Source organism: Pipra filicauda, unplaced genomic scaffold, assembly GCF_003945595.2.
Source record: "Pipra filicauda isolate LSUMZ 115617 unplaced genomic scaffold, ASM394559v2 scaffold96_size2947999_pilon, whole genome shotgun sequence".
NCBI classification, from domain to species: domain Eukaryota; kingdom Metazoa; phylum Chordata; class Aves; order Passeriformes; family Pipridae; genus Pipra; species Pipra filicauda.
In genome coordinates, this window is record NW_024105164.1 from 1,043,697 (window position 1) to 1,185,209 (window position 141,513).

Below are 141,513 nucleotides of genomic sequence, written 5' to 3' on the forward strand. Positions count from 1 at the left end.
GTTTCAGGCAATGTTTCAATTATGATGACCACATTTTCTGCTGGCAAGTGGCCCCCTCAGTGGAATTTAGCCAGTCACAAGGATGATGCAATTTTATACCCGTTGGGCTGGGCCAGCCTGGAGTCCAAATCACTGCTAATGAATTTCTTTGGTTCTGCTGTTGGCTTCTTATGTGATGCTGTGCAGGCTTCTTAATCCTCCAGGAATCTGGCCAAATGCTGCTTTCCTCTTTCACAGGTTTTCTGCTGTGCTCTATGGATAGAAGACTTCATGTTCCACATCTAGCACAGGGAAGCCAGAGCATGGTTAGGGATGTTATAACACAAACAGCACAACATCTTAGAAATTTTCCATCTTACTGCTTTATTTAGACTTCAACCATTCCTGTTTCTGTGAAGTTCACAAGGCAGGTCTTCAGCCATCCCTCAATCTTTGAGGAAAACCAGACCATAGTATCCCATCCTTTGCTACTGCAGAAACCCTTGCCATAACCAAACTCCCGTACAACGAGAGACACTGAAGCACTGAAACTAAAGCACCCTCTTCCAGGAGGTGCATGCACAGGTTTGTCCCTCAAGAGATTCAAATTAGTTCAGATTGCAGATTTAAATACATAATGCTTTTGAATGATTGATGAGTTGAGGTGCAGCTCTCCTAGCTTGTTCTATGTCTGCATCTTTATCTGGATGTCTTGAGCTAACAGAACAGCACAGACTGATAATAAATGCTTCTGCTATTGGAACTGGACACATTTCATTTCTTAACAGCATGTTTACTGTCATCTTCTTCTTCTACCTGAGCAGGTACAGGACATACTGCAAGGATCACTCGACATATTTTGTCAGTAACCAGTTCAGCTGAATTTTCCCTGCCCTGATGAGTTACTTTCATTCAGCCACAGTATGTGTCGTGCTGTGACAGATTTCCATTCAGCTGGAGAAACCCTTCTTCATCTCCTGCCCAGCCCTGCTCTGCCACCCAGCAGCACAGTCACTGAGCTGGGGCACAGGCAAACTCTGAGCTCAGCCTCTGCCCTTTAGTTGCACCATTAAGATACACCTCCCTCCCATATGGCCAGCACATACAGACACTTCCAACCCAAATGTTTGCCTGGGCAGAGTGTGTGGTGTAAGTGCCAATAGCCTCTGACCTTCTCTTGTCCCCAAGATAGGGCGGAGAGCTTTCTTGGCCTCACGGCATCAGCTCTAGCACAAAGGGTAGTACCACACATGCTTATAAATGCGCTTGCTGTTTACTGCCAATGTTTAAATGCATAGGACTGCTCAAGGTGTATCAAATCTTAATTATTTATAACATCAGGCATAGCATCTTTAACACAAACCCCACTTCAGAGCACATTAGCCTATTAAATGCACTAACTTCACTTCTGTAAAAGGCTACTGGGGAGAAAGAATGCATTCCTGGTCATAAGAGGTCCACAGTGCAGCAGTAAAAGAGAAAGTGAATTAGTGTAAAGATACTAACTCCAACCCTCAGTGAAAAGTACTGAGACACTCTAGATTAGCTAGCATAGATAAAGCACCTACCAGTAAAAGCTCAGATTTATAACTTCTGAAAAAGTGCCTCCTTCCTCATGTATTTGCAAATAGTTTTTCCATGGCTGAGAGGACAGGGTTAGGCAGCTCTTCCTGTTGGGGCAGATAGGGACACTGATACAGGAGCATTCTTACTGCAAGACAGTGATTATGAGAGTGCCATCGCCAAGAAACAGGCAGCAGAAGCTGAGAAATAACCTGGCTGCTGAGGAGCTGCTCAACTGAGGCAGCAGGGAAATGGGCTGGGAGCTAATTCCAGTTAAGGGCATGACAGATAACAAATGGTTTATTTGCCAGGGCTAGCAGGGTGTCTATCACACTGGCAAACAAATAGAAAAGAAGAGAAAAGGCATTTGGCACTGCAAACCCCCAGTAAAGTCAATGCAGAGGATGGTCTAACAGTAAGGGCTGCACGTGCCTCTGAATTCCCAAATGACAGCTCTGTACTAAGCTGGATAAAAAACTTGGCTTTGTGAAACAACCTGTAGCACTTCACTTAGCACTTAAATCCACAGCTAGTGACTCTTCTTCACTGACATGTCAGCATGGCCTTTTCACATTTTCCTGCTGGTTTATACTTTTTATCATATGAACCACAAACTACTGCCTGTTTTAGATTTATAATTCCATGTAGGACTTCTGAATGCTGTTGAAACTAACAGAAAATGCCAGCGTGCAATGTCTGACCTACACACCTGCCGAGCTCACCTCTACAGGTAATATCTACACAGTTAGTTGTCAAGCACAGCAACACAATCCTCTCAGTTTTCTCCACTATGTTATGCGGTGAATGAAGTTATTAGTTCAGAGTGTTTCTCCATTTTGGTTCATCCTAAAAAGCTGACTCCTCCTGTTTCCTTGGTTACACTAATCAGATCCCCCCTGCGCATCCTGGTTCCCCAGCTACTGACTGTAATGTGGATCAGAGCATCAGGCTGCTGGCAGATCAGACCAACAGGGTCCTCTCTGTCTGCTGTAGCTACACTGAAAGTCAGCACTCCTAGTAGGATGGGGAACAAGATCAGAGCAATCCTGCAGTAGGGAAGGGTCTATATAATGGTGATCAGGAGCCCACAGACTTCTCTATTACGGTGCCCCTTTACCCAGCCCTCATACCCAGCCACTTTGGCTGCTCAGGACAGGAGCTTCTTCAGGGGGCCAGACTCAATGAAGGGGAAAAGGTAAGGCTGGATTTAGGAAGAGTTTCAGAACACTTACCCCTTTCTCCCACTGTGGACACCTAAGATGATAAACACTCCTTTCTCCAGGCTTGCTGGCTGGCATTACATTCAGGCTTGCCAGCTACACGTCAGCTACAGCCCAGACTTCTTTGGAGACCCTTACTGTGCAGCCAGAAATGGTGTTTCCTCTTTCAGCAGCTGGAGACCAAGACTCATCTGGGCAAGACCAGGGAAAGCCAACCAAGAGCACTAGCAAAGCCACCAGTCTGAGCCAGTGCTGCTCAGAAAGGAACCAGACTGAGACCTGCTGAAGGAGCAGACTCTTTCATTAACCACATGTATAGGAAAGCCCCAAGCAAACCCATTCACGAGTAACCAGCACCATATGACATATGGCTAAGATCCCAGAGAGCTCTCTCCTGGTTTGAAAGCTTGGGGCATCCCGCTCTGCTAAGTTTCCATATAGGGCAGAGATGTAAATTGCTGTCTGCTGGGTGCCACGAAGTTACACTGCTCCTCTTTACCCTTCTAGTGTCTACAAGGAACTCTGTTCTTTACCAGCAGTCGGGCTGGGCATTGCAACACAGCAGTCAGAGGAGGTCATTGCTCGAGGTATGAGAGCTGGGGAAAAACCTCTGCATGTCCAGATTCAATTCCATGTAGTAGTTTACCTGGATTTGTTATATGTTTATATATCTCTAAAGGGTGAAGAGGTCCAAGGAACAGCAAAGGAAGGGGGGGGACCCCAAATAGTCTGCAAAACACAAAGGGTTGTGGCAGGGAGCCTTTCTTTGTTGCATACAGGCTGTTAAAACAGTTCGAGTAGATAAATGTCAACTCCTGTAGAGATGACAGTATCAATGTGCCCAAGTACTGATATCCCTCCAGGTTATTACCCATGAATTCAAGTCCACCTCATGCCACAATATCGTGTTCTGCAGAGGACATACACCTTCCACTACCCCAGTAAAGTAGCATTTCCTGGTATCATAAAAGACGCCTTTGAACAAGTTTGTGTGTTTAAGTTCTATATGTTTCTGTAGATTCAGATGGAGAAATAGTAACCAGAAAACATCACAGGCCAAAGTCAAGATAGATATATGCTAAGATATTATGTGAAAGTTTCCCAGGGCCTGACAGTCTTTGGAAATAAGTAATTCTGACAAATTTGCAAGAAATTATCAATTTAGACCACCAGGGTTTAATGGTGTACAAGGCTGTCAGCACAGATTAGCATCTGCAACAGGTTGTATAACTTGGATCACACCCAGGAGGGCAGTGGCTGCTCTATGCAGATTAAGAATACGGAGTTATGTATACAGGTGGTGAAACAAAGTGCCTTCTGAAGGAATTTCTAGAGACCTACCTAGAAAGCAGTGGTGCATCAGGATGACCTTCTGCTTCCGAGTGTGCACATTGGGGTTGGCCTTCTAACGGCTGCCCCAGCTAGTGAGCAAACGTGAATGACTGGTGTGTTATGTGAATAATTACCTGTTTTTACTAATAACACCTTGATCCTATTAACAACAGCAGCTAATGAATAAAAGATATTTTAAGAAATAGCAGTTGTAAACTGTGTTTTCCCTGAACAGTATTCTGTAAAAAGGAAAAAGGAATTTATTCCACTTGTTTAGGAAAAACATGCTAAAGACAGCACATTACTCATACTTCTTCATGGTGGCACCTGCAGACCCAGCTAGGACAGCCATGAAACGGTTTGTGGAAAGCCCCTCCTTCTGAAACGTGCTATAGGAAATTCAGTCAAATTCAGCTCTGGGGAGGTACTTGACAGGAACTATGTGCGTGTTTGTAAGGGCAAGATCTGTTCAAAGGGAGAAGGTCCTATGTAAGAGCCAGCTAAGTGCTTTCTGCTCCACCACCTACACATTGTCTCCTGTGCATGCTTCAAGGGATGGCTGGAGTCCCTGAACTGGCAAACCCAACTCTGCCACTTGGTCACTTTACAGACATGGGGCATTTCTCAAGTCTGCTGTTTTATTGAAGCATCACCATAGGCAATGCCTTGTGGCTGTCACAGATGTACAGAGATGCAAACTCAGCACTTCTAATGCAGAAAAGTAGCAAGTGTTGCAAATAAATGAGACCCACGACATTTTATCTTGTAAACCCCCCCCTTAATCTGCCTCCAGGTAACCTGCATTTCCATCTCTCCAGGGCTGTCAAGTTTGTACCTCCTATTAAGGAACAGCCAGATTTCTCCATCTATAAAAAGAATGTGAGGTTGTTTTAGTAACTATTGCAACAAAACTAGCTTTATTGAGTCAGACCAAAAGTATCCTCTGACTAACCACAGCCAGCAACAGTTGCTTTGAGCCCTATAGAACAACAGTCAGATTATATCTGGACCTCTATTTTTAATACTACCAACAACCTCACCCTTCCATGAAAGTGCTGAAAGGTTTGAGCAGATCACACAATCTTGCAGCTCCTACCCTGGAGAGAGTTTGTAACCCAAGATGCAAAATCCCCATATACAGATGCAGGCACAGAGCTGCCTTGCAAGAGGCAGCCCAGAGCATTTGCGGCAAAGCTGAGAATCAAATGCAATCTCTTGCCATTAGGTTATATTTTCAAAACTATCTGTCCTAAACATGACAGGAATGATTAAACTAAAGAAACAAAGGCTTTTGACAGACGAAATATCCTTCCAGATTTTCCGGTGTTGTTTCAGCTTGATCACTGAAATTCCTCATGCACACCTGACTTCTGTGTGTGCATGAGCACGGCACTTACACATGCCCAGATGAAACACTATTCAGCCAAAACTTTCTGCTTGATGAATATATTCCTATTGTCTCCACTATCTCCTTCAATACTAGCACACTGATACCAGCAACATCATATTAAAGATAAGGAGCAGAGCTTTTCCAGTGTTTCTCCTCCTCCAATTCCCCCCCCCCCCCTCACTGATGAGGTCCTGGCTTTGAGAGCTTTCTGGGTGCAGGCAGCCAGAGCCGGCACTCCCGGCAAGCTGCGGTCAGCAAACATTTGCAATCAGCAGCTGACTTCCTGCTGTCACCTGCCTGCACAGGCAGACAATGAAACGCTTTGCTTTTGTGCCCGGCGCCACACTTCGAGGGCAAAAGAAGGTCCCTCAAGCTGTGGGACCTTCTGAGCCTCCACATTGCCTACTGCTGTTGGATTTGATTAGTGCTCAAGTAAAAGAAGCCAAATTGTGTGATCGAGGAATGGGGGAAAGTGAGCTGGCTCAGCTATGCTTTAATGATATTAGTCATGAATTTTTACTCAATGTTCTCAAAGCTTGCTTTCCTTTTTTCCTCTTTTCTCTTTCATCTGCATGAAACACGGATGATATCAGTCCTGCTGAGATAGTCCTGAAAACTTTGCTTAGCTTTGATACTTCCACCTCTACCTCAGACTTCAAGGAAAGCCTGTGGAGTGTCAGCACCTGTTGAGCTAAAGGAACTCCTTTGCAATCCTCTGAACCAGTGTCAAAGCACTGTCAAATCCCCACACTTCAAGAAGAAACCTTCCTACTTCAGAAAGCAACATGCCTTTACTTCTGTGCACCAGCAAGTAAGGTGGCTGATTGCATGGCTCCAGTGCCCTCTAAAGCTTTCAAACTGCTGCTACCAGCAACCCAAACAGATGCCACCTCTTGTGGCATTTAAAAAGCCTTAGGGTATCAAGTGAGAGTTCTCCAAGTTTGTATTGTCAGACATGCCAGAGAGGAGTCAGCAAGAACCTTAAGATTAAATCCCATCACTTTAGGACTTGAATGACTTACAGTGCAGATGGAGTGGGTGAGGGAATGTGTATGAGGTAATTTATACACCTACTCAAGTTAAATTCCAGTGGCATCCATTCCCTCCCCTCAGAGAAGTGTCTCTGGTCTGGCTCTGTATGCAACAACGTGAGCATATCAGCTTCTCCATCAATGAGGTAGAAATTTACAATTCCCCTTTCCCTCAGTTAGACTCACGAAGATTAAAAAATGTGCTTTATTTAACCTTATGTATAAAACATGAACTGTACAAGACGTTTGGATGCTTATTCCCACTTTGCCACTAATCAGCTGAGCAACCTCAGTCATGTCTTCTTCTTTCTTCACAGGAGGAACTAATCCCCATCACACTGAGTCTTATGCAACAAACCCCTGCTGCAGCCTGTGATACTGCTGCACCCATTAAAGGAAAAATTGGACCTATCCCAGATGGCCAGAGGCTTGGCAAAGCAGTTGGTTTTGAACCATCCCACAGCCTATTTGATTCTACATTCTTCCTTAAGATCTTCTTGCAGATGAAGAAAAAAGTAAATTTCAGACCAAAAAAGCCTTTAAAAATTTCACAACATGTAATAAAAGGGTTTGCAACTGGTTTATTTGCTTAGTGATGAAACAACAGAGGATATAGCCACTGGAAGCCTTTCAGCTAGGATCTGCTTTTTGATATCAGAGGAGATATGATAGCTGTTCAGATCTAGTGGGAGTCCCTATGGACACTGTTTGAAGATCAAACATCTGTAATTTTCCCTCATACAGGACATCCTGTCAACCACTGCAGGGACATGGTCACACTAAAAAAAAGTGCCAGATTTTCTGTTTGTCTGCAAGCACCAGAGAGTTTCTGAATCTTTGGCTGACCACAGAAACCCGAGAACAGTAAACTTTAGATAAGACTGATGCCAGGCACAACCCATACTCACTGACATGTGAGGAGCAAGGGGTTACTTAAGTGAAATGTCCTGACCAGGCACACAAACACCCCCTAAGGCTGACATCACCCAACCAAGATAACAGCTCAGGGACAGACCTCATCAAAGGATGGCCTCAGTCTCCAGCACCTCAGATGACACTTCCGAGACTCTGACCCTCCACTCCATTATCTGTGAGGTCATCAGCTGAGAAATATTCCTGACTTGGCCAAAGGGATCCCACAGCAGACCTGCTCTTGCATTGGGAAGAGCCTTCAAATCAACTATTAAGATGCTCAGAGACCTGAAAAACAAAGCTTTCCTATGCCTCTAGAAGAGGGTACAAAGGTACTTAAAATAGCAACCATGTCCCTAGAACTAATTCATAAAATTCTAGACCTTGATGATATCCCAGCAATGAGCAGAAAAATATCACATGGGAGGTCAGGCTACCATGTCATCATCAGAAAAGAGACTTTCACAAGCCTTCATTACATGTAAGGCCATGGACAAGGGCACTGCTTTCCTCAACAGCAGGGGACTCTAAACTGTCAGAAACACAGGTTCTGGAGCCTCAGGGTTGCTTCAGGCTCCCAGTATCAGAGCCAAAATCTTCCCTTTACTACCCAGAACATACCTAATTACAGGAAAGGGACAGACACAATAGAGAAGTAAAAAAGATAAGTCTCTATTCAACAAAGTATGCTTTCCTCCCCAAGAGCAGACCATGCACTACTTTGCTCCCCATCCTCTACACAGTACCAGTTATAATAAGCGGTTTCCCTCTGCTTCCCCTTTTCTCTAGCAGCTGCTTTACCAGCCTTAAACAATGGTCTGAACCACAAGCAGAATTTCTGAGGCTGAATCTCTGAACCTGCACTACAGTTTTGCTGCAGCCCATCATTTCCCTAGCACATATCATCAACACCCTACATACTCACATCCCCCAAATAACCTTCCAGAAGTTCTTGTCCCAGTGGGCTCCTTTTATAGGAAAGTCCCACTGCTCAGTTGCCCTCTACTCCCCACAAATCTGCCCACCTGGAAGGGGGAGCAGGTACAACTTTCCTCAACAGAGAAGTTATGACCTTGTGCTAATTACACTACAAAATCTCCAAAATGCATAGGCTGAGACCCTAACTATGCCTGAAAGTAATTTATTCATACATTTGACTGAGCATAAGAGAATGATCTGCCATCTTAGCCTTTCATAGAGGTCACTCAGACCAAGGTTTATACATACAGGTGATTTTGGAAATCCTGCCAAAGATACTGTGAAGAACACGCTTTTCAGAGATCAGGGGCTCTGGGTTTTTTTCCTGGAAATCAGAGATTTAATGACCAGGGTTTTTTTAACTTAGATTATTTTGAGTTCTGCCCTTGGAAACTTGCTAGTAATTGCTAGTTCTTTGGGAATTCTAGCTTTTATTCTGTCAAGATAACCCAGCAAAGTGGGAGGGAGAGCAGCTCCAAATTAGCATTTAGCTGATGGTACAAACAACATATTTGAGGTCACCTTCTCCCTGTTATTATAGGGCTTAGCACATTTTGAATGTGTGTGCTTTTACTCAGCTCAGATGAAGACTCAACAGTATCTGCTGGTGGTCCAAACCAAAAGAGTCACTCAGTTTTCAATGAGAGGTACCATGTCTAAGACACTGGGGCTGAGGTCATAAGAGGACATGGCAGTGGACACTGCCATGTGTCCTTATTTGTTGGGTCATCGAGGGTAGAAATGTCAGAAGACTGAGTGATTTTACTGGAGGACCTACAGTCTTCCTTGTGACACATAGATCACTTGCTCCTTTGGTGTTTGGGTGGGCATGATGGGATACTGCTGAATTCTCCTTTACTACATCATTAATGTAGTTGATTTGGGAGAGAAGGTGGAGACACCCCCAGTTGTGTGGGAATACTGACAGAGTCCCGATATCCAGATCCTCCCTCTGAGAGGAGACTTTGCTACTGGGGTCAACTTAGCAAACAAGATGTCTTTTGATTAGTTAGTTGTTTTCTGGCAGTAGGGCCAGAAACGATTGCAAACTGCTCTGCCTTTGGCCAGACATTTGGTAGATTGCCACATTATATATTTATTAAAGGAATGAAGAAATCTGAACTGGATAAAAATAGCAAGGCTTGGATTAGAAAGTGGCTGGCAAATGACTAACAGAGGTTCACTGTTGCTCCAGGATGCCTAGCGTTGCCAGAAAGATCCTGCACAGTGTGGATGTGGGTCTGCCAAGCTGGGGCAGAGGAGACATAAGACACAAATCTGGGCTGAAGAAGCACAGTGAAAAACATCACCAGGTCAGACTGACAGATGTCTTGGTGAAGAGAGGTAGTATGCCAGTGAAATAGGCTCTCTTTGGTAGAGGCTGCACACAGATCTGCTCCTTGCAGCCCAGCAAAGCTGGAAGATGTACGCTTGGAGGTGAGGTGCACAGTGGTGTCTGCTCTTCTGCCGCACAAGATGGGAAGTTCACTCTCTTAGTGGCAGTCGAGCAGTATTAGTGGTCCTCACATTACTCCTGGTCAAAACCTCCTGTTTAAAATGCCCTTTTTGAGAATTTTTAGTCAAAAGGGAGTTTTCCTTAAGAACTGGTGCCTTCTACCTCCTGTGGTGTTTCCAGTGGGTGGTTAAAAATGGAAAAGAGACTGGATAGCTGGAGGGTCCAGTCTCCTCAAGTCTTTGGTTTTTGCTCCCTCTTCGGATGGGTCAAGAGTCTCCCCCTCTAATGGAGGTAATCAGTTGATTCTCTGGTGCCAGTGTGGTATTAGTCGAGCTCTTTAAAGAGTTGCCACCTGCAGAGCAACACTACAGTTGCTAAAAAATTGCCCTTTGGGATCCAAGACCTGGAATTGACTTCTTTTTCCTACACAGAAGAAAGCTTCTAGCAGGCTGTGGAGATGGCACACACATTGTGTCCAAGGTGCAGTGCTGCCACTTGGAGGACAGTCACCTCCATGCAGAACCCAGATGATCTTCAGTCATTCCAAACATATAGAATGGTTTTATGTACACACATTTTCCTCTGTCACTTCTTGTCACAGGTCTGTTCTGGAGTCAGTATGGCCAAAGGGTTGTTCGGGTAAACTATTTCATATATAGACTTTGATGCTTCTATTAAGATAATGGGTGAAGGCTGCCATCAAGATCAAGGGCTGCATTGTTCTGGGTGTTGTACAGTATCTCTACTACATTCTGTATCTGCACGCTAGGATACACCCACTGTCTCGAAAATCTTACAGTCTAAGTAGACACTTGAATGGGAAAGGAGACAGAGGCATGTGAAAGAGGAATAATTTATCCATGATCAAAGACTAAGCTGGAATTACAAGAGCCGATGTCCTGGGTGGGATCTGTTATCTCCTTTGAGCATAACCACCTACCAATGACCGACACAGTCTGTAAATGCTCATAATAAAAAGCATCCCAGAAACAAGCCACGCGTAATTTCTGAGGACATTCTGTTCTTTCTCTGGTTACAATCCATGGGCGGGTAAGGGCTGTTCCAGCAGCTGCATGCAAGGCTTCAGACGTAGCAACAGCAAGTGGACCGTGGCTGTAAGAATGACTCCTGTCATATGCAATCATCTACCAGCACACCCTGTGGTGCTAATGAAAAAATCATTTCACAAAGTGCACTGTGTGCATTATTAGATGAAGTAAGAGCTGAGGCAGCGTCGCCATCCCTCAGTCGGACGGGGAACTGCAGGGGCAATGGGTCGGAGGTTGGTGCCTGCAGTACCACAGTGCGTTACAGATTCCTCTTTGGTCACCTTGATGGCCTGAGGTCTGACTCATGTTGCCATACTTCTGACAAATGTGAAGAGGAAGGGTTGGACTCTGTCTCCAAACAGGTACTGCGATGTAATCGGACAACACAAAGTCTGGGAGTTAGCACATCTTTCACAGTGGTAACAGGTAAGGATAAAGCTGTCTGAAGTACATCATTCCAGAAAATACCACCCAATGATGGATAAATATGAACATTAGTTTCTTCTAATGTGGTGGTGGTTGGAGTTTTTGCCCCCTTCTCTCTTGGTGTGGCAACACCTGCTTTGTCCTCTAAACACAGGGCTCATTCCTACTTTGCACGTGTTAACGTAAAACCAGTGCAAACTTTGCTGCTGATTTTCATTCTGACACCAGATACAGGTCCTCATATAAACACCAATGTTTGGGAAGAGCTGACTTTATACAGGATCCTCTTTTGCTCCTGAGGTGGTGCCATCCCAGTGTATGAGGTCTCAGCACCCAGTTTCTGGCCAGAAACCACGATGTTCTTGCACTTTCTACTGTAGGGTACCCCCCTTCTCAGTTGTGATATATTGTATGGGTACCCTCAGCTCCCTCTTCCTCTCCCTAATAGCAGGCTGTTCTCTGGTCCGTTTTCAGCTCAGATGTACCACGTGAGATAACATTTTGCTGCTTGGATCTGGACAAGTCACTATCTGTGCCTTGCCTCAGTTACCAGCCTCTAGTCAACAGCTGACACATCACAAGTGTACTGAGAGTTTGCAGTAGACCATGCCCTGGGATGCTGCAGTGATGGAGGTGAGATAAGGAAGACTTTGTAAAACATTCACACAAAGCAAACTTGACTGCTGTCAGCTATGGCAAATGAATGTAACTGGCCAGAACCAAGTTTGTCACCATGCATTGACTCCCCTCAGCAGCACCTGACCAGCATGAAGCCATCTTTCCTACCTGTGAATCAGTGGTGGCACTCAGAAAAGGTTTATTATTTCTAGCCACAATTCTCTTTCCTTCACCCTCTGGATCTGATTTTTAGGACTCAAGGAAAATCTTGCTTGGTACACAGGTCATGCTCTTAGCCTGTAACCAAAATATCTGGTCCATTTAGACTGGAAGAGAAACATCTCCTTCAGAGAGTGTTGCGCTTCAATAAAGAACCTCTTTGTGGTGGACCTCAGCAGTGATGAAACCTTGTCCTGACTGGCAGAATGAAAGCCAAGGGGCTTGTCCCCAACAGGCCAACAAAAGTGATGCTTTATTATTTATGCTGGTTTCTTGGGACACTTATAAAAGAGGTCAGGGTTGGCCAACAACTGTATGCCTGCAATATTTTTCCAACAGTCGTCAGTAAAAGTGCTTCACCCTTAAGATTTCGACAGAAAGCTGGGTAGTGGCCCTGACAACAATGGCATTTACATGATAGATTTTGTGATGCCAGTTTATCCTGTCTTGGAGCTTTCTTCATCTTGGCCGTCATTCAGCCTCCAAGCTCATCATCACCACCATTTATTGGGACTATCTGACTATTCTGGCAAAAGAGATGGTCCCAGTCAGTGCACATGACACTGGGGAATGCTGGAGCTGGAGCCAGATCCTGCACCCTGGGTTTTATTGGGAAATTATTCAGCTTTCCTTACAGTTTGCTGGGGGCCACCACACCCCATGGGCTGATCTGATGCTCACCACTAAAATGCAGCCACTCCCGAAGTGAAGAGTAGCAACAAGTATTACACTGAAGGCCAAGAGAAGTTCTTGGCCAAGGACAGAGCAAAAAAGATCCAATATTTTAATGTACAAACACTGAACATCTGAGTTCTCTCAGGCAAGCAGCCAGGACCCACACTCAGCAAGTCTTGGTCAACACAGAGAGGTTCTACGTGCCTGCTCGGCCTCGCTACCTCCTGTAATTTCTGGCAAGCCTTTTGACAATTGGGTGTTCATTGGAAAGCCCAGTTGTTCAGAGCTCAAGACTGTCAGTTTGCCTTTTATGAGTGAGAACAGCATGTTCTCAGCCCTGCCATTTCCAGAGGAAACAAGCCCCAAGAGTACCTTAAAGGCTTGGACACAAATAGCTTGCGCTGTGTATTATTTTCAAGCCAGTCTAATGATTTTGCAGGTCTGACTCATTGCAGGTAAATGCAGAAAGTTAGTCATGATAGTCATCTGTAGGCAAAGAGGAAGGACCTCACTGGACTCATCCCAGAGCAGTTTTTATTGCTGTTGTAGGGCAAAGAGCTGAGACAGATTTGTGCGTCCCAGACCTTGGCGTTTGCCTGAGGACCTGTGAAAAAGTGTGGATACAGACTGTTCATACTGCTGATGGCTTTACATCCATCTTCCTGCTGAGAGTTGATGAGCATCTGATCCTTCCTGAGCTAAGGCCAGATATTGGTAGAAGACTCATCAGCTGCCATGGTGCTGGTCTGTGGGAAGTGTGCACACCAGTGGTGACTGCCCTGTGGCACTCTGCAGCAGAGAACTCACACCAGGGTGCTGCTGTCCTCCACCCATGGGCACAGCCACTAGCAGCTCCACACCACTACTGTGAACACAGCCAGTCAGAATAATTTTTGGACTTTACGCATGCTGAGGCCTCGAGATACTTGGTGTTGATAAGCAGAGAGGAGGAAAGGAGAACTTTTAAGGTTGGATCCCCTACAGATCCTGTTGTCTGCACTGGACATATTCATGTCCAGCACAGAAGTATTTCCCTGAACCCCTGCGATCCAAGGATGCTCTTCTGCAGCAGCACTGAGCCTCAGCCCGGCTGCAGGCCAAGCTGGGAGCACCATCTGCTGGCTTTGACGCGGCGGGCTGGCTCGTCAGAGGGACAATCACAGGGTAATTCAGGGCTCCGGGTGCCGCGGCACGGTCATTAGACTGCATAGCAAATTAGAGATGGAAAAGATCACAGGGTTGCGTAAATCCCTCGGCTAAACCTCCTCCTGTCAGCCTTACAAAAGAGACTCCAAACCAGTTAGTCTCTCTGCACTAGAGCTGGGCAAACTGACCTGGGTGAAGGAGATCCAGTTGTAAATCGGCTGGAACTCTTTATGGCTTCTTCAGAGCTTGTGAAAGATTTCAACTGAAGAAGTTCAAAGCATGTCACTGGGAAGCCTTCTTAGTGCTTAATTCTTACAGTTTGAAATGCAGTTTTGTTTACAAATATTTCTGATAATAATAATAATAATAATATTGAGGGGAGTGCCGGGACCCTGAAAGGGAAACAAAATGTGTGTCTCGGGTGCAACAATGCAACATTTAAGCAGAGCTCCACATATCTCTTAAATCCATAGCCCTTCCCCCTTTTTTTTAAGTTTTTGCCATGCCCCAAATATTCACATGAAGGGGCCAAGGGCCAAGCACAATTCCCTCTTGAGAGATAGAGCCCTTGTGGGTGCTGAAGGGAGGCTCGTTTTACAGATCCACCTACATTGATGCCTGTGACACGTATACCCCATGACTCTGATCTTGTCTGTGGTGGCCTGAGCAAAGCTCTTTGAAGGATGTTGTCCATGTCCAGGATGAGCAGTAGCACATGGCCTGGGATACTGGTTCCCAAAGGGCCATGGTGGAGAGCTCTGTGGGTGCCACTCCACGTGGGAATCAGGCTTTTCTGCGGGGTGAATGGCGACAGGAGCGAGATGTGGCTGGAAAGTGGCCAGGGTATGTTGCTAGACCTGGGAGCTCAGTAGGGTCCCTCTCACCTCCAGGGGTTATCTCACCAACTGCCAGCCAGCCAGGAATGTGCTTTGACTTGCTCAGTCCTGCTCATCCTAATTACACCTTCCTGGAGGGCTATACATAATTTCCCTCCCACCGTCACTGTCCTTTTTCTCCAAGCTGATCCTGCTTGTCCTTTAATGGCACACCTCCTCACTTTCCTTTGCTTTTCATCCCCAGATACCCACCTCTCAGCACTCCTGCCCCTTTCCCTCTCACAGCCCTCAATTGCCTGGTTTGTGAGTGCTGGACAAAGATGCCCTGGACCCATATTTGCTTTCTGAACTCTCAAAAGGAACACCTTTTTTTGGTCAACACAGCATGAGCCTGTGCAAGTAATTTCCACAAGAAGACCATTTCTCCAGTACTGTAACTGACAATATGTGACAAAGGAATCATTGTAGCCCACACTAAGGATCAACGAGAGCTTTTGAAGTGTTCTAAGTTTACTCGTTACAGGACACAGACAACTTCTACGTACCACGACTAAAGAGGGTGTTTCCCTAAAGATCCTTGCCTTTCCCTTGAAACTGGCTGCCTTAAACATCAGACTAGTCAGATGGAGGCTGGGGCCAGCCTAGGACGCAGGATCTATCCCCAAACCACTGCCTGGCTCACTCCAAGCCTGTTTTACATGCTGTAAAATGAGAAAAGTGGGGGAGCTGTTTCACTGAGGCACTTAGAGAGCTAGAGGTGGAAAATGTTTTGTAGGTGTTCATGCCTTGAACCCTGAACCAAACCTCCATAGCCATTGCAACATTTCTGACCCTTCTGATGTGAAATAATTTTCTTGATTTCTTGTGCACACCTTAAGCTTTTCTCCAGCAACTGAAGAACAGCCTAAACCTTTGACCCTTCTGCCTTCTCCATAGCTGGGCAGAAGTCACTTTCCATCAGATGTGTGATGGATGTGTCCAGTCCCACACTTCACTGCAGTGGACAAGGATCCTCTGAGCTGTCCCTGCATGAACTGTAAGGAGAACCTATGAATGTCAGGGTACATTCAATAATGGTAAAGTACAAGAAGACCTTGCAGGAGGCTGCTTAGTGTGCGTCACCCATGCAGAGAGCAGCATTAGGGAACATAAAGGTTACAAAATCAAGCCAACAGCAAAGAGGTCATGCAGCCATTTGCGTGTCCTGGTGTGTCAATACTGTCTTTAATGGCACAATCTCCGACTGATATAGCTAAGCACAAAAATAAACAGAGAGGCTTCTGGGCACACCAGCACCTTTCCTACACTTTCAGAGACAAAATGCTAAAACACCCCATGTTTGCTTTTATTGCATGTCAGTTGATCTCATGAAAGCCTTTATTTGGCTTTGTTTCTGGAGCCACTTGACTGTAGAAGCAGAATAGCACAGGGCATGTTCAATGCAGGATTGCAAGCAACATTTTCTAGGGGTGCTAGTGGATGTTTTGAAAGGCTTTAGGCACTATCGAAGCTGTATTTAGCTGGTGCAAAAGGCAAAACTGCAATCAAGTCAGTTGAAATCTGCTTACTGCACTGGAAATTGGACCTTCCTAAGACTATTCCAGCTCTTTTGGGGTTGAATTCTGTGTGCTGCCTAGACAAAATTCGTTCCTTTTTCTTTTGATTTCATACCTTTTGCATATCTTTTAACATAGGTGACTGAATTCTTTCTTGGCCTTTTTAACGGACATTTTGTTTTAAAAAACCTGTCCTTTGGGCACTTTGCATTGACACCAAGAATCTTCTGAGATATCTGTCAGCCAGACTTGGAATTATTACCTCCACTTCTTAACCTCTTTTTTATATCTGTTAGTTGTATTGCTACCAGGGTGGAAGGTAGCAAGAACATTAGAGGCCTTATTTTTTTACTTTTTCTATGATTACTCACACAAGTTCTTTTAGGACAGTTCAGATTTTCTCTGTTCTCTGGAAATTAAACATAGGCATATTATATTAATATTGTGGTTTGTTATTTATAGCAAGCTGGAAGCAATTATGACAGGTGGTGATTGGTTCTCTGTCTCTTGTTGTCCTCAAGCCCTGCCTGCTGTTCTGGGAGATGAGCAAATAGTCAAACACACATTACAGCACTTAGTGCAAAGGTCAGAAGAGATCTGTATTGACCAGGGGGTCAGGTGGGGTAACCTACCAGTCCTCACCATAAAACGTATTTTAATGCTCTTCCAGGTCCATTTTAGTAAATTTACAGAGCTTTTGTCAGAAACAATAACAAAATTTGAAGAACATTATAAAACAACATTGCATCCCATTTCTTTAGAGAGCACTTCACAGAGTCTTTTAAACAGCTTTTGAGGGCTGTAATTAAACATTTTGAAACATGTTTGGGACAGTTTTGTTTCAGGCTTTGTCTCCAGCTTCTTTGGTTTGACAAACATGATTGTTTCCAGGAAAGTGACTGTTACACTTAATAGGAATTAGAAGTTGGCAGGGGAGGCTGCTGTTTCCAAAGCTGCTGGTGCTTCTGTGAGCTTGGAAAAAGGCCTGGCTGTCTCTTGTAACAGTTAATAAAAAAATTAATTCCACCTTTTTTCTTGGATCACCTACGATTAATTTTTTCCTATTTTTTGCAATCTTCTTGCTTCATTTGTCTTGGAGTAACAAAAACAGCACGCCCCACTGAACTGAATGATGTCTTTCCTTTCCAGTTGGTCAAGATATGTCTAGAGTGTTGCACGATTCCAAAATGCTGATGCTGCCAGACCTGAGAAATGTGAAAACTTGGGTTCAAAGTCCTGAAACAGGCAGATGGAGACTTACAAGAAACAACTGGAAATTCTTCCCCTTCCTATCATTGGAAATAGATGCCAAGTGCAGAGTGGTGGCATCCCCTGCATCCCACCAGTGCTGTCCCAGTGGGACTGAGCCCCTCGGCAGCCCCTCAGCTCCCCTGGGCAGCATCAGCTTCTGCAGCTGCTCCCTTCAGCAGGTCCAGGACAGCCTGGGAGGGAGAGCACAGCCACCCCCACTATTTGAATTAGACCACCAAAACCATTATACTCTGCTAAACATCACAGCATCGAAATTTTATTTCAATTTTAAAATAAATAAAGGGCATATTTCCCTCACCTTTCACTTTCTGGGGTTTTATCTTCTACTAGACAAATTTTCAAGCTTTCTCTCAGCATACATAGCACCTTCGATTTTAAAATGCCCATGGCTCCAGGAGCTGGGGCTTTAATGAGTGCAAATACCATCAGCCTTGCTGTAATAGGACACAGCTGGGTGGCACAGCTGGCCCTGGGGTCAATTTTTAGCAGCTGCATTTTCTCCTTTCCTAGGTACCCACAAACTGTCCAGCCACTCCTGGGCTGAGGTGCTGCCCTGCCTGGGTGGGCAGCACTCCAGACAAAGGCAGTGTTTTGCCAGCAGTTTGCCATGCAGTGCCCAGGTCATGCCTGGCCAGAGCTTCCTGACCTGGGCATATCTGAGCTCGTTGTGAAGTCCATCGGAGAGCAAATCTTAGCTGGGCACATTTCCCTCCCTTAGGCTGTGTGACCTGGGAGGGACTTTCATCTGCCTGAGGTGTCCCCAAGCAAAGCTCAGCCTCCAGCCAGCCCTGCCTCATGGCTCAGCCACAGGGGCTCGGTCCTCTTCAAATCCTGCCTGAGTCCAACCCTTCTGCCTGGCAGCTGCACTCCGGATGAAATGAATTTGACTGGTCTCAGACCATGTTTTGGCTGATCATATCCACAGCATAAAATTTGGTTTAGCATTGTGGAGAAGATCCTCCTATGGCTTTGGGACACAGTGGTGCAGCTGATCAGGTTGATCTGGGGCCAGTCAGGGTGTCTGTGGTGGGTGCTGTGACAGTACTGGGATGTCAAACATGGCCAGCAGGCACAGGCTGGATGCACTTCTAAGTAGTTCTAGCAGCTGTTGGCTGCTAGACTGAGGGATAAGCCCTCAGGGAGAGACCACTAACTCTCCTATGGACTTTATAAGAAACCCCAAAAGCAAAAAATTAAGGGGCAATGGGAAGGTTTAGTCAGAGGCCTTTCTCCTGGGGTGAGAATGGCATGATGCAAACAGGAGGTGGGAAGAAAGAGCAGGTCACCAGGATGAAGGAGAAGCACATGGAGGTAAGAACTGGCCCTGATCTCCCTTTAACTCCTAGGGGAGACTGAGGCAGAGACAATGTTTACTTATCTGTGGCCCAAGCAGCAGACACAGACAGCCTGAACCCAAGCCCCCATCCCAGAGCACCCAGCACCCCAGCCTTGGCAGTGTCTCCAGGACAGGAGGAGGTGAGGGCACTCCAAAAGCAGCCCTTCCAGTTGTCTTTGCAGGGAATGGAGAGCCAGGACAGTGCTGGTGGAGATTGAATCAAGTGGTTACTTTAGGGGATTTGCTGTCTGTTTCTTGATCCCTCTCTCTCTCTTTTTTTTTCCTTTTTTTTTCTCTTTTTTTTTTTTTTTTTTTTTTTTTTTTTTTTTTTTTTTTTTTTGTTTTCCCTTTTCCCTCCCTCTTATCCCTTTCGTGGTGCATTTGTCTTCGAGGAACCTGGGGTGTTCTTTTCATCAGTTCAATCTCTCTCTGGCACTTGAGTCCTGATTGGCTGAAGGACTTAAGGGAAAAAAAATCTTTAATTAAGTAGATAATCTCTTCTTAGGAAGTTCTGCGGCTCCATTTCACCAACCCCCTTTAGCTCTTTAGGATTGGTTACCCTTTGCAGAAGTTGGGATTCAGGAGGCATACGCCTCTTCATCACACCAGGACTGCCGGGTGGAAAATAATTCCATCTCTTCCCTAATTTAGTTGTGCTTCTTTTTTTTTTCTTCTTCTCTGGTGGTGGTGGTACCCAAGCTGTTTTTTTAATAGGATCTCCTCTCTCCATCTTCATTTGGATTTTATATTTCACATGGAACCTTATCTGGCCATCTTCTTCCTCACTCCCTTCTTCCAATCCTGCTGTGCCTGGTGAGTATCGAGAGCACCTCAGTCTGTGTCACAGGCAGGTGCTCTTCCCAGATATCTGAATGAAATTCCTCTTCACCTTACTGAATGTCCCCTCCTTCCCATTTAGCTCAGTTCTGTCTTTAATGGAACCAGATATTTAACTAAGTCCCAACACACTCACTGGCAGAGGTTAGATCTGTGAAGTCCCCCTTTTTCCCTATGCCTCCCAAAAATAACTATGGGCCAAATCCTGAGCTGGGGTAAAATAGAGGAGAGTGGATGCTGAGGACCTAGCCCCTCACTTCCAACTGGGAAGATAACCCAACGGAAGAGCCAGGGACAAAGGCTCACAGTCAGCTTGTCTTTTGTCTTAATCAATCAAGTGGGGCTTCTCTCACACTCCCCAAAGAAGAAAGCCCCTGATTAAGAGCTCAGAGCCAGCAGTGGTGAGTTAGATCCACAGGATTGTCACTCTGCGTGAGTAGCCTGAGATCCAGGCTCCTTGGCAGACACAGGGTCAGAATTACATGTCTGAAATTCATGTATTAGGAATTCCTGGGGAGAAGCTTTTGGTACGGAGATTGCTACAGCTTGCTTTCCAACCACCTGAGTCCCGTCAGACCAGTTCCACTGTGCACAAATCTGTGGCCATCTCCTGTGGACTTGCTCTGTCCTAACGGCAGTTTTATATTTATTTCCAGGGAAGTTCTATAAAGATTAATAGAAAGAGATTATACTTGCATCATCTCATATCATTCCTTGCAGAGTATATCAGTCCCATGCCCAACCAGAGCATGGCTCCGTAGGTATTTTTTCCTATGTGATTTTTATCCATTGTTGTGATGCCCTAGGGAATCTGCAAAGTGGGTTACAGACTTATCTCTAATGGCAAGTAAAGTCTTTTTCCGTTGAATGACTAAAATCCCCTGCCTTCCCCAAAGCAGAACTTTAGGGTTATTACCATGGGTGGACAAGTCAAAATTATAGAAGGAGAAATTACAGAATAAATGGGAACTCATTTCTGCTATCTGAGAGTGAAATTTATGTTCTTTCAGAGATTTTCTACTTCCTTCATTAAAAGAATGTGCAACAATTTGTATATGCCTAAATACTATAAAGCAGCAAACTGAAGATAAATCTCCTTTCTGGAACAAGGGGAATATATGTGTTCTGCAGAAAGGCTAGGCAAGAGCTCATGTTGATTTTACTGTTATTTTTCTGCCCTTCCTATGTATGTGTCTTGCTTTCCTCAATAAAAACAGGTTTAAAATACATTAAAGAAAAAAAAAATCAACATTTTGAAGAAACAGCTGCAAAGGAAAGAAATTTCAGTGCACAAAGTAGACTTAAATTCGGAAATCTGAAGCATTTTCAATCCAAAGTTCGATGTTTAAATTCCGTGTCTGCTTTTCAGAAGTTTTATCTAAGAGAAAAGTTTATAGATCAAGATAACCCTGCTTCTCTCTGCATATTGCTCATAGGTCATGAGTTCCTGAGAGAAAGAGAAATTACAACCTTTATTTGGAATTATCATTTTACAGACACTATCCCTTAATTCTTGAGGAGAAAAAAAAGCAAAGTTTGTGGGAATCATAAAATAATTCTGCTTGAAATTTCTGCTGGTTTTCTTTATCTGATCCAACAGCTTAAAACACAATTTTCTCCTGTGATTTAATAACAAGAATTGGGAGCAGGTGGGGGGGCAATATAGAACAACAGAAATTATTTTTTATATATTTATTTGGCCACTTCCCTTCTCTGAGCATGGATTACATTCTACCATTTAATTGACCATCCAACCACTGTATTTGTAGATGATCAAAAGGTCAGGGTTGCATCGAGGAACTAAAAACCCTGAAATAAAGATAACTAAATAAAGAGAAATGAAGAAAAAAAAAGTAAAGTTTCAAATGTTATTGAGTTTCTGCCCAGTCTCCTATCCTGTGGGAATAATGTAACAAAATCTAATGCAGCAATTTGTTTCTAAACGGCTTTTTTATACACTTCAGCTGTGGGACTGCCTTTAGTTTCCAGCCTCCCATGTTTTCTAATAACCTTGGAGAGTTCATATTTGAGAATGAAACTCAGATCCAAAGTGAAATTCTATCCATTTTCTGTATTTACAATAATGACAGTAAAGATCTAAATACAGCTTTATAATTTTCTAAAGAGCTGAACCAGCAGCACAGTAGCCTGGGTGGGTGATAGGATATCAAACAAATATTTTAATGGGAGATTAGATAAGGCTCTTAGGGCATATTAAACTGAGGAGAGGGGTGCTGTCATTGGTTAGAGTCATAACTGAGATGGAATTATCAGAGGCTTGTTAGTATTTGATATGTGTAAAATATAGTGGGACAGCTGCTTGGCATGGTTCTTTGCTTTCAGAATCAATAACCTGTGATAGAGAACTCCTGCTATAGATACTAATTAGCTTTGAGATAATTTCCTAATATCGGATACAATGAAAATCTCTTGCCCTAGATTTGCTTTTTACCTGGAGACACAGAGTTGCAGTGAGTGAAGCAGTGTACTCTGGCCAGGGCCCTGCACAGGCTGGGGAGGGGGATGAGGAACTTGGTGGGTCTCCTCTCTCTACCTGCTGAGGTTTGAGTCTGTGTAATACTGTCCTGGAGTTTGAAGGTGGAGGGAAAGGGGTTTACGTAGCTAGAAACCTTGTGAGCTTTCTCAGAGAAGAGGAATGACTTCAAGTATTTCTTTTTATGTGTGTGATTTTAAAAAGTCACCAAAGTCTTGGGAATTCGGCTGGTTAACATCCACTGTAGATGCAGCTAGCTAATTATTAAGAATTACATTGTGCTTTCCTTTACAATGCTATGAAAATTTAGTAGAAATAAATAAATATTTTTGTTTAAAAAATCACACTACACAGAAAACAAATGAAGAGAGATTCATTTTGTAGTGACCCCTGTTTGCAGCACAGAGATGATTCTAATGGCATGGTCAATATTGCACTACATCTGTGAAACTTGTGGCTTAATTGCTCTCTGCCCTCACTGGAGACTGTACAGAACGGAGACATATTTTTCTTAGCTAAATCACAGGAGCAAAAATAAAACACACAGATTCTGTCTCCATTATTATCTTTCCTTCCCTCTCAGCAATAAATAAGAAAAATTTCAGCTAGCCTCCAGCCACATGACAGTCCCAGCTCCCTTCTCCTGAATCCACTTGCAGCAGCAAGAGTTAAATATTAGGGTGTCAAATGCACCAAGTCCAAATGAATCCTTTACTTGTCTAAGCCCTACAAACCCGCCCAGCAGCATGCCTGCCTGTTGATCCAAGAGCTCAGGGAAAATGCCTTCTGTCTCTACGACTGCTTAAAAATGTTTAGAATATCCTGCTGGGAAATTGCTACTGTATCATTTGTTCAGTTGCAGATGGCGAATTGGCGTATCCTGAACTTGGCCTTTTTGTGAACTTGAGATTTATCCTGGGAGGAACAGATCCTCTGCTTCAATGCAGTTATGTCAATTTGCTCCTGCTAACAGGCTGGTTTGCTGTAAACCCTGAATTTGTGGATTACTATCCTCCCCCTAAAGCCAGCCTTGCAACTGCTCAGATGTTCCTAATCCAAGGTGATGCCAGTAAGGGTTTGAAACAAATCCGTCTTGTACACTGTGAATTTGGGTTTTCCTACACACATAGGAAGCAATGCCGATGGGATGTATCTCTTGTTTTGGCCACAAAAGCAAGATAAGAGAGGACTTGCAATTTTCTAGTTCTTGCCTACAAAGGGGCACTTTACCAGAGGTTTTTTCACAGCTGCTACCAGGGGCTCAGATTCACACTGACACCATCCTGAGTGTGGTCCCCATAGCAAAGCACTTAAGGTCAAGGCAAAGGACAGGAGGGAAACCAGATGGAAAAATGACTTGTTCATGCTGCTACCCAGTTGCATTAGGATGGGGACCCATGGAGCTTACACAGTCTGATTAGCCCCAGGTTCATGGCCCTGTGTGATTCAGGTCACCCGATGCTCTAATCACTCAGCTACAGATGCCGCCTCTCCAAGTCCCAGGAAATATTTAATTAGCTGTACAATGCAGAAGCAGCTTCCAAAGGAAAATTCCTCTGCAAAACAACCATCGACTTCGTGCTAAAGTACCCATGAGCTGGAGCACAGCCGGGTCTGATTCCCAAGCCTGGAACAAAGGGAAAGGATCTCCTGCTCTTGCACAGCCCACTCGCATTTTGAATCTTTCCCAAAGCAAGCTTTCATCAATATGGACACATTTTCACCAAAAACCCTGACAAAAAACCAAAACCAACCAACCAACCAAATTAAAAAAAAAAAAAAGTTAGGCTTGCCAGAGCGAAGTGGTGCAAACTCATTCTCTCAACTCTTTCTAAACCGTAACAGCAACGATCAAATTTCTGGTGATTTTGACCAAAATAAAGTAATGAGACCTCCTTTTTGTCGTGTACCTTGGAGAGGATCTCCGTGAGGGCAGTTCTAGTGGAGGTAAAACAGGTTCACTAACTCCAGGAGCAGTTTTCTGGGGGCAGGGCAACATCCTCTCTCAATCTGTCACGTCTGATGTCTGGGCACCAGTCCTGCCTCCCAGTCTGCCTCTGTGTCTATGGCACGGCTGCACTTAGTCCTGCAGCTTGGGACAGCAGTGCCTGCTTCTGCCTGTGGATGCTTCCACACTCTGTCTGCGGCACTTTTAGCATAAAAAGAAGTTCCCTTTCTCTCCCTTACCAGGGAGATACCTGTGGCTCATTTGAAGCAAAACATCATCTCGAGGAGAAGCAGAGGGGCCCAGTTTCTATCAATACATGCTCTATCATTTCCCCTGGTCACTCACTCACCACAAGCTCTCAATCCACTCATGACACCTCTCTGGCCTCAGTGTACTCCCCAGGGGACAACAGCACTCACCCATTTCTCTGGGGTGCCAGCAGGGGAGGTGCTCCAGAGACAGTGATGAGAGTTATTTTGCAAAGCTAGAGAGGCTGGAATTAGCTGTTTGTAGGAGAGATTTCTCTTTTCTCACTTCCTTTCTGACTAGGGATATTTGGAGTTGGCTCTTGGGCCTTTTCAAAGTGTCAGTCCTTTCTGCCATGACATGGCTAAGCACAATTCACCCAGACATCCTCCAGATTCTATATGGTGGTCACTGCACCATATGGAGTTCTAATGCTGACTGAACATTTGCACTGAAAGTCTTTCCTGCTGAAGAAAGACTCAGACTGGACAGCATTGGTTCAGCAAGTTCCTGGGGACAGTGTTGGAGATCAGACACACTTCCAGACCCTTGGAGGTGATCCCTCCACACCTTCAGTGGGAACACTAGAAAGTTTAATTTTGGCTAGGCCCCCCTCCATCCCAAACCCCCAGGGCTCCCTGCAGTGTCCAACAGGATAGGGAGGACATGTGTACTTGTGTTCAGCCATCACTATAACCTGACCAAGAGGAGAGCGTGGGCAGCCAGAGCTGGCACTGCAGGAAACAAGGGACTATGATATGGAGGGATGCAGCTGGGACACACTGCAAAGGAGCAGCAGTGTGACCTCCTCCTTCCCTCAGCATGGTCCAACAGGGAGAATGGCACTGGCACACGGTCCAACTCCTGGGGCTGGGGGAAATGCTACTCTGAGTTAAGTTGAGCAACAGTTTGGTGAGGTAAAAAGCAAGGCTAAAGGAAGAGAATATTATTAAAATAATGGGGGGATTGCTACAAAGGGTAGCTGAGCAGAGGAAAGCAAAAGGAGGGAGCAGTGAGGGGGTTGCAGCCCAGTACAGCCTGGTTGAGGGGAGCAGGGTGGGGGGAAGGAGATGGCAGCATCCTGTCTCTCGGGGAGCAGCAAGGGGAGATGAAGGAAAGACCAAAGGTGCCTGCAGCCAGGAGACAGGCAGACTTCAGGGGAGTGAGAGAAGGGCTCTGGGATGCCTGGCATTCCCCAGGCCCCTCCACCATCACCCCCTCCCTGCTGACACTGTCTCTGTCTTCCAGGTCAGTGAATAATTTCCTGATGACGGGCCCCAAGGTAAGAGAAATCCCTTTGATCTCTGTCCCTGATTCCACTAAACCCAGGGAGGGAGAGAGAGAGACAGGGGCTCCTCCTTACCCCTCCTCTCCACCCAGCCTTGGCCAGAGCTCCCCTTATACCCAGATTTCCAGCAACAAGGCAGAGAAGGACCAGAAAAACCTGCTATAACTCCTTGAGCTACATCAGGCCTAAGCAATACTGACCTGGGGTTCTTTTAAGCTAGTTGGGACCAGATTCTGGAGATTTGTGTATTGATGCCAGCTGAAGCTCTCAGCTGTCATCTATTGCTTCCTGATGATCAGGCTGGCATTGGAACCTGCATTGATCCAGCTGGAAAGTACTTTCTGTAGGCCCTGTAAAACATACTTCCTCAAGGAGCACAATTAGAATTGCCAGGACTTTATTCAGTATTTTTGACCCCCCACATCCTTGCTCTCCTCTTTCAGAGGCTTTTTTTCCTAAACAGGACCAGTTGTAAAATTCACCCAGTTTTTGTTCTGGCAATTCCCCAGGAACACCTCCAGGCCCATCTAGCACTTTCTACAGCTCTCAATGCACTGGTGGAGCAACCTTGCCCCAAAGCAATGCTGTCTCCCTGGGGCTGTGGTGAAGAAGGAGGCAGGCTGAGGTACCTGCTGGCCTGGAGTTTCCTAATCTCTGAGCAGAAGGCTCTGCCTCCTCTCATGCTGGAGAGATAAGGGTTTCCCCATGGCAGAGGCTAGCTGGCACAACTCCCAGTGCAGCTAACAGCCAGGAGCTCAGCCTTCTTCCCCTGGGAGGCTCAGGCTCCAACCCAGCACAGCAGGAAATACCTTTGCTGATGCTGCTGGTGAACTTCACTTCCCAGGGAAGCCAAGCCTGGGAGACCTCCTCAGCTCTGTGTGTCTTGTCTCTGTAAGATGACATGCAGGTTATTTTCAGTTAAAAATACACATCATCCCTGTACTGACCCACTGCTCTGCTCCCAGGCCTACCTCATCTACTCCAGCAGCGTGGCGGCCGGGGCGCAGAGTGGCATCGAGGAGTGCAAGTTCCAGTTTGCCTGGGACCGCTGGAACTGCCCTGAGAGGGCATTGCAGCTCTCCAGCCACGGTGGGCTGCGCAGCGGTAAGGAAAGCATTGGATACCACTACCGGGACCCCCTTACTACAGGTTAGAGCCCATGGCCCCCTCCCCTCTTCCCAAGTGCCTCCTTTACTTTCCCATCCCCACCTGGCACATGTCTCTCCCAGGAATCCCTCAGAAGGATCTTTCCAGAAGACCCCTTCACCCATCAGCTCCCACACACAGTGGGATCTAGCCTCAACACAAGGCAGCCTTTCAATGCCAGCATCACCTCCGGACCCGCCAAACCCCAGCTTGAGCAGGACAACTCGCACAAGGATGTCTTCCCACAAGGATGCACCGTCATGAGCTCCACATGGGCTGCTGGACATGCCATGCCTAGATGGTGTCCCAGGGTATCCCATGGAGGCTGAGAACTAGCACAGGCTAGTGGTGTGCCAAGCAGAGGGGTATGGTTAAAGAGAGTAGGAAAGAGTTCATCAGTGGTTGTGCTCTGGCCAAGAGACAAGAGAAAAGTCTTCTCACAGCTTCCAGATATCAGAATCCCCCTGGGCAGAATTCCAGCATCCTTGTCCTGGGCCACTGCAGGGCATGGGGCTGTGGTCATTGTCACTGTATCCCATTCCTTACCTGTTTGCAGGTCCCAGGAAATATTTCAGTGCATATCTGGCCCTCCAGACCTACATATGATGCTAGGCTGAGCTCATACCTGCCCTGTAGAGGCAAGACCTGGGTGTGGAAGGGAGCCTCAGGCCTCTGGAGAGACTGGCAGCAGATAAGGGACCAGGGCCCCAGGCAGAGGTGGACAGAGATTTCAAAGTGGGGCCTTGAGGAGAGAATTGCAGGTCAAGTCCCACTCTGGGACCCAGAACAGGTCCCTGAATCATTCTTGTCAAGGCTATTTGCTCAGATCCACACCTTGCTGGTATTAAATGAAAGCCAAAGGCTCGGCGAACTCAGCTGATGATCTCCACACTGATCCTGGTGGGTAGGTATGGTCAGAGCCCTTCCAGCAGAAGGTAAGGCTCGAGAAGGCTGTGGGGAAGGAGCTCTTTGACCCTTGGAGAGGGCCCATTCCCTCTAGTATTGGTGAAAACTGGGGGACATTTGGCCATCTGTGCTATATTGCCATTGCTGAGCTCCCAAAGGACAGCCACGTGCTATCTCATCCACACCCTTTGAAATGGCATGAGTCAGCCTGGATCAAATTTGAGAGCTTCTGTCTTCATGCAGTTCAAGCCCAAACTAAGCTAATCTGACATGTAGGGCCTTCTCTCCACCCCACAAAGCCCTCCCCAAGCGGATCTCTTCCTACACAGACTCCTGCATGGCAGGAGTAATTTCTAACAGTGGTCTTGCTGTGAAATCCTTAGCACATCTGCTCTCTTTGTGTTCCCACTTGACAGCGAACAGAGAAACTGCCTTTGTCCATGCCATCAGCTCTGCGGGTGTCATGTACACACTGACCCGGAACTGCAGCCTCGGGGATTTTGACAACTGTGGCTGTGATGACTCCCGCAATGGACAACTGGGTAAGGAGAGACGAGCTGCTGCCCCTCACTCACGTACCAGGCAGCAGGAGAAGCTCTTCTCTCCGCTGCTGAGGCATGCAGAAACACCTCCCCTTCCTGGTCCCCACACCTGGAAATAACGCGCAGAGCAGAGCTTTGCCTGGTTCAAACCAAAGTAACTCTGAGGAATTTGGAAGTAAGCAAACCAAAGTACCTCTGTGGAAGCTAACTGAGGCACCTCCAATTTACACCAGCTGAGGCCAAGCCCTTGATGCTTTCCATTACTTTCTAAATGACCAGGAAAGTAGAAGGGGTTGCAGTTTCCCTGGTTCAAATCAAGAACTCTATTCAAGCTGCTGGAGACAATGACAGTATCATATGGGCAGAGGAACGGATCTGATGCCATGCTTCTACGTGGCAGGTGTTGTTAGAGCAGTGCTGATCAGGGACCTCGAGGCTCCCAGACTCTGCAGGACCAGGGTGACCCCAGAGCAGAATGACCAGGAGGGAAAGCAGGGTGGCACTCATAAACCTCTACAGCGTTTCTGAGCGTGGTAGGCACACAGGAGCACAACCAGGAGAACCACTGTGGCAGCACACAGCCTTAACACTGTTCATGTCACAGTGGTACCCAGGTCCTCGGCCACAAAGCACCCCTGAGTGTGGAACCCCAGGCTGCACCGCTCTAGCTCTCCACTCAGCTTTCACAGAAAACACTGACATTTGGGTTTTTTGTTTTGAATGAAAAGAGAACAAATTTCAAATTATCAAAATCTTTTAAAAGCCATGCCCTGCCCAGCCAGTCAGTATGTGTTAGTTTATGACAACTCCTCTGGAGTGTCCAGTATTTAGTAATTCACTTTATTGGCTAATAGTTTTGAAAACAGCCACTGCTGCTTAGGTGTTCAAGGTTTGGGAATGCCTAACTCTAGCAGAGAAAGACTTTTGGGCAATGACGTACCAAATTTTATCTTCTCTGGAAAACCAAGTTAGCCATGCTACATTTTTTTTCCCCCAAACATATCTGTTTTTCCTGAAAATTTTCCATTGTGAATTAAAAGCTTGTAAGGCATAGGAAACTTTTCGGCTTGACCAAAACAGTGTGATTCAATTCAGCCATTGCACTGAATCCAGTTTGGTGAAAGGTTTCCATTCTCCCTTCAGTCCCAACTCTTGATTTGGACTTCATCATCCACTGCAATTACCCGCCTCCCACGAGACACTCCTGACTTTCCCTGGGAGAGGGGATGCCCTGGGGAAATCCAGGCAATGGCCAGGCCTTTCAAGAGAGGCACAAGGCCATTAAACCACAACTCCCAAGATGTACCGCTAAGGCATGTTAGGGTCAGAATGTTCCAGATTTCAAATCTTCATAAATAACTTGGCATTTTTCTCTAGGAGTAAAAGAAGCAAACCGTGTGACGCTTTTCCAGTCAGCTGAGCTAAGTTATCAAGCTCCCACACAGTTAGGAAAAGTACCCTCCACATATTTTTGTGCAGCTTTACAGTTCTGTACTGAGTCCTTTGTTTCTTTATGATAACTGGAAAATCAGACCCTTCTAAGATGCCAAACATCATCCCAGAACTCTGGGTGTGCCAAAAAGAGTGCCTTCTCAAAACATGTACGCCAGGTTTAGGCTGTTTCAGACAGGGGAATCTGTTCCCTCTGACCAGGATGCCTCCATCAGTTTGCTAATCCAAGTTAGCAAGGTGCTGTCCCTGCGAGTCAGACTGAAGGAGCTCAAGTCAGGGTTTGAGAGAAGGTGATTAAAGACCCAAGGGTTTATCTGTATGGCTGCATGATAATTGACAGCTTCTGAATCCTGCTCTATAGAAAGCCTGGAGACCCCTGCATTTGTTGCACAGGACATAGCCCTTCCCTGCCTGCCTGCCTGAGCCACATACTATCCAGGCCTCAGTAGAAATGCTATGAGCTGAAGGGGAGGGAATCTGGGAGTATCGTGAGGTTAAAGACTGGATTTGCCCCACAGTCCCCATTCCCTCCCATCACTTCTGATATCACAGACCAAAAGCCAGGCAGGCAAGGCACTGGTTCTCTGACAGCAAACATCTCATCTCCTCTCTTAGGGGGGCAAGGCTGGCTGTGGGGAGGCTGCAGCGATAACGTGGGCTTTGGGGAAGCCATTTCCAAGCAGTTTGTGGATGCCTTGGAGACTGGACAAGATGCCAGAGCTGCTATGAACCTGCATAACAATGAGGCGGGTAGAAAGGTGAGTTCTTCTCTCCCTCCAGACCTGACAGTGCATACCAGATTGGCTCTGGCCATCCACCTCGAAGAATTACAATTTGCTGTAGCTAAAACACATGCCCAGAAGAAACAACTTCTGGGAGGATGGCAGCAGTACAACGTGATGTGTGGTGTTTGCTCTAAGGTAGCAAAGCTTTGTGATTACAGCGATAATGGTTTCCTGCAGTCCTCCTTCTCCCAGTTCAAGGAGGAGAGTACTGTGAAGCAAATCTATGAGCTTCAGGGCTATGGCGCAGGGAGGGTTGATGGCAAACTCCTCCACAGGCCTGGAGCCATGTTTCTGCATGCACTGCAATATAGAAACAACCCTCTGGGCTTTTTCTTGAATTCCCTCTCTCTGCTCACTCTGTAGGCAGTGAAAGGGACCATGAAGCGGACTTGCAAGTGCCACGGTGTGTCAGGGAGCTGCACCACTCAGACCTGCTGGCTACAGTTGCCCGAGTTTCGGGAGGTGGGAACTTACCTCAAGGAGAGGTACCACAAAGCCCTGAAGGTAGACTTGCTGCAGGGGGCAGGGAACAGTGCTGCCAGCCGGGGTGCCATCGCTGAGACCTTCAGCTCCATCTCCAAGAAGGAACTGGTCCATTTAGAAGACTCTCCTGACTACTGTCTGGAGAACAAGACACTGGGGCTGCTGGGCACAGAGGGCAGGGAGTGCCTGAAGAGGGGCAAGGCACTCAGCAAGTGGGAGAAGCGGAGTTGCCGGCGGCTGTGTGGGGACTGCGGGCTGGCAGTGGAGGAGAGACGAGCTGAGATGGTGTCCAGCTGCAACTGCAAGTTCCACTGGTGCTGTGCCGTGCGGTGTGAGCAGTGCCGCAAACGGGTCACCAAGTACTTCTGTGTCCGCAAGGAGAAGCGGGAGCGGAGCGGAGGTGGCGGGGCCAGCCGCAAGCTCAAGAGAAAGCTCTGACTTGCTTCCATGGTCCTGCCTGCCCCTCTCCTCTCCTGCCCTCCCCATCAGCCCCTGGCACCATTTCTGTTTGGCATAGTTTTGTCTCATTCTCATTGCTGCCTCATGGGGGATTGGGCAAGGATAAAGAGCATTGTATGAATCCCCAGGTCTTGACCACACAGGGCATTAGTGCAGTGGGTGACGACTTCTGGGGATACCTTCAAGTGTTGAAAAAACGAGGTGAGATTTGGTCTTTTCAACTCAGAGTTACTCTATCCAGTGTTTCTATCTGGTTTTATCTCTGAAAACACAGTGGGTGTCTTGGTGGCTCCTATGCTTTTGAGTTTGTTTGTTTGTTCCCCAAACAAGCACCAACTCTGGGCTTTTGAGTGAGATCAACACTTAGGAAAGTACGAGGAAATTGACATGACACCAATGGAGTTGGGCAACTCAGAGCAGTTATCCCTAAATGAGAAGAGGCTTTTAGTACCCTAAAAAAATAAAGGCACTAAAATAAAGTTGTTATTGCCTAAGCCCTACACTATGAGGGAGTAGAAAAGGCATGCAACTCCTTCTTGCAGAAAGCCAGCATCAAAGAGGCCCACAGCATCACTTCCCATCCTTTGACAGCTTTGGTAACCTCTCCAGTGCTTTACTTTGCATTTGAAATGGCAGCAGCAAGATTGAAGCTACTGCTTGGCCTGCCCATTAAACAGCTGTTCAAAAAAGGGGTCCCATCCCTCAGCTTTTACATGCTTTCTCTGTGTCTTCCAAGCCTTCAGGTCTGGTCCCCCTTTTCACTCCAGCATTCCTGCCAAAGCCCCTGATTGATGCCACAAAGATGCCCTCACACTTATTTCTCCTGTCCCTTTTGCCTCCCAAATCTCCCCCAGAGGAGCTGCCAGCTGAGCCCGTTCCCCATCTCCTGGTGTACTTGCCAAGTACTTTTACCCTGTCAGCTAACTAACTAAATACTTCCTTGTAGTCTGAGAAAATAATGTCAGTTACTATTTAATGGTGGTGTAAATAGGAAAGTGAAGCACTTTGAAGTTTAATTTATTGCACAGTTACTGTGATGTACACATAACAGTTTTTCTTCTACTACTTATTGTATATATTCTATAGGCTAAGCAAGCAGCAGGAAGATTTGGTTGATGCATCTCTGTTCCCTTGCTGTGGTTGGGATAGGGAGGTGAGAAGCTGCCAGCTGCAGCACCTGGGGAAGCTCACTGCACCATCACTGCGATCTTCCCTGGGGCTGCTATGTTATGTCTTTGCTGTTTGAAGCGTCCTTTAGCCATATGAGAAGCCAGCAGAGCTAAGTTACTGGCCGTTAGACCTGTCTTGTAGCCAATATTTGTAAACCAATAGCCAATGCAATAAATCAGTAGCCAAGTGCTTGCAAAATGCTTGTGTCTAAGTAGTTGGGTGTTCTTTCATCCCATTGCATCTGTGGGTGTTTGTAGTTTCAGTCCTGGAGACTAAAACCCACCTGCTTACCCATCTGTTGAGTCCAGGAAGACCTGGTCAGTCCACTTCATGCAGCACAACCTTGGGTCCTACCAGGAGGGGAAAGGACATGCTCTCTTCTCGATCTTTCTTGAGGGTGCATCCAACTGTAATGCAGTTGCCAGGAGGAAATGGGATGGGAGGGGGCAGGCAGGAGCCCAGTTGCCCACTTCATAGCTCAGATATTAGAGACACTCAGTCTGTATGTGCCTCTTTGTTATCAAATAGCCCCTTCCTTCATTATCAAATACTTCATCGAGAGTGGGAATTTGGACCTAGGGCAAGCTGGGGTCTCACCAGAACAAGAGCATTCATGTCAACCAAGAATTTGGTCCTTCAAAAATTGCAAGAAACCATCTTGGCCCACCTTCAGGGAAAACCGAAACACTTCCACTTCACACACAAACCACCAGCTGCTTCTGCAGAGGTTTTTATTAATACAGCAACCCTGCCTTAGGTCTCTCTTGTATCTCCATCAGCAGTTCCTCCATCTCCCCGTGGTGGAATTGCATCCTTGGGCAGGGGAGCAAAGAGGGGGCAAAAGCCTCTTGCCCAGCAGGGAAAGCTCTAACACTGGCTGGCTCGAGGACTATGGCGAGGCAGGGAGAACAAAGGCAAGGCAGAGGACAACTTCTACCCTCTTTTCCTTCTGTTCCTCCCTCCCATCCGTTCCACGGCCAGCTGGAAACACAGGAAAAGAAGACGTGGAAGCCGTTTCCCTTTTCCTCCCGCTCCTACCCTGTCTCTCCCCTGCTGACACTGCTGCCCCACACAGTTGCCCCGCGAGGGCCGTGGCACAGCCCGGGATGTGCCCGCTGGGCGCAGTGAGGGCTGTTGGAGAGGGGGACGTGTGGGGCACGGCCTGTGCCAGCCCCATCGCCACACGCTGCTTCCGCTGGGGGAAAACGGCGACACCGCAGCTGCAAAATGTGCTGACCTCAGCAGCGGGTCCCCCCTCCCGGCGCAGGGAGCCCTCAGTGGTAAAGGCCCTGCTGCCATTGTGGGCAGGATTGGATGCTTCCATGTATTCATTTCGGTTTAATGAAGGCGCATTCCTCAGAGGAGAAATATTTACATTCAGCTTCCCAGGTGGTCACCTTCGCCCAGATGACACACAAACAGGCAGCCCCCCGCTCCCTTTTCCAATCCAAACCTCTTTAGAGGGCTCGGGAGGAGGGGAGAGAGGGGAGGGGGGCTGCTGGGGGAGCAGAATAGAGCAGGGAACAAAATGCTAATAAATCAGCCAGCCAGCCCTTTTCCCCTCCCCTCTGTGGAGTCAATGGAAAGTGTCATTTCACATGCTAATCCCCCTCCGATCTCTTTACAACACCTTTTCCGAAAAGTGTTTGGGAAAAGTCCTTGTGGCCCGTTTACAGCTCCCCGCCGCTTCAGATTCCTTCTTGTCTAAGGCCGCGGCCCCCGTGTGGGTCTCTCCCTCCAGCAGGGCTCCTTACAAAAAACATCTCAACAAAGACTTTGGAGTTCATCAGCCTCCCACTGAAATTCACAGCTGCTGAACAAACTAATCCCCTCTCTTGGCCTTTCTTCCTTTCAATGGGTTCTTGGCTTCAAAGACACTTTGGGAAAGGACTTTGTGGGGACTCACACTGCTCCCTCAATAGAAGTTAGTGCAAGCATTATCTTCAGAGCAAGTGGCTTTACAAACAAATACTGCCTAACAATCTCTGCCCCTCCAGCTCCCCCAAACACACACAAGCCTAGCCTGCAGACATGATGTTATCTGCGACAGGATTAGAGCTCTGTTCTCTGTGCCCAGGGATTCTTTCCTACTGCCTCCCACCGCCTGCCCCCCCAAATTCTTTGCCAACCCAAAAGCCTTCTCACCCAGCTGAAAATGGTTTCTCTAGTGCAGGGGTGCCCACATGGGAGGGGGCAAAGCAGAGGGGCCGCTGCCCACAGATCAAAAGCTGTTACCAGCCAGCAGAGATATTGCTATAAATGGAGGAGCACTTTCCAGCAGGGTATGTGTAACATACCACACCAGGGCCACAGAAGCAGGGCTTCTGCCACAAGCCTCTCCAACACTTTCAAGCGGGTCACCTCACTTCCCCTGCCTGTTTTCCCTACCAAGAGCTTCAGGGATGGTGCTTGTAGCGGTAAACCTGAGCAAAAGTGAGCAACAGTGGGACAAAGGGGCAGGTGGGAAGGACTTGCAGCAAAGGGAGGACAAACAGCCAGTCTCTGCACAAGTCTTGGATAGCAGGAGCCGAGTGTGCTGGAGGGAACTAAAATCAAATGCATCTGAGAAATACATGGAAAAATCCGTGCTTATTTCTCAGTGGTAAGAAATGGCCTGAGTTAAAAAGAGCAAGGGGTTGGACTGCACAGGGTACTACAACTGAATCAAGAAAGGCAGAATCTAAGAAATGCCAGGCTTGTTAAATGAGCTCAGAAGGCTGGGATTTTCCTTATATACTCATTAAGCAAATGTATGCCACCTGGGCTACCTGTGTTATGATCCCTTCTGATGCTGCACAAGTGTAGCCTTTGAAAAATCAGCTTGCATCTCCCTGATGGGGGACAGTTCTTAGGCCAGGCTGCAAAAGCTCTTCAAGACTCCTTCACATCTCGTGTTTGCGTCTGCCAGCAGCAGAATTACAAAAGGCTGGTTTTCCTTGAATGCTGTGACCCTGACTCTCATAAATCCCGGTCCCTTCCCAGCAACAAATCTTCACCATCCAGTCTTTCTGAGCCTTTGCTTCCTCCTAAGTCCTCCAATCTCAGGCCAGGTAATATAGTCCTGCATATTTCAGAGTTTCATGTGTGCTGTCTGGCAGGCCTGTATATATACCAGCTAGCTGACAGCAAAAACAAACAAAAAAAATTGAGATTACATCAGAATTACTTTCTTTTATCAGAAGCTAGTTTGATTCCTCTGACTTTATCTCAGTTCCAATGTTTCACTTCAGCCTTCTCACCTCCTTAAAAGCTTAAACGAAATCAGCTAATAGATTTGTAAGTTATTAACTAATGGTACGAACTGACAATTCAATGGTATAAATTTCCTCACAGGTCCAATACTCATCCTTGTTTAAGCTGCATGGCTTCAGTGGTGTAACATTTATTTCCAACAGGAGAGAATCTCATCAAGGGCTCTCTGTTTATTTACTGACATAATTCCAACTCTTGGTGTCAAGTGTGAAATCCCCAACACTGCTGTGATTCCCCAAGAGAACATCAGCCAGTCTGGGGGCCTTCTTGTGTTTGATGCAGATGAACAGTCACAATTGAGGCAGGTGATCTGGAGATCAGTTCTCTGACCTTGCAGTCTTAAGGAGTAAGTAAGACCTGAGGTCTCACCACAACAGGATGGATGCTGCCCACATCAGCAGAGCCCAGAATCTGGTTTGCCCCCCCCCAGTTCTCAACTGCCCCTTCACCAAAGCTGAGAACTCAGCTCTCAGTGGGTGGCATGCAGACTGAGGAAGTCCCCTGCAGCCAGAGGTGACAAGTTTAAGAAAAAAAGCATCACAAAACACAGCTTTTATTTCACTGTTCTGTAATCTCTCAGTGCATCAAATCGCAGCAATAGAAACAACACAGCAGCAACAAGGAGGCACTTTGACCTGGGAAGGAGAGAATGAGACATGTCCTCTTCCTCCTTTCTCCGATTCTCCTCCTTACTAAGTCTCATGGTAGAGTAGGCTGATTCGTGTACTGAACCACAGGCCCATGATACCGTTATCACTCAAGCAGCAAGAAGAGGAAGCAGGGGCTGGCTGCTTCCTAATGTCGGGAAGAAGCCTTGCTCCCAGCTAGGGCTCAAGGATTATGCTGCCTGGTTAGTAAGGAGGAGGTTGAGAGAGAGGAAGGCAAGGAAGGAGGAAGAGAGGGAAATATACACACACAGAGATGTGCCCTGAAATCCCATCTGCCTTCCCAGACTTCTTCCCCAGGACAGATATGCTTCATTCATCTATTTTACCCCAGAGGAAATGCCACAGTGATGAAAAGTCTCAGCACAATCCATATCTTCGAGTCCTCCCAGCATCATCTCCTGCAGCATATTCTTACTACCACAGTGCCAAGGGGTCTTTGAGAACCACCTTTGCATGTATCTATTACTGTAGACTGAATGCACCACACCTGGAGCAATGAGCTGTCTCTCCCTGCTCAAGTCTGGGCTGGTCAGGGTAGCTCAAGGGAAATCTTTATGAGACTTAAACAATCCCTGCTGCTCTTAAAGTCCCTAGGCCATCTGAAAAGCCTCAAGTAGGAAGCGTTCAGATAACACCAGTGGGTAAAAGTCCAGCTGTGCTAACATAAAAGAAGTGAAAAAGGCCAGGAGCCAGAAAGGGCAGCTTTTAGCCCCAAAACAGGATGTGTCTGGTTCTGGGGAGAAGTGCACAGAGCAGTCCAATCTGCACACATTCCTGAATGGTAGAGTCCCAGGAACTGAAAGCGGGAATCATCCCTGGACCTGAAACATAATGGGCTTGAGCCTGCAGCTTATGGGGGAAAAAATATAAAGGAGGGTGGACAGTGGGTGAACGGGAGGTTTGACTTATAAAGAGAGGGCTGGGCAAAGAAAAGAGAACCAAAGCTGGCCAGAGCAAACTAGTAGTTAGACCTAGTTGTAGCAGGATATGGGTGCTGTGGAGTGAAAGGGTGAGTCAAGGATGAGAATGAAGAGAAAGAAGGAATGAGGAAAGATCTTTGCTGCAGCCCAGCAGAGTGGGGACACCCCAGCTTAGGTCCCAAGGGAGCCCAGCTACCACTCAGGCAGGTTTACACTACAGCAGGGAATAGAGCCTAAGGCTCTTCTGTGGTGGTGCTGCAGGTGCCAGCCCTGTTTATCTCCTGGGAGGGAAGGAGGTTCCACTTTGTGCCAGGGATAGGGAAGAAGAAGGATCTATGTGCAACCTGGACAGCCTGAAACTGAGATTCCTGGGCTTGAAAGCAGCCTCAGACTAGTAAGAAAGAAGAGAGAGAAAGAACAGTCTCCAGGAGTTGCAGGCACCAGTCTGGAGAGTGGATGGGGCCAGGTGTGCTGGCCTAGAATTGTTCCAGGCACTGGCACCGACCTATTTCTCCATAGTCAGAAGTAGAGTCCACAACCTGCACCACATCAACAGGTGAGGCAGTCCACCAGCTCTTGGTGTGTACTGTTCCTGCTGCTCCACTCTTTACACATTCAGCTTGCCTGCAATGGTCATGAGGACTTTCAGGATGGGCATAAAACCAGACACCTCACTGAAACTGCTGCTGCTCACTACTTGGGTGTGAACGAGGAGACCTTGTGCATAGTTCTTAGCCTCAATGCATCGGGCAATTTCATGGAGACCCATAAGGATGGTTGGAGAAAGCTGTGGAGAGGGAGAAGAAATGAGTTCGCATGTTCAGCAATGTAACACAGGCCTCTCTCCCTCCATACCCTTCCCTACTGTTCTCCACTTCACCAAACAGCATCTACACAGTCAAGCACTGGCAGGAAGGATAGTCTGCCTCTTCCCTTGGTTTCCCAGACTACAATAACTGCCAGCTGGCATGAGCAATTGGCATCAGCAGCTTCAGTTTTCTAAGCCAGAGGTTACACTGTGTTCACATTTAACTACCCCCAATTGCTCCTTCCCATCTCGACTCTATGTGCCAGTACCCTTCTTGGGTGGTAAAAGCACCCTGCAAATACCTCCCCAGCTTTTCCTTACACTATGTCTGGGCCAAAGTTAAAGAAGAAGATATATAAGGCTGGGTGGATCCATGGTCTTTACAAGGTTTGGCACTCCCTTAGTTTTCCCAAGAGAATACACTGGTACAGACACCAAGACCCACAACCCAGAGCAAAGGTGGGATCAGGAACCCAGCTGGACCACAAGGACTGGTGGCATCTACTTACCGCCTGCTCACGGAGTTTGTCGTACAAACACTCCAGCCGCTGCAGTGCATCCTCCAGCTTCCTTCGGGTTTTCTGAAGCGAAACAGGTATTGCTAGCTCTGCCAGAGCTTCAAAGCCACCTCTCAAGGTGTTCTCACTCAGTCCTTCCCCCCTGTTCTTTCCAAAGCAACCTTACAATACAGCTGCATCTCAGCCTCTGGCAGCCAGGGACTGTGATACAAGCCAGCCATGCCCTCTGTGCATGCGTACATGCACGTATATGCACACATTTTCTGCCCAGGACAGGAAGCTGGATTGCCCTTTTTCCCATCTCCCAGCCTAGGCGTTCTTCCCTTCTGCCAGTGCTTGCAGACCACAGGAGAGAGTGAGTACTTCCACAGTGTGAGAAATATCCACTACTTGGCCCATGGGACAATTAGACAGCCTCACCCTGACTGACCTAAGAAACAGTTTCTTCCTGGTCTTCTTGAGATAAAAAGGGAATATCCTTCCCACTCTAGGTAATCACCAAGGAAAGGGCCTGAGTCCTGAAGCTCTCGTGTGACTGACCTCATAAACCCCAGCCTGAATAATCTAGATAAATTATTCCATGGATAACTGGGCTCTGGGCACTGCTGGGACAGGCCTGGCAGCCACGGGAGTTCAGGTGCATTGCACTGCTGTACCAGTCCAGCCATTCAACTGACACTTAAGTCAAGTGCTTAAGCCCAAACCAACAGGCCTTTCTGTCCATAGAGGGAACCTTTAGGTCTCCAGAAATTGCTGTGTTGCACTCTCAGAAAGCACAGAGCAAACACGCTGAAGATGCTGCTCAAGTTGCCTGACTCTGGGACAGCAGTTTGGGCTCAGTGCTTATCCCAATACCTATCAAGCAGAAGTATTCTAAAAGGCTTCATGGTGCCCCCAAGCTCTGGGAAGACTTAGCAATGTAGCACAATGTGCAAACACGACAGTCTGGCCTGAAACATTCACGCAATGTGACATGTATGCCAACAGCCTTCCAGGAACCAGGGTGCAGAAATTACAGTGACTCGGGCACAAAAGATTGTTTGGCTTTCTCTTCCAGCTAGGATATCTCATCTTTTCCCTCTAAGCTCTGAGAATAGTTGGTAATACCAGCTCTGTAGGAACTATCTGAACTATCTGCAGATCAAGCCAGTGAAACAGTAAGCTGAATTAGCTGAGTAAATTCTTCTACTTTTCTTAAAAGAAAGACCCAGGAGGACAGAACCATTGCTTCAGAAAGGCAATGAGAAACAGTGGATAAATGCTGGAGAATTCATCTCAGTTCCCAAAGATGAACAAGCCTACACCCTAAAGGAAGGAGGCAGATGGAGATTAACTTGGCTATAGGGACAAGACTCTTCATCTCTTTACCCAAACAAAAGAAGGAAGCACCAGTCAAACATCTATGAGGGAAAAAAAAGTCAAAAGATCAGGGAAGGGAGGACTTACTGGATCAGTGGCGACAGCAGAGCAGCGTTGCACCAACCCTTCAAATGTGGCCTTTAATGCTTGGTGCTCAGGGGGCAGCTCCTTCTTCTCAACACTCTCCACGGGTAGCTGGTGATACTGACAGAGAGAAATGAACAAAACAGAAACATGAAAGGCTAGAGTAGGTAGATTCCCCTCCTGAAATTACACAACAGAAGGAATTTCACCCCTTCACAAACCCAGAAAATATATGGAAGCACAGCGTCTTCAGACTGTAATATAGCTTCAAGTCTCTGTGGATTTCCAACTTCAAGCAGGCTGACAGCCTGCCTGGCCTCCCTCCCTCTCTCACAGACATACCCAGGTGTCATTTTTCCAACCTGGCAACTCCTCTAACACTCAGGCAGAGATGTCTTGTAAGGGCTAGGGAGTAACATAAGCCCTCTGTAGCTGCCAAGTAATAAGAACCTCAAAAGCTGAGTTGTTTTTCTACTTGACAAGGCGGTGGTGGCTGGGGAATGCCCCACTTCCCCTGAGTACCTGCAGGCTGCCTTCCCTGGGTGCTCCTGGGGGTGACTGGCCAGATTCCTGCAACCTGGATAGCTGAGGATGGATCGCCTGGGGCTCAGTAGGCAGGCCCATTACTGGAGCTGTGATGGGGGCTGGAGGAGTAAATTTCTCAGGCAACTGTCAGCAAGAAAAAGGAAAGAAAAAAAAAAAATCAAGAAAACCAAGTCCAATGAAGAAAGGTTGGTTACACTCTCCACAGTCAAATTCAACTTCCTTTCTAACTTGAACAGTGTCCAGTTCTCAAGATGATGTGTAACACATCCCTGTTCTTTCAGCCCCCTGACTTAGAGAATGGGGCCCTTCCTCTTGCATCTGAGATGAACAGTCAAAGCAACAACAAGAAAACTCCTCTGGAATTGTTCAATCAAACAGATCCGTTACCCCTGAAAGCACTGGTCCTCAGAAAGCTGCCTTGGCTCTGCAACGGCACGAGTCCTGAATGTAGAGATTAGCAGCGGTAAAGTGTCCAACTGAGCAAGTGTTGGGGAAAATCCCACGGCATGGGGGGAGATTCCTCTTGCAAACACTTCATCCTGCCCCTGCTAAGCCTGAGAGTCATGACAGATTCACTCCAACAGGGCTAGATCAAAAGGAGATGGCTTTAACAAGAGGCTAATCCTGTTGTAGTGAGCACAGCCTGAAGCAGGTTCCCAGCTATGCTGCCAGAAAAAAGGGCGAGAAGTCTGTTCCAAGCTAAAGAAGAGGAGTGGGGGCTGGGAATGGTGCCAAAGAAGCTTCTCGCCACACCTGCCAACAGGCAGCAGTGATAGAAATGGGGTACTGAGAGCATTTGTTGCAAAAGAGCTCAGCTCACAGGTCCTCCAGGGCAATCATGACAAGGCAGAGAGCCACGGGACCAATACAGCAGGCAGCTCTCAGCTACAGCTGTCTCAGCTTCATTCAGCAGAAGTGCCTTATCAGTTGGTAACAGCATCTGAGGAAAGTTACTGTGGGTCTCACTGTGCTGAGGGGAAATGCTGCCCCCAGCTGTCAAGTGCGAAGGGAGCGTGACCTCAGCCACTATCAAAACAGCTGAGTAGGCAAGGGCATAAGATTAAATCTGTATTTCTAATAACAAACAACTGTAGACAGCACGGGAAGTACTGACAGAAGATGCAACATCAGAGCTGATAACCATGTTACAAAACAGCCACCCTGGAGAACAGCATGTGACTTCAGATGGCAAAGAGTCAAGATGACTTAAGATTCCAGTCCTAGCTATGCATGAAGTGCAGAAGTACGCAGACCAACACATATAGAGACCTGCTCAGTTTGTCAAGGAGCATTTATAGGACTGTATCTGCTACATGGAGCTCCCCGGCTAAAACAGAACCAACACACATTGTAGATGAAAGCTTACCTTTTTCTTTTGAAGGCCTCCTCTTCCAGTAGAGGGATCACTCCAAGATTCCTGAGCTGCCAGAACAGAGAACAAGACACAAAGGTCAGACTTTAAGAAGGTGGCCACAGCACAATTCATGGTGGCTTGCATGGTTTAGAACTTCCTTCAGGAAAAGGGTCCTTGGTTCCAATTCCTCCATTATTACACCTTTAGACTGTTTCAGTCAAGGAATTTCAGACTCAGCTCACAGGTCCATGAACTGTTCTTGCTTCCCTTTCTCTTTCTTAACTGCATTCTTAGCATCTGAGAACATGCACAGCCTTCATGAGGTGATGTTTGATCAGACTGAACTGGCACACACCCAGTTGCACACAGGAAACTTTTTTGCAGCTACATGAAGCCTTCCAGATTCTGCACAAGCTGCAGAAGTCAGCCTCAGTCAGGCCTGAACCTTGGTCAGGACCTGCATGTGTGTTCAGGGGGTTCCTGGGGTTCCCCAGAGAATCAGGCAGTGTGGTACCACAGCGAGAGCCATGCTACAGGTGACAGGGCTTCTCACCAGGACTCACAGGAATGCCTCACAGTGGCAGCCCACAGCAAGGCAGGCTGCTCTGATAAAGGGGGAAAGATTTGAGGTGAGTCGAAATTTTGCCCTTCCAAAATCCTGATCAGAACCAAAGCTTAGCAAAATTTGCTGACTCCCCAACTAGAAGGGAATAGACTTAACCAGTAAATGCCTTGGGAGCAGAGGGGTGTCTCAGCAGATTCTTCTGTGGTACCTTGCCTATAACCTCACTTCAGGTAATTAAAAATGCATCAGACAACATGAAAAGACTTCCACACTTCATTCTGCAAAGGTCAAATTGCAACTACCTTGTCTGCTGCTGTCCTGTAAAGGTATCTGCATCTTTAGACAAAACCCCAGTATTATTAACCTCAAGCCCATGAGATAGGAATAATTTGTGAGAAAATAGAATAATTCTAAGGGACAATATCAGAATTGCTGGAGCTCAGTGCCACACTTAATGAGCCACTGATCCTGAACTGAGCTTTAAAAATCACAGGGGAAAGATGCAAAAGGTGCTTCATTACTTTAATTACCTTTATTATTAAAATTCTGGCAGCCTCTTTTTGCCCTCCCTTTTCCCATGATTTCAAGACTCGGTCTCTGATGAGTTTGGATCAGTAGTTTAATTAAATTGGCACTTCTTTTTATTTTGGAGATTCTGTGCCCTAGAACTCTGCTGGCCCCCACTGAGCCTGTGGCCTAGCAGTCCTTGGCACTATTCCAACCCAGTGGCACTCTGTATCCTCACAGGAAACAGCTATTCAAATTATAGTTTGTAAGCCAGGCACTTAATCATCAGCCATGAGACAACAGGACATTTTGCTGCAGTGAAATGCTATCTTGCCTATGCTACTTGTGAAATAGGATTTCTCACCATCCCTGAAAGACATGCCCCATGGCAGCAATTTCCAGCAATGTCTGTCCTAGAAAAAACAAGACCATTACAGGCTGGAGTCGGGGATTATCCTGGCCAGAAAGGAGATGAGCCAACATGTTGCTGTCCTTCACCCTGTCCCTGACACTCCCCAGGAGCATGGGATTTCTGTAAGTGGAGATCTCTCTTCACTCCACTAGTGATAATATTCACAGAAATTTCCGAAGAGAGAAATTTTGGCCAGTCAGATTGAGTGATTTTACAGTCCCTTTTCAGATTAAGAAAAGTACCAGTCAAAACCAGAACAATAACAGCAAGCAAGAAAGCACTGTCAAGGAAGCCAATTTCCACTGCTAAACTGGCCACGCCCTACATTGCCATTAAAACTGGGAGCAAGTACTGCCAAGGAGAAGGGAATTTCACAGCAGTGAATTCCCAAAGTGTATCTTCAGCTTGAGGAAGTGCTTGAAATCTTTGCCATGGAATCATCTTTCCTTTGACAAGGAAAAACTGGGATATTTTGTTTCTCTGCTGAACAGACAACTCCCTTTCCAGAGTTTCACTCCACACAGACAGATTTGGTTGGTGGTGTTAGTGCCTATCAAGTACTTGGATTTCGTAAGTAAAGCTGAGAGTTTTGTGCCTGGCAGATGGTTTCTGCAATGAGCAGCAGTCACTGTGCAGTGACAGGCCACTAAGACGTTCAGCCTTACCCCACTGACAATGTAGACTAGAAGATAACTACTCTCAACATCAGTGAATACCAAGGAGAGAAATAAGGACAAAGTATCAGTCAGAAAACCACTACAGTCCAAATTCTCCCCAACAGATGAACTAAGATTCAAAGCCAAACCTCCTCCTTTAACTAAAGTCAAAAGCTTTCCAGTTGCCCTCAGAACAGAGCCCCCAAATTCTGCTTGAGAAGCTCTATTCTACCACTGCTCCTGCTGGCACTCACCTCCTCCAAACCACATGGGGAAAGCACAAGTGCAAGTAAAGCCATGCACAAGTGCAAGTAAAGCCATGCACAAGTGCAAGTAAAGCCATGCACAAGGCTGAGAGCGTAATAGGGAGAAAACAAGAGATGAGTTACAACCACTGGCCTGTTCCTTGCCTAGAGAACCAAGAAAGGAAAACTGGTTGCTTCCCCATCCTGCTGGCCTAGGAACTACCTGAAAAGACAAAGACTGAAATAGTCTAATTCCTCCAGAACTGGAGGAAAGTAAAGAAGGAAGAAGATGAAGATCCTGTTTTCTGTACCCAAACTCATGATTAAGAGCACAGAGCTTTCATTTCACTTCCAACATCCTCAGCTGTCACTTACTAGTCCTCAGAATAGGTATGTTCCCTACCCCCAGCTGTAGAGGTCCCCAGGCATGCAAGGAAACAATAGCAACGAGCATGCACGCATGCACACACATCAAAAAGTGCACACACCCCCCACATTTCACTGGAAGCAGCAACATTGCCTCCCCCACAGGTCTGGAGGCTTCTCTGGGTACTACCTGCATGATCCATGTGGGGATCTAGCCAAGGGAAGAAACCTGAAAATCAAGGCAGGGTGGAAAAATCATCATCACCAACAGCTTTTACTCAGTGAGCAAGGTCTCTGGACTACTGTCCTAAACAGCTTTTCAGGAAGGAATTTGTCCAGCTGTAGCTCTGTCTTAAAAATGTAGTCCCCACAGGCTTCACACAGTGGGATTTGCTATCCTTGGTTAAACACAGTTCAGCAAAGGATTCCAGGTGGAGGCAAACGTCAGCCTCAGTTCCTTCACTGTCAGAATATGTGTGGCTTGGAGAAACGTCTGCTCAAAAATTTGTGGATTGTCAGTGTTGTTGTTAGGGATCTCCACAGCCTGGCTAAACCCGTTCCCTGAGAGAGCAAAGAATTAACAAACACCAGATGTGGTGATACTGTGGGAAATAGAAAGAAGCAAGGCCCATCCACTGGGAGCTAGGTCCAACAACACATCTTTTCTTTATAATGCTAGCAAAGACTTCACAGCACTTGCATGCTGGGCTGGATTCAAACTATAGGTGCAGAGCGGTCTAAAGCACTGCACAGAGGAATCCAGAAGTGATTCCCAGACAAGCACTTTATGACAACAGGAAAAGAATGGAAGAACTAGAGCACAGCAGACAGAGGAATTTAATCCTGAAGCTAAGCAAGGCATATCTCATGGACAGACAAGCTGCTCTCACAGCATTTCAAATGCACTTCTTGTGTAAGTTGCATAAGAAAGGGTGAGATCAGCCAAGCCTTCCACAGGCATTCCATGGGAACCATCACCCTTTCTGTCAGAGCAAATGCCTCTGGAGTGGATGACTACTCAGGGTGCACTGAGGATCTGAAGAGACATCTTGCAAACACAACCTGGGAGACACAACAGCTTAACAGGCTGAATGAGACTGACATTATTGTTGTGTTTCACCACCACGGCAAGATTCAAGACCATGTGCCTGTAAGGTTTGCCTCAGCACCGTATCCAGCCTTTACAGTGACAGACCAGATCTCAGAAGATCCATGTCCATTCTGTATTGCAAACCCCATCTGGGCTTGTCCTGGACACACCAGTCACACAAGCCATACTTACCTGTGGGAGGAGGAGGAATGGCTGCCGGCAGGGGTTTAGTAGATGGAGCTCCAGGACCTCCCTGAGGGTAACCCATGTTCAGGGGGCTGTTGAAAGGTGCTGAAGAGAAATCTAGAGGAGATTGACTTGCCACAGGGAGAGGACAAGCTGCAGGAAGCTGAGATGATGGGACTGAGGCTGGAGTGAAGAGGGCAGGCCTGGGTGGTGGAACACCAGGAGATGTCATGGGCATGGACTGTCGTGGCAGAGGAGGCTGGTTGGGGAAGGGAGCAGGACCAGCAGGTCTGACTCCCACTGGTCCAAATGGCTGAGACTGTGACACAGCTAGAGACAAGAAAGAGAGTGTATCAGCATCACTTGTTTCATGTGCAAACTACTCTTGATGCTCTCTTTCATACTAGTAAGTCTTCCCTTCTTCAAGCCATATCCTAGAATATATCCATGCCAGGCATATCTTGCCACAGCCCTAGCTAAAACAGTCAAACTGCCACTAAGTTAACTGTGGCTTCTCCACCCCTACATATGCTTAGTATCAGTGGATGTGTAGCAACAATTACTAGAACTAGATGTGTCAGAAGCACTGAAAAGCCTCTCAGACAGCTGACTTTCTCTTTGCCAGTACAATAGGTCTCTGAGGAAGAAAGTAGAGCAGCCATCCATGTTGAAGACTTTAGTCTCAGAAAACTTGGGAAATGGACACAACTATCAGACAATGCTTACCTGGCCCTGAGACAGTTGCTGGATTCAAGCCCAAGTTGTATTGTGGGTATGGGTGCCCTCTGGAATAAACACTTGTTTGTGGACCCGTGGTGGCCTGGGGAGTGGCAATGTGGTGAGGTGTCACAGACATGGCTGGCACCGGCTGAGGCGTGAAGAGGGAAGGCACTGAAGGCTGAGATGGTGCTGAAGGGGCAAATGATGACTGATAGTTGGGCTGCAATTAAAAAACAAGGAACTTGCAAATGGCCAACAGAGGCATGTGCATACACACACAAGGAGATGCACTTTTATCCCTGTCACTTCTTAGGCAAGAGAAGGTGCTGCTGCTGCCAGTGCCCTGGATGAACAGGATCAAAGGCCTTTCCCACCACATAACTTGCTCAACAAGATGAGCATCCCACTCTTCAGAGTATTCTCTGGTTCTCAAAAGGATTAGTCCTCAGGAGCCAGTTCCCATAGAGTGACCTCCTGGAAACACAACTAGAGGAAATAATGAAGGAACAATAATGAAGTAAAAGAGGCCAGAAGCAAAACTTCCTGAACAGTCTTCCTGTGCAGGAACTGAGATGAAGCCCTACTACACTAATTTTACTAAGATATGAGGGTAAGATGGACATAGGAGAGTGAACCACAGCCTCTTTACCCTCAGATTTGAGATCTCAGTGGATCACTACACTTGTAACAGCCTTCTCCAGGGACTGTATGTAGGACAGGGCTTTTTGAAAAGCTGACAAACAGCTTACTTTTGGATTATCACAGAGGTTGTGTTTGTTCCAGTGAAGGACATCACTGATGAGTTCCTCAGTGTCTGCAATCTGTGTCATTTCGTATTACTTCATATGCCTTCCACAACCCAGTAGCCTTCCTCCCCCTCCCCAGGCCATAAACACCTGAGCTTAAGGCCTACCTTCTCTGGATGTCTGGGACCTGTTTTGTGGGCTGCTCCTTCAAGGGCAGAACCACCCTTGGCTGCTGGAGATGAGTGTTTAATGACCCCTACATTGACACGAGTGTAGGGAAAAGGGGGTGGCTGCTGATCACCCACATTCTCCCCTTGAGCATGAAAAAGCCGGTCCCGGAGCTGTTCAATCAGGAGCTGAAACAAACTGTGCTTTAGAAGAAGTGCTTTGAGAGCCCCAGATGGAATATGATGGGGAGGCATTTAAAGCAGACTCTGCCCTAAAGCACTGTGAATCAACCTGCAAAACTAACCATTTCCCCAACAGCCACCAGGAAAAAAACCACAACAAATAGTAAATGACAATCTGGGACATCACCAGCCATATTCCCAGGCAGATGAAGTCTCACTGATCCCCCAGTCTTTATAGAGTATTCCCTCCCCAATCTCTCCCCACATTTGAGCACTAGAGAGATTTGTTTCAAACTGCAAGGTGACCACCCCTTCCTCTACCATCTAGTTTCAGGAACAAAGGCAGCTTCTCCAGACAGCTGCTTCCCAGTGTTGTTCTCCATCAACCATTTTACAGTTCTATAGCTCCTTTCCTTTTCCCCGAATAAAAGGCACTACAAAGACAAAGCAAATGAAGACAAAAGCCATATTCTGGAACCCCCTCACATACCTCTATTCTCAAATTACCATAATGAAGGTGAAACCTTAAGTCCTGATATATGCCAAAACCCAAGCTCTCTCTCATACAATGTACCATTTTTCCCCATATAGTACTCTTTTCTACAACAACCTGCTTCTCACTCACCTCTTTAGAAGTGCTGGGTAGGTAATTCATTGCAGCTGCCAAGCATCCTTGTGATGCCAGGAGATTGGCATATTGGGTGATTCGTTCTGCCAAGACAGGGCCTGGTGCTTGTCCTGCTGTGCCTCGGAGCATCTCAATGGACCTGCTCAGCACCATCACCTTCTCTATGAGATCCTGAATAAGACAGGGGGAGGGAAGAAAGAGACCACTCAGAACGTGACTAGCTTTACTGGTCCATCTCATGCTGAGACAATACCAGATGGCTCTCCCAGCTTTCAGCTGACATCGGGTCCAACGTGGACAGAAGTTACTCCACTCTACCAAATACTGTCACTGATGACCATTTCCCCAGGTACACTTGGAGAAACACAGGAACCAGGAAGCAAACCCTGACACTGCTAATTTTACAGTAAGGGGAAAAAAGAAAATCAGAAGCCACAAGGACATTCCAATCAACTACAATCTTTTTACTAGGAAGTTACTACACACTCTCGGAGTTATAGGCTATCAGCTTGGAAGAGGAAGAATTAAAACCACACCAGGAAAAATTCACTAGAAAAAACTACTACTGCAGACAAATGGACCAGAAGGTTTTTAGTTATTCCAAACTCCTTCAACTCCTAGAAATCAAAGTAATGTCTACAGCTGTAGAATGAAACATTCCCACTGGTGAGAGGAGGCCAGCTTCAAACATAACCAGGAGTGCTGAAGATGCCTTTTTTTGCTGTTACTCACTAGTGGGATTGCAAAACCAGGGTACTCTGTAGCAGAGCGCATTATGTGCAGATATCTGAGTAGAAGACTTGTCTAGCTCATTCTGGTGAGTGACAGACATAACAGGAGTTAGTGACTTAGCCAGGACTGGTTTAAGTGTAACAGGTAGGTAATAACATTGACTTAAAACCCCCTGATTCATCTGCAAGATGTGACTACCCAAACATGATCATTCTACTTGCAGTGGGAATAACACAGTCTAGACTTCATTTTATTTTGCCAGAGGCTGTTCTGAGGTACAGCCAGACAACTGGTGCATTAAGTTATACATGATAAGCACAGCAGCAAATGTACTCCCAGGATACTACCGGTAAGAAGACAGGTAGACCTCAAACTTCCCTGACTAAAAGGAAGCTCAGAGATGACATCAGTATGTAAGAGAGGCAGGTAGGCCATGACTCCTGTCTTTGGCTGGATTTATGTGCAGTGTGGTCAGTACTCTCTAAACACACAAACCCTGAATGTTTCAGGGTGCAAGCCTCCTTTTGACTTAAGCCTGTAATCGGGCTAGAAGGGGATACTTTTGTGAGCACAAACAGGTCTTCACTGTCTGCTGGAAGCCAGATACACTATTTGATGGGATAATGCAAACTGTTCAGGGCTACCAGAATGGTCTAAAGAGGAGTCAAACCAACATTATAGCACCTGTACCTGGAGGGCAAGTGGTGACGAAGTCTCATGGTTTTTTACCCAGCATTCCACCAACCTCTCCACATTGCCTGACGAGATATAGCAGAGGCAGGCATCATTGGACAAGGTTCCATCTCCCTCCAACTCTAGGCGGGCACCCAGCATGTCTAGAAAGGAAGAAATGCAGCCAACATTTAACACACTCCTTTTTTGAAGAGCTCATTAAACCCAATGCTCATCTCTCAGCATTCTTACTTTGGCTTGGCATGAAAAGCTGTTGACAGCTTTGGATCTGCACCTAATTAGAATCATTTAAATTGGAAAAGATCTTTAAGATCAAGTCTAACTGTAAACCTTACACTGCCAAGTCCCACTAAACCATGTCCCTAAACCACATCTACATGTTTTTTAAATAACTTCAGGGATGGTGGCTCTACTGCTTCCCTGGGCAGCCTGTTCCAATGCTTGACAACTCTTTGAGTGTAGAAGGTTTTCCTAATACCCAATTTAAACCTCCCCTGATGCAACTTGAGACTGGTTTATTCTTGTCCTATCACTTACTACTTGAGAGAAGTACAGCCTCCTTTCAGGTAGTTGTAGAGAGCAGTAAGTATCCCCTGAGCCTCCTTTTCTCCAGGCTAAACAACCCTAGCTCCCTCAGCTGCTCCTCATAAGACTTGTGCTCCAGACCCTTCAACAGCTCCATTGCATAATTCTTGGATAACACAGAAAAATGGGCATCATGAAGGAATCCCAAAGCCAATTTGGTTGAAAAAAAAAAGTACTTCTTCTATATCTGCCAATTTTTATATGTCTGCCCAGATGATGAATTCAGTGAAAAAATCCAACACTCTTTTTTTGTTTTGTTTGTTTTTTCAAAAGAGGTGTGGGAATTTCTAGGCAATAGTAGGGTGCTCGAAGAGTAAACCTGTTTTTGAGGGAATGAAGTCACCTGACCTTCTACTGTCAAGGAAATACCTTTCTCCACAGAATAAAAGAATAATTATCACCCTCTTCGTGTCTCAGCCTAGTGCCTGTCCTGTTTTTTTCCATGCTACTCCTAGAGGTGACAGGAAGTATCTGTATATATAACTTTACACCATGATTCTCAGCTGCAGTGTGCATCTATCATTCTTCTAACTCAACAGTCCACAGTTATTAAATAAGTTCCAGGTATCTGTAAATGAGTTGAACTTTCCTTCCTCAACTCTATTCACTTCTTTCTGTAAGCAGTCCGGAGGTGCCCTGGCAAGGGAAATTGTATCAAACATAGTACACTGCATACCACAGAGCTGGGTATAGTCCTCATGCTTTGAGTATGTTAACAAGATGGCCAGTGCCTCCTTCCAGCTCTGTAGATCACATGTGCAAACAATATCTTGCCAGTTCTGCTGCACAATGGAGGAAAGCAGCTGCAAGGGAAGCAGAAGGCCTGTCAATCACTGAAGCCAAAGATAAGCTGACAGCCTAAGCAAGGGCACCCACAGCGACAGCTCACTTTCAAGCACGCTTCCCGCTATGCAGCAACTACCTCACTGTACATTAAGGTCCACCAATCTCAGCATCCCTATGTTAACAGCAACTGGAACCTGATGCCTCTCAGGAAAGCAAAAAAGCCCAACGAACCACTTAAGAGAATATGGAAAGAGCCACACTAGACAGGACTAAAGATCTAACGCCTATCTTATTTCAGAGCAGCTGGTATCAATGACTGGGAACACAGTGTTACTATATCCCAACCCCTGTTACACTCCCTCTTTGTAAATTAGTAAGCTAGGAACTCCCTAGTTGAGCTGTAAAGGGGCAGTATGCTCCACAAGTTACAAGCATGAGGAGCTGAGACAGAAACTATTAGGAAAAAAACAAAAAGGAACAGAGAACACAGACATTCTATGTGGACAACATAAAATTGTCCTAAAACTACCAAGATATTAAAGTAAATGCCATATCAAGAGGAGATACACAGATTCTGTTGACATTCTACTTCCTGCCAAAGCATTTCCACATATATTCAGACAAACATTTGCCAAGACAGTGCACCCCTTCCCCTACTCAGTGTGCACACAAAACTGTCACTTACCAGGGAGAGATTTGTTTTCTGCTTAGCAAAGTAGCGCCTCTGGGTCTCCTTCAGGAGGTTCTCCCCACCAGCTATAGCTAAGATGATGGCATCAGCAAAGCGCTCTGCTCGCATGCACAGCTCCACTGCACCCTCAAAATTCCCCAACAAAAGGGCTTGGCTGATGAGTCCATCTGTATCTACAGAGATGAGAAGCAGAGTCAACCCAAAGGGGCATCACCCAGATGCATTGATAATGCTTGTTTTAAAGAGAAGGCAGTAAAAAGCATACACAAGCCCAGCTAAAAGAAAATTTAGAAACCCAAATCAGGTTTCACACTTAGAAAAAAACAACACAGACTTGACTCTAAGTCTTCCATCATCTGGAATATTCTCCTAAATTTTTAATGGGTCTCTTATTTGGGAAAAGTATTTCTCTGCTTGATGCTGAGATATGCTGCATGACACTTGGAGTGGTCACGTATTTTAAAAGTATCCATTTGTTGGAGTGGACTAGATTCTTTCTGTTCTCTCTACTTTTTTGGTTTTCCCTCCTCTCCCCTCTTCCTAAGAAGGCAGAAACACACTTCATGTAACATACCTTCTGCGACAGGAATCTCCAATGTGCTCATATTCTGTGGGATAAGGTTATCAAAAAAGGCTGAAGAGGAGGAAACAGCAGCTACATCATTGCTGGAATTCATCAATAGCTGTGCAAAGAGTGAAGAGGTTAATTAATTCACTGAACACACAGATCCTACCCAAAACAGTTTAGTGGATTATGGAATGGGATGGGGCTGCTCTCCATTTGGTTGCACATGCTTATATAAATCTGATTTCAACTTGGAAACCCATCATGCCTCCTGTCACTGCTCTATCAACCTGTCACCAGAGCAGCAACAAGAGCAGTGTTGCTATTGACAAAGTTTAGGAGATTGGCAGTACAAGACATGCAACAGTGTTGCTGGCCAGCATTCATCAACTCAACTGTCAGCCCTTGAGTAAGCTGAACAATTTTGGATGGAACAGGGACAAGACCAACAAGAGAAGTCTGTAACTAACAGGTTGGATCACAGCCATGCCTCGTGCTCGACTGAAATGCAGGACACAATTTGTACCCCTAGAATATCTGAGCCAGTGTTTAAGGTTTGTGAAGAAGATTACTAATTTGAACATATAAAAGTTTTTAGAGGAGAAAAATTTACAGTGAACCAGGCCTTGGAAGGCATCAGAAGATGGACATACCAAAATTATGTGAAAAGATATTTTAAAGGAGAGAGATGAAAAGGAAAGAAATGCAAAAGAAATACCACAGCAGAAGCTTCATAGAGGAAATCCAGAACTGTAGCATGAAGTTAAGCTGGGGTGAGGCTAATTCTATCACTGAAGAAATCAGCACTGGTGGAGCAGGCCTTCTTGCAGTGTTAACAGCCAGGAGTCCTTCTTCATCATTCACCCATTTGTTTTGAAGGCAGAAGGGACAGTTATGATCATTTAGTCTGACCCTGTGAGGGTCTGACAGGCCTGTGAACTGCCCTTTGCAATGCCAGCATTGAGCCCAACAACTTGTGGTTGGAATTAAACCTTCCTGTTCATTCTGCCCTCCTCTGCTCTCCCAGGCTGGCAAGATGTACAGGACATACCTGATCTGGTTGTGCAGCGTTTCTATCATCTGCCTCAGGAAGGGGCTGTTTATCTGGGATTCCATTACTCAAACATGAGGCAATCTAAAAAAGTAACAGACATGCCCACAGTGAAGCCCCTATCAAAGTAAACACGTGCGCAGCAAAGGTACCAAGGGACTGGCAAGCCCCAGACGCAATTCCCCCAGCTCTTCCACCTGTTTGAAAACTTCTACCTCACCCTGTTCCTGTCTGGCTGCCCATCAGAGGCTATTTATCCTTTTCAGTGCATTATCCTTCAGTGCTGAGCCAGACTGTCTCCACCTGTCACCTTCTTCCTGGCTGAGGAATCCTCTGAGATGCAGAGAGCAGAACGCTAAAAGAAGTTCTCACAACTGCACTGGTGTTACACTTCCAAGAGCACCAGCAACTGAATATAGGATAACTGGGTTCAAGATCCCTTTGGTTTGATTCAGTACAGCTACATTGTGCTCGCATTTCCTTTTTAATGGGATATACTTCAGGTGACTCCCAGTTGAAATTTCACACAATTTGGTCTTTTGTGTGCTATAAGATCGCTTGCTCGGTTCCAGTAGGGACCCTACAATTTTTCTGCAGTAGCTTTAGTCCTGTAAAGGTTTTTCTCTATTGGAGAGACCCTTTACCTTTTTTTGCAGATCCTCTTTACTGTAGCCCAGCAGCTTTAGGAGTTTAGTCCTGGAATCTTGCTCCAAATTCACCTGAGTCCCAAAGGATATTAAAAAGACAAAAAATATGTTACAACTGAGGTACAACTGTATATCAGGATTATGATTGTATGCATATCTAGTGTACTTGGTCATTAATTCCCTGGATGATCTAGGAATTGCCAAGCTAATCTCTACATAGAGAGAATGGACTGACCTGAGACTGGATGAAACTGAGACGAGGTGGTTGCCTGAACTCCTAGCTGGCTTCACAAGAATTAGTTAACTAATTGTTACAGAAGCTCTCTGGGTGGGGATTTCAGACAGTCCCAAGGATTCCCACAGGCTGCACACAGTCTAGTTGACAGGTGCTATTTGTACATTTTAAGGCATGATTAACATTCTGCAAGGAGAATCTGTCTGTCTCAGTTAAGTCCCATGCTGTTCCTACTACAGAACTGATCAAACTATAGATGGATAAGATACTTTTAAACAGTCCATTTCAGCAACTGTTCCTGCAGAGGCAGAAATGGTCCTGCAGGACACTTCTGTACAGAAGCCTGGTTTGTAGTTTAAGACAATCAATCATAATAGATCTTATTTGTGTTGGAGCGGTCGCTCAGGACCACAGGCCAGCTGGATTATAAAAACTGACTAATGTGACAGGTCGATGTATCTCATCCAATGCAACTGAAGATAACTGCAGCAATGGAGACCACTGTGACCACCTAGACTACACCTGGCTATCCTATTCAAGACTCCTTGTGCAAATATAATACTATGGAAAAGATACCAATATTTTGCCCTCCACACAATCTGCCTTTGAGTGTCCATAAACCACTGCCAAGACTAAGCACTGTCTTTTCAGAAGAGTGGCCACTCCTTATTACTGAACTCTTTCATATCACCAAATTGTCAATGAAACCATTGTCCTGTGTAGGGCTAGCCAGTCCTCATGCCACTGCAGCTCTCTCCCTTATTCTGGCGAATCTCACCGCCCATTTGGACTCTGCCTTGAGAAATAACAATGACAGAACTCCACACGTAGCAGGCAGATACAGCTTGGAAGTGTGTTGAGATGAGAAAATCCTGTTTGAGGAAGCCCAAACGAGTCCACTGAAAAGACTATATCAACTGAAAAACACGACAACCTCCAAGATCTTAGCTGCAAAAACTTATCTAAAGAAAATTAACTACCCTACTCATTCAATTCTATTTTAGAGAAATATACAGGGCTAGAGCAGACCAGAATTATCACATTCTCCCCCTGACCATAAAAGAACTGACCTCTGTATTTCACCACAGCCATCCTACCTTCAAGAAGTTCCAAAGGTTCTCATCAAATGGCAGCTTGGCTGTCTGGATCTTGCCCTGGCAGTAATCGAGGAGGTTCCCTGACTGCAAGGCCATCTGCAGTTCTTTGGATCGGAGTAGGAATTCAGTTTCAGTAGTGACTTGACTGATGAATACCTGATGTGGGTAAGTCTGCTGCATTTGCTGTCCAGGAGCTTTGGTAAGACCAAAGGTAATCAGTTTTCCTCCAAACTAACAAAGACAAGGGGAGACACAATAAGCATTTTTATAAACAGAGGTAAAAGCAACTCATTTAGCTCTTCATTTAGCAAGGCAGACTCAAGCTCAGCTGTGAACACAAGGAACCCAAGAGTTTAAATGTGTACGGATGGCAGGGACATTGAGGGAGTTCACATCACCTGTGCATATCCTATCAGGCCTAGCCAATTGCAAGTGTCAGAGAGGCACAGAGGAAAAAGTATCATTTGGAACTGTTTGTTCTTTTGTGACATGGAGAGGCAGAATGCAATGATCGAAACTATCAGGTGAAGAGCAGGCACTAGACAGACGGAGAACAAGTCAAGCCACAGGCTAAAAGAACAGTTCAGCCCTCCAAATTAGGAGCAAAGATAAAAGAAAGTTAAATATATGGATAGGAAAAAGACAGAGGAGAATGAGAATGCATGTCAGCCTACAAGGACAGCTTTTATGACTCTTCCTTAGATTTGTTAACTCCTACTTATAATCTCCCACTCTCTGCTACAGGACTCTTTCTTGTTGGAAATATATCTTAATGTTGAGTAGAAGATCTTCATGGGACACCACATTGCACCTTAAACAGGCATTAGAACAACCAGCAACAGAAAGGTTTCTCCAGTGAAAGGAAAGGATTGTGCCACAAGACAACACATTTATTAAATTTTCAGCTAAAGATGCTTCAGTCACTTACTGCAAATGAAACCCCCACAGGTCTGCGAATCCACTTGGGTGGCTTTTTTAATGGTGGAATCAAGGTGGTCTGAGTTACTTGCTCTGGCACTTGCAGAGGAGGAAGGCTCTGTCCTGTGCCAAAGGGATCCAGGTTGTTGAAGGAGGAAGAGATCTAGAATCAGATGGTGATAGGAACAAGATATAATTCAATTCCTCTCTGTATGGACAAAAAACTATTGCTTAAGAATTAGTTACTTTCCTCACTGATGAAGAACAAGGCTAGTACAGCACCTCTTCCTGGAATACCACCAAGCCCCTATGCAAGAGAAATTGTACTTCCAAACAGTTCCAGAAATCATTTCTCAAGAAAGTTTCACCTTGAGAGATTTTCAAGCAGTTTTTCCTTAGCAAGAGGCAAATTTCCTAACAAACACTGTTTGGCCCAGCATCCAGCTCAAACACAGGAGTTACAAAATTACTTGTTTTATGCAAGACAGTGACAACATATGGTCAAAAGTTATCCAACTTATTTCTTGTTTTGCTCACAAAGGAATTCTGACTCCCTTTCTGTTGCTGGAGTCTTTCAAACGGGTTAGTTTTAAGGAATGTCTCAAGGTTTTATAGCTTAGATGAGACTGATGAAATAAACTTTCTTGTCTAGACAAGAGAGTGTGTCAAAAGTGGACCCCGATCCAGATTTCTGACATTGAGGGAGTCAGTAAGCATCCATACAATGCTGTTGACAAGCATTTTTCATTTTTAACATTGTTTGCATAGATTTATCGGTTGCTAGAGATAACGCTGTTCAAGTTTGACTGGACCATAGGGAACAGCTCCAAAATTCAGCTAACCAGCACACCTGAAAGGTTGATCAAGGTAAGGTTGCTGAATAAAAAAATCACTGGCAATGTTTTGTCTTTTTGAGGGGAAACCAATTCCAAAGAAAGAATATTTCACAGAATCACAGAACATGCTGAGTTGGAAGGGACCCACAAGGATCACTGAGTCCAACTCCTGGCCCTGCACAGGATCATCCCCAAGAGTCACACCATGTGTCTGAGAGTATCATCCAAACGCTTCTCGAACTCTGTCAGGCTTGTTGCTATGACCACTTCTTTGAGAAGTCTGTTCCAGCACCCAACCACCACCTAGGTGAAGAACCTTTTTTTAATATCCAACCTAAATCTCCCCTGACACAACTTCAGGCCACTCCCACAGGTCCTGTCACCGGTCATCACAGAGAAGAGATCAGTGCCTGTCCCTCCTCTTCCCCTCACAAGAGAGTTGTAGACTGCAATGAGATCTATTTCTTGAGGAACAGCTGATATCTAAGAGATCAAACACCCTACACCTTAAAAAAACAAATATACACAACCAGGGTATCAGTATCATCAACCACGAGGACTGTAACAGAGTTTCTGTCCTAATATCATTGAATTCATAAGAGAGCAACCTCTTGGTCACAAACGCCTTGCCACCATAACTTCCATTTTCTCCTTCTGCTTGTGTTCCTACTTATTATTCTATTTATCTAGGAATTATTCTATACTACTGTTCTCCAGTTTTGAACAGTGGAAGTGTGGCACATGAACACGAAGAATGCACAGAAAGAAAATTCTCCATGGGTTAAATAAATCCTTAATCTCCCACAGCTGTTGCTTGATAAAGTATTTTCTGCCTCTTGCAAATCCTATGAAACTGAACTCAGTCAGCTGTAAATGACTATATAAATAACATTTAAGCCGGCTCATACGTATTCTCTTAAAACCTGTATTGTAAGGCATTTGTTGGCTGGGACAGAGGGAGGGAATTAAAAGACTAGACACCAGATTAAAACTAAAATTTTAGACAGTAGTAACATTTAATCTGTTCAGAGTTTGCTCATCTATTCATTGGCTAAGTAATGGGTTTCAGTATCAAAAATATTAACATACACCAAGTTACAGTCAATAGACTTGAGGAAAATTGCTAATAGTGGCTTATAAGCTACTTTATGAAATTATCTTCTAAACTAATGAAGAATAACATACCCTACTAACTAGTATAAATGTATTTAATTTTAACCTAATGACAAGACAAGCTTGTTAATCTAACATGTGTGCTGCTTTATTTTTAGTCTAGTAGTAATAACCATAAAATATATCTGATCCCAAAACTCCACTTGATCTTGGTTCTCTTCACACACTTTGTCAAGAGGCAGTAGCTTCTGATTCCTGCACCACACTGCCATATGTCCTGGTGCATGGGACAGACTGTGTTGCTTAAAAATGCTGTTGTTACACATGTGCACTTGTACTGCACTCTGAGCAGTCAGGTGAGAAACTGCCAATCTGTCAAGTGTAACACGTTCACAGGACTTTACCTTGTCAGCCTGCGTCTTCTGCTGAGCTTCCAAGTTCCCACCCATAACAGAATAAATGTTGATCCACCCATCAAAAGTGGCAGCAGAGAAGACTGAAGGATTCCTAGGACACCACTGGACGTCAAAGCACCACTGACTCCGAATGGGCAACTCATAAACCACCTATCACAGAAAAAGACAGAAGCACAACACAAATAGTCCCCTGCCTTCCCCAAATTACTTGCCCACAGCAAGTGTGTCACACTTAATTTACATATCACCATTGTAAATCTTATTTTTACTTCTTGAAGGATGCATTTGCAATCAAGTTATAGCGCATTGAGTCCAAACAACAGAAAGCCACAAAAAGCTCCTATAAAATAGGATTCTGATTGTAGAACAAAATCCAAAAGCAACAAGTCACTTTTGCCCTACTTTTTAAGTACTACTGTATCAGAGTACTACAGCTTTGTCACATCTGCTGTTAACCAAGGGAGAGACACCAGAAAACAACACAAGAAAAACAGAAGTCAAGAGGCAAGAAGGTGTCATGAGCAAAAGCTTATAAACAGAAAGAATAGTCTGGAATAACAAATATGACAAGGAAAGTACAGAGCCTACAGAAAAAAAAAAGACAACAAGAAGAGAGGACTGTCATAGCTGCACATGAACTATGAAGGTCATGGTAGCCAACAAGTTTATGGTCCAGCACTCAAAAATGCAAAGTTCAATTCATGGCCCAGCCACAGACTTCCTTCCTGTCTGATGTTGGGCAACTGACTAACACAACCTTGACTTTGAACCTCCAGTTTGTAAAATGAAGAGATTTCCTCTAAGCTTTATAGGAACAAAGTATAGACGATCACAGCTTCATTTTCTGTGGGAATATGATCTGTGTTTTCTGTTCCCAGGTATAAGCAAACTAATATAACTTGCTTATACTAAAATTTAGATTGCCAAATTGAAAAAACAAATAACCCCTCAAAAAACCTAAAACCCAACCCCAAATATCTCCCAAAACCAAAGAAACCAACCCCTCCCCCAAACTTACCAGATCAGTCATTCTGTATAACTGTACTATCCCTACTACTGCAAACCTTTCCAACTTTTGTATCACCTGGAAATTTTCTGTTAATTGGTACCAAGTCAAGAAGAGCCTCCTAACAATATATATACATAAAAAGTCTAACTTAAATTTGGACTGCAAATCTACAGCAGCATGCATAAACACAAGTCAGCTGCACTAAAATTGTTCGTATTTTTTCTTCTACTTTTTCTACTAAAAGACAGTGAAAATACTTTTGTAAAAATTAGACATCAGGAATGTTTCAGAGTCTGATTCTCTTCTAACCACTAGAGTTCTGCACAAAGTGAGCATCAAATCCCATAAAACTACAACAGCAACATTTCATGCACTTTAGGAAATTTGATTAATTTTTTTCCATGCCTCCCAGGCAAAAGTGGCCAGCTAAGTGAAATTGTCCCATGAAATTAATCTAGCCTGAGGCTCCCAGATGGACTTTGTTCAGTATTGTTAGAGCACTTTCCCTATGCTATCATCAAGATCAACTGCATGAATTTTGTTCAAAGTTTAAAATTCAGTTTTATCCAGAAATTCAGCATTGAATGAATAAATGTGCATAAAACATTTTTACACAGCTCTATTTTAATTCAGTTGATACCTAAATATTCCAGAGATGGTAATTCTGAAATACATGGCTAGATAACCATATATGTGAAGCATGAATAAAGTTTACACACATTATTTAACTACATTTATTCCCCTCTCAATGACCCTAAAAAATGCTCTTTGTTCTCTTTCAAATTTCCTCCTAAAAAAAACTTACTAAGAGAAGGAAGAAGAGGAAACACATAGAAACAGAGAACACTAATGTGTGAGTATAGCAAGAGTAATCGTAATTAGTTGAAATTAAGTTCCAGTTAAAATTTTCTTCCCTTTATGATCTCTGGACACAGATGTATTAGGGAAAATCTCTGCCCATCTCCATTTTTTTTCAGTCTGGATATGGACAACACTCTCATTCACTCCAGACAGGAAGAGTGCAAAAGATGTACTTGAGAAAATTATATTGGCACTCCACAGGGATACAGGGAAGGGACACATACATGGCATAGCACACAACTCCATAAAGCAGACACTGTGTCCTTATAGCTGTGGTTACGTACCTCTCCCACACTTGGGTTCCAGCACAAGATCCGGTTGTCTTTGGCACTACTCAGCAGCAGTTCAGGGTCAGCCTGGCACCAAGAGACAGACAGAACTCCCCTAAAATAGATGAGAAAGAAATGAGCCATATTTCCTATCCAGCCCACTCTGCCACCCAGTTACCAAGAAAGTACCATCCACCAGCACTTAGGCTCAGAAATGCTAGTTCTCACCTCTGCCTTCAACCAGATTCATCTGTGAAACAAAGCAGGCCCAGCAGAAAATCATAGTTCTCCTAAGCCCAGTCTCTCAGACTTCTCCTTTTAGAAGATGGAGATCCTTGAAAAAGGCAACACCACATGCAAGCCCTCACCTCGTGTGCCCTTCCAGCTGGCTCAGAGGAGAGGTAGCAAAACGCAAGTCCCATATTTGGATCACTGGCAAGCGGTCGTCCTCAGAGGAAAGGACTAGCTGGGTTGCAACTTCTGGATGCCAGGCCATTCCTGAGCAATGCATCTAGGGACAAAAATAGCATAGCTGAAAATTCAGCAAGGCAAGGTGGCAGAAGCACAAATGGCCCAGAGCCATGGCATCCTGTACTGAACTCGCCTAGAATGCTTGAAATAAAGCAAGTCTAGCAATGTCTTGCTCTGGGTAGTAAGTATTTCTACCTTCTATACACAGCAAAAAAAACCCCACTACCCTACAGAAGCTGAAATTCAAAGTTGACTTAGCAAGACAGCTGGGATTAAAACACAGAAGGCTCCTCATAAATGAGCTGTGAACACAGAAACTGAACACTAGAGTGCCCGAATTGTAGGAACAATAAGGGGTCTTTTTCTCCATTTCATTAGAGAAAAAAAAAAGAGAGGCGCTTTGATGCTACAACTCCAAGAGAACTAGTCCCAACGGCTCCTAGAATAAAAACACTTGTTCCCAAGAGTCTGTGATATTGCTTTGTAGTCACATGTGGCATGTTGTAAGCTAGTTAGAATCACAGCCTTCTCTACACTCACTCTGTTGCTGTGGTCACTGACTTTGATGATAGGCTCATTCTTCCTGAGGTCCCAAACCACAGCCTTGCCGCTGGGGTGAGCAGAGGATAGGATATGCTGCACCTGCCGATTCCAGGACACCACACTGATGTCTTCGTGAGGCTGCCAAGACAGGAAAGGCCAGACATCCATTATTACCAAGCTGAGGGAACACCAATCACAGGATTCTGTCACTAGCTTAACTAAGGGATTTGGGATTTGATGATACATAGATTCCTCTCTTCAGTCACTGATCAACTAGCTGGAAATACCAGCATCACTGACCAGAAAGCCTAGGGACAGTCCTTTACTCAGACAGTACAGTGGACAGCAAAATTCTATAGGGGAATGTCACCTGGAAAAGTACCTTTGCATTTTGGGAGCGGGTATTGGATTCTGCATTGGCTAAACGTGTCATAAATCACTCCAGAGAGAACTGCAGCTGAGGGAACATAGATGCTTTTACCCTGATTTCTCAGATGAACCTAAATGGAAAGATGACCTTGTGCAATGTTTCAGGAGTGCAGTGAGACAGAAAATGACAAAGTATTCAAGGTAATTGTTGTTATTGTATCTACTGCAATGCAGGAGATCAGCAAGGAAAGAACCACGAGATTTACTAGAGGAAAAACCTGGCCCCCTTGTAGCAAGTTTACTATGATTTTTCTACTTTCAGGAGTTGATTGCCCTGAACAACATAATCAGCATCAGATCAGAAGCTTCTTCCTCTTCAAACTCAGGAAACATTATCTGGGAGCAATAGCCAAGATGCATTTAATGGTTCACTGGCTCTGCTAGGAATATGACTTTCATGAGATATGAAAAGCCTCAGCTGAAGCCTGAAATAAATTCATTCCTCAGAGAAGGTCCAATAAACCTTCTTAATCCATCACACATGCCCCAGCTGGATCACAAGATAAACTGGTCAGTTACTTGATTCAAATCCACAAAGAGTTTACCCATCCATGTAAAGTGCATCCTTCCAGAGCTTGTCAGCCTAGCCCCCTCCCTTTACAACACTTCTTCTGCCCCCCAGAATGAAACCACTCACTTCTCATTCATCTTTTTCCTGACAGACATCAAAGTCATTCACAGACTGACCAGGCTAGGATGTCTCCACACACATCTTTTTGTCTTGCCTAGTGAGATATAAAACTGCAGGGGTATTGCCCAGAGGAAAACTCATTTACCTGTGATTTAGTCCCTGGAGTCATAGGCACACTGAAATTATTCAAGTCCCAGATGAAAATTTCAGAATCATTGGCTCCAGAAGCCAAGAGATTACTCTGTACAAAAAAAGAGGAAAAGCTCAGTTGAGTTTCCTGATCACAGGGAAAGAGGACCAAGTCCTTAAAAATAAACAGAAGCAAAAATCCTGGGATCTTCCAAAGTCAGATGAGAGCTACATTTCACAGCCATTGGTAAGCAGAAGGATACTAACTGGATTATAAACCAAGCACATCTCTGGCCTCTGTGCCTTCTGCTGTGCCATGGTACAGACCCTTTAAAATTTGTCTATTTCGTGCAGGTGGCTGCTCTTACTCCCGATGACACTCTGCCAGAGGCCTGGAAGCAACTCTCTCTGTCCAGCTGAGCCCTTGCCCTGCATCCTGGCACCAAGGACATTTCTTCTGAGAAGATGCAGATTTCCATGACCAACTGCAGACAGTTTTCAACTTGCCTTTGTGCTACCACGAGAACAGTGTTCTGTTCACTCCTCATTTATGCTGCAGTCCCTTCAAGTGTGATCGAAGCCCCACTGAATTAAACACCAATCAAACAAATAAAATAAAGAAGTTCTAATTTCAAATGGGCAACGGTTTACCATGTAACAATATTACAAGACGTTTTTATAGAGAGTAAGAGACTTGATCAAAGTCACAGAGGAATTCAGTGGCAAGGCTGTGAACAGAACCCAAATATGAATCTCAAACAAAGTTTGTGTCACAATTACCGTGCCTCTTAATTTAAAAATTGTTCCTTCACTTTATAAATCTCTATTCACAAAAGAAAAGCATATTTTCTAACATGAAGGTTAGCTTTCCTCCAGTTACAGGTACCTTGATGTTACATACCTGAAAAGGGTTGAAGTCAAGAGCTCGAACAGGACCTGAATGCTTCTCTGTCTGCCCAATCACAGGCTCACTCTTCGAAGTCAAGATGCGGTGCACACTGTACATTGTCAGTACACCATTGTCCCCTCCACCAATGACCACTCCAGAGGACTCTGGAGATCCGTTTCCAAAGTTCCCCCAGATCAGCTTATGAAATCTAAAAAAAGAAGAAAATAAAGCTGGCAATGGCCACAATGTTTGATGGAATTCAAGATACCCTCTGCATTACCGAAACCCACATTCATGTTTTGACCTATCAAACACATCCATCAGTCTGCACCTTAAACAATCCCCTTTTAAGAGGACTTGGGCTCCTGCATGCAAAAAAAGAAATAAGCTTCCTTCCAAAGACTTTTAAGGGGAACTTAAAAAGAAAGAGTTTGTGGTTGTTTTGTTTGTTTAAAACTTTTAGGACCTCACATAGGATTCGGTAGGTGAAATCCTCTAGCCTACATTATATAGAAAAATAGATTAGGTGACTATGTGCATTCATTCTCAGAGCTGTTATCTGGAAAATATGTTTACCCTCTTTAAAATCTGCTACTTAGAACAAGGCTTTGTTTTACACTGGGTGCAAATGTTACCGACCGATCAGCCTAAGAAATCATCTTTTCTTAAAAAGCTAGAAGGTAAGTTTCACTCTGCCTCTAGGCTCTTTAGTGCAAATTGTTAGTCCCAGCAAATAATGTCTCTGCTCACTGGCTGACTACCATGCAAGTAATTTCAAATTTCTCTAATGGTCCAACTGCTCTACTTTTATACCCAACACGATCTGTGTAAACAAATACGTTCAATTTTTGAAGACAGAGGTCAACTGATTTAAAAGATCACTTTATACACTAACATTATCTCCTCCTCTCCTTTCTTGTACCAGAAAACCCTTTTCAGTTTTATTGATTGATACATCAGTATGAGCCTCCAGTACCTGTTTGAGGCAGGAAGTGTTCCTTTCTGCTTCATATCCAGGGAGGGATCCCTGAAGTCAACCTCAAATATTTCCAAGGTGGCATTTGTACTGAAGGACGCATCCAGTTGCTGGGCAGATGTTCCTAGTAGAAGTACAAGGGCAACACAAGTGGGCACTTTTATCAAAAGCACAAGATACAAAAAGAACAAGGCACCGAAAACCTATTCTTCATAGTCAACACAACCTTGGTCTTGGTGCCTGTTCAAAGAGAGGACATGTCTGAACACCTCAGAAAAAAAAGAAATGAAATTCTGACAAAGACCTTGAAAGAAATTAGAAAGAAGTTCTTTAAGAAATTCTGGGCACCAAGGGCACTGTTGCACAGATAACTTTCACTCTTGGGATAAATATAACTCACGCACCCTCCTCCAAGTAACCACGGCTTCTAATATTAAGTTCTTCTCTAAATTACAAATGCAGTTGCATCATGAAATCCAGCTACAATTATGATCCCAAATACTTTTGTATACTGCTCCTCAACTATGACCACGTGTCTTAATCAGACCTTCTGAGCCCCCTCTATAGGTAAAGTTCTTCAACTCTAACCCAGTAAACATGCCTCAATGACCCACAGACAGCTATCAGTCACACAACGATTGACTACCTTCCTTCTCCCTAGCTTACAGAATAAAAGCTAAAAATTGATTTCACATTGCCTAGTGGGACACTGCCAGGCACACAGTCACCCCGTCCCCCAGTTATCACAGGGATGCCTGTGGCATGGAAAGTGCCCAAGAGACTATTAAAAAGCAGTACAAATTATGAAACTATGTAGTTTCTGATCTAAAACAGACTGAAGCTAAGACCTTTGGCTCAACTAAAACTCTGGCCTTGTTATGGAGACACAATATAGACTATCTACCCCAAAAATGATAGCGTTGTTTCTAAGGCAACAGTTGACATTTTGTCACTTTGTTCTGACAGTCATCCATGGGAAAAAAAAGTCAAAACAATATTGCAGTGCTGCACAACCCAAGCAGAAAACAGAGTTGACTAGCTGGGCAGACAACTGTGGTGGGGTGACCATGGCTATAAAGCAGGTGCCCACCAAAGCTGCTCTATCACTCACCTACTCAGCTGGATGGGGGAGAAGAAATATAATGAAAGGTTCATGAGTGGAGATAAGGACAAAGAGAGATCACTCATCAGTTACTATCATGGGCAAAACAGTCTCAACTCGGGAAAATGAGATTAATTTTAACTACCAATCAAAATCAGAGTAGAATAATGAGAAAATGAAAACTAAATAATAAAACACCTTTCCCTTTACCCCTCCCTCTTCCAGGGCTTAACTTTACTCCTGAATTGTCTACCTCCTCCCTCCGCCAGCAGTGCAGGGAAACAAGGGTTACAGTCAGTTCATCATGCACTGTTTCAGCCGCTCCTCTTCCTCAGGGGGAGGACTCTTCACACTCCTCCTCTGCTCCAGTGTGGGAGACAGTTCTCTACAAACTTCTCCAATGCAAATCCTTCCCACAAGCTTAAGTTCTTCACAAACTGCTCCAGCATGGGTTCCTCCCATGGGGTGTAGTCCAGGAACAGACTGCTCCAGCCTCAGTTACTCATAAGGTCAGAAGTCCTGCCAGCAAGCCGGTTCTAGTATGGGCTCCTCTCTCCATGGAGCCACAGGTCCTACCAGGAGCCTGCTCCAGCATGGGCTTCCCACAGGGCCACAGCATCCTTTGGGCATCCACCTGATCCAGCACAGAGTCCTCTCAGGATCGCAGGTGGGTATCTGTTCCACTGTGGATGTCCATGGGCTGTGGGGGATAGCCTGCCTCACCATGGTCTTCACCACAGGCTGCAGGGGAATCTCTGCTCTGACACCTGAAGCACATCCTGCATGGACCTTGGTGACTACAGAATTGTTTCTCTCGCATATTCTCACTCCTCTCTTTGGCTTCAGTTATGCAGGGCTTTGTTCCTCCCCAGCAGCATTGCCACTGCTGCTGATGGGCTCAGCCTTGAACAGTGGTGGGTCCACCTTGGACCCGGCTGGCATTGGCTCCAATGGACACAGTGGGAGCTTCCAGCAGCTTCATACAGAAGCCACCCCTTCTACCAAAACCTTACCACACAAGCTGTCAGCTCCACACAGACAATAAACTCACCTGCTGTCAACTCAGTGAACAGGTTGACTTTCCGCTTCAGGAAATAAAATTACTATAACAATTGTTAATAATTAATAAAACCAACAAAACGAAATGTAAGGTTTTGCAAAACTACTGAAAATTGAATGTTAACCAAAACAGGCAACTTTAGGGAGAAGAGGTTTCTATTATTTGATTTTCAAGTCACATGATAATGACTGAAGACAGATGAGTAAAACTGAGTTCACACAAACACAAACTTTTTTTTTCCCCCACAGACATAGCAAGTATGCAACCTTATTTTGTTTTTCAATAGCAAGAAGGTGTTGGAGTCCAGTTGGTGTTCAGACTTAATTAGAAATTAAATCAAAAAAGTCATGTATTCAACCTTTAAAAAAATCACTGGTCTTTAAAAATGTCAAAGTTGGGCATAAAAGTAATCCTCTACCAGTTACTTTAAAAAAACATAAAGCTGTAATTCTGTATATTGCTTGTAAGTTTTCCAGAGACTATCAAGGTGGAAACTATTGAAAGTTAAAATCAATACAACTCTACATAAAATCCTTGTGATTTATACTTTATTATTCATGAATTGTGAAGAACTTTACCTGTTGCTAGATAAATGGGGTGGTTGTTTGCTGGACTCCACGCCTGCACAGCTGTTCGCTCGATTTCTTTTAGCTTCATTTTCTAGGCTCTGAAAGAAATTTCACACAGTGATTAGAATAGACAGACAGAGTCGACATGAAAATAATCACATCAGAAACAAAATATTCCCCTTACCAAGATACCATGAGAACAAATTGGTCTCAATAGAGTGAAGTTACTTGCTACTTCCTGAGGTAGTGAATACAGTTTTACTGTAATGAATCAGGATATTTTAGACTTCATTACAGAAGACCCCCCACAATCCCAACTATGTGACCTCAGATTTTCTTTCAAATATAGGTCTCTTTTTTATATGTCCCAATTACAGGAGAGAGATCTAAAGCAGATCTAAATTAAACAACATACTCAAGTCTTCAGTCCAAGTCGGTTTAAATCAGCTGCAGAAATTAATTTACACAAATGTATTTTGCTCTAGCACTAGTTGCTCTCTCTGAACAAGCAGATGTCACTATATACATAAGCAAAAAGGGAGCAGAAGGAATCTCAGGGCAGGCTAAATTCCAAGCAGAAAAGTGACGTGGCGACATAAAACAAAGTGCAATGCTATCACGTGCCAATTCAGTTAATGTACTTTGTTCTTTTGCTCCTATGAAAAGCAAAAGTTAAAAATCCCTTGACTTCTCTTTGAGTCTCTTTGAGCAAATGGTAGAAGGTGAGAAGAAGTAATCCACAAGTAACTACTGGTTTCAATCTCAGCACTGACAATTCTTTTTATAGATCAACTGACACCTGTAAAATGGGAACAAAACTTCCCCATGTCACTGGAGACAAATTAGTTGGGCAATAATGTAGCAGGGCAACTGAAAGTCAAACATCAGCAGCAGGCAGCTGGGAGGCTGGAAAACTGAATATAAATACAAATTATCATCCTGTGCAGGATCCCATTCTTGCCAAGGAGAAAGCACCCAGCACCTCTCCATGGCTTATGGAGACAAACAGACCTTCTAAGCATCATAAATGATGTGTGGACATAGCATTCACAGACTAGCAAGGTCACTCCCATAAGCAGTTCCTTTCAGGCTTGGCTGCATTGCAGCCTTATAGCTTTAGCTAATCAGAACTGTTAACTATGCATTCAGACTGTATCGTGACGAATAAAGTAAAACCATCAGCAGGCAGCAGAGCAAAACCCTCTGCATCCTGTCAGCTTGCTGTAATTAACTTCTCCTGCTTACTTGACACTGTTTGTGTAAACTACAATCTATATCACATGGCCTTCTGTTCAGCTGCAGGGCTACAAGTCTCAGTGTTTCAGAGTTTGGCTTTACTCAGGCCAGAGTACAACCAAGTTCATAAATGTACCTTGCTGTGGGCTTGCCAGCCCACTGTCTGGCCGAAAAAGGAAAAAAACAAAAAAAAACCAAAAAAAACCCAACAAAAACCAACTCAGTTTTGAAAAAGCCTTCCATCACCTTGTGGCTTATATGAAGCTATGGCCTCCTGAGGTCCACATAAGGGGAAATCTGGTCAGCATTACTTTGTGGGCTTGGACCTCCTAGCTAATAACTCTACACCCTTTTTAGGGTTTCTTCTCCATCACCAGTTAGAAGTTAAGGACATCCTCTCTCTCCCCCATGCACTTTCAGGATATGCTGTTTGACTAGAATCTATTTAATGTTTTTCAGCATTAGTGTGCAGCAGTATCCCTCAAAGCTCAAACTGCCTACTGCTATTCTCACATTAACCTTATCCCAACTTAGCTGCTAAGGCCCAAAGGAATCTGAACAGAACTCTTGTACAATTAAAGAAGTGCAACTATTTCTTCATGCACCCTAGGAACAGAAGTGGAAAGGTCATCTCCTCGTCATAATAACATATCTCCAAAACTTACTTTCCAATCTTCCAGTGCACATTTTGTGTGGTACTCCTTAGGGGTCCACCATATTCCCTATGCCAAGATGTTCCAGTGCCTACTCATTTGTGCAGGAACGCTGTCCAGATCTCCTCCCTTCATTGGCAGAGGAGAATGAAAATATCCCCAGAAGTCAGGTGAATCTGCTATAAACAGCCTATTGCACAAGGCTCTACCTGATTCCACAGATGTGGGCAGGCAGGACAGCTGGTACATTCCTTACCAGTCCCTTTCTTGCCCCTTCCTCCTCCAGTTATAATCCATCAGTTGTAGGAGCTGACTACATCCAGGCCTCACTGTTTCTTGGCTTTTGAGAGGGCAACTTCCCTGTAAACAATAGACTTCCCTGTAAATTAATAGACAATGGCCAAGAAACCTCTTCCCTCTAGGAAATTAACTGGTAAGGAAAGAATGAAGAGTGCAATTATCAGAAACTTAGGTGAATGGTAGGAGCTCCCACTCCTTACCTCTGTGCTGGACTGACTGCATGGTTGGCATAATTTGCATTTAAGGTGCAAACAAAGATAAAGTGCCAAAATTGTGCAGAACAACATGGATCAATTGTTCAGCTTTTCTTGTCAAGAGAATGTTTTACATAAGAAAGTCAACACCACTCTTCTCTTTTCACCAATTTAAGTCAGGACAGAATGTGAAGGTAAAGTGTCTTGGTCATAGTAACACACCTAGATGCAGGAAAGCAAACAAGACACCATTTAGGGTGGCTCAATGTCAACAAAACAATCACTCCTTAAGGGAGTGGGCTCTGAGTTTGGAAAGGAAAAAAATGCCTGATTTGAGTCTTACTCTTAGAGTAGTGATCCTTCTATAGCACTGCACATGTCTGTATCCAGGACAGGATTCACGATCCTTAAAGCAGGAAAAAGCCCTTCTTTAGTAAACTCTTGTGGTTGCCTGAGAAAAATTCACCAGTATTGAACTCTTCCACAGTGGAATTTTTAGGGAGAGGTTGCCACCTGCTGTCATCTCACAATATAGCCTCTAAGACTTTTGAGAAAGCTCATGCTTTTCTCAGGACGTCTAATTAATTAATCATGACAATTCCTCACACTCCTTCTACAGACATATATCTTATTACAGATCTAATATATTAAGGAATCTCAGCCCCAAAGGGAGTGGAAGGACAGAAGCATCATCTCCCCACAGCCTTCCCCAAACATGGCTTTCCTGCACAGTGACCTTAAAGTGTCTGCAAAGCAAAACTCAACAGATCAGAGCACTTCCCACCAGAGAAACGGAGAGAAACAGTGAAAATTAAAAGCACATAATCTCAAATCACAATGACCATGCAAACAGTGCTGAGAGAGACAAAAATTCCTCACCTGCGTTAAAGTGAAATACTCATGGCTTTACAATACATTGCAAAAGACCATGGTTGGTTTTTTATGAGCTAACTGACCCTCAAAGCTGTCATGATAATTATCCCTGGTGTCACTCTAGTGAGGCCTTCTCTCTCTTGCACCACCTAAATAAGATCAATCAGAAATCCCCTCCCACTGATTTTCCCTATCCTCCTCCCGCCACTGGACACACAACCATTCCTCTCTGAACAATTCCTGCTGATACTGGACTTCTAGCACTGGACACAAAGGAGTTGATAAGCTGATCTCCCCCACTTAGTTAAAAGTGAAACTTGGGCAGAACAAAAAAGACTTGTCCAAGGTCACCCGGGGGACAAGCAGACACTCTAAGACCTGAAAAAGGTACCTCAGCCATGACACAATCGTTAAGACATAAACTGCGCCTATAGTTTCTACATCCCAACATCAACTTAAAATCTCTGTACTGCCCCTTGCACTGCTCTGACACTCTCCTTTCACAGCTCCCCAACACCCTGTGGCCAGGCTGTTTTCGTACGTGCTTATTATAAACCCCGATTACAGAGACACTAATCTCAGCTAATCACTGGTGTGTGCAAGGTGGAGTTGTTGCAGGGCAGGGCTCAGCACATTCCTCCATGACAGTTCCCATGGTATATAAAAAAACCTCTTATGCCCTGCGCACTTCCAGAAGCTGTTGCCCATTGCACGGCAGTGTGCGTACGTCCCAAGGCTGCTTGTCCAAACAACAGCCTTACACCGTGGGATGGCGAAGACGAGCGAAGGTCTAGGAGGAAAGCATTGCCCTCGGACACCGGGTGTCACACACAGGCTCTGGGCGACGCCAGAGGCCTTTCCGCGGCCCAGGTCACTCAGCGGAGCTCCCCGGCCGCTCCCTGCCGGCTGCCGGCCGGCCGAGGGGAAACGGGATCCGGGGCTCCCAGGGCAAGGACGGGGCCACGGGCCCTGGGGACGGAGTCGTGACAGCGACAGCGGGGAGGGGGCGGGCAGGGCAGAACAGCAGCCCGAGCTGGGGGGGGGGCCGGGGGCGCGGAGGGGCAGGGCAGGGGCGGCCCCTGGCACCGGGTCGGTGTCTGAGGGCGCGGGGCCGGGCCGGGCCGGCCGGCGGGGAGGGGGCGGGCGGCCCTTACCGCTCGCTGCCGTCCCTCCGCGCCTCTCGCTCCCCAGCCCGGCGTCCGACGGTGGCCGCGGGGAGCCCGCCCGGCCCGCCCCGCCGCGCATGCGCCGCCCCGCCCCGGAACCCGGCCCCGCCCCGCTGTCCCCTCAGCAGCGCCCGGGGCTCCGTCTCCGTTCTCAGTGTACCTGACTTGGCTCTATCCGCCGGTCCCGGACCGGTCACGCCGCTCAAGGCCAAGGAGACCAGAGCTGCACCCGGGCTCTACTGCCCCTGCAGTCACCCCCTCAGGGCTTTGCCTCAGCTACACATTTCATCCATCCTAGGAGAGTGTGCATAAGGGAAAGGAATATATTTTTCTAAAAGCGTTTTAATCGCCAGGAAAAAAATGCAGAAGGGCCCAGACCTCCTTCGCTCACCTCTCTCCTGGTTTTCAGAAAATCTGCGTGTTACAAACCCCATTTTTGAGGATTTCTGAGCCGTATTATCTGCCCAACCCATTATGCCTTCCCCATGAAGAAAACCCATAACGAAGTTACTGGTTAGAACGAACTAGGATTGGAAGTCCCCCAATGGGGCAGACAGCACTGGTACACTGTGCAATGAGCTGGATGGGCCTCAATCTGCCTCGCTGCAAGTGCTACACACAGCAAGGCTCCTATTACTGCTCTGATCATCTTCATTTCATTTGAAGACTCCTTGCAACTCTCCTAACACTGTATAAAGTGCTGTCATGTAACTGCTTTCTTTATATATCTGCTGCTCTTAAAGCACAAACCTGAGTCATGATAGGGTGTTGAGAGCAGAGCACAGCATCCAGTTTATAGGAAGCACTCAGAGCAGCCCAAGCCCTTGGCCTTTTTGATCACCCACTCCTGCAGCAGCATCTAAGGCATAGCATAAGGGAGTTGAGAGAACATTTACTGTAAATCACCACTGAAGGTACCATCTTCTCCTCCAGTAACAAGGAGGAAAAAAAGAACATGTTAAAGGAAGAGCGGAGCTGGACAAATCTATGAGCTTAATATAACCATATCCATACCTTTCCCAAGCAAGCTGTCACTGAAGCCACAGGAGGCCCCAGACCCGTGGTTTGCAGCAAGGCAGGCAGACTTCATGGGACAGATATAAGTCCAGCCCAGGTGGATGAGCTCAGGCCATAAAGGAGCAACTTGGGCACCTGTGCGCTTGGATGAAAGCCCAGGGGCATCAGAACACGTGTGGCCAGAGCTGGACTTGCTCATTAGCCCTTTCATACCACTGCCGTCCACACAGCTCTGCTATCAGCTTCAAGCTACTCGTTGCAAGGCTCTGTGCCTTACTAGTCCTTCCTACTGGTCGTACAAACTTCACTTGAGAGGGCATCTAGACCAGGAAGAGATCAAAGTCAACTGCCAGGAAGTGCAGAGAGTTATTCACACAGTGTAAGACTCCCAAGGACTGGCAGTTGCCAGTCTGGTTCTGTCTGTCTTTCAGAGTATTTGGTTACACTCCAGTTCAACGCCAAGCAGCATCTACAGTAACCACTTGGCAACAGGAAGTATCTCATATATAAACAGGCAGAGCTGAGGAATGTTTGTGCACAAGGTACTTAAATGAGCAGCAGCCCTAGGACTACACTCAGAACTTTGCCCCACAGATACTATCCCACTTAGAAAAATGACAAAATTTCATCAGCTGTAATTCAGCCTTCTCAAACCAACAGAAGACAACTAGCACAGTAGGTGTCATTGATGTATTTCACTGCAGTTGGCGGTTGAACATTGCAGAACAAGTGTTAACGTATGCCACAGCGAACACTAGAGAAGATTCCATCCCTAGCAGAGCTGACAAGACTCATCTCACTTGAACAACTTTCAAATTTCATAGTGTACCACCACTGGTGGCTCTTTATTGGGGTCTCCTCCTTTCTCCAGATACAGGTCATTGAAGGGATATTGCTTCGGTCCCTACAAGGAGAGATAAAGAGTGGCAAATTCACCACATTCACCAAGCAAATTAAGAGGTACAAGGCAAATGTCTCATCCCATCCCACCCCCACCCAAATCAAGGCTTGCCATTTACAACATAAATTTCTATTTCCTGAGTGCTTCAGCCAGAATATTAGAGTATGAGGCAAGTAAATTCAGAAATGGGAGTTCTTTCTATAAACCTATGTCCTTGAGCAGAAACATCAAGGTGGTCTTGCACTTAATCAACAGTTCATCTCACAGCATGAGGGCAATATATTGCAGAAGCTGTTTGTGTATTCAGACGCATTTTTCAATATTACATTTCCCAAATGATACAAATCATGAGATATAACTAAAAAAAAGGGCAAGAGAAGAGAGCATCTCTCTTAAGCAGATGCACACAGGGAAGGAGAATACCTAGACCAAAGAAAGAATACTGTAAGAAGCATAGCTTAAAATTAATTCCCTGTGAACAGGACCTCCTCACTATGAAACAGTATCTGTGAGCTGAGCCAAACCAGCCAAGAGAAAAACTTAGGTTAGATGAGGCCCTTGGCCCAGCCCCTGACAGGAGTAGGGTTTTGCATTCACATCCACCACTCAGCTTCAGCAAAACCACTTCTCTAGGCACTGGCAGTGACAAGAAACACAGCTACTCTTCCTCCCTTTACCCTTGGGTTTCACTCACCACAGGCCTGTAAGATGGATAGATCTCTCCAAGAGCAAACATGAACAGCATGGTACCCAAAAAGATAAGGAAGTGTTTGCGCATGGTATGCCAGGGAACTACTGTGGGGGATGTATCAACTCGGTTCCGAATGTACATGTCAAAGTCCCAGTGCATCTGAAAAACAAAGGACCATTGCACATTTACCAAGAGTAGTCAAGCTGCTTTTCTCAAGGGAAGCAGTACATTACAGCATGCACAACAAAACTGCCAGAAGCTGCTGCTTCTTCTCCACCTCAAAAGTGGAGATAAAGCCACAGAGGAGGTATGTGATTTACCTACAGTCACAACAAACTGTTGTTTCCAGTAAAATTCAAGACTCCAAATTTCATCCCATGCTTATACCAGGCAACATGCTTAATTATAGGATAGCAGCAGCTTTTATTTCTATACGTAATCATTCCACCTCAGCTTTGCTCCCCAGCACCACTAGAAAAACATGACATAAATCAGAACCCTCATTTATAGAAACCCAGTCACATATCCAAACAGAAGTAGCAGTGTTATTTCAAACAAAGAAGCAACTACATGACCCTTGGAAGCTGGTTCCTCTAAACAGGTAGAGCACCTGCTGTTGTTACTCCAGGAAAAGAGCAGGGCTGGTAACAAGCTAATGCCCTTCCCAATGGAAGCAGAAGGGCATTTAAGCTTCTGCCTTGAAGTATACCTAGGAAAGTGCCAAGCACGTTCTGCCTAGTCTCCTTTCACATTAATGAGCAGAGAATGTATTAATTTGCAGCTCAAGTAGTGCCACCAGATTCCCAGCTTTAGCTCCCACAGAGCAATTTGCTATCAAACCCAGAGAGCCAGACTGAGAAGAAATCAAAGTTGTCTAAACAGAGGCATCTGCTGACAGCTGGAATGCACCAGTGTATTCCTCTTGGCTCCCCACTGCCAACCTCATGTGCAAGGGCTTGTATACAAGCCTTCCTGTACCAAGCACTACAACACAGAATCAACAGAGTTGTTTTTTTTTTTTATGTGCTTTTACAGTCATTACAACATGCACTTTGCTGTGGTACACGTGTTGAAATGCTCTGGCATGTTCATACTATGATATATTACACACACATACTTACATAAACTCTGCTTTTAGTAGAGATCTCAAGTCAGTTACCAAGCTCAGTAACCCCAGTCAGGTTGCAGTCGTTCACAAAGGGAACATTCACTAAATGAAGAATTACTTCTGACAAGGAATTTGAGGAACTTAGATTCTGAAAGTTAACACAGGTGGTCTATTCATATTTGTCTTAAGGACATCTTAAGGACAACTTTCTTTAGAGAGAACATCCTTATTTGTATTCTACCTCAAAACATCCCTGGAGTAATAAAGCAGCAATAGCTACTTCCACTGATGATTGACATTCAAATGATGGATTCTTTGCTAAACAATTCTGAACCAGGCTCTTGTACTGAGTCAGATCAGGCAAATAAAATGTATGAGAGTTTCTTATTCCTACAGGGAAAGTTAAGTTTGTAAAGTCTCCCTCCTCATAAGCTGTTAACTGTCCTCAGCACTTTCAAAATATTTACCCTGATGGCCACAGCCTAAGCTTCCCTCAAACTGTCTGTCCCTGCCTGCACAGGCAACACACACCTGCACTGGTGATGCAATTACACAAAGAGTTCCACTGAAAACATTACCACCACGTGCATGTATTAACAGCTCCATTGGTGAGCGACTTGAGAAGTGCTACTAGCATTCCTACCGGCTCTCCCCAGTTGTGCCTCACGTCTGGCTGGTCCCACTGGTACCAGGGGTCTCTCTCATGCTGAGACTTATTAGGGAGCATGGGATAGTCACCATACCTGCGAGAAACAAACGAAACACCAAACATACAAGAAATCTGTACTAATTTAGATACATTTTGTAGGAAACACTATAGGATAGGCCTACGGAAATGAAATAATTAAATATTACTTTGTTTTTATAGCTTTTATGTATAAACGTTTTTAAAATGCATTAAAGCAACTAGCACAACAACCATCACTTTGATACCAGTCACTGGAACAAATGGCATTCCTCAAAGTCGCCTTTTTGGGCTATACTAGGTGAAATGCAAGCTTGACTGAAATATGGAATGACAGTTGTCTTGGCACATGTCAAAGTATTCCTGACATCTTTATTCTAGAGATGGCTTAGCCTTACACTACAACAACATACGAAGTCTCTCATATTTTATTCACACAGCCTCCAACTCATTCCATTTGCTCCCATTTTAAAACACTGATGTATCTACAAAGCTCTAAGCTCACAGCACGGCCAGGCATTCACCAGGGACTACCAGCCTGCAGCACCTCCGCATAAAGCCGGGAGGGCCGTGCTGGCCCCGGCTCGCTCCCGGCGGCGGGGGCACGGCACCACCCCGCTCACCCGAAGCCGTCGTCGGGGTAGGGCTGATAGTCCTCCACCCGCATGTTGTACTTCTTCGCGGCGGCTGCCCGCTCCTCCGGGGTGCGCGGGTACGGCCCGGGCAGCATGTCCTTGGACATCTCCGAGGCTGCGGGAGAGGAACGCGGCAGGGTGGGCGCGGGCCCCACCGGCGGCCGCCGCCAGCGCGGGGAGGTCGCGCCGCCCTCTCGCCCCGGCCCCGCAGACACCAGCCCTGCCGCCCCAGAGGCACCCGCCCCGCCGCCGGCCGAGGCCCGTCGCTCCCGCCTCCCCGCTCACCCGCCCGCGCCCCCGGGGGCGCCGCCATAGCGACCCGGGCCGCCCTGAGCCCCGCGGCCGCCCTGGGACAGAGGACACCGCGCAGCGCGCCCGCCATCATCGCCTCAGCGCGCAGGCGCGGCCGCTGCGCCTGAGGGACGGAGAGGCGGGGCCAGAGCCGAGGGGCGGGGTCCTTGGTAGGCGGGGTCTGAGGGAAGGGGTGGGGCTGATGGGTGGGCGGGGCCGCCCCGGGCCCGCCTTTGCCGCGGCTTTAAATACTCGTTCGGGGCGTTAATTAATCAGCCGCTGTTATTATAATATTGACACAAGCGCTAATGGACGGAAAGGGCATCAGTGCGATATTTCGCCCTGTCTGCCGTCATCTGAAGCGGAGTAATGGGAATTTATGGCAGACACCGCATTTCAGACGCAGGGCAGCCTCCTGTGGAGCAGCCGGGTCGATGCTCGATGGGATCGATGCCATGGCTGGTGGCGTTATGTGAATTGCCTTTTTTGTATCGGTATCAATGTTATTAAAGTTAATACCCAAATGTAATCGCCTTATCTCCGTGGAGCCTGGAAAAGGCGGACAGCTGAAATGGCACGTTAATTTAGCAATGAGATTCCTCAAACGTAAGCAATGTATTATTGTAAATAAAATCAATATGAACATTAAAGGATTTTGCAGTTTACTTCATTATGTAAACTCTTTGGTAGTTGAACTCATTTTCCTTCAGTTATTCACATCAGCCATAATGGGTAATGTCTCTATAACAATTTACATTATAAACCTTTGCAGCTCAAAAACTACCACAGACAATTTGTCATAAAGCCATTCCTTCTAATAACAGCATTAATTGCAAACCTTCTAACTGAATGAAGATAGTAATGAACCACAAAAATATATCTGAGATACAACATGCCTAAGGTAGGGCCTTTGTCGCAGACTAGAACAGGATCCTTTCACTTATCCCAAAGAAAGGCCCAGTCATGTCATTTTGGGAGTGGTATCTTAATTCAGCCAACTCCCTTGCAACCAAGTATGCAATGAAGTTACTCGGTTATCTAATAAAGTTATTAACACAGAGCCCAACCCTCCAGTGCAGATCCTGCTGATGTTTCCCATGGAGCAGCATTAGGTGCTGGTGCCAGTCCTGGTCCTGCAGCACTCGGTGCTCTGGGGACAAGAGTGTGGGGACAGCACTGGAAGTAGGGACTTTCGCTTCCCTTCGAGGTGAGCTCAGGCCTCCCTGCAGGCTTGGGTTGTGGTCTGCTGCTTCTCACATCAGCTCTTCACCACTGAGTATTTATTTTCTGACTTATGTTTGTTTTCCACAGACATGGTTCAAGCTTCCTAAGCACCCTAATATGTTTGCAAATACATTGTGAAAAAATTTTGTTAATCTGTACAACAGAAGTGCTTTAGACTTAAAGGGTGAGGGGACATTCATTTTCCTAGAAACCAAGCATATTAATAAATTTTGGAAGGACAGAGGGAAATCAACTGCATTATTCTCTTGAAGGCAAAGTTCTAAGCAGCCAGAACAACAGCCAGCTACTGTAAGATGAAAAGCACTGACTGACATGGACCAAAACTTTCCCGAGAGCTGATGCCTAGTGTGGCATGCATTCTTGGGAAAGTGTAATCATCGTTCTTGCTGTTTGCAGATTAAAAGCCAAATGTAGACTTTGTCTCACACAATAAACACAGAATAAGAAAGTAACAACTCCAGCCCCAGTCACACAGCTCATGAAATCTTCCTAAAACAACGTAGTCACCATTGGAAGTTGGATGTTGGTTGCACTGGACAGTGTTACATATAGTTTTTGGCAGTAAGTGTTAATTAAACTTCTCGTTTCGAGGCGCAGAACTCCGCAGTACATTTCCCGCAATAGGCAGAGGAAGCGGGCAGTGCACTGTTTCTATCAGGGAAATCGAAATGCCTGAGGAGCTGCGCTCCTGCCCAGCCTGCCGCCTTTGAGGGGAAGGGGCTGCCGGCTGAAGGCATGCGGGGCCCGGCACCGAGGCTTCACAGACGATCCCCTCTGTTTTTCGCAGCGGGTCTTTTTCGCAGCCCTCACAGATGTCCAAAATCCTTGGGCAGGGCCAGGATGCGGAGAGCAGCAGAGCCGCCCCCGCCTTCCCCCCGCCTGGGGGCGCTGCTGCCACGGCCTCCGCCGCTCCGTCCCGCGCTCTCTATGGTGCTCCCCCCGCTCCCCCGCATCCGGCGTTGCCATGGGCGCGCAGCTTCCGCTTCCGGCTCCTTGGTCCGGGCTCTCCGGCGGAGGCGGCGATGGCGGCGGCCTCGTCCTCCTCCTCCTCCTCCTCCTCCTCCTCTTCTTCCTCTTCTTCCTCTTCTTCCCCGCCTTCTTCCTCCTCCTCCTCCTCGGCGGCGGCAGCTGCGGGCTGCCGGGAGGGCCCGGCGGTGGCGACAGGGCCTGGCTGGAGCGACTCCCAGTTCCGCCGCTACTCGTTCGAGACGCGGCCCATCCCGCGGTTGAGCCACAGCGACCCCCGCGCCGAGGAGCTCATCGAGAACGAGGTGCGGGGAGTCCTGGCCCTGTCCTCCCGGGATACCGCGCGATCTCGGTCGTTGCCGCTGTCCCATTCCGCTTTGCCGTAGTGGATGTTTTTCTTCGGTGCTGCAGCGCTGAGTTGTGAAATTTACAGGAAAGGTTTGCTTTAAGCGCTTTGTTGTCGGGATGGAGGCCGTGGGAACGTTGTGTAAAGCCACGGGCACGTGTTGGTTGTTTTCTAAATGCGCGTGAGCACAGGCGTGGAGTTGTTTTGCAGTGGTGGCCCTGGTATTGGTTCTGGAGCAGCTCAGTCTCGTGTTGGTGAGATCGCTGGCTGGGTGTTTAAGGGAAGTCTGCAAGAAGGGATGTTGTGCATGCACAGCTTGGGAACACGGCGCTGCCGTTCCGGGTTGGGTTGCTGATAGATGAGGAGATGGGTGATGTCCTTTGTCTTCCTTTTGTCATGGAGTTTTTTTGCTGTAGAAGAGATGGGGTAGCGTCAGTTTTTTGATGACTGAAGGTTGTGTCCAGGACAAGTGCTGTTGCTGTTTATGGATGCAAAGGTATCTTTTTGTAAACACCTTTTCACAGCTGAGGCTGGAACAGGCCAGACAGAATCTACTATGTCTCCTGGCTACGCGGCAGACCAAGCAGGCCTAAAAGTGTTCCCAGCTGGTGTTTGTGTAACCTCTATGTTAGAGATTAGCTCAGTAGGTAGTGGAAACTGTCCCATTGCTACCAGGAGCTCACTGTAACTCCAGGCCACCACTTTCTTAAAACTTCCTGTCATATCTTGTTTGTTTTTCTCCCCAGTCCAGGGGATCTGATTACTCCACATCCCTTTTCCAATTCCCCATTTTCAAAGAGAGTTTGCATGGGTGCAGTAATGAATGTGATTGTTCTCAAGTTCAAGAGGTCCTTGAATCAATAAACTTCCTATTTCTCTCCAGGAGCCTGTGGTGCTGACAGATACGAATCTGGTTTATCCTGCTCTGAAATGGGACCTGGACTACCTCCAGGAAAACATTGGCAATGGGGACTTCTCAGTGTATAGTGCCAGCACACATAAGTTTTTGTACTACGATGAGAAGAAGATGGCCAATTTTAAGAACTTCAAACCCAAGTCGAGCAGGGAAGAGATGAAGTTTGCTGAGTTTGTGGACAGACTCAAAGAAATACAACAAAAAGGGAGTTCTGAGAGGTAAGTGATACATGGATTATGGAGGTTTCTCCATTTTTTCAGGTCTAAGTAGGAGGTAAGGTTCTCTTCAGTGAGTGTTGATTAAATCCTCTCAAATTTTTTAAACTTTTTGTTTGTTTTTAATAGTCCTACTTTACCTGCAGGGCTGTTAGTTGACAGCAGCCTTGTTATCTGATTTAAAAAGTCATACTATTAGTTAAATAAACTGTTCTCACTGGCTGCAGGAGTTTATTTTTTTCTTCTCTGTCCAAGGCAGGATTTGAATAGAGAAGGAATTAAGCTGCATTTTCTTTTGGCAGACTCTGGTATTGATAGAGGAGCTTAGTAATCTGATGAAAAGGTACAGGCTGCAGCACTCAGGCTTTTCCACAGAATCCCAAGGCACTTGGTGCTAACCCTCTTTGAGAAATATGAGGCAAAGTTGTGTCGTGCTGTGTATTTGGTGGTGATGCCCTGTACCATTAACAGAGTTATAAGTTACTGAGAGGAACTTCATGTGGATATGGAATATAACTATCAGCAACTGTACCTAAACCCTTAGTTAATTCTGTCAGTCACCAGTCCTCTAAAAGGAGGGATGCTTAATTGCATCTTAATTGGAAGCAATGCAGTGTCCATGTCCACTTGTCATCTCTGCCTTTCTCTTCTTTCTCAGCTTTGGATGTGCTTTTTCCAAGAGAGAAGGCAGTCCTTGTGCTTAAAAATGCATTTTTCTCCCAGCACTGCGGACAGCAGTCTGCAATACCGTGATTGTTGGTACATGTTTGATTCCTCCGATCCTCTGTGTCTATACGTAAGCGTGGCTTTAAAGTAACTTGATACTGAAACGTGCAGGCTTTCCTGAGCCCTTTTTTGCCCTTATCTACTTCTACTAGAAGAGGAAACTGATACTGCAGATGAGTTAGAGGGGTGGCATTTACCTAGGGATTAGTCACGAGCATATCTGATATTTGATAATGGCCAGTCTGTTTAGAGTTTCCTCCTCCTGTGCGGAGAGAGGGTTGTTCTTGCTTAAAATTATCTTTTTCCCTTGACTGTTCAAGCAGAACTGAGTTCTGTTCTCTTATGTACCAGGAAATCTTTCAGCAAAGTTTGGGGACTTACTGAACTTGTTTCCTTCCACAGGTGTTTATGGTGTGTAGTGGTAGAACAGAATCTCTAGGAATTATGTCTCTTTGTTTTGAAATCTTTCTGAAGAGATAGAGGTATGTCCATGACAAAGCTTAATACTTGATTTCGGCTTTTCTCTGTAAAATACAGGCTATATCTGCAGCAAACCTTGAATGACACAGTTGGAAGGAAGATTGTGGTGGATTTCCTTGGCTTCAACTGGAACTGGATAAACAAGCAGCAAGGGAAACGTGGCTGGGGCCAACTGACTTCTAACTTACTTCTTATTGGCATGGAAGGTAAACAGCTTCCTCAGACTGGAGGAGAAGGGGAGAAGATTTGGTCAGCAGTTCTGTATTTCAGTTCTAGAAGGTCCTTCAAATGGCTTTCCCTTTAGTTTCTGAGTGTTCCTTCAGAGAAGGCAGTTTAAAGCTTTGGGTTGTGAGTGGACTTATCACAACTTGGGTTATAAAGAGGAAACAATTAAAGGAATAGCCTGTATTTCCCCAGGGATGTACTGTGAGTGCCTGGATGTAATCTTCTTATGGAAAGGCTCTGGGTGATGCTGGTAGGACTGTGTTTCCCGTAACTGCTAATCATATTCTGGGACCTGTTTACTGTTTGCATGCTTCAGAACCTATAGATTTAAAAAGCTCAGAGTCTGCAGATTCAAAATGCAAAACGGTTTGCAAGCTGAGCAGAGTTAGTCCTCTGGGCTTTTCTTAGTGTGTCCAATGTCTGCCCGGGAGGAAATTTTATTATTTTGTGAAGCCTTTTTTCTTATTTGAGCTGGTACACTGTGAGGAGGAATTCTCTTTTGATTAAGAGGTGAATTTTTTCTTGGAAGGTTCTTAGCGGGCACTGGGGAACTTGAAGATGGGTAAATTCTAAAAATATCTGAATAGAATAAAATTCCAAATCCATATGGAGCCTGACTCATAGGCAGGTACCTTAGAAGACAGAGGTACCACTACACTGTTGACAAGGAGAACGTTCTTTCAGAAAGTAATCTCAATAATTGGGTCAGAAATGTACACAGTTTTGTGAAGTGGGATGGCCTATAATTAATGTGGTCATCACATCCAATTATAATGTTCAATAACACAACTTAGATGTTTTTTTCCTTTGCAACAAATCATACTCAATTTACAATAGTTTGTCCTTGCCGCTTGCTTTACTAGCTGAGAGGAGAGAACTTCATGTAAAAGCACTGTACCAGCACTTCCTTCCACCACTTCCTTCCTAAATCAGGCTATGCACGAGAACCAAGGAATTGTCTTGAACCAGCATGTGCTGGAAAAGGGAATGTCTTTACAGGAGCACGTGATTGTATGATCTATTTAATGAAGTTATGGGGCTAACTGTTATCTTAATTCTTGCAGACCAAGAGAGTAATATCTGAGTGACAAACAGCCTGTCAGGGGTACAAAATGCCCCACTGTATTTAAAGATTTGATTAAATTTACGATTTAGTGGTGACAGTCAAGCACAGTTAATCAGACTGAGGGGGTGCTATTGGGAGCCCTAGTGACAGAGATTTGTTTACTTGTTTTCTTGCAAAACTTCTAGGACTTTTTTAAAAATCAGACTGTTAAACTCCTTTTCTCCAGACTAATAATTTTTGAAAGTCCATTCCACAACTTGTCATTTAAACAAAGCGTTTTATGAAAAAGCTTCCGATCAACATTCACCATCTGCTGTTCATTGAAACAAGCTGGAAATCCTAATCCTGTAGAGCATAATTTGCTGAATATGGATTTAGAATGGAAATTAAGTGGAGTAGCAACTGCTCAATAAAGGTTGACTGATATAGTGATCAGATATAGTAATCACTACATTCCTGTAGTCATTTTCCTTGTTTAGTTTTCTGAATATGTGGGAGTGTATTTTCTGTCTTTAGCAAGGAATATAACATGCTTCTCACTTTCATACCTGTACCTGAGAGTGTCTTGATTATCATCTTTTCTCTCTGTGTAGGGAATGTGACACCAGCTCATTATGATGAGCAGCAGAACTTCTTTGCTCAGATTAAGGGTTACAAGAGGTGTATCCTGTTCCCTCCTGATCAGTTTGAATGCCTCTACCCTTATCCTGTGCACCATCCGTGCGACAGACAGAGCCAGGTGAGAGTAGCAGCTTTGTTCTCTGCTCCATGCCAGAAAAGGGCAGTTGTAAAGGTTCTAGGTGGGAGGAAGCTGCACTGGAGTTAAGGCTGCAAACCACTTGCTGAGCTTTTGCAAAACCTGTGTTCAGATCTGTTAATTCGTGAATCCATTGAGAATAGATGCAAGGACCAGTGGTGTCCCTGATTGTGTCTGGTCCTGACTTGCAAGTGCTAGGGCCATAAATATGTTCTTACTGATAGCACAACTGGGCTGCAGTTGCCACCTTCTCTGTTCTGTTTCACTGATCACTTGGTCAGACAGATTTGCTGACAGCCAAATTGCAGGACTCCTATCTCGCAGTGAAGTTAAGATACAAATGGGAATGTAAAAGCCATGTAGGGAAGATCAGGATTATTTGACATTGAGAGCCTGTCGCTGCAGGAAGTTCTTCTGAGTTTCTTAATGTTTTCTTCTGTTAGGTGGACTTTGACAATCCTGACTATGAGAAGTTTCCAAACTTTCGGAACGTGGTTGGCTATGAGACGGTGGTGGGTCCGGGGGATGTGCTGTACATACCCATGTACTGGTAAGAAGGATGGCAGGACTGCACAGTGACCAAAACACAGAGGTTTAAAAGTTTTTTCCACTTAAAGTGTTGTGTTGGCTCTTGAGTATTTTGTTTCAACTTCTCAGGCAGCTGTGGTATTTTCTGTGATATCTTGGGCCAATCTGCTTCTAATTCCTATCTGTTGGATGGGAGTAATTTTCCTGACACCATGCTATTGTACATATACTCCACTATTGTGTGTGAGATAAGGATCTGTATTTAAATAAGGAGAGCTTTCCAGAAGTTCTGAGGTCTTGATGCTGGAGGTATAGGGCGAGGCTTGTCTAGTGCTGTCTGAACTCACCCATCCAAGGTATTTCACTGTAAGCTACAGCAATAGTTCCTTTTCTTTTTTTGTGTGATTTCCATGCAGGTGGCACCACATTGAGTCTCTCCTGAATGGGGGGATTACCATCACTGTGAACTTCTGGTACAAGGTAAGTATAAGCCACTTCCTGCACAGCTTGGATAGCTCCATCCCAGAGGATTTTTTCAGGTAGAGACGTATTGGCATGCATTATCAATATGAGACCTTCATGGCACCAAGTCCTTTGCTTTAAAGCTAAAAGCTTCTTTTTGAGTTGTTTGTGAAGAACTGGTTGAATAGGAAAAGATGGAATAATCTGCCAACTCAGGAAAAATGCAAATGAGCTCTTTTTGATATTTCAGGGCGCCCCAACCCCAAAGAGAATTGAGTATCCGTTAAAGGCTCATCAGAAAGTGGCCATAATGAGGAACATTGAGAAGATGCTGGGAGAAGCCTTAGGAAATCCACAAGAGGTATGAGAGATAACCATGTCGTCACTGCTGTTGAAATTGTTAAGGCTTAATGCAAAACTCAAGATGTCAAGCTACTTGGCTCTGCGGGTGTCAGAATGAAGGTAGGAGAAAGCAGGATTGCTCTTTTGCTGTGAATGGTTCTTCCTGCAGTCTTCAGAAGATCCTTTGCTTACAAAAAGGCAAGCTCTTAAAATTATAATTCTGGGAAGGACCACTACAAACAATGAAGGAGTTGTTCTTGTATGTGGGGAAGGGTATATAAAAAAACCCCCAGACTGAAGTACTTAGAGTATGACTTTGAAGATCTGCTGATCTGAAAATGGAAATACGGGATGTGGATAGAAATATTTTCATGGTCTGTAACCCTTACCACTGTGCAGGAGCTCCTCTTTAGCCTCTCCCCTGAGATTATTTTACTGCCACAGCGTGCTGAACTTCCCTCTGTGATCAGGCAGTGCTTAGACACAGGAGTGGCCTTGACTGAAAACAAAACCTTAGCAAAATCATCAGTCCTAACCCCCTTTTGAAGAGACCCCAAGGACCAGGGAGGATCCAGTGAGTAAGAATGTTTCTTGTCTGCCCTGCAGAAAGCCACCACTGATGACTATTGGCTCCTTTTAATAGCATCTACTGAGAAATCACAAATCTAGGGTGGGAAGTGAAAATGTTTCAAACATGTTTCCACCCTGGATGGAATGTTTTGGTGACAACTGAAGTTGGGTGTTGACAGAGAACTCTGCAATTTTGGTAGGGTATTTAAGAATGTTCTCATGGGTGCCCCAGTGTTTAATCTAGAAAATATTTCCAAAGTGATTTGGTGTCCCCTGGGCTCTGCACCTGCCATTTCTGTGTAACTGTCCTGGCTAACAACCTGTTTTTGCTTTGAACAGGTGGGTCCTTTGTTGAATATGATGATTAAGGGACGGTATGACTAATGCCTGGCTGCCCGGGTGACTGATGTTGGAGCTGCTTTGTTCACGAGCAATGGAAGATTCTGAGCGCTAGTATTGCACGCAGCACTTAACAGACTGATGGGTTTCCTGGCCTATCCCGGCCCCACTACAATAAAGGGGGCTACTGGAACTGCAAAACCATTAGTACCCCATTCATCTTCCACTCTCATCTAACTGAACCTCCCAAGAAAGAGTCTGCACTTATTGGAAGCTGGATTCATGCTCACTAACTTGTTTTTTTTTTTCTCCCTCTGCCCTGTTTGCCACAACAAGGAGCATGGCTTCTGGCACTTGGATGTGTTACTTCAGGATTTTCAGGCATTTGAAGAAGAGCTTGGAGGATAACCAGGAGTGATATTCTTTCCTCAGCCTCATGGAGTTTGGATCTCCTGGCTGGGTTTATGTGTTGGTGCCTGCAGTGGATATAAGGTGGGAAGTGATAGGTTTCACAGTCCTCTGTTGTTAGAGGACCTGTCCATGTTCAACTCTGGCACCTTTTTGTATAATGGAAACTAACCTGTAAGATGGCCTCTGTGTGTTGAGCAACTGGACAAATGATTCAGTTTCTTCAACCTAAGACATCTATGCTTTGGATGTAGTACAGAGTAGAGATCAGAATGAATTTATCTAGTGTGTGAGCACCAAATCCTATGCTCTCCAAGTAACATCTGTCTTGTATGAGTCTAGATAACACTCCTTTCTTACAGCTTTCTCTGGGGAGTGAAGGCTCCTCTCCAGCTCTTCTGAAGCTGCAGTGTGGTTAAAAAGGGGATGTAGCATTATGAAGGGAGATGCATAAATGCCAGGGCACTCTTCAAGTCTTGAATGATTAAGGCACATTTTTAAATTAAATTCCCCTGGGTTACTGAGTTCAACTGTCAAAACACAGTGTCAGATAGGTACAGAGCCTTGCTTCTCCCCCCCAAGGGTGCTGGCTCCTCAGACTAACACAGGAAAGTGCCCTTTTTACCGAAACTGCAAGAACTCAAGTGTGTGTGGCTGCGCACAGGTGCGCGTGTTTGTATGATGTTGTGTGGCTCCTGTCCATCAGTTAAATCCATGCCAGTGTGTGGTTCCCTTCCTTGTACAGTCATGTGAAAGAGTTCAGGGCTTTCTGTTTAAATGTGATTAAGTTTATCTTGATCTCTCTGTGTTCCGGGACTTGACATGGCAGGCTGGGAAGTGACAAGACCAGGGCACACAAACCAGATAAGAGTCCTCAGTAATCACCCTGAAAAATAATTTTGCTTTCCTCCTCTCCTTCCATGCAGAAGCCTTTGGCTCATATGGAGGCTGGCTTTTTATTCCCTGAGGTGTGCTGCACTGCTGTCCCTGGTTTGGGGGGATGGTGCAAAGGTCTTGTATATTTAATGCGGTTGTAATGGAGCTAGAGGTGGGTAAAGCTGTTTCATAGCCCATATATCTCATCCCAGAAAATAGTAGAGAATTTGTTCTGTTGAGACTTCCCAATGTTTTCCCTGTTTTTCTTCTGGGCTTGTTCTGACTTGGGATTCTGATAAAAGTGTTGAGAACATGCTGCTGAAGAAGTGCTCCATCTTTGGCTTCAGGTTCCATCTTTTGCTGGGACAGCTCAAGCACCACTTGCAGTGGGCTTCTTTTTTATAAAGATGGAAGGCTTCTCAAACAGGAGGTCCTGGAGAAAGTTTTCTGGCTGCTTTACTGGTCACAACAAATGAAGTGTAATTGGCAGCTACAGGGTCCTTGTTCAAGAAATATATCTTTGTCACTGAGTAGTCTGACTGCCACGTTGCAGACTCTCCAGAGCTGTGGTTAGATCCAGACGAAGGTCACTCAACTGGATATTTATCAATGCTTGGCCTATGGGTAAGTGGAAAGAAGACTGACTAGCCAAAAGCAAGGTCTTACCAGGAATGTTGGTCACATGCCTTGGCTGAAAGATGCTCAAACTAAATCCCATCTCTGTGCTATTTATTCAGCACACAGTAGTCCTCAGTACTGCTTAGACACCATCAACTCTTGAAGCTCAGGGTGGGAGTTCATATCCCATGTGGAGAGAGAATGGTACTTGCAGAACTTTTGGGGTCCTTTTTTTTTTTCTTTTATTTGCCAAAGGTCTAACTTTTAAAGTGTCTGAACAGGTTTTGCTGCACTTGACTTTGTGAAAGCTCATTTACAATGCACTGATGGACTGACTCCCCCCCTTCCCTTTTCACCTTGTGCTTTCAATGCCCCTTGCCATGGTATTGGGAAGCTGTGTGTTCTCTGCTAGGGGTGTGTGTGCAGGGGTTGGGGTGTGACAAACACACGGTACCTTCTGAAGTGTAGTTCTTAAATACAACCAATGTTGAACAACAGAACTGTGTGGCTTTTATTTTGTGTGTGGCTGTACAGGAGAGCTGTATAAGGACCTGTGTGTATAAAGCTACCATCAGTCTTTCTAACAACTCCACTTGTCTTCGCTGGTGAAAGCTGCTGGTCTCCAAAACCACCTTCAAAACAGCAAAACCAGCTGCATTATTGTGTGTCTTCACAACTATGCTCTGGTCACTGTTGAGGTGATGGAGCAAACTACAAAATGAGGTCTAATGAACTCTTGTCAAGGAGATTTGGGGGGGAAGCTTCCTTTGTATGTTAGCAGCCTTGGGTAGTGGAGTCCTCTCTACCTAATAAAGACAGAGATTATTTTAAGGTAATATTATCTGTACAGAAGTCTTGACATCTAACTGTCAGTGAAATGTTGGCTAAATCTGATTGAATGTCTAACATAGTAAAATGGGTAAGAGTTGAATAGACAGGAGGAATGTTGTGGGGGGGGAGAGGGAGACAGATGTCTGAGCCTGGGCTACCCCAATTGGCATTCTCTCCTCATGCTCTTACAGGACAGGGTAAATGTGAAGGCAGTAGGAAAGACAAGTGCATGAAGTTTTCTGTGACCGTGGGTGATCACCCTTCCCTGCTGTGCCTGCTGGGATCATCGTCTCTGAACACACTTGCTTCTGTTTCAATGAACTTAGTGGTCTGCTATGACTGATCCTGTAGCCTTTCTGTTGTGCACTTGCCTCTCGGGTAGCATGCACAGCTGGCACCACAAAGCTGAGAAATGTCTCAGGTTGTCCAGAAGGGAAACTGAGAGGTGAGAACTGTGTCATTTGAAAACTCAAATCAGTCTCCAAGGTTTTTCACTTGTACTTTGAGTGGTGTGGTTTGTTTTTTTTTTTAGTAACTTAGGTCCCTTAATACTTTTCTTCTTTCCCTCCTCCCGCTCCCCATTTCCCTGTTCCTTGAAAAGTGAGATTTTTCTAAGAAGTCTCTTAATCCTTGTAAATCATGGTTGCAGGATCTTTACTGTGGAAAGAGAAGCTCATGGATTTTTAGATGGATGCACTGGTTCACCTCCTTGGTGATTAGGGTCATACTCAGCTCAGAGAAATTTGGAATCGTTAATCAAGTCCAAGGTGAGGCCAACAGGTCAGAATCAGGCCAGGGCTGAGGAGGTATGAGACAGCTGGGGTGCAGGGGCAGTCTAATGCAGCTGGGGCTGAAGTGGGACACCCTGGGTGTCAAAGCAGCTCTTGAAAGAAGGAGGGGCAGGTCCATGCTGAGACTGCTGCTTCTTTTGTTTGTAACAGTTCTTACCAGTGAGCAAGCCGACCTCGAACACAGCCAACTGTGCTTTAAAGTCTAGAATGGGGGTGGTGCACTCAGGGGCTCAGCAATCTCCTGGCACGTGTTTGTTGATGCATGGTCCCAGCCCTGGAAGCAGAGCAGTAACTGCAGCAGAGGGTACTGCCTTTGCAGATGTGTTTTTACAAAGTACTTTTCTCTAAGCCTCCCTTCTGCTGCATGTGTGTGAGGAGCTTCCTTGCACTCTGGTTTACGGTCTTCATCTTCTGTTCCTGTTATGGAACAGAAAGCACCTCTCCCATTAATGTCCTGCGAAGTCCTGAAGCCACCATCTTCCCTGCGTTGGTGCTGCCTAGAAGGAAAGGAAAAGATGCTGTTACTGTGACAAACACATGCAAAGTAAGTTCTAATTACTGCCTCGCAAAGTCAAATATTTGTTGCAAGCAGAGAACTAATTGTGGGGGGAGGGAGCGGAAGTCGAGGCTCTTGAAGTGTAAGTGGAACAGATGCCCGGACGCCTTGGGGAAACGCAGCTTTCCTCTACAAATCAGAGCTTTAAATTACAAGGCTTTTACCAACGAGAACAGTTGTGGGAAGTCGTCTGCTCTCATTTGTGTAATGGCTTCTGTCACTGGTGATTAGACACAGGATGAAGGAAAAGAAATTTGACAATTAGGAATGAGCGATCATTAATCAGAATCTTTGTTAGAAGGAGAAAAGGGGGGGAGAATATCCCACAAACAACAGAGGCAGCCACTAGAGCCACAGTGAAGTCCACAAGATGCATAACTGAGTGCTGTTGCTCCACAGAGCCCCCTCCACCTAAGTACAGAGCAGCAGCAAGGGTTTTGGCTGAGTTGGAAAGCTGGTGGAGAAAGGCAGCTAGGCAAAATCCTTCCAGTCCTGGTCAGTGATTCTCAGCTATCTGCCTAATAAGGGAGAGAGCATATCTGGGAGTCCTATCCCTGCCCCATTAACACCTTGCACTTCTGTCAGTCTGGCCACAAACTGCCAGCAAAACCCACAGAAACAACTTCTTAAATTTTCAGTCTCCTTTCTCCACACCTTACATGCAGCCTTGTGGTTTCTGGTGTGGAAGAGAGCAGGCAGGGGCCTTGGCTGGCATGCAGAAAGCTTAGGATGAGCAATGTGAAAGTAGTTCTAGGCTCTTTTCTTGAAAATGTCATTTCCTACAAGAGCAAGGAGTAACCTGATGATAGATGCATGACAGATAAAGAAAAGAAGGCAGTGGCGACTTCTCTCTGTCTGTCATTTGCTGGCTTACCTCATCATCCAATCATACAAAATCCAGTATATGCATTTGTTTGGGTTTTGTGGGTTTTGATCAAATTATTGATACACGTGAAATCTATGTTACCTGTTTTTTCTACATCTGTCATTTAAAGTCTTGTCAGATTAAACATTTTGGTATCGTTTACATGAAGAGGTATTTCCTCTGATTAAATCAACAGCTATAACTTGGGAGGGGTCATGACAGACTATTTGTGGGGCATATAATGTTGGTTGGTTCATCTGAAGACTTTAGCTTACTGGATTCATTGATTTCAGTGGCAATTCCTGTCTTTGCAAGGCCAGGTCATTCACTTGAGGTGAAGGTCTGCATCAGTGTGATTATTCTTTCTGTGACTGGAAATCAAAGCAGATACTTACAAAGGGGAGAGCTGAAGCCATGTTGCCTCATTCCCAGCTGGCTCTGAGCTCAGACAAATGATAGCAGCTTGACTTTTCAGCTTCTTCCCATGGCTAGTGTTCACCACAGGAACTCAAAATGAAAGAGAAAACAGTGTTAGATCCTCAGGACAGGATCTAACAGGGCTTTTTGTCTAGATCTTACCATGACAGAAGTTAGGAGAATCACTGGTCACATTGCTTGGGTGAGGAGAATTATCCCCTCTTATGCAGGTGAGAGAAGGGCTGCTACTCATTCACAACAACATGGTAAATGCATGTTTACATTTTGAGGAGTGCACCTCATGCTTTTTGTGTATGGTAAGGTAGCTTGTGAGGTAGTGGGGTTGCTGTCAGAATTCACCTCACAAACTTGCAGTAAACCCTGAGCAATTCCAGACGTAGACACGACAGGGCATTGCCCTTACTGTAGGAAATGTCACTGTGCTGGATGGCAGGAGCACGAGTGTGACTTTCATCTCAGTTTCAGTTGTGGAGGGTTTTTTTCCTGAATAGTCAGGATTTGCTATTGAATGCCTTGGCAGGGAGGAGCTTTGGATGTGATTTGAAACCTCTTGGGAAGCCAGGAGGGGAGGGGAGCGTATGCTATCCTGTGTGTAGGTAATCTGTGTTACAAGATCTGCTTCATGCTGTGTGCTCCCTGAGCTGCTTAAGCACCGCTGGCCTCATGCAGTGAGCTGTGTGAGGGCTCGAGCTGAGCTGAAAGCAGCTAAAGGGGTGAGGTCAAATCATTTGCTTCTATAAAAGGACAGTTCCTGTGCCCACAGAGAGGGCACATGGGGTTATAATAGCATCCAAGGGGGTAGTTTCTGTGGAAGAGATTAGTACCACAAGCAATGGGGCTGATTCTTCTCCAAGTTCCCCTGCCAGGACCTCTGACATTCAGAAGCTACTCCTAACCATCTGTGTTTCACTAGGGTAAAATTCTCTTGGCAGCAAAGAATTACTGGTGCTGGTGGGTAACTGGGTCAAATGCCAGCCAGTACAGGCTGTGGAACTGGAGGCAAGGCCTTGCTTGGCATTTGACGTAATAAGCTTCTGGTCTGTCAACTCATGGGAACTGCAGAGATTTGTAGAGCTGAGGAGTCACAGGCCATGTTACTTGGGCTGTCAGGTCTGACACTGCTCTGGTGGGGCAGACCTAAGTGCTCTTTGGGAGTGGTGCAGACCTGGGGTGTGAATCTCCAAGTGGAGTTTGGGGCTCTGAAGGACCCATTCGTCTGCCACAAGTTCACTCCAAGCACAGCCTGGGGTCTCTTGGTTCCAATTCTTCCCTAGCACAGAGGCAATCCTGTGTCTCCTGCTTTTGCTGTTTGTTTATAACTCTCCCCATCCCATCTGTCTTTCTCTCCTCCTTCCTCCCCTTCCTTTTCCCTCCCTCTCCCTCCTCCCCCTCATTCCCTGTAAGCGATTAATCATTTTGACAGGCTCAGCGATGGCCTTTATTTCCTTGAGGCAGCCAAGAAATGTCTGTGAGCACCTTCTCTGACACCCCTCATGTTCTCTCACCAATCAGATCAGCTACTTCCCTTGGAATGACACCACCAGAAATGGGGGGGGGGGGAGTGGGGGGAAACTCCAACAGAGTCAGCTGGGAAATGGGCAGTGGGGCAGGATCCAGTTGGGGTGCCATGTGGGCCCCCATTAGCTGTGATGAATATGTCATTTCACTATAGCTTGAGTGTGTCATACTTTGCTCCCTCTGTCTCCCCAGGCTCCCTTTCAAATCTTGATTTCAGTGCAAAGGCAGTTGAGAAGAAATCAGGCTGCTTAGGAAAATATCAGCCTTCAACAGAGTGGCTGGAGGGAAAAACTGTTGGAGAAGAAAGAAGAGCAGACTGGGATCATCAAGGGAAAAAGAATGGGGATGGATGGATGGAAGTCTGCAGATGGATGTGGAAGTCTTCCTAGGAAAATCCCTTTTGTCTTATGCAGGAAGGAAGTTGCTTCTGAGTCTCTGTCATGGTTCACCTGGACTTGGCATGTTGTCACGAGGGATGCCTTCCATTCACCTGCAGCCTGGGAAGCTCTCAGGCCACAGTACATGCTATTGCAAATGCCACACTAACCAGAATGAAAATGGAATAGATCAGGGAGCATGATGTCCCCAAAAGGATTTTATCATCCGCTGTAATCAAGCTTCACAGCACCCACTGTCTCCTCATCATGGAACCAAGGAATGCTGTACTTACAGAGTTATACTTTTTCCCCTTATGCATAAAAGCCAGTATTGTCCACAGTGGGAAGAAAGAGTCCAGGAATAACCATTCTGCTTTAGGGGCTGTGGGGATGACTAGAGACCCTTTCTGCAGAGCAGTGGATTGTAACTAATATTTAGAGAAGTGGAGGAGAGAGTGAAGGAGAGAAAGAAGTTGTAGAGGATGCGCTGGAAGTCAGATGAAATGTAATATAAAGATCTTGGATATGGTGGTTGGGTATCATAAGGCAGAAGACTGGAAATAGTGACCTAAGGGATCCTCTCTAATCTCATGTATTAAACAAGTTAATAAGCCCTGAGCTGAGCCCAGAAGAGAATGAATAGGCTCATCCTGGATGAAAGGCCCTAGAGTGAGACTGCTCCAACTCTTCATGTAGACTGAAGAGCATGGTGGATGGAATGAGCTGTGCTTTGAAGTTGCCACCTCTTGAGATGGGATGAGGCAGCATCCCAAAGCCAAATCCCAAAGCTCAATGCAGCTTTACCTCTGGGAGGAGCAGTCAGGCAGGTGATAGTTCCCAACTGACTCTAGGAAGCTCACACCCTCCTATGAAACATCACGGCTTGCTATCTGCCATGTGAGCTTGAGTTCTTGCCCTACAGGAAAGGCATGAGAGTTTTAGCAGCAGGGTGAATGGGTTCAGTGACGGTGCTAAGGAAAAACCACAATCTCACTCCTACACCTCCCTGTTGTTTTTGTCCTCAAAAAGATACAGACCTAAAAGCTGATGTAGCCGAAGTTCCAAGGGAGGGCAATGAAATCATCTGGAATAAACAGCTTTGCCCCTTGAGGGCTGACTGCATCAGATGTCTGGAATTTAGGAAGTCTCAAACAAAGGAGGAGCTAACAGGCACTTTCCAGCAGGCAGTGTGTGCTCCCTCTGACAGACATACTGCCCCATGTCTTGGGAATGACCTCTGCCAAGGTCGCTGTTGGGTTTCTCTCAACCAGCATTTCTCTCAAGGAAATATTGATTTTGTGCTGGTGGTGCTAATCAGTGTTGTTGAATGAGAGGCTATAAGTGCTTGGCAGAACAGTGGTGGCCCTTCTTGGCAGCTCGGCTCACTGATCTGGCTCATTTTCTGCAGACTTGTGCTCATGGGTCCAGGGTGAGGAACAATGGCTTTGGGCTCCCTGACTAGGGACCACTAATAGCTTTAGTGCCTCTTCTCCAGTTGTTATGTTTGCTCCCATGTGTTTGGTCAAGTATGGAAGATGTTCATTAGCAGAAAATGGCCTGTCCCTGGACAGTTTACATCCAGTAAGAGGTAGTAACATTTCTTTCTTGGATATAACATAAGAAACAAACATGGCAGAGCTTATCTAAGGGCTGGGAGTTTTCAGAGAGAATGTATGAAGTCCGACCAATGCAATTAATGCTGGATATCCTAAAAACCTGTTTTAAATCATCAACAGACAGTGAAATCTAGGTATTTAAGAGTTCCTACCTGTTGCGAGCACTCAAGGCTTTGAATCTCATAGCACTGCAGTGCAGTGACAGAATTTGTGTCTTTGCCCTCCCAATCCAAACTCAATGCTGTCAGCTTTCCTGTTCTCTCTATGAGGCCAAACCATGGAAAGAGGAGCCTGAGGGTGAGTAGCAGTGGGTTCTCGCTTTGGTTTCATCTGTTAAATTCAATTTTGCTTGCCCAGAGAGGTTGTGGTGTCTTCGTCCTTAGAAATATTAACTTGACTGGCCAAGGACCTGAGCAACATGATCTAATTTTATTTACTTTAAGCAGGAGTTTGAACTAGATGATCTCCTGAGGTGTCTTCCAACCTAGGTTATTCTGTTCCTGTGGGTTTGCCCAAGAGAACTCATCAGCTGAAGTGCTGTATTTCATAAATTGATTATATAGCCCAGATAACTCAGGATGTAAGGGAAGTATCAAATTATTCCTTTTCTCTATGTAGAATCCTTTATGGCAGGATGTTGTAGGCTACTTGTTTTGGTCTCCAGGGTTATGAAGAGCTTCCTCACCAAACTAGCACCATTTCTACCAGCAGAGTCAGTAATGTGGTCTCAGGTAGATGGTAATGGACTGAGAGCTCCTGATCATTACACAGCAGATGCTTGTCACTTCCCCACAGTGAGTGTCCATACCTCGCAGTGGGGAGGATGGGACATCACAGGCAAGGACTGCAGAACCAAAGCAGCACTGCCCCCTCAACACAGTGTTGAGGCTTGGCTCACTGCTGCAGCTGCAGCTGAGCTGGTGAAAAAGATGAGCTCACATGGGGATGCCAGTGTTGCTGTGTAGATCATGTTGCCTGTCCTCTCCTGGAAGGCTGTGGCCTGGTTGCACCAGCACTGTTGTGACCCTGAGCCAGCTGGAGTTAAGGGGACCCCTGTCCCCAGGCAGAGGCTGACCTGGCCATGTAGTGTGATGAGGTGACAAGGTGACTTGCCTAGTTGCAAATGGGAAGTTGTTGCAGTCAGGAGCTGCAATCCACCACAATGGACAAGCTGGACTATGTCCAGTTAGTTGAAGGCTGAACAAGAACTTGCCTCCACTTTTGGGGGTTCAGGATCTAATTTCAGAACTGGTCTCTGCTGTCACTTCCCTGTGGATTTTTTCAGGTTCAGGTGCTAAGCATCCTTATAGAGGCCTGGGTCATCCTCTATCTCCTGGAAAATCTGATATCTCCTTGGATATTGGCAAGGAGTTGTGTATCCATGTTGTGTAACTGTTCCAGACATATGAACAGCACCTGGTGCTTAATCGGAAAGCTGGAGCATGAAGTTAACTTTGCACATTCCTTTAGGTGACTGAGGTGTTCGTGCCCTTGGAGACTTCAAAATGGGAGGCTGGGTCAGTTGATTTTAGGAATCTCACATTTTGAAGTGCCCATCCAGTGGAGACGTTTGTGCCTGGGCTCTGTCTGTCTGGGCTGCTCTGAACATTATGGATGTGTTGCTGCTGTCTTTGCGGAGTGGATGAAAGTGTTTGTGGTAAAATGTAATCAAGTGGAAAATTGCAGTGCATATAAACACATATGGCACTCAATGACTGGGCATTAGGCACAGTGACTGCAGGCAAAAAAAAAATTATCTGTAAACGTTTCGCAGCAAGTTTCGAAATCTTAAAGAACAATAAGATATTAGCAATTTAATGGGGTGATTCAGCGAGGCAGCGATCCTTGGGTTGGGAGAACGAGGATGCATGCAGCTGCAGTGGCAGGAGTGGCTGGGATTACTCAGCCAAGCTCAACAAGCTCTGTCTCCCAGCACAAGACAGCTGCCAAAGGTTTCCTCCACATGGCAATGTGGCTGTGCTTGGAGAGGAGAGAGCCAGGAGGTGGCCCATCAACCTTACCAGTGCCACCTTCCAGCCTCCTCCAAGAGCCTGCTGTTTACAGCAGCATTTGGAAGAGGTTGTGTGCAATCAATGAGGCAGAACTGATGGGCTAGGTGGATCAGGCCTGGCTCAGGTTGGGAGCTGTGGAGGCGCTGCAGGTCAGCGGCTGGTTTGGCCTCCCAGAAAGGGAGAGCTGGGTCTTGTTCATCTCCTGTGCCTTCAGGCTCCATCTGCTTATGCTGCCCAGGATAGCACCTTTCCAGATACTGCAGAGAAAACAGCAGTCCAAATCCTTCCTCAGGGCAACTATTTTGTACCTTGCCAAGGAACCCTGTCATCTGCTGGAACTGCACTTGGATCTTTCACATCTGACACCATGGGACTCTGCCTCAGCTAGTGGTCTGTCTTCAAACCTCTCTCTTTGATCCTACTGCTTAAAAAGGACAAGCCAGCTTGCGAAAGTGTTTTTTTCTGAGTGACAGAAGTACCAGAAAGGTTATTTTCTTCTCTTGCCGTATGCTGACTCCCCTTTTTCTGACAAGATTGTGAGTGGGGGGAGGAGAGCACCTTGACAGTGTCACCTGGGTGTACCTTTCCCAAGGGACAGAAGAAAGCAGTTTGAATACTAGGAGAAATATAGCTCTGGTGGCTCTACTGACTGCCCTGAGGTCCTGGATCAGGTAGACAAACTTGCTTAGCAGTTAATGGGGGAACAGTTTCTGAAGGAGTGAAGAGGGCACCAAATGGGAAAACCAAGAATACTGGCAGCTTGGTCCAACAAAGCCTGGCTGATTCCAATCCTCTCTGGGGAGAAATCTTCTCAAACTAACCTGTGAGTAAGATCTGTCCAAATGAAATAAAAAAAGACAAAACCAGTGTTTCTGGGCCATAAGTGACTGCTTTCCTGGAATGTAAGGGACACAGTGGGGCCCTAAGCTGGTGTGAGTAGAACAGTAGGTTCTCTTCAGCTCTGCACAGGATCTTTAATTTTCACAGTGGTTCATACACAACCAAGAGAACATGCCTTTTCTTGGGTTTGATCCTGGAAACTGAGACCCAAGTACCTGGATCATTAACAAAGTGTAACTTTGAGATTACAGGCAAGCATGTGATGATGTCTTTGGCTTCATCTAGCAAACTGCCTAGGGCTGGACTTTGGTAAGACAGCATACCTGCCACACTTGCATATTCAATTCTGAATAAAATTAGTGAGAATTGTGGTGGGAGAAGCTTTTAATGAATTGTTATTAAATAGTTTATTTTCAGTACATGTTTTATCCATTTAAGAAATTCCTACTTTTAATCTTATCTTCTTAAATGTAGTGTATTAGAAAGATTGCATTTCTTGTCTTTTGTCACCTGCTGGTTTAGGCACTCATGCTGTTCACATCTATAAGCATTTTTGCTCTTTCTGATACATCAGTACCATAGGGAAGTTGTCGTCCAACTAGGAAATCAAGCTGATGAGGCATGCCTAACGCTATTGAGTACAGATACCTTCACCTACAGAATTCCCCTGTCTTTTTAACCATCAGATGAAGTCAGCCCTCCAAGGATTGTCCAGAAAACTTGCAAAGTATTCTGCTGTGGTCAGTTTCAAAAGTGAAGTTCTTCTCAACACTTGTCCCTTTTAAATTGCTCTGCATTTGCTTGAACTAGCTCCCTGCCTGTTCCACTCTCTGCTTTACTAGCTGTGGACTAACTTGTTGTCTGCTTCATATTTTCTCTGGGTATTTCCATGCTGCTGCAGCACTAAACCCAGTGGGTTTGAACCTCCCTTTCTCAGATGAAAAAAGGTGTTACTAATCCCTGTCCTTCGCCTGCTTAATCTCATCAGTCTGCACATAGATCTGGAGGCAGAGGTCTCCTAGACCATGTACATATGGTCCCCAAAGCAACAGTGTTTACCTACCTACCTCAGCTTTCTGCTGAGAACACCAACTCTTACCTCCTGCCAGTTGAGAGAGAGGATCGTGTCTGCTGGGATTTGGGTGGTGATGTAATGCCTGATTTCCACAGGGAAGTGCAGGACTATAGAACAGTAAGGCTTCCTCTTTCTGTGTACATTTGTATCATCAGTCCCTGCTATTATCTGCCCTCTTCTCTGTCCATCCATAAATCCTCTTGCAAGCCTTGCATGCATGGTTCATCATCAGGACCTGTGGACCACTCAAAGCTCTCCACTGTGATTTACGTTTTCTTCAGGTTCCCTGGATTTCAAATGCATCAGAAGTAATTTCATCCATCCTGTCCTAGAGCTGGAGTCAGATCAGGCAGGAAGCCTCTGGGTGAAGGGAGCAGAGCTTTGGTCCAGGGTTGAGGGGATTCAAGTGCAAATGGAAGTAAATGTGTGATGGCTGGATTTTCTTGGAAGTATTTATTGTCACGTGTTTGCCTGAGGCATGCATTGGCCTAGCTGGAGGTCTGGAGTGTCTGGCATTGGAGAGGTCTTCTGTATGAGTTCTCAGTCATGGCACTGCCCTTCAGCATGAGCAAATGAACAACGGGCTGAGGCAGGACCCTTCACCCGTGAGCTTATGTGTGCCAGTTTCCTTAGGAATTTGCTGGGAAAACGTGGCTTAATTGGAAGATCCTTTTGCTGAGCTGCTTACAAGCTCTGAAGAAGACTGATAGAGGGGGAGCTTTATGGTTCCCACTGGACAACTGATATCTGCTCCTGGGCCTGAAGTGCAGATAGGTCCTACCTGCATTGGCAGCTGCTTCTGTGCCCAGGGATGACAATAGACTTGCAGTCACCCTGGGGAAGGTTCTTTAGAGGATGACACATGGGTCTTCCTTCTGGCTCATGACCAGAGGGGAGGAGACAAGTCCATAAGCTATTGTGTGAGAGACTTTGTAATTAGCTGGTGAACCAGAAGACTGCTCTCTTCAAGTAGGTACAGTCACCTCCACTGCTCCCTCAAGCACTCTCCTGACACAGGCAACTGATGGTGTTGCTCTTTATGGAGGTCAAGACCAGAAATATGCTCCTCTTGCTTGCTGTAGCAGGTGGCTTGATGCTCAGATAGGCAAACTAGAAATGGTAGGGTTGATACAGTGCATGTGCTGGCTGTTGCTGTGACAGATTATGAAGCCACCTGAGTCACTGTCCCATTGTCTCCCCCCACATGAAGGCTGTGGTACTCGAGGCAGGTCTGCTTGTCACACCTGAAAGAGCTGTACAGCTCAAGCACAGCCAGGGAGAGAATTTAAGCTGAGAAGCAGCTGTTCAGTCACTTGGTGTAAGCCTGTGTGTAACTGAGGGAATTCTCCTGGTTTCTTTTGTCTAAACCACTCCTTCCCAAAGGGCCTCCTGTCAGGGTTTGAAGGCACTGGGACAGAAAATCTACTGCTGCTCTGAAGAATTTGCTCCAGAGGTGAAAGGCTCCCATCACTTCTTATAAAACCCATCACTGAATCTCATTTTTGACTGAAATTTGTCTGGGTTTACTGTAGGTTCTTTTCTTTCCCTGTCAGTGTCAGGAACCTGTATGGAAAGGGGCACACTGCCCCGGTCCCCACTGCTCAAGTTGTGTTTGACATCTGGGTGCTGCTTCAGCTGTTGTGCTGATTTTCAGTTTATTTGGCCTGTAGCTGCCCTTACTGAACAGCAGCCAGACCTCACTGGTTGGCCTGGCCCCTTGTGCAGGAGGATTTGCCATCAGGCTGGCTTTTGCCTTTATCCATGCCTACAGCCTCTGGTGATACAATGACAACCTGCCTTTCCCAAAGTGATTCTCCAGCTCTGTGAGGGTCACTGTGCTCCTCAGGAGCAGCTGTGATGAGCTCTCTCTTGGTGCAGTGGCCAAGGCTTTGCTGTCACCTCTGGCAGTTGCTGTACAGCTGTCAGACTCTCTCGCTCCTTCCCCAGTAGGACAGAGCTGCTGTGAGTGCCTGCTGATGCTGGGATTGCCTCTTGCATCCAAGAGACTGGATTTTTGTTGCTGGTTTATTAGATGTTGCCCTGGAAAGGCTCTGTCAAATACTGGTCTTACACCCAAGGCACAACCAGACAATCAGCTCAGCAGTTTCCAGGCCCTGGACAAGCATATCTACCTGATTCTGGACATGTCTGCAGGTGTCCATGCACACTGGCACAATAAAAGAGCAGAGGTGGGTGGGCAAATTCCCATGTTATGGCCCTGCATGAGGGTTACAGTGAAAGGTGGTGGCTGTGGTGGTATATGAAAGCCCCAGGATCTGGCAGTGGCAGTACTTTCAAACTGCTTAAAGGCAGCCGCATAATTGGTTAGTGAGCAAATAATCATCCTGTGGGTCTGAGGGACGAGAGCTCAGACCCAAAGGGGATGAGTTTTGAAGTGTCTGTGCTCAGGTTTGGGGACAACTGTGTTGACAAAGGTGTCTGAGGTAAGTGGAGGGTGAGAGTAATGAAAAAGCCCTCCTAATAGGAAGGCAGACAGACAAAACCACCCCCCTCCCCTGTAAGAAAGACGGCGAGGGAAAGGATCGGGACTGGCAGCTCTAGGGGTGTGTGGCAGTGACACGGGGTGGTGTAAGCGTGGCACAGCCGCAGGTGACCCACCGGGAAGGGTGCTGGCAGTCCCATCCCAGAGCTGCCGTGTGCTGTTGCGGGATGGCCACGGCGTGGAGCCCGCGCTCCGTGCAGAGCTCCGCGGGGCTGCCACGGCGGACGGGCTGCTGCAACCCTGCAGGGGGGATGCTCTCAGCCTGCGGAGGGGCCCAAGCCACTGCAGGGGTTTCAAGCTGAGCTATCAGGAGGGTCGAAATCCCAATTCTGAACTGTTCCGTAGGAGATGGTCCCTTAGAAGCATCTTTCCTATGAAAATCCCTCCCCTGGCACAGAGCCCTGATGTGTCAGATACACCAAGCACAAATTTGAATCCAATTTCAGCCTCAGTTTAGAACCTATCTGCTAGACCTGGATTGGGTTTGCCTCTTCTAGACCATACACAGAGGTGCTGGGGATGTACATGAGACCAGGTATCCACACCTGAACACTGGCATTGCAGGAAGGATGCTGTCTGTTCTGCTAGATGTGTACAATTACAAGCATATGGTGCAAGTCATATTTTCATTGTGCCACATGTTGTCATATACTAACACAAACCTGCTAAGGTCTGTGTGCCCTCTAGTCACACTGCTGGGAGAGCTTGCATGTGTGAACGCTAATGTTGGTCACTCACCTTGCCCTTACTGTTTTTTTCCCCCCACTACCATAAAACAAAAGAAAAAATCTCCCCTGCTTAATCTGCTTCTCTAGCAGGTAAATCAAGTCCAGGCCTGTTTTTCATGGCTCACATTGTTTTGAGTCTTTGCATCACTGGCTGGTTTTCTATCTTTCCCTGAACTAGAAGTAACACTGGAGTGTACCTCATCTCAGCTTGGAAGACACTTCCAGGACCTTGCTGTACTCACAGCTGTCCATCAAACAGCCCCAGCAGCCCATGGATACATTGAGCTCAGCTGTGATGTCTGCCTGTCGAGAGGAAAGGAGGAGGGACAAATGACCTGTGATGCCCCTTCCAAGGCAGAGGTGATGCTCTAACTCCTGTGAGCACTCTCTGATGCAGTGGTTCTTGTCCTGCTCGCTCTTTTACACCTGGGTCTGGGTTGGGACTGGGTCCTGGGCCCCTCTGAGTGCTCGCCACCCCACTTACCCCGGTCCAGACCCAAAGCAGCGAGCTGCCTGCCTTTTTCGCCTTGCTCTTCCTCCCGGCAGGAGAGGGAACAACCTGTGCCTTGGCTCTCCACAGGGAAGGGTGCGGGCGCGGGAGCCGCGGGGCCGGTGCGGAGTGCGGGGCTGCAATGTGCGCGCTGGACCCACGAGGGCAGCAGAACACTGCGGGAGGAGCGGGCTCAGCCCGAGGTGGCCGCGGGCTGGTGACAAAAGGGACCCCGACTCGGGGGTCTTCACAGGCTGGGTGGGTCCGGGGCTGCTGCGTGGGAGGCTCAGAAGATGCTGCGGAAGAGGTCAGGCACGCTGCCTGCCTCGGGTTCGAAGGACACATCTCCATCCTCTCTTGGGACCAGGGCTAGCCCCAGGCTTGCCCTCAGTCTATTTCTCAGGGCTGAGACTTCAGGTGGTAAGAATGTGGCTGTGCCTCAGGCCCAGATGCCAAGAGGATGGATCTAGAAAATTGTCATCACACTGCCACTGCTGTGCTCTTGCCCTGATGCCTGTAGGAACACTTCTGGGTCTGCCTAATGCTTGGCCATCAGCTCCATCACAGAGCAGATCTGTCCTGGGAAACACATTGGAAAGGAGTCTGTTTTGGTGGTTTCTCTGCATCTGCATGCCAGGGCTCTATGCATGGCTCTCACAATGCTCATCAAGCATCACTTATGTTTCTCATGGCTCAGAGAGGCTTGAATGCCCTTTTCAGTGCACCGAAGGTGGAGAGGACCCTGACTCTGACCAGGTGGTGTGGTAGGTGGCCGAGCTTATGCTTTCCTCCTCTCTCAGCAGAAGCAAAGCCCCTCAGGTGGAAACAAGAGGGAGTGAAGGATCTGTTGAACTCACCAGTGTAGCCAAATGGCTCTGGTTCCCAATGCTCCTGAGACTCGGGGATGCCAGCAGCTAGGACAAGCTCTAACCTGGGTTGCAAATGCAATGCCCCAAATAAAGCAAAGTGGTGCTGTGAAGAGCTCATACCTTTTCCCCTACTAGTTACTTACCTACCGCCGAAACCAAGCCATACTGCGGCTGCAGCAAGTGACTCAGAGACCCAGACAGCACAGCCAGCCACTGTCATCCCAGACCTCTGCTACCCAGGTCTGTGCTCCTAGCCCTTCTCTGTAGCCCCCTCCCTTTCCCTCCTTTCCAATCCTCTTGTACTGTTTTCTTGGCAAGGGTGCTGGCTCTCAGCCCCTGCACCTCATGTGCCCTATTGATAGCTGGTAATTTATGTAAATCTCCTAATATATGGATTCTGGGATCAGGACGGAGGGTTTGTGTGTGAGATGAGATTAATATGTTTGCAGATTCTCTCTGCAAAGAGAATGAGAGAGGCAGGCAGGGCTGGGACATTTGCCCTAGGTCTCTATTAGTACCTCTGCGTGCACCCACCATGCCTGGTCTCTGCTTCCCCATGGCCAGCAGCTTAGGGGACTCTCCCTGCTTTGGCCACCCCAGTCACCCACAGCCAGCCTTGTGGGCTAGCTGCCCCAGAGAGAGCCCATTTCTGGGAGCTCACAATGAGCTTGGCAGCAGTTTCCATCTCTGTCTGCTCCACTGAAGTTTCAGTATCTCCGGAAGGTGGCCAGGCTGAGCTGTGACAGAGGCTGCTGCTGCTGCAGGATTGTGTGCCCCCCTGAAAGTGCTGGAAAGCTGTGGCTCAGCTTTATTCTCCCTGTGACAGTTCGGGACAAGAGAGGCTGCTTGTAGCCACTGGCCCCATGGTGTAGCTGGGGCTCAGCCTCTCCTGGTCCAGGTTGAAATCAGGAACGGGGTGGTGTAAGGAGCAGGGCACTGACTGGGAGGACCAGCATGCCAGTGGGGTGGCAGGGCACAGGGCCCTGGGCAGGGGGAAGATGGTGAACCCAGCACCTGGCTTGATGCCCACACAATGGGCTGATGTGGCAGGCTGAGGCTGAAGGATGGGCAGGGGGCTGCCACGTGCCTCTGTGCTGTTCCCCCTGAAGACTGCAGTCTCTTGGGCAAGAGGTGCTATATCTACACCCAGCCCCCTTCAGGGCTGCCTGCCTTATCCATGCACATCTCCTGGCCTGGCAACAGCGCTTGGCTGCCTGGGCTCGGCGTCGTGCCACGTCCATGGGTTGGATAGGAAGGCAGAGCCCACTGAGGCATGGTGGGGGCTGAGAGGAGCTGGAGACCTGGGGAGCAGGGAGGCGGCAGGGAAGGAATCCACCCTCTGATTCAGATGTTCCTGAGGAGTTCCCGTTCTACACCTGACATTTAGAAACCAGGAATCCTGCTGATGGATTGGATTTGATGTGGTGGAGTATATTTCATGCTGTGTCATTTATCCTGGTGCTGCCTCATGTGAAATGTCAGCTGTCCAGGAGCTTTTCTGATCGCTCTTTGAAGTAGTGGCTTCTCATAAACTTAGGAGAAGGGTGCTTTTATCCATCCAGGTCAGGAACCAGAAGTGGCAACAACTTTTCTCCTCTCTGTGCATGTTCCCTTGGTAGGACCTGCCAGCTCAACCTGAGGTACAGTGGGGGTCCTGCTGTCCTTCCTGCCCCTGGTGTACCTCTGCTCCTTTTTGGGCCATACAACCCCCTTTTTCTCACCCCATCTCTCTCTGACAGTACCATGTCTCATAGCACCAGCATTCCCTGCCTATGTCTGGATTTGCTCCCAATACTCTTTTTAGCCTTTGGAGGAATATTTTTAACTCTCCTGGGGTTGCTGCTGTTGACAATGGAAATCTATTGTGTTTTATGTGCCTGGAAAATGAATTTCCATGTCAGAAGAGGAGAGCAATTACCACAAGCAAGAGAGATCAAATTGGGTCTTTAAAAAGAAAATAAAGTTCAGATCTTATCTGATTAATGAGATTTCTTCCAAACCTTAACAAATCTTAATTACAGTGACTCTGCTGGAAGGGATGAGGTAAAGCTAGGATTGGGGGCTATCTAAACAGAACCGCTCTCTTCCGAGCTAGAGTACATCCCTGCATGAAAGCAGCAGGGATGGCCATTGAGTGCAGAAAGCTGCTCAGCTGGAAATCAGCAAGGCAGGATTCTCCATGGAGCCTGAGCAGCTCCTTCCCTAAAGGCTTACAGCACTGGGGGAGAGCCCCACCAGCCCCAACCAGCAGTTAGCCCGCTGCTTCGCTCTGTCCCAGATCCCGGTATCCTTTTTGCTTTAGATCCCTCTTCTACAAATTTTTCACTTTTTTTTTTTTTTTTCTGTATTAAGAATATTTATTCAATTGTCAAGGATTTTTATTCTCACTTTCCTGATTTTTAAAAGTAAACCTCCTGCTTAAAAATAAGCTGAGGGGTGCTAAGTTATTTATTCGGTTTAGGCTCACAAAACATTTTGTGATGATTTGACTGGATTGCCTGTGTAACACAGACCAGGGATTGTCCCCTTGCTACCCCTTTATTGAACACAATAACTTTCTTCCTGAAAGAATACAAGCCTTGAGCCAAAGATTTTCAGAAAGGGAAACTCCAGTGCTTCCCGTAACAGCTTGCTCTGATGGTTAATCACCCTGACTTCCTCAGACAAAATAAAACAAAATTTAAAGAGGTCCAGTACTTTATTTTTAATTGAGACTTGTCTGGCTTCAGCACTTACCCATTGGCTCTCGTTACGGCTTTCTCCGGCAGATTAAAGTTTTTTAGTACCTGGTATTTCTTCTCTACAAAGAAATTTATATGTGGGAAGCAAGTCACCTCTTGATCTTTTTAATAATCTAAATAAATGGTTCCCTTCAAATCCCTGGTGTAGTATATTTTTCCCCCAGTTTTGTGTAATGTTTGGGGTTCTTCAATCCTGTCACCAGGAAACAAGCTAAGACAGAAAGAGGAGGACACAGAAATGAGTCCAAAACACTGGAAAATCAGACACCCAAACCCTCCTTCCTTTTTGTCTGTACAAATATATTGTTTCTTTTCCCATTGTCTTTAGAACAAATTTGGGAAAATATCACTCACCTAAAAGATGTTTTCCCAATCTCTATAATTTTGGACTAATTACTAACAGCTATTGCCAGAGATGGAACCCGCTGTCGGCATTTGAGTGAAGGGTAAAACGACAACAGATCTGTGTATTTTAGCACACGCAGATTTTCAGTGGGAATTACAGGATGGGTTGTGGAGTGTCCGAGCATCCTCTCTCTGCGCTCCACCACAGAGCCCGGCTGAGGCGGGGAGTGAACGGGCCCGACGGGAGTTTGTTCTCCGGTCGGCACTGGGAATGAGGCAACCCGAGAAGCTGAAGTCGTGCGAGAGAGCCAGACACAGCAGGATCTGAAAAGGAAGAAAGTAAGGCAGGTACCAACGATGCACATGTGTCCTCTAAAAACTTTCTGCTGTTGGACTCCTAGGATCTGTACCTAGTGTGTTTCCAGCTTAAACTGCCAGGCACAAATTTTGCTTGTGTCCGTGATCTATTCACCAAGATTTCATCCTCTCTTCTCAGTCCTGCAAAGTTTCAAAATGTGTGAATAATTTAAATTATTTTTGCCTCATTTCCACTGTCTGATAAGATTCTCATCTGCCTGTCTTGTTTGCCTGATTTATGAAGGTTTGGGTTTTTTAGGCATTGCCTTTGTTTTTACTTAGGGAGAGAATTTTTTTCTCATGATAAATTTTGCTTTTACTACCAGCTTTCTCCTTAAGACCCTGATTTGGTGAAGCCCCTCTGAAGTTACTCCACTTCAGGAATAACTTAAATCTTCTCAGAAAAAATAGTCTTGGGCACAAAATTAAAATCAAATATTTTCCTAAATTGAGAGTCAAATCTTCAGCACATATCCATACTTGTCCTGCTCCTATGTGTGATTACATTTGCAGCCTTTGATTTCTTCCAGTGGGAGAGGAAAAGCCACAAATACATTTAGAGAGAATTGTTGTTTTCCTTCCATTTCTGTACACTTTACAATGAAAGCTCTTTTTGCATTTTAAAAAAGGATGTCTCCCCTAGCATTAACAACTTTAACTGTTCAAAAATCAAAGAGCAAGCCCTCAAACCAGTAAGATTATAAAAATAACATAGCTGGGATTCTTGTACTGGCCTTCTGTTTTAAGGGGGTGCGTGCATCACATTTTCAAGCCATTCTTTGCATTGTCCAAGGTTAGAAAGTTACTTTTTAATTGAAGGCTGAATTCCTGATCCTAACATCCACTCTTTTTCTTCCCATGCCTCCCTCTTCTCCAAACTCTGCACATTTTTTTAGCTGGCAGGATCTAATTTCTGCCTGTGGGACCGCTCTCCCAAGGCAGTGCCGCTGGGTTAGGAGCAGGCAACCGGGCACTGAGGCTCACCAAGCCAGTGTGAATCTATAAGCAGAGCCTGGCTTGACCGTGTCGACTCTTCAAAAATCATGGGCTTGATCCCCATTCACCTTTCACAGTTGCAAAACTGGCTTAAAAATCACCATGTTAAAAAAAAAAAAGGGGTGGGGGGAATTAGCAAGTGGCTTCTTTTCTGATGCTATTGTGTTGTGGAACAGCAGGCCAGCTTTCAAGCTTTTTGCTGCATCCACAACAAATAGTTATTTCTTAAGAAAAAGGATTAAAAAAGTCTGCTCAGAGCTTTGCATATAATCCTATGACTCCAGGACCCAAGGCTTTGAGTAATATCAAAATCGAAATAAATTCTCCCTGTGAGAATCATAAGAATCTGCCAAATTAGTTCACAGGGGTAAACAAACAGCCAAATATTAGTATTCCACACTAAGAGCTAAATCCTATAAGTGGGGCCAGGGTTGCACATGGATTATCCTTTTATAGTTCAGGCATGGATTTACCAAGGGGATTATAGGCCTTCCCCTCCCCACCCTCCCTTCCTCCCCTCCATCCCTGGTGCTGCCCAGTGCTGCACACTCTCACTGCACCATACAGTTCCTCCCAACACCCTTCCCTGGGCACAAGGGTGCATCTGCCCCCTTGCTCCTCCACCCCAAGCACCCTGGGAGTGGGAACAAATAGTCACCACCTTGCTCAAGATGACAAAAGCAGGACCAGGAGTGATGCAGAAGTCAGTCGGTTCCAGGTCCTGAATGGGTGCAGCATCCCTGGGGGATGGGGGATAAGTCCCCAGATGTCCCAACCTCCTTTCTTCCTGCCACTACTTTGCCTTTCCCAATGCTGTCTCCCGAACGGGGATAATGACAATTCAAGCTGACACCCTGTTTCAGTTTTCCTTTCCTACTGGTCTGATAGTGCAGTCCTGATGGCTTGTCACTCTTAATATCCTGCACACTTCCACTGAGTCCCTCAGAGCGTCAGAAGGCTTTGATTGCGCCCAGGGTCGTTTGCATGATGCTGAGGTGCCACATACTTACAGATTTGATGAACTTATTCCCTCCTTGACTCTCTTTCCCCACTGCATGCACATATATATCTGCATGTGCATACACAATCACACACACACACATTTTGTTATTAAGGTAAACATAGGTATTTTTAACTGGAATTTTGCTGCTATTTTTAGGCAGAAACAATTCTGCAATGTCGCTTGCTCTGATAATTTTATTTGTGGATTTTATAAATTATTATTGTTATATAAAAGTGTCCAGTGTTTTACAAGACACAAAATACAGCTAATCTCTGTCACGAAGAGTGCACAATCTAAACAAAACAGACAAAGTAGACAGGGCTCCCTGAGAAGCACAGAGGAGTAAAGATTAGTCTCATTTCATTTTTATAAATATATTGCTAACATTATTGGACAAGAAATAGACATGTTTTCTTCTTCTTCCCCTTCCATCCTCCCATTTATTAATGCTTCTCTTTCATTCAAACAATAGAATTATGATGCAACATGAAATAAAGCCTGGTTTAGGCTGCTGGCCCCGATTCAACAACCCTGAATCCCATCCTTGCTCCCCGGCGCTCACGTGCTTAAGATTTCTCTGGATTGGTGCCTTAGATCATGCAGTCTATTGACAGCTGCCCTTTCGCTTACAAATGAAACCGACCCTAAATCAATAAGAAAAAAACCTTATTCTCCTCACCTGTTTAATGCCACGGCTGTGTGTTGCTGTAAGATTTGTAAACAAGCTGATGTCTAAAGGGAAAGCTGTAAGACAAAGAACACCTTCCTTACGAAAGGGAGTGGATGTTCTGTGTTTACATACAAATCATCTTCTGGGATTTTTGTCGGTGGGCTCCAGAAATTTGCTGGGTGGACTGACAAGCAGAGGGTATTGTTTGGTGTACTTCTGCCTGATGCACAGCCCCAGTTCTTTAAATGGGCACTCACAGCTTGACCACAATTTTCATCAAGGCACATTTTGGAAAGAATCTGCATTTGAGTAACAAGCATTTATGAAATCACTTTTATGATTTTTTTTTTTTACCTCTTTCCTCCACACCCATTCTTACCTCTCCTCCTAATGATTTTAAGGATTTGAGGGTTGTAAGTGCATTAGAATTTTGTGATTCAGAGGAAATCATGTGCAGAGTGCTGTACAAAGGCAGTGGAATAGGGATTAAAGTCAATGCCCAAAAAAATCAGCTGCAAGTCCCCTGGAATGGAAGAATTGTCTGGCTGCAAGGGGCTCACCTGGCTCTTGGCTGACAGATTTAATCACCTTTTCTTGCTATGTGACCCAGGTCTGAGTCACTGGATGTGTTCTATGGCTCAAATTCCTAGCTGGAAGATAGAGATGCCTTATGAGGTTAGGGAAGTTCATGTGCACAGAAGAAATGCAACTAGCAGTTGAGATGCTTTGCACATGTTTCTCATCTCAGCATCCTTCATTGCTCAGACTTCATTGTCTTCATCTTCCCAGACAGAGTATCTGGAGGGACCTCTCCCCAGGCCATCAGTTATAGAGGTTTGGAGAAGAGAGCTGGCTGGGAAAGGTGCTAGGAGAGCCCCCCACGGGTATCCCTAAGTGGGAGGAGGACACTTCAGGAAGGTACACCAGAAAATACAGAGATGAAGCCAGGATGTTCCCATTTGAACTCCCCCAGCATGACACAAGGAGGCTATGGTGCTGGCTGGGGAGGTGTGAATGCTGGCCAGAATTGTGGCTCTGCAGTGGCCTTGGACCAGTCACTTATCCCTCTCTGTGCCCTCATTCCCTTTTGGTGCCTGCCCTGTTGGTCAGCATTTTGGGGCAGGCAAGTCCTCTGCTTTGGCCATCCACAATGCTCAACTGCTACTGAAACAACTCTCAGCATATCTGCAGCCCAGGGTCCCCTCCCTCCTCCACCAGCCTGAGCGGCAGTGGGTCACATTGCTGGCATGCCATGGCCATGATTCAAACCCTACTGATGACCCACATTTGCTTTCTGCACCCAAGTTGTGTCCTGCATCGGACCAGTCACTTTGGCAGGGGGCTCTGGTGCATTAGATTTCAGACCCTGTTGGTCTGATGCTGAAATCAGGACCTTCTCCCTGGGGGTATCTACACTGTCAGGGCTAACCCAGCCAGCCGCCTGTTGTTTTTGCCCATGCACAGTTTCATTCCCAGCACATTCTTCTTCTGAAACTGATACATCAGTTTTAATTAGTTAGGTTTTCTCTTTCTATCTAGAGGAGCCTCCTGCCTTCAAAGACCAACTTTCAAACATTAACTCTTCTAAATGTTTCCCCCCACATGTGAACCCCTCCCCATCCCGCCTTGTAAATTATGTCCAATCTTTTACTTTTAGCAGGCAGGTCCTTAGTGTGATAAATTCAGGTTAGTGTCTCCTTAAGTGTGTGTATGTGTGTATGTATCTCTGTCTGTGTGTGTAAAGAGGGAACAAAATAAAGTTGTATCAAGCAATAAATTACTGCTCCAGCATCATAAATTGCCAAGGAAAAGTTTCATTTTTTGACTTTTCTTTCAACTAAATGAGATAATTAATGTAAGAGGAAAAAAAATGGGGGAGACCTTATTCCTCCCTGGAGCCCTTTGCCTTGATGTTTGGCTATGAAACTCCAAGGTTGCAGTGGGGTGGAGGTCTCAGCTCTGGAGTGGGGGGAAACAGCAAAGGAGACGGAAATCTGGGAGGGTGGGGGTCATGGGGACCAGCGAGTGTTTTCATTTTGCCAGGGCCGTGGGAGGGACTCTAATGCAGGCTGTGACCCTGTTTAATAAAATGCCTAGGAAAGCAAGGGGCCAGGAGGGGGGGCGAGAGGGAGACGCAGTGGCTGGGGCTGGCAGGAGACTGTCATGAGATGAAAGTGTCCCTTCGTCCATTCCTTTCCTCCCTCTCTGCTGTCAGCACTTTTTAATGTCAAACAGTGTGAGTGGTCGATGGGGCTAGCTTCTGTCTCCTCATATGTACTTTTTTTTCACTTTCCCCAGAACTTCAGCCAGATGAATTCACTGCTTGGGATCAACTAGAGAGCGGTGCGGGTGGCCCTGCAGGCGTCCTTTTCACTAGGACCTTGAGCTGAACTTTTTCAAGTCTTTCTCTGAGGCAAAAGCTTGTCAGGGAATGTCTCCTTTCTGCCCTGCCACCCTCAAGTCCTAGACCACCCTGTGTGTAAAGCTGATCTTACAAAGCTTCCACTGAGACCAGCGTGGGCATCACACAGTGAATACTGTCCACAGGATAATCCGGTGCCTGCACACTGCACTGAAATTTAGGGAACTTGAATGTCTCTGTGGTCCCTGCCACCAGTCTGTTGGGAGACACTGAGTCATCCATCATGCAGTGCCTCAGTTTCCCCACCTTGAAAATGGGGGTAATCATGATTACGTCATTTGTGATGAGCTTGGAGATGTATGAAAAATGCAAGGTAAGAAACTGTTGCTTTTATCAGGTGTGGGAATCTGTAGGTGAGCTAGAATTATACAACTCAAAAATGCCCTGTCATGAGGTGGCTGGCCTGCTGGGACTATGGCCACAGGGTTAGGTGACCCTGGTGCAGCAATCATAAATGATTGCCACAATCACTGCACATGTGACATCAAGCTCTGCACATCTCTGCTCTGGCTGTGGAACTCATTCAGCAAGGTGAGCAAGAGACTGTGGGAGTGGGTTCAATTTTGATTGCCCTATGGTATTTCAGAAGGCCCAGAGATATGAGCCCTCATGGGTGAAGAAAATTCATCTTTCCTTTGGAGCTGGGCCACAAGACCCCCGAGAAAAGTGACTTCTGCAGTTTTGCTGATGGGAGCTACCTGATTAAAGTGCGAAAAACTGATTGCTTATGTTCATGAGCCTAAGCTGTGCTATGTTCTGCAGCTGCAGGTGAGGGTACATTTTGACGCTGATGAAATGAAACCATCACCTTTTTGTCAGTTTAAGCTCAGGTGACTCAGCATAGACAATTGCACTGTCTGTCATTTGTCCCTTTCCTTACCATAATGTTTAACCTACCTGTCAATGTCAACCATACTTGACACAAGGACAGAGCCCACCAAACTATTCTGTGCCTGCAAAATGTGTTTAATGATGGGGTAAAGAAGGGATGTTCCCACTGGTGCCAGCAATAGGACTACTCTGATGGCCAGCCACCCTTCCATGCCCAGTGGCCAAACAGCACATGGCTTGGAGCCAGTGACAGCACATAAACTGAGTGTCCTTTTAGGGCAATGGGAGGCACTGGAGGAAAAGTTGTCCACTGTGGTTACTGTAGTGGTTATGGAAGGAGGGAAAGTATCCAGAACACAAAGCCATCAGAAAACAGGTTTCAGTCCTGTTAATCCCAAGACTTGCTTTGAATTCTCTTTTTTGTACCTATGAAAAATCCTCCATCTCCTCTCTGGCCTGGCCATGGGGTTGCTTGAATAAGACAATATAAAACTATAAATCATTTTCTACCTGGAAAGGTGCAGATGGGAGGGGAGGGGTTTGGCTAGGCACTTCTTTTGGGGTGGCCAGAAGTCCAGGTAGGCATGGGTGGAAGCTTTGACACCTTGGCCATGCCGTGCTGGTGTGAGGCACAGGCTGAGGGGGCAGTGCCCGTCTCTCAGGGGTGTGATGTGCGAGGGGCAGGGGGAGCTGGGCTGCCTCTCTGACGCCGTCGGGCACTGCTGTGCTGTTTCACAGTTGTGTATGTTTGGTGAGGAGCTTTGGCTGTCTTAAGCACCTTTCGAATACATTGGGCATAGCTCATTGAATCCTCTAACAATCCGACTCCTGTCTCCTCTCCCTCCTCTTCCCAAGAGCCAGTGTATTTTTTCAAGAAATAGCAACAATGCCTGTGCCCTACACTCCCGTGGGCTCTGTCCCTATCCCTCCCATCCAGCGACTGTCTCCCCTTGATACCCCATCTCATAGAGCCCCTTCTGAAAAGAGGATTCTGTTGCTGGCAAAAGGTTCCTTGCTGGTGAGGATTTTCCAGAACTCAGCAATTCCCAGGCCCTACTCCTGCATGGAGAGAGCTAGTTAATGAGCCATTAACAAGAGGAAGGGGAACTCTCTGGTGGCTGCAAGCAACAATAACAACAAAACAACCCAAAACCAACAAAGCATACCCAAGAAAAATGCACCAAACATCAGGAGGAGTTTCAGGGAAAGGAGAAGGAAAAACCCAAAAGAATCCATAGAGATGTAATTGTAAAACCTTGGCTAAAAAGCAAAGCCTCGGTAAAGTAATTGCCTTCTCTGGTGAAGAGGGGAGAGGTTGGACTTGACTCACACAGCCCCAACAGCTACTTTTCCCCCTGCCCTCTCCAATCCTGATCCAAAATTCTCACTTCAGACTGGACACACTGTAGGAGGACAGTGAAGGATGGTGCCTTGGGACCCCAACATGTGTGCCCAGGATAGTGGCCCGGCTCTAGGAAAGGTAAGAGGCTATATAGGAAGGTGAGGGAAGGAGTAGATACAGGCTCAGGAATGTGGGTAGTCAGGGAGAGAGTCCTCTCTGGAGAATGCATGGATATGTTAGAGCTTGGGGAGTGAGAAGCTGGGGAACAGGGGTGCTGAGTGTGTGCAGATGGCAGCTATGCAGGGAGGTAATGAAGTGCAGGGGTTTTGAACATTTTCAAACACAGGAGCAACGCAGGAGCAGACTTGGTACTTGCAATAGCCACAATGTCCCTGAATCAGCTCATGTCAACGGCTTGTAAATCTTTAATGGCCTACCCATTGAGTTGAGCTGTGCACCCAATACAATAAAGCTCTTTGAGCAGGGAATGAGCACCCACTCAGCAATTACACCCGTGTTGCTGAGCTGAGGCACTTGTCTCACTAGTGTGTGCTGGGGAGAAGCTCTTTTGCAATACAATTGCAGAGTGCCTTGCCCAGGAGATCCCCAGGGCGTCTGCAACCTCCAGCACTGCTGCAACACAAACAATGCAAATCATTCTTTCCAGAACTGCATCCACAGTTTCACTGTTTGCAAATTTGCTTGCTTTGCTGTCCAACTAAATGCTTTGCACCTGGAAACATGCACTTGAATGCCATTTTGCTGGTGCTTGCTGGTTGGAAATCAATATTAATTTACTTGTGCGTGTAAATACAGAAATGTATTTATAAGTTTCAGATCAGTTGCAAACACATGCAAATTCTGTACATAAATTCTCACTCATTTATGTAATCTGTTCAGTGATATCATTAAAGAGAGCACATCTACTGCCTGACTAGAGTCAGCTAGTGAGATCAGCTGTGACTATTTGCGTACCACACTCCCTTGCCCATGCAGCTCCCAGCAGTGGGTGATGCTCTGGCTCCAGATATCTTTTGCTATTTTACTGTGATGTGCTATTACTTTTTTCAAGGGCTTTGTTGATTTGGGTTTTTTTGTGTGTCTTTTGAGCACAAGCAGGTTTGAGTTATTCTGTGGTTTGTGGCACAGAGAGAGAATTGTGGTTTCTTCTGGACTAAACACCTGCTGCAAAGTGATTGCAAATGCACTGGCTGTGATTGCATAGCTGGTCTCCTCCAGTCTTGCATCTCTGCAGCTGCAGATCATGAGAATAGTAGGAATTATTTACAATTCTACAAAAAAGAAACATGGTCAAGCAAGACATCATTAAAATACACTCTTAACAAGACATGGTGTGTGTATTTCTCAGAGTTGTCATTTGAGAACTGCCCACTAAATTACTGCTCAGAGAAGTAACTCTGAGTGAAAGGAAAAATCGTCTGGTTAAACATATTGTATGTCAGTGCTGAGAAAATCATTAACATATATATGCTGTAGAGAAGAGAATGCACAACCTAAAGTCTATCAATAAAGATATACCACATTTTTATGATGCTGGAATTAAAGAGACCTGATAGAAAAATATCACACTCATTTTATTAAAAAATATGGTCTTGTCAAAGCTGTTTCCTTTTCAGGATAAATGAAACTCAGCCATGTCAATATTACTGATTTTAAATTGTCATTTTTAAGCTCAATGCTTTATTACTTGTAATTATTTCATAATTCAAGAAGATGTGAATTGCTCAAAGCCCTGAATTCTTGGTAAGCCATTTTGACTATTGAAAATACTACAAAAGTAATCCTGAAAAAAGGCACTGAATTTTATAGGCACAACAATATGTTCCATAATACTGCCACTTTTCACACCAAAATGTTTCTGAAAAAGGCTTTCAGTTCAATGAATAGGCCTGCATTGAAAGTTGTAAAATTAAGATTCTTCCTTGTATGTACCTAGGTGGAAGAAAGTGTGTACTCTGTTGAATTATTTGATAGGTAATATATGGTTATAGCAGTGTTTTACCCCAAGGCAGAATTAAGGCTAAATATTCCCTTTTGGCATTTTTATTTCCTGTTGCATAGGAGTTGGCATTGCATGAACATAAATTTTTGCATTTGTTTCCTACACTATTTTTAAAAAGGAAAAATTAAACAAAGAAGAATGGGAGCAAATAAAACTCAAGAGAACATGCATGCTGATGGTGTCTGATTGCAAAAAAAAAAGGGGATTAACAGATTCAGTCAGCTTTTAATGGGTCTACATACCAAAGCGTGTACCTGTGGTAAGATATTCTGGGGTGATTACTTAGCCCAAGGACAGGTACCAACCCACCCTGCTTACATAAAGCTGGAGTTCTTTCTGCTTACCATGGTGGCTTCAAGATTGAGTTCTCGATAATGTATCCCTATATAGAGTATATTGGTATTAAAATAACTGTCTTGCAGACATGTTTTATTGTGCAGTGGATACACAAGATCTCCGTTGCGTACATGCTGGCTCGGTTTTTCCGAGCTGAGGACATGAATCATCCTCCAAACTGTCATCAGTGATGAGAACTGGGTGGCTGTTTGACTTAGATGTCTCAGCTGATGAGAGTAGATCACACTGGAAAACATTGTTGCAGAAGCACGCATGCATTGCAGGCAGGTGTTACATGCTGTCCTGTAGCTTTGGTCTGGAGCCAGAGGGAACCCGGCCCTGGACAGGATGGTGGAGAGGTGTGGGCAGTGTTTCTTCGCCTGCACGTTGCACTGAGGCTGCGGAGTTCCTGCCTGCGGAAGGGATGTGTGTCGGTTACACTCCGTACGCACGCGCTTGTTAGTGGGTAATCTGATGGTGCACATTCGCTGTGGCTTGTGCAACTGAATGACTGCACACCGGGGGCTGGGTATTAATTACACGCTTGAGAGACGTGTGTCTGTGTGTGTAGCCGTGGTCCCGGGGAAGACCCTGAGCTTGTCGCGCACTCCTTGTACAGCCACGACTTGCACCCTTGATAGGTTTCGCTGACCTCGCCAGACAGCTTTGGCGTGGGGTGGTGCCACAGTGCGTGCAGGTAGGGTGGGTTTGCTGCCCACTAGGTGGGTTTTATAGACTCTCCGTGTACCTTCCTGAGCACAGCCCTGAGACTACAGCCAGCCGCTGAACTCTGGTGGTAACAAACAGCCCCATTAATGCAGTGTCACAGATTTCATTAGGGCGTCAGTCCCAACCAACATGGCCATAAATCAGGGAGATGGTACAAGGGCTTGCAGGCCCTGGTTTCAAGGGCCACATAGCCAGAGACTCATAACACTCAAGAGGAAATGATCATGAATATTATTTAAAAAAATCAGAAATGTATATTAGAAAATCTCTGAGCTTATCAGATGGAGTGAGGTTGGGTAATAGCTGTTATTTATACTGCTTGTGCAGAGTGATAAAGTGGTGCTTTATGACCTGTGGTTTATCACTTAGAATAAGAGTCATGTGACTCCATTAAGGATCCTTCTGTAGAAATGAAAAAGGGTAAATTAATGTGGTTTTTTTATTGTTAAATATTTGCACTCTCCTAAACCCAGTTTTTATTTTCTCTACTTAAGAAGTAGCATATAAGCACAAATAAGTTTAAGTTTTGATTGATGGAGAGGTGGGGTGAAAACTCCCTTTATGTCAAAGGCTCTCTGGAGTGAGCCAGCCTCCCACCCACTAATGTCTATCAGCAGGGCTGGGTTCAGAGAGGAGGGAAAGGCAACACAATCAGCACCATTACACCCAAAAAGTCGCTCCCCTTGGCCTCTCCAACCCATCATCTGCTGTAGAAACACACTGTAGTCCTGCTGCTGCCTCAGCCTCACTGCTGCTCTGGGAAGGGAGAAGGGGATCTGTGGAGACTAGGGGTGGAAGCAACCCTGGGCAGCCTGAGCAAAGAGATGGCTGAGATGAGACATTCCCAGGAGAGGACAGGCTCTACCTCAGCAAAGAGAAATTGGACTCCTCAGTGATGTCTGGAAGTGAACACTAGATACTGTCCTTACAGACATCCATATGGGCCCTGCCATAGCAGTGAGCTCCATGGGGAGCCATGGACAATCTGCCAGGACAACACAGTCACTGGAACCCAAATGGGAGAGCAAAATCACAGCAGTGTTATTTAAGAGGCTATACAATTGCTGTGGGCATATGCCCCAAAAGACCTGTGAGCTGCAGCTGCTGGGAAGGCAGTGAGCACACACTGTGCTGGTGAGCAATGACCACGTGCCACAGGACACAGAAAAGCAAAAGGCGACCAGCAAACTCCAAGGAGTTGCTGGGATGCCAGTGGAGTCACACCCAAACCTTCGTTAGGGCTCAGGATTTAGTCTGAGACACTCACAGATGGGGTTTTGGGACAGAACCAAGACTGAGCTGCTCAGGAGGAAAGCAGGAGAGCAGGCAGATGCAGCCAAGGGTTTGCTGAGGGACAGTGATGTACACACTCCTCTGTCACCTCTGGTGACTTCTGTGTTCACAGCTCTGCACCACCTGCATCGTGCCTCAGGGCAACTGAAAGGGCTGTCAGCTTCCTACAGGACTTCTTTAGCGAGGTGATGAGTGTGGGTCAGCAGAGCAGTGGAAGTAGTGTTGGATTATTAACAGCACCTTTACAACCCCAGCTGTACAAGGAGATCAGAGCACACTGTGTAACTAATTATGGGACTCTGCAGGAAAAAAAAAAAAAGATGTCCCAGAGAGGCAGAATCCCAATGTTTGGTTTCATCTGTATGTGATTCAGTTTTTCTGCTTATAAAGTGGGGTTTACCATATTCACTTTCATCAGAACATACATGGAAAGAATAATTTAAAAAATACCTGTACAGATTAAAAGGACTGCAAGTTTGCTAAAATTTTGATAAAATTTTCTTGAATTTTCTCTCTCAGAATATGAATCTTTTTTCTGTTTTGAAGAATAAAAGTATTTTTGAGTTCTCAGAACTGGAGAAAAAAGGTTTCAGTAAGATTAAAAAAAAACTGTGAGAAAATTGAGGCACATTTTTGCCATCTCTCTTCCCTTTGATTTTGAAAGAATAAGTTTGAATTCTTGATTATTGTCTTAAAATCCAAGTCTGTAAGAGCACATGCAGGAAGGCACCTGCCTGGAAGTGCAGGTGATCTTCAGAAAGGCAACTTCACTCCTCCTCTTCCCTGCACACCTCCAGCTGAGGGATTTACCCCCCATACTGTGTGCTTGGTTCCATCCACAGTGTTTGTACACTGGCAGGACCCACACAGTGGCAGTGTGGTGCCCACAGCACTGTATGAGCCCCCAACACAGGGAGTCCTTCCCTGGCCAGACCCCAGGGCCCACTTCATGCCAGGCATTGGCTGGTACTGCAGAAGCCACTGCCGCAAAACAAAAGAAGAGAGGGAGAAAACAGTGACAGCCCAATGTCTAGCTCTCACAGCATATTGCCTGTGTGTTCCTCATAGTCATTTCCCATCATGGCTACATGCTAATTGTCTCTAGGGGAAGTGAGGAGAAGGCTTATTAATCTGTTCATTCAGGAAGGGTTGTAAATCACTGTGTGTTTCCAGCGATAAAATTGGCTAAATAAATTAAAACAAGCACTAATGACCCAAACAGAGCTCTGATGTAGTGGGAGTGGGCTGGGGCACATAGCTGTGTTTGGGTATAGGGTACATCTCTGCCATACACTTACTTCTGACAGCACCCTTGGATATCTCCAGCCCTAGTCCCTTCACCCTAGCCAGTATTGCAAGCTGTTCTCTGCCCTCTGCTGTGGTGATGGCCTTAGCCTTTTAGCTCAGTTGTTCTATTCCTTTTGCTTTTCAGTCCAGCAGAGCTTACAGTTAATTCATCCTTGTTCTCTGGCACTTCTCAACAAACCAATTGAACTTTTCTTTAATGCAGATATGCTGAACAGCTTCAAAGCCAACAGAGGTGTATATCCATTAACAACTGCACAGCTGTCCTTTTAGATACTAGTCTAAAAAGTACATTCTGAAAGATTTCATGCAGTAAATGGAAAGCCAGGTTTGCAAACAGCCTTTCTGGTGATGAACAACCAGGGTGGAAAAGCCACTCCATAGTCCTGTTCTCCAAGAACCTCTTTCATCTGGGAGACCTGAAAATCCTTCAGTGACAATTCATCAAGTGCCACTGAAATGTCTGATCTATGTCTCTAGAGAAGACATTAGTACTAAACAGTTCTATGTTTTCTATGCAGGAAATGTCCCTACAAGAAATCTTCTGAGAATATCCTCCAACATTTTCTGGGATGATTAAATACTACTCTCTTTTGCCTCGCCATCCAGCTTCAGCCTCTGGTCATTAACCAGAAATGATTCATTTTATACCCACCAATATAAGAGCCACTTCTCAAACCAGGAGCAGTCTGCAGTTGCTTGGGATTGCTCACCTGTTTGTGGATGTACCTTGCTGCCTTTCTTGGGAAGCATGTTTCTCAAAAGAGATCATAAGGAAAAGATTTTCCTTAGTATGATCTTCACAGAGGATGTGCTGAATCAGTGTATCCCTTAGCCCCTGTAAGGCCACCAACCTTCTGCTTTTTTCCCAGATGTGGATCTCTGGGCTTTCCCTAGCCAGCAAAGGCTGAAGGAGTGTTTCTGCTGCAGTTGGCCACCCCTGCTGGGATGTGCACAAATGACAATAGCAGAACTGTGCTAAGGTGAAGACCATGAGGCACTGCCATGTGAAGTCAGGGTTGTGAGTAGAGGATCTGGCTCCAAAGTGCACTCTCTAAGTTCCAGAGTTTTCTGTTTCTAGGATCAGTTCACACAAACCCCTATTCATTTCCTGCTGGCTGGATTTGGTCCTTCTAGATGTCACAGATGGAGAGCCAAGACACTGGACCCAAGGGTGGCAGTGCCTGGACTCCCTTTTTTGCCTGGCCAGAACCACAAATTTCTCCAGGATCTGAGTCCAGCAGCATAACTAGGCATCAATTAAAACCACTTGCAAGGAGCTCATGTGTGCCTCTATTTATCACACAGGAGTTGAGAGCACCAGCTGCCCACCAGCCTCAAGCTGGACTCAGGCAGCACCTCCAAATTATCCTAATTTATCTCATATCAATTTCCTGAGTCCTGTAGGCCCAAACTCTAGTTGGTATTTTTATCTTATAAACATAAGAACTGCTAAGAAAAGTGTTTTCAAAGTAGTCAAAATAATCAATTATGCCTTTCTTTCAGTTATGCTTTCTGTGAAAAGCATACAAACAGATGCCACCAACCCAACCAAGCTCAGCAGTCTGAAAAGCTTTTATTCCACCTGGTATCACCACTGCACCAGCCCATGGCAGACACCAGCTCAGTCTCTTGGGCCTTACTAGAGCTCTTTTCAGTGTTTCCATACAGCAGGTTGGCTCACAATTAGTTCTTCAAAACACAAAACTTTTTGTAAACAATTGTCCCTCTGGAAGTTTTTCCATATCTTTAACTCAAAATATTTTGGTTTTTTCATTCAATGTATTTATTTTTATAATTTTTGCCTACTTGACATTCTTGCCCCTTTTCCTAATTCTGATCAAAACCAGTAGTGCTGAAGGATGGTAAAGAGAAACAGAAGCGATAATCCCCTAAAAAAAAAAAAGATCCAATCAGAAAGTCAGAAAACAAAATCAACAAGGAGAGCTTTGAGTGTTCTGTTTTGCTCGGAAGATTGTCGATTCCTTTTGCCTCAAGTGCTGGACCTGATTCTTCTCCGGCAGAGTGCAGCCAAGAATTACAAAGCGAGTCAACAGACAGTGGAACTGAGTTCATCTGAAAAGTAGCCAGAAAAAGCTTGGTCTGTGTTCGAGATGTCCATTTTTAGAAGGAAATTTACTTAGGCAGAGGAATACCAGCATATTCAGGATGAGTGGCTCTGTGTGTGTGTGTGTGTGTTTTTTGGATCTTAGCACAAGGAAGGGATGTCTTGCCACCCCCAGGGGTCGGGAATAGTGCATGCATGGGGAGGACCTATTATATTATTTTTCTTCCACCTTAATGAACTCCTCTCATGTCCACCTCTGATCAGTGGAGTATGACAGAGGGTGATTGAAGGCCAGTCTCCCAGGAAATGAAGTTTGTTCACACAGCCCAAGTATGCTGGCCCTACTGCTGCCTGCCTCTGATTTATAGGACTAAAAATTCCTTCCTCCGGTAACAATAACGCTCTTAAACTCCAGACCCCTCTCCCTCACAGAACCTCCAGACAGGGCAGCCTGAGCCCAGGAAAGACGGGAGGCACCCAGCAAATATATCCATCAACACAACTCAGGTTTCAAAGGAATATGAGACCCCACAGGGTTAGGCTCACAAAGGCAGGGAGCGGAGGAGTGCGGCCACCACCCTGCAGCATCTCCTCCTGGGAAGGGGCAGAAACAGGAATGACTATGGCATGGACAGGGGCAGGAGCCACAGCATCTCCAATGAGCCAGACAGCTCAAGCCCGGGGTAGTGCTTTCAGGGGAAATTTGGGCCCTCTGGCTGTTGCTTTATTCTGAGGCTGGGAACAAGTCTGTTCTGAGGTCTCCTAACGTCAGAACTTTCTTCCTGCAATGTCTCCCCTGGGATGGGGCTGCTGGCTAGAGTGCACTCCAAATGCTTCATCTCTCTTTCATGTCGTAGTGGGTTTTGAGAGGAGATTTCCTGTGAGTTCCGTGTGTTTTGTAACTCTTAAAGACAGGAGCAGATGGCTGTGACTGCTGGTTCTGCAGCACCATGGCTCCCCTGTGGCACTGGGCTCCTGCTGAGTGAGGGCATCACAGGGAAGGGCCACACTACATCTAAGGAAGCACCCTCTCCCATTAGAGCATGATGGGGCTCAGCAGTGTGGCATGCACAGTGTCAAGGGAGCACGGCGTGCTGGATGGGGCTGGAGGTTTTGTCCATGATGTCTGGTGGGGCTGGTTGGTGGCACATGCCTGGCCATGCACTGCCTGAGACACAGAACCGTCTCCCAGCCAGGGAACCTTTGGGTAATTAAAAAGTAGGAATGATCTGGGGGCACATTGTTTCCTGCTTTGTTTTGTTTAGTAACATAGACAGGAAGATACAGTGGGGCTATCAGGGCAGCCTCTAAGCTGGCAAGACCCATGCACACACACAAAACCACACACTTTTTGGAGTTAGGGTCACATGTTTGAGCTTAACGTTAGAGTTTTGTGTTGAGGAGATAAAAAGAGCTTGAGGCCTTTTGCAACAGGACAGTTGTGGCTGCCAAACTGCAAGGCAAGTCCTGGAAAGAAACAAGTTCATTCTGTAACTCTTTTTCTTATCATTTACTTATTAACAGCTCTCTCTGGCTCTCACCTGAAGCTGCTGACCTGTTCCTCCTAGACAGAGCAATTAACAGGGAGACAATGATCTGCAGAGGGCAAGGAGCAGCCTGTGCTGGGGAGGGGGAGGAGGCAGGGAAGGGCTGTGGGAGGCCGAAGGTCACAGAGGAAAGAGCTATTTATGGCCCTAAGAGGGAGGATTCAGTAAAGGGCCATCTAGCTCGACTTGACTTCCTCTTGACCTATCGCTTCTGGGAGATACTGGTGCAACTACTTGCCCGCAAGGGCTTCCAGTGTCCCCAGTGTCTGGGTACAGGGATAGACTGGTGAAGGTGGTAGTGGACAGAGGAGAACATGGCGGACCATGTGTCAGCTCCATTAAAATTGTGAGGTGGTATTTAAAGTGTGAAGGAAGAGGTCTTGCAATGTCCTGTAGTCTTCTTCACTGCTAGCCCCTGTAACTGCTTCTGGAAACAGAGACGGGAAAGCTCTGCCTGTTGGAAAGGCTCCATTTCCCCTCCCAGTCTTTGCTGTGGTTATTTCCACAGAAAGTCCGTGGGACAGTAACTCTGCATTCATGCCCGTAGCTAGCACAGAGGGCTCTGATCTCTATCTCACAGTCTCTCTGCTAAACACAGTGCAAGTAACTGCTTGACAAACAGAGAGAGCAAGTCTGGCTCATACACGTGTATCTGACCTCCACATCTGGGCCAGTCCCTTGACGTCCTGCTACACTGTTTTGAAACATACCCCTTATAAATCATGAGCCTTTGCATATTTGTGTCCCTCAGACCACCTTCCCTTCTTTGCTGGAATGTGCTGAGACTGGTCACAACTGCTGAGGGGATTCCCAGGCGACACCTTGGCAAGAAATTAGCTTTGTGGTGCAACCGAGTGACAAGATACAAGAACAACCCTTCTTCTAAATAACTGCCTCCAGAGAGAAGGATTAAAGGCATGATATTATGTTAGATAACCATGTTAAATTGCATCTAAAAAGGAAGTTGGTAATTCCTAATATATTTTTGATGAAACATGACTTTTTTTAAAATGAAGAGCATTTTTATGGAGCAATCCTATGAGATGCCAAATGTTTTGGCCCTGATCTAGCTAGATATTTAACCACACACTTCATTTCTTAAGCTGCTCGTGTGCATAAATATTTTGTTGGCTCAAGTCCAGAGCTCTCAGCATTCTGTGTGGTGTCAAAGGACCAGGTCTGCATTTGAAGCAGCATTGCTGAACTCAGGCTATAATAATTTCAATCATCACACAGAAAGTATTTTCAGTTAGTTTACTACCCAACAAAAAACTTAAATTTCCTTGGGATTTCTCTCTTAGATGTGTGTTTTCTGACTGGTGTTCTAGTAGACAGTTTTGCTAGTCAGAGTATTTGTGGAACAAGGGACTTGTAAGTAAAATTTAGTGGGAGCTAATGGAATATTATTTTGTCCTAAAAATTCCAGGATTGTCACTTAAGACATGACTTTAAAAGTGACTGAAGATCCATGGGGAAAGAAATGGAGCGTGTGACCACTCCATCCAGTCAAAGCTGACCAAGACAGTTGGAATCATTCACAGAAATTATTTAGAAAATAATTTCAAACAACAGATGGGGAGGAATTATCACCTGATGGCAGACAACCCATGAGCAGAGACCAAGTTCTTGAGCAAAGCAGTTCTCTGCAGATGGCTGGTTCAATAGGAAAGAATAAAAAAACGAACCTGACCATTAACAAAAAGTGAAGTGAACGAGTAAGTTTCACTGGTCCTACTGAAGGGAGTACAAAAACCAAGAAACAAACAGCTGTAGGTGGGAAAAGGTGAGTCTGATTTCTAATCTTGTGTGTTGTAATTATGGTGTTAAATGTGCAAGCGCAAAGTGAATGGATGAGATGGCATAACTGGAAAGAATTTGTGGAAGAGAGCTGAGCAGAAACAGGCTCTGTCAAAGCCAAAAAGGATACATGCCAACGTTGTTTCTCTTGGCATAGGTCAAAAAGCAGACTGTGTGACAAGAGAGAAATTGGAGAAGACTGAGATAATGCCCAATTAGATCATGCAGTTCACCTCCCTGGGGCCTGTGACAGACTGGAAAGGAATTATTTTTTCTGCTGAGGAGGGAAAAAAGAAGATGTCAGAAATTTGAATGTTTTTTTCTTCCCTTCTCCCAAAAACTTAAATCAAAACCTCACTGAAAAATGTCATTTCAAGCTTAATATGTTCACTCCCCTCTTGCTGTCTTATAAGAAAAAAATTTAGATACGTACTGTGAAAATGCTCAGTAAGTCCAAGCTTTAATTTCCTGCTACAACAAAATTTTGAGAAGACCTAACAATGACTTTTGTTATTGCTGAAATCCTTCTCAGTCACCTGTAATCCTGAGCCCCATTGCATCAGAGCATCCCAGGTATGTTAGAGATGTTCCTGATAGTGCATAGCCAGAGCAGAGCCTGATTCACCTGTGCCTGGGTTAGCCCAAGATGGGATGAGCCATTTGCCACACAAAAATTTGTTCTTGTGGCTCCTTTTCATACATGTTATGACAGCTCCAGAGGGAGGTTGACCACCTCCATAGTAGTTTTCACATGAACTGTGAGCCTGCCTCAATTTTGAGAAGATTTTGGGGAATTATTAACGTTCTCCTGAGCCCAGAAATCATGACACTTAGGTTACCTCTAACTGAGACCCCTGACTGGCTGTCCTAAATTTGGCAAGAAACTTCTATATGTTGGCAGTTGGAGAGATGGGAGCAGTATCTGAGCACATGCTGAATTTAATCTGTGGTGAGGCTGTACTGGGAACTGGTATCAGGACCAAGAATAAAACTGTGATTCCCTAGGCCCTGTATTGTACCACAATATCTGCTCAGGCTCTTCTGGCACTCCTGAAGCCTTTTTCCTCATTACAATCTTCTATAGCTTTAAATTGTGAATATTCCCAGTGAGTTTCGCTGCCAGGAATTTTCTCACTTGATGTTATTCTGCTTCATTTTTATCTCCTTATCTTTGCAGAGAAGTCCCTGCTCTTATCCTACCATCCTACCTAACTCTGGTTTTGTTATTATCTTCCATCTAAACATACCATGTTTATCTCCACCTGTAGCAATGCTTTTAACACTCCTGGGACTGAAGTTCTGCACTGGGATGTGCTGGTGGGGATATAAATCCATCTTACCAGACAGTAACAATCAGAATTATAATTTATTTTGGAAAACGTGACTATGAAGTATTTTATTAGCATTACCATACTTCCTTATTGCCATGTGTAATAGGCTGAGTTAAAGACACCTGCTTCAGAGAGTGACTGGCTTTTATGTAAGTGGATCTTCCCTCAGAAGAGGAGTGGTCCTTCTCTTCATTACACTCCATCAATGGGCTAATGAGTACTGGTACCAGTAGCAGTATCTACAGTCAGGCTGGTGGATTTGAACCTGAGCTGGTCAGACTTCAGATAGCATGTGCAGCTGGAGGGAAAACACCGGGGTTTGTGACTGCATCATTCAACAAAAGGAAGCAGAAGAGAGAGAAGCAAAATCACGGCATCGTTACACGTTTGTTAGGAGGTGGTTGCAGCTGACTGATCTCTGGCTCATCCATCCAGCTAAGTATTGAGAAGAACTCCCAGGTGTGGGAACAGCCACCCTCTGGATGGAGATCTCAGTCCCTCCTGCACGTGTGGTACCAGAGGGGTGGATGGCAGAGGGGGCTGCTCTGACATTTCCTCTCCTCCCTCTCTGAGGAGGAACCTTGTCCTCGTGAGGCTGCCAATAGCCAGCTCAGCCCTGTGTGACCAACTACAACTGCTGCTCCTGTGTCCTTTCCCCCCAGGTGCTGCGTTCATTAGCTGTGAGGCCTTAGTTTTATGGGAACCCTCCCACCCAGCTTCCTCCTGGCTTAATGACAGGCCCATTAAAGAGAAGCCAATAAAGCCACAGTGGAAGAACAGCGCAAGGGACGGTTTCCTGCCCATCTTCTTCATGCGTGAGCCAGGTCTGAGGGCAGGAGAAGACAAAGATACTCCTAAGTTACGTAGAGGTGACCCCTGAGAGCGGGCAGAGGCCACAGCTTGCAGGCCAGCTTTCACACTCCACTTTGGGGCTCTCTTGCGTAAACTTCTCCCAGTGTGGGGTTGAGGGTTTTTTTGTGGTGGTTTTTTTTTTTCATCTCTGAGGAGGGAGGAACAAGGTCTTTTAATGAGGGGAGGATTAACAGGCCATAAGACTCTGCCCTGAAAGAGCCAGTCTGTCTGTGGGGCCGCTCAGCAGGACACAGGGTAATTGGATTGGATCCCGAAGAGCACCTTGAATCAGTTCTGAGGCGGCCGCAGCGGGTTGCTCCGAAGGGGGCTGGGGGCCAGGGAGGAGGGGAGCGTGTGTCTCTTTAGAGAAGCCAGAGCCAAGATGGGGGATCAGCCAGCTCATTAAGGGATTAGAGTGTTTGTTCTTCTCAAGACTTTTGTTGCTAAAACACTTTGCACAGCATTTTCTGGAGCCTGGGGAGCTTAAAGAGCTTGTCAGAGCCCTGCTCCTGTCCCCACACAAGAGCAGAGACACTCTTTCCTCTGGCCTTCCTGCCAGTGCCTACGGCAGCTATTGCTAGTGACAGCTCCACTCTCCCAGCCCTTCCCATCCCTGGTCAGAGCGCTTCTGTCTCCTGTGGGTTTTGAGGTAAATGGGAAGGATAATAAAGAGTATGAAGCAAAAAAAGCACATCAGGAGGGAGTCCTTTGACAGTGAGGGACACTAACTTGAACTTTTTCCTTAGTATTTGTTACATGGACAATGAAGGACTTTGCATGTTCTGTGGTGCTCTTTGCAACCTTTTACCTCCCCATGGGCTGTGTTCTTGGTCTCCAGCACTTGAGGTAGCAAGTTTGGGAGAAACTACTTTAATTTGTGTATCTGGCCTTCATATGAATTCTATGGCTAGAAATTATTGCAAAGACTAATGTACCTAACAGCATCACCTGAAATGGGCTGGCTATTGAGATGCAATGCCATAAGAGGCTGGACATGGAAGGAATGGTGCAGTGAGACCTTGCCTGAGAGCACAGCTGGCCAGGAAGCTTGGTTCTCTTCTGGACCAGGGACAGAAACTAAAAGCTCTAAAGTCCGAATCAAGATGCACTCAGGTAGCAGTGTAGGCTGTTAGGAGAAGATGTCAAAGCGATATGTGGATAAAGCTCAGTTGTCATCAGTTCATCTATTCTCATGGCCCACACAGAGACTTCTCATCCAACTATCCTTCACCTGAGCTGTCCTGAGGCATGTGGCTCTGGGCTAGCCAGAGGTGAAAATCCCAATTCACTGACAGGACAAATGCCAGGGTCGGTGTTGGAGGGACTATGCATTTCTGGGGGTTCTTCAGAGTTTTAGCTTTGGGGTGAATTTGGCCTCCACCTTCAGAGAAATCTAGGGGGTAGGCAAGTGGGGTTAAATCTGTTGTATGGAACAGCAAATGGAAGGGAGTTCAACAGGACCTCTTCAGCTCCCAGTCTAAGTTGCAATCCCACCTTCTGTCTCTGCTAAGCATGAACTTCAGCTGGGGAAGGAGGGAGGGGGAAGAAGGAGACAGACAGGCAGGCAGGGGAGGGGTGTGGGGGGGAAGAGAGTTACAGGGAAAATAAATGAGACTCCCCTATAATTAATTGTTTGAAGGGAGTGCCCCACTCAGCTGTGAATTCTGAAATGATTATTGGATTTGCAGGCAGACGGGGAACAGAACGGGTCGGGTGCGCGATTAATATCTTATTGATAGCGGATTAAGAGAGCGAGATCAAATCTTTAACTGAGTGGAGATGCAGTTTATCAATTTGTCACAAAAAATGTAGCAATCAGAAGCAGAGAACATCAGGGTGGCTTATGGATCGATTCATGTCAGTGCCTCACAGTGCAGCTCCACAAGGAAACCAGCTTCCCCCCAGGTGCCCAAGAGCTGGAGGAGATCGGCTCGGTGCTGGCCATGCCGAGAAGGGTGGGCCCAAAGACAGGCAGGCCTCCAGGTGCAGGGGCACCACCAGGAGAGCTGCAGGCAGGTAATGTCATGCTCCATGGATGCTATGCAGCAGTAGGAGGTATGAGGTGCAAGAAAAGCAGTGGTGCCTGGGGAGCACTAGCTTCCTGAAAGTGGGACAGTGGGATATCTGAAGGCTCAGCCCTTAGTATGACAGTAGATGGGCTTGCAACCAGCCAGAGCTCACCAGGCTTCAGGGTAATGTGTGGAACCTGCTAAATAAACTTTTCAAACTGCTTCAGATGCAGCTGAATGGTACTAATATTAGTATTAGCTCATGTGCTATTGGGCCATATGATGCAAAGTGGTGGGTGCTGCCTGGCTTACTGGCTGTGGGCCTCCCACTCCTGTTGGAGACCTTATGCATTTCTAACATTGAGATGTTAGTACTTCTAAATTCTGTTCACAGCTCTGCTGTCTAAATTCTACTGATGAGTGCTTTCCTCTAAGCAGCCTGGCATTGATGTGTGTTCTGTGTTTTAGTAGTCCAGTTTGTTGACCAACTCCTCAGCCTTGATCTGCCAGTATTCATGGTTTATGCATGGAAGGTATCTGCCAGTATTCATGGTTTATGCATGGAAGGTATCTGCAGCTATTGAAAGCATGTCCATAGCTGGGCAAAAAGGTAGGAACTCTGCCAAAAATACCTAGCTTAGGAAAGTCCTTTCTGCATCTTGAGGTAGTTCTGTGATATGAAACACCTTCTTCCAGCTCTAAAGAGTATACTGGTTACTTGGAGTCTTCTCAAAAAGCCTGATCTCTTAGTTGAAAATCTAGGATTCTCAATCAGAAAATAAAAATCACTTCTAGTCCACATGGCCTTAAGCTTTTCAAAAATAACCCCTAAAGGCTAAAAGCAGAAGGCAAAGGAAGAAGAGCTCAGAGTTAGATGGGTGGTGCTATTTGTTTTTTATTAAATCAAACTTTTGATTTGCAGTCCTCCCTTTTAGATTTTTGTTGTGAATGTTTGCTTTTAGCAAACAGGGAAAACAAACCCAAGGCAAATGTTTAATGAGTACCTCTTTCAGAGCAGGCACTGTAAGCAGCTGTGATGTCTCTGCAGCAGAGCCTGGCACCAGACTTCAGTCACCAGTTGGACTCCAGCATTTTTTATTTTTTATTGCTAACGTAAAACTTCCTGCTATTCCAACAGATGGGGGATGGCCTGTAGAAGCCAGCAGCCTCCTTGGTGGGCTGTGGAGTCGACAGGAGTCTCTGATAGCAATTTCCCTTCTCTTAAGGCCTTGCTAGAGCTGTTTCAGTCCCTTGGGCCTTTGCAAAAGATGCTGTGCACCTGGGTGAAGCATGCGATTATGGGATGGCTGTACTTAAAGGCAGCCTCTCACGCCGGCACTGCTGGCTTTGAAGGTAATTACATTCTCACCAGGGTTGTTGGGTTTTCACGTGAGGCCTCCTGGCTCTTTGCAGTTGTTCTCAGGGTCCCGGGGTGCGATACAGGCCTCTGGGGCTCAGAGGAAGTACAGGTGAGAAGGCAGCCCCAGCTGGAAGCCCTTGCCCTTGGAAGCTGAATAGAGAAGATGCAGGGGGAGGAAAATCAAAGATGAGTTGGTTAATCCATGGGCTTGTTTTACTGCCTGCTGTTTACTCCCCTATATTATGCGGCGTTTTCCTTACCAGCACCAGAGCCTGTGAGGGGCTTTGATTTCTGCCAGGTTTTTGGAGTGTGTGGAGAGCCAGGGAGGGGCACCACACTGCTGTGAGGGCTGTGAGCACCACAAGGGAGGGTCTGGGAGCTGATGAATCCTTGATCTTGCTAACACATCCAGCTAAATCAAGTTGTGCGGTTTGTTCTGTGTTGGCATCAGGACAAAAGCCTGTATGTCAGCCTGGTTTAACTGGTATGTGTTGGCTGAGTGACATGCTCACTGCAAGGATGTAAGGTCTTGGGGTCTTGGGGTCTGCTAGGGTGCATATTTCAAAGTGAAGGGAAAGAGAAAGCATTACAGAGAGGTGTAGCTGTGCACTGAGATGCCCTCTTTCCAGGATGGTTCATGATGGAGACCATGAGGTGGAGAAAGCTGTTGGCCATCAACTTTGTGTTTGCGTGGGGAGTCAAGTGGGAAGGGCTGGGGAGGAATTCATGACCCAAGCCACATGCCTTGGTCTTCATGTGTGACCTTCCCTGCCTCTTTCACCGATCCCACCACTGTTCCTGAGGTCTCATATAGCTCCCTTTACCTCTCTGTCCCTTTGCTAGGCAAGCAAAGCCTGGTGCATCTCAGCTGTCTTGCTCTTTAGATGGAGAAGACCATATGGCCCTGGTGCAGCCACTTTAACCTGGGGATTCCTATATGACTCGAAGGAAATGGTGGTCTTCTCTCTTTTTATAGAACCTGCTTTTGTACATGTAATACAGTGGCCTCCGCTAAGGCTTAAATCTGATGTTGTTCAAGTCCAGGGGAAAGAGGGCTGAGCTAGGGTGGACTTTTCCCTTTGCCAGCAGTACCTTCCTAAAGCATGGCTGCTGTATTAGGACTCCTGTTGCCATGAGCTTCCCTGTCCTGAGTATCCCCAAGTGGGAGCATGTGGGGCATCACAGCCATGGATGCCTCACAATGGAACCTTGGGAAGTCTGTAGACAGCAAAGTCCGTGGCACAGTTAAAAAAAAAAGAATTTGTAGCAAGAAAGGGTCTGAAGAGGAGACAGTGCTGAAGGTGGGCTGAATGTGTGGGAAGGCAAAGACAACAGATAGGGAGGTGGCAATTGAGATGACACTTGGTCTGCTCTTTCTGTCCACTATTGTATAAACATGTTGAAAGCGATAGAGAGCCTTTGTTTTCGAAAGAGTCCTGAATTAATTGTGATGTACACACTTCCCTTCAACAAGCTCTGGGCCTCTTGTTCACTTCTCCCCTCAGCCTTTCATAGCATCGCCTTGACAGCCCACTCCACCTCCAGGGCCGGCACCTTCCCCGAGCCCCGCCGCTGCAGGGGTACCCTCACAGAGGGGGTGCCACGGCGCTGGCACCCCTACCCAGCCCAGGCTTTGCTTCGCCACGTCGTACCCGAGGCCTTGGGGCGGACCGGGGCGCTGTGCCGCTCCCCGGCGGCCCTCGTGGCTGTCATATGAGCGGTGTGGCCTTTCCTAGCACCGGGATCGGGGGGCTAATTAGCGCATTCAGGGGCGCTGCTGGAGTGGAAAGGCGCTCGTCTGTCGGCGGGGGCCGGCAGGTGACCTGGGGCGCTGGCGCTCCCCGCTCTCCTCCTCCCGGGCCACTGGCCGGGCCTTCCCTCGCCGTGCGGGGCCGCAGCGGCCGGGTCAGGTGCGCTCCGGCCGGGGCGCTGCGCTGCCGGGCGAGGGGCCCTCTGCTGCTCTCCTTTCAGTGCCGGCCGGTTCTGCTCCACAGACCCTCCCTTTGTCAGCCCTCTGAATGGAGCCCTGCCTGCCCGCGGCCCCGCTTCTAATTAGGGCTTCCGCTGCCCCGCCGCCGCTGCCCGGCCCCGGCTGCCGCTCCCCCCGCCGCTTCCAAACCGCGGGCACCACTCAGCGCTCGCTGTCCCTCGCCCTGGCCGCCGGGAGGAAGGCGAGGGGAAGCCAGCCGGAGCACCGGCGGCCCGGCACGTCCGGATCCCCGCTGCATGGACCGTCCCGCCGCTGCCGCCCGGGGCAAGGCGGGCACAGCCCCACTGGCCCCGGGCAGCGCCCGCGGGCCTCGGCCGCCTCGGTCGGGGCTCCTCCAGGGAACCCCTGAGGCACCTCTCTTGGGTGCCCCGGGCTCTGGGCAGGTTAGATTTGGAGTTAGCCCATGAAAGGTGGCCGAGATGTGGTTTTCTATTTTTGTAAAAACTGAATCATACCTCTCGTGCCAGGAAGTTCTTGGAAAGTCCTTGCTGGAAAACATGGTTTCACATTTGTGAGGCAAATGCAAGGAAGCCCCGTGTTGTTGTGGTTTCTGTCTTTGCTTTGGACTGCGTGGTGGCACTTGATGGCAAGTCAGGAGATGATGGGCAGCCAGGAGTTTCACAGTTACAGCCTCCAGACTTTTCTAGACCTCAGGCGTGTTTGTACCCAAGGCAAAGATTTGCATCTTTTTCTACACAAAACACATTTTTATGTCCCACAAAGATGCATCTTCAAGATACTTGAATGTTTATAACTAGTCTCTTATGGGCAACAGTGATTCTATGTTTATGCAGATAAACTCAGGGAAGGAAAACAGCTCCAGGAAGGATTTACAGATCCTTTCCTGACTGGATCACATCTTGTTGGCTCTTCCTTGGGATACTTGATCCAGAAGCCTCCCCTTGGCTTTTACTTGTCACTTTTGACATTCAGGCTCTTACTTCCTTCAGGGGTGACCTTTCATTTGGATGAAATGCAGTTGTCCCCTCAGAAGCAGCAGCTTGTGCCTCAGGAACAGGGAGCCCTGTTGCACCTTGTCCCTGTGCTGTCCCTGTGCAAGGGGCCACTGAGCGTCAAGGCTCTGGAGTGTGATGCCCTGCACAGACCCTGTGGTCTGCATACCCTGGCATGGGTGGGCAAAAAGGAACTTGGATATGATGGAGTTCTCACACCAGCTGCTGCCCCATCTGCTGCTGGATGGGTTTCTGGGTGACTTAGAAGAGTCTGCGGGGAAGAAACCTCTCAAGAGTGAGAAGGGATTAGGGCATGGAGAGAAGTTCCTCTTTGTGTCGCAGTTCTCCCTCTCCTTTCATCTATCAGCAGCCCTTGGTAGGTGGAAGTCACAGCTCAGCCATCCAGCATGAGTGCTGGGTCTGTGGCTCCGGCTGCAGGAGCCCCCTAACCATCTCCCCCCAGCACACGGCAGCCCAAGACCACCACAGTGCCAGCAGCACTTGGTCAGAAAAGCATGGCTGCTTCCCAGGCTGCTAATACCTGGGCAGCTGAGCCCTGCTGCGGCCAGCCCAGCGCCAGCTGGGTTTGCGCCATGGCGCTGGGACCCGGCAGCCGTGAGCTGAGCAGATGCTGAGGTGTGGGCCAGGATGGGTGGTACAGTTTGGATGTTTCTACCTCATCTGATACAATCAGCATTGCTGTGCACATGTGAGGAAAGTTGTTCGATAGGAATGACCCATGATGCTGGGTTAATTCTGTTTACAAAAGAATAAATATTATAGCGGTGTCTTATAAAAGAGAATCAATAGCTTCCCTTTGCTGGGTGATCCCTTCATGTCTTCGAAAATCGATTCCCCCCCCATTCCCCTCCTCCTCGCTGCACAGCTATCTGTTTTTCGGGGTGACGGGGGGGTCAGGCGATTATTGAAGTATATGTGAATTTACAATATTAACGACTCACGACGGTGTGTCCGCAGGTTCACGGTGAATTAATTATCTGTTTAAGAAGCCATGAAGAAATCAATCAATGAAAATTTCTCACTCTTTTGAGAGTGAGGGAGCTTGTCAATTTTTTTTTTAACATGCACCACATTTAAAGGAGCAGTACATCTTTTTTTTTTTTTCATCAGAGGAAGGGCAGGAAGAAGCTGGTTTGGGGCTGCGGGTGGCCTGTTCAGTTTTGTGCATCACTGGCAGACCCCTTTGCTGGTCTCCTCAGAGGGCAGAAGACACTAAGGATGCATCCCAAGGTGGTTTTGTCCTAGAGTTAAGCCAGTGATGGCCTTCTCTGGGAGGAGAGGCATGGTGTGTTATGTACTGTGTCCTAGCAGACACTGTTTTGCTGGGTAGAGAGGTCTGTCACAGACATGACCTCCTCCCAGTTCACTGGCCCAGCTGCCCCTCTCCTGGAGACCCATCTGCCATTGCTGTGCTGGCAGGGGGTGACACGTGGCTGGGCCTCAGCTACTTCAGCCTGGGGGGACCAGGACATGCTCCCATGAGACAGGGAGTAGTAAACAAAGATGAGCAACTTAAAGCAGTGATATCTCAAATCACTTCAAGGTGTGCAAGAAGAAGTTTGGCAGAGTGCTTCATATCTCAGCCTTCATCATTGACTGCCATGTCTAAATTTCGGACAGGCACTGGTGACAGAGCAGCCATGAGGCACAGGCTTTGCAGCAAATGGCCCAAGACTGCTTGTCTCTTCACCTGGTGCTGAAGCTACAGCCAGGGGAAGGACCCTTTGTTCATACAGACCTGATCACTAGTTGCACCACATTCCCAGGGGTCTTGGAATCATCCAAGGCATTCAGGAGAACAACATCCTGTGCTGGGTGATGGCAATATGTAGCATTAACAGTGTCTATCAGAGGTCTTTATGTCACCTTGGTGACGTTTCTCTGTTTGGATGGAGTTTGATGACATTTGAATACTGGATGTGAGTATTTTCCCTGCATTTCAGGCTTTGGCAAGCAAAAACACATCCCTAATCCCCAAACAGGCAGCAAGGCAGGGACTGTGCAGAGAGAAAGCTACAGTGTTTGGGTAGGGGGGAACAGAGGGAAAAGTATGGGGGTGGTAGGCAGCTGAAGATCTTGACAAAAAGACTGGAGGAGGGGAGGGAGCAAGGACAACCTCTGAGTCTGCTTCTGCCCTCGCAAGCCCAGGCAGACATGGCCCCTTCCCAACCCCATAATCCTACTGGCCCGTGCCTAGAGGAGTCCCCGCCAGACACACCCATCGCTGTAGCCAGAATGGAGAGAAGAGCCCATATTGACACAGGAGCATCTGTGTCAGTAATTGTCATGCAGCCTTGCAAATTGCTTCAATGTGCCATCCCCTTCAGCCGCACATCTCGGCAGTGGCGACAGGCCGGGGGGAAGCTGTGTTGCTGCCAGAGACAGGAATAGTCCTGGACCTGCAAGGGGTCAGGACCTGCACGGACCTGCTGGGTCCTAGCCCAGGTCCCTGTGTCTTGACATAGTCTCGCCTGATGGCCACTTGGCAGCTTCTCTGGCTGCAGGGCTCTGTTTTACTCAGCTTTATCAACCTCCGTGCAATATTCCCAATTCAGACCACAATGAGAGAGGGGGAAAAATTCTTGTCAGCCTTTAGTTTGCTGTTTACACCAACCAAAGGAAGTTTGAGAGAGGGTCACCGTGTCCATCTCTCCCAGCTCTTACTTGGCTGCTGGGAACAGGGGATCCTCACCCATTTACTTCAGATAAATGCCCAACTTTTTTTCTCTCCATATACGTAAGCTGCTTTCTGAGTCTAGACAAAGCCAAAACAGAAACAAAAAGCTAGGTTTTCCTAAAAAATTAGGTATCCAGTTTGAAGCTGCATAAACCACAGCTTTCAAGATGATGTCATAGATCGGAGCCATTCAGTGCCTTTTGAAGTCTCCAGGTTGACCAGAGGTGACTGTTTTCATTTCCATCTGTTCTTTTTCAATAATCTCTAGTTCTGTATTCCTGTGCTTTTTAATGGCAGTGCAGTTCCAGCAGAGAACATTGAATTTGCCTACTCAGATCTAGGCATACAATTTTGACAAAAGACTGCATGCTGAATCGTGAAATTCTGAGATAAGCAAGGCCACTAGAATTTGGTTTAGTGAAGGACAGCCTTTAAAAGATGCAGTTATTTGTAAAAGGTTGTGATTAAAGCCAACCTCCTGATCCATTGCCACTGGATAGATGCTTTTTCACCTAATAGGTGTCCTGCCCCTCTTATGCCCTAGCCTCTTCAGTGATGAGAGAACCAGTCAACAATTTAAAAACCAAACCAAACAATAAAACACTCCAAGCCCAAGCATAGTAGTTCAGTTTAATACTAGTGATTTTACCAGCACTCCTTTAATGGCTATGGATTTTGCCTATATATTGGAAAATATCTCTGAGATGAAGAACCCCTAGTCTGTCTTCCAGAGGAGAAGGTATTATTGGTTGGAGTTGGTCCCATGGCATGATATCTAATGTAGGACTAGAAGGTCTCCTGGGCTTTCCCAATACAATCTAGTTTGGGGTGCAGTTAGTGTTGTGATAGGGGAAGTGGGTACAGCCATCCATTGTGGAGCCTGTGGAGAGTTAAGAAGCAGAGTGCTAATGCCTTGCTTTCCCCTTTGTTTGGGTCAGCACTGGTCCAGTGCATTGATTTCCTGCAAGTATGTCAATAGCACTGGCACAATCAGCATGGTGATTTCGAGTGTCTGGGTCTCTCCAGTTAGATATTATGTCCCAGTTGCCAAATGGATGCAAGTGAAGGGGTACTTGGATTTCAACTTGGTTGGCTACCAATATACTTCATTTCTCTGCAGACTTCACAAGGAACCATATCATAGCTTGCTAATGGGGCAGTTGTGTTCCATGTTAGAGGTGTCTGCATTAGAGAGACAGATGAAATGACTTCTTAAATACAGGAAATTCCAGGTGTTCTCCAGTATCTACATATGCAAATCAACTGTGTAAGATAGCCCTGTTACACTCTTGGATGATGACTGATTCTGATGGTGCTGTGCTATGAAAAGCAAATGGATAGCACATGCACAAAGGGTGGCATCCTGTGAGAGGTAGGCAGTGTGTCAGATGAACCACACTTTGCCTAGTAAAAACACTTTAGGTTTATTAGAAGGGAAAGCTCCAGCTGCCATTTAGCCACATTCCTACCAGATCAGAAATGCCACAGGAGCAGTCAATGGAAAAGCCAAGCACCACGGCTAGAGCATTGATTCAGAAGACCTGAATCAAAGGTGGAACACCATGGTTCAAAATAGGCCTTCTGTGTTTCATATTACTGGACAATAATATTATGCAAAAGAGACGAAGAAGCTAAGAGGATTAGATGCTAATACACTGCTTGGAAATATAAGCAACTGTTCTCATGGAATATATTTATGGCCCTAACATTGCAACTACTGCCAGAGAGAGGACCTAACAGTGTAGCTGGGGAGTTCATAAACCTGTCCACTGTGTGAGTATCTTGTACACAGTAGATGTGCATTTTGAGGCCTACAATGGTCTTGTGTTACAGGAAAGAGGTTTTTCTGCATATGCTTCAGAGCCTGAAGACTTTCCAAATGGAACGTCTCTTCTTGAGGTCTGATATCTGTCACTTCCTTTCCCGCTAAAGACAAACTTCTATGTGTTCAAATCCTAGAGTCCAGGTAATAGCTGTGAGGTTTCAATCAAGATAACATCCATCATTTAGTCCATTCAGATACAAGCTCATGTGGGGGCATGTCTGCCCTGCAGAAGAGTCCATCCAGAGGTCTGCAAGTCGAGAAGTTCAGCATGTGCCAGCTTTCTGTGCTGGGGTGTATTCTTCCAGAGCTATGCCTGAACAAATAAGCCATGCCTCTTGCATCCAGCCAACTCCGACCTCTCTTGCATACTGCCATGCTTCAGAGCTCAGTTCTTAGTGTACCTGCCAGCACAGGCACACCCAGAGAGAGACAGTGCCTTCTGTCAAATGCTGATGCTCAGTGGAGAGAGTTGGCCAAGGACACAGAGGAAAGAAGAGTGAGGGCTTGAACCGGGATCCCAACCAAGCACACTCTGCTTATGACTGAAAGCCTGAACAACAACAATAAAAAGGTTGTGTTTTCTACCAGAAAAAGCTCTGTCACTGCACACTTGCCATAGCCTTTCTGGCCTATTGGAAGAGGATGTTCTGCCAGTGAGCCAGCCTGACTCTTTCAGTTCTGCATGAGGCAGGGAAGGAAAGTCCACTTCGACCTCTGAGCTGGTCCTCTGCAGTAGATGCAGTCTCAGCTATAGTGGCTGGCTCTTTCCTGGGAACTCTTCCAGACCCATACCTAGAGGAAAAGTTTCCAGAAGAGAACTTCCAGCTGTTCAGCGGTGGTAAGAACTTGGCTTCTGCTATGAACCAAGGCATTGGGAAGGGGACATGCTACATATCCCCAGTGGATTACTTACACTCTATATGTTTGGATCTCAGATTGCTCCTACAACAGCTGGCATTCCTACCAGCAAGAATCTGTATTTTTGTCTCTTCTATTCCTTTTTAATGCTTAAATCCCAAGGGCTGGGTTCTTTTCTGGGCTATGCCAGTGAGAGTGAAAATCAACTGCAAGAAAGATCTTACAGAATCTCATCAAAATGATGAAGATCAAGATCATTAAGCCAGAGGAAGTTAATTTATAGCTTACAAGTTACTTAATGTGGCTTAAGGAAACCAACTGAAACCCAAGGCTTCCTCCTTGATAGTTTGCTTTTTCAGTCCACTGTGTACATCACCAAGTGTCACCTGGCTGCATGTCCCCTTCCCCACAACTCACCATGGTAATATGACAGGAAATCTTCAAGGTATCTACTACACAGACTTTACCACTATTCAGCTTTTCAAATGTTTTTTTCTCAAGGCAATGATGTGATGGTGGCAGGAGAGGCATCAGCTATAGTGTCTTGCAATGAGAATGGGCTGTGGTGCTGAAAAGGATGGGTTTTGGATGTCTGCATGGAGCGTAGTTGCCCCTCTATGCCTTTTACCCTGCTACAGTGCCCCCGCCTCCTTCTCTTCACTGCTTGTGAATCGAAGTGTAGCCCTGCAGCTTAGAGACATATCTGAGTGACTGCACAAAGGGCCAAGCGGAGGGATAACAGGTTGTGCAGAATTCAGGCCCAGCTGCTGTGAGATGCAAGGAAGTCAGCACCTGCAGTAGTGGCCTGCTCAGAGTATGAGATGCCACAGCCTGTGGTGTCTTTGCAAAGAAAAGGTACATCTTTGTAAGAAACCAAGTGCTATCACTGATCACTGGGAAAAAATTGAATAGGTTTGGCTCCCTAAGGGTGGCTGCAGGAGCAACCTCAATGGGAGAGCTGCAGTGTCCATAATCAGGAAAAGTGTTGACCATTTTCTCTCGCCCAACCCACCTCAGGTTTCCCATCATCGACCGATCGGCCAGTAGTGCTTGGCAGAGAAGGCTTTGCAGCTTCCTGCTGTCCAGGTGTCCAGAGCTGGAGAATCAGGAGCTGAGTCTCGCACTGTCACTCCCTGTGGGGCTTTGGGAAATCTTTGTGAGTGTATGAGTGAGGCATAAGTGGCCTGGGAAGGGGTGTTGTGTACATACTTCTCTATTCATAGTGGCTTGCCTCAAGTGCCCCCCTCCCTCTCCAAAGCATCCCTGACACTCTAGGTGAATATTTGAAAGACAGGATCGGGGCTTTGGTTCGAGAGCCTCTTTGTACAGTGCTAACTGGTTTCAGGGCTGTAATTATCTCTCCAAGAGAAGCTGTAAATTGGATTAAGGCACTGAGTTGCAGCTGAGTGAGCTCCCTCCATTGCCCCACCTGGTGGGCTGCTGAGCGATAACAAA

At 46.2% G+C, this 141,513-nt stretch overlaps 4 protein-coding genes and 2 long non-coding RNA genes across 11 annotated transcripts; 3 read left to right on the forward strand and 3 right to left on the reverse strand.

Moving 5' to 3' along the window:
• Positions 1-7,697: 7,697 nt before the first annotated feature.
• LOC113986235 lies at positions 7,698-11,963 on the forward strand. The gene is made up of 3 exons (XR_003540112.2): positions 7,698-7,759; positions 9,601-9,718; positions 11,811-11,963. It is a non-coding gene; the product is annotated as an uncharacterized LOC113986235 (long non-coding RNA).
• A 7,582-nt stretch (positions 11,964-19,545) lies between these two features.
• WNT8B (Wnt family member 8B) lies at positions 19,546-31,862 on the forward strand. Of its 2 annotated transcripts, none has more exons than XM_039377888.1 (6): positions 19,546-19,807; positions 25,768-25,801; positions 26,773-26,956; positions 28,276-28,401; positions 30,469-30,611; positions 31,002-31,862. In XM_039377888.1, exons 1-6 carry the CDS (start codon positions 19,749-19,751, stop codon positions 31,557-31,559), a joined length of 1,104 nt encoding a protein of 367 aa, XP_039233822.1. In that variant the 5' UTR covers positions 19,546-19,748; the 3' UTR covers positions 31,560-31,862. The 2 variants fall into 2 exon arrangements, with proteins under 2 accessions (XP_039233822.1, XP_027573524.2); XM_027717723.2 differs by having other exon boundaries at positions 26,773-26,911.
• Positions 31,863-36,539: 4,677 nt separating this feature from the next.
• Positions 36,540-74,060, reverse strand: SEC31B (SEC31 homolog B, COPII coat complex component). 5 transcript variants are annotated; one of them, XM_039377878.1, is made up of 28 exons: positions 73,470-74,060; positions 73,206-73,314; positions 68,043-68,131; positions 65,303-65,426; positions 64,339-64,534; positions 63,454-63,549; positions 62,246-62,386; positions 61,603-61,745; positions 61,250-61,349; positions 59,084-59,245; positions 56,741-56,893; positions 55,813-56,043; positions 54,478-54,552; positions 53,834-53,917; positions 52,792-52,900; positions 52,212-52,390; positions 51,417-51,543; positions 50,153-50,298; positions 48,728-48,901; positions 47,920-48,108; positions 47,013-47,226; positions 46,293-46,616; positions 45,201-45,239; positions 42,272-42,327; positions 40,882-41,028; positions 40,363-40,479; positions 38,908-38,979; positions 36,540-38,377 (listed from the first exon to the last, which is right to left on the reverse strand). In XM_039377878.1, exons 3-28 carry the CDS (start codon positions 68,119-68,121, stop codon positions 38,198-38,200), a joined length of 3,657 nt encoding a protein of 1,218 aa, XP_039233812.1. In that variant the 5' UTR covers positions 68,122-68,131; positions 73,206-73,314; positions 73,470-74,060; the 3' UTR covers positions 36,540-38,197. The 5 variants fall into 5 exon arrangements, with proteins under 5 accessions (XP_039233812.1, XP_039233814.1, XP_027574581.2 ...); XM_039377880.1 differs by lacking the exon at positions 73,206-73,314; XM_027718780.2 differs by lacking the exons at positions 73,206-73,314; positions 73,470-74,060 and adding an exon at positions 72,444-72,506.
• An 87-nt stretch (positions 74,061-74,147) lies between these two features.
• NDUFB8 (NADH:ubiquinone oxidoreductase subunit B8) lies at positions 74,148-77,890 on the reverse strand. The gene is made up of 5 exons (XM_027718832.2): positions 77,778-77,890; positions 77,481-77,607; positions 76,816-76,915; positions 75,068-75,223; positions 74,148-74,376 (listed from the first exon to the last, which is right to left on the reverse strand). The coding sequence occupies exons 1-5, from the start codon at positions 77,875-77,877 to the stop codon at positions 74,284-74,286; spliced, it is 576 nt and encodes a 191-aa protein (XP_027574633.1). The 5' UTR covers positions 77,878-77,890; the 3' UTR covers positions 74,148-74,283.
• Positions 77,891-80,028: 2,138 nt separating this feature from the next.
• On the forward strand, positions 80,029-89,365 carry HIF1AN (hypoxia inducible factor 1 subunit alpha inhibitor). The gene is made up of 8 exons (XM_027718846.2): positions 80,029-80,299; positions 81,224-81,474; positions 82,735-82,883; positions 84,562-84,707; positions 85,169-85,275; positions 85,670-85,733; positions 85,966-86,076; positions 86,967-89,365. The coding sequence occupies exons 1-8, from the start codon at positions 80,051-80,053 to the stop codon at positions 87,009-87,011; spliced, it is 1,122 nt and encodes a 373-aa protein (XP_027574647.1). The 5' UTR covers positions 80,029-80,050; the 3' UTR covers positions 87,012-89,365.
• A 38,164-nt stretch (positions 89,366-127,529) lies between these two features.
• LOC113987698 lies at positions 127,530-133,974 on the reverse strand. Its single transcript, XR_003540622.2, has 2 exons — positions 131,995-133,974; positions 127,530-131,884 (listed from the first exon to the last, which is right to left on the reverse strand). It is a non-coding gene; the product is annotated as an uncharacterized LOC113987698 (long non-coding RNA).
• Between the last annotated feature and the right edge of the window lie 7,539 nt (positions 133,975-141,513).

Coding starts and splice junctions, on each gene's coding strand:
- SEC31B (XM_039377880.1), bottom strand. CDS start 68,121: ATGAAGCTAAAAGAAATCGAGCGAACAGCTGTGCAGGCGTGGAGTCCA. Junction 56,044..56,740: donor CTGTGGGGGTTTCATTTGCA/GTAAGTGACTGA, acceptor TGTCTTTGTTAG/TTTGGAGGAAAACTGATTAC. Junction 54,553..55,812: donor ACCTTTGGAACTTCTTGAAG/GTAGGATGGCTG, acceptor TTTGGGACTCAG/GTGAATTTGGAGCAAGATTC.
- WNT8B (XM_039377888.1), top strand. CDS start 19,749: ATGGAACCTTATCTGGCCATCTTCTTCCTCACTCCCTTCTTCCAATCC. Junction 19,808..25,767: donor TTCCAATCCTGCTGTGCCTG/GTGAGTATCGAG, acceptor TCTGTCTTCCAG/GTCAGTGAATAATTTCCTGA. Junction 26,957..28,275: donor CCGGGACCCCCTTACTACAG/GTTAGAGCCCAT, acceptor CCCACTTGACAG/CGAACAGAGAAACTGCCTTT.
- HIF1AN (XM_027718846.2), top strand. CDS start 80,051: ATGGCGGCGGCCTCGTCCTCCTCCTCCTCCTCCTCCTCCTCCTCTTCT. Junction 81,475..82,734: donor CAAAAAGGGAGTTCTGAGAG/GTAAGTGATACA, acceptor TGTAAAATACAG/GCTATATCTGCAGCAAACCT. Junction 84,708..85,168: donor CGTGCGACAGACAGAGCCAG/GTGAGAGTAGCA, acceptor TTCTTCTGTTAG/GTGGACTTTGACAATCCTGA.
- NDUFB8 (XM_027718832.2), bottom strand. CDS start 77,877: ATGATGGCGGGCGCGCTGCGCGGTGTCCTCTGTCCCAGGGCGGCCGCG. Junction 76,916..77,480: donor TACCCCGACGACGGCTTCGG/GTGAGCGGGGTG, acceptor TGTTTCTCGCAG/GTATGGTGACTATCCCATGC. Junction 75,224..76,815: donor GGCACAACTGGGGAGAGCCG/GTAGGAATGCTA, acceptor TTTGTTTTTCAG/ATGCACTGGGACTTTGACAT.